The sequence below is a fragment of the Taudactylus pleione genome, unplaced genomic scaffold (assembly GCF_031769625.1).
Source record: "Taudactylus pleione unplaced genomic scaffold, aTauple2 ptg000019l, whole genome shotgun sequence".
Lineage (NCBI taxonomy): Eukaryota > Metazoa > Chordata > Amphibia > Anura > Myobatrachidae > Taudactylus > Taudactylus pleione.
In genome coordinates this window covers 3,966,287-4,110,465 of record NW_028284421.1, presented here as the reverse complement: position 1 = coordinate 4,110,465, position 144,179 = coordinate 3,966,287, and the positions used below count along the sequence as shown (strand labels likewise).

Here is a 144,179-nt window from a genome sequence, read left to right as displayed (position 1 = left end):
GGAATACTGCGGTGAACATCGTGGGACAAAAGGTGAGTATTGGATCTTTTTTTCAGTTAAAACCATTGGATACTTTACGTTGAGAAGGGGACGTGAACATCTGAGAGCAGGTATGTATGTATGTATGTATGTATGTAAGTAATAAATCTTTATTTTCACGGTGTGTGTTGTGTTTTTTTTACACATTTCTTTACAGGTGAACTACAGGTATCAGTGGCCCCTTAAAGCCCCGCATGCTGGTACTCGTGGTTCTCCAAGTACCAGCATGCGGGGGAGGCTTGCTGGGACCTGCAGTTCTACTGTAAAGACAATGTTGTTAATTCAATTTTTAACACCACACCTACACTATCAACCCGCCACCACCTGCCCAGGGGTGGCGGAGATAGCCCCGGGCTATCAGCCTAGGCAGGGGTGCCCTGGAGAGGGGGTCCCCTTTATTGGAGGGGTCCCCAACTCCCCAGGAATCTCTGGCCTGGGTTGACTAGCGGTCAGGGCTGATGCTGCGGCTGGGGGGCCCGGTGAAAGGGCACCCCTGGCTGTGGTATCAGCCCCCCGCTAGAAAGGGTCCAGTGCTGGATTTACTTTTAGGGGTACCCCTACGCAAATTTTTTACCCCTATAATTAAAACCAGGACTGGCCCTGCAGCCTGGTGCTGGTACCTAATTTATGGTGGAACCCTACTCGTTTTGTTTCCCATAATTTTAGGTACCAGGACAGGCTGGCAAGTCCGGGGCTGGTTAAGCTTTAGGGGGGGACCCTATGTCATTTTTTTATTTTTAATATTTAACCCGTTTTTTACAGATATTAAAACACACAAGCAGCTTACACATATCTTACTGATATGTGCAGTCTGCTTGCTCGGGTGAGTTTTGTAGAGAGAAAACACTGCAATCTCGAGTAAGTAATCTCATCTAAACTCTCATCTAAACTCTCATCTAAACTCACAATTTGGAAGAAAAAACTCACTTTGCTTGATCATCGAAAAATTAACTTTCAGCTAAACTCACTTCTTAGTAAATTTGCGAGTTTGATAAGGAAATACTCACCCGAGTTTTGGTGAAGCATAGTGAGTTTAAAAACTAAAAAACTCGACCAAACTCACTTCTTAGTTAATTTACCCCTATGTACAAAGGGCCTGACTCATAAATGGACGGTATTGCAAAGCCTGTGGAATAAGGCTAATATTGAACTAAGGCTGTGCAATATCGCCCATCTAAAATGCTAATGCTGCAGAAGGCATTTGAAGAAAAGAGACGCCTACTGTCAGCATCTGCGATCCCAGCACTGCACCAAGGTCGCAGCCTGCATCACCATTACACAGACTCGTTTGCTTCTGGCTGCTTTCGAGGCCAGGAAGTCTGCATCCATGGATGCAGACCCTGGCCTCAGCACTCCCAGAAAATGGGGGCGACATGTCTCTGCACCACCTCCCAAATGCTTCTGCCTGTCAATCGGGCAGAGGCTTGGGGGAACCGTGTGCGAGATGGCAGGACCTGTTCTGCACATGCACAAAATGGGTCCTGCGCAAGTGCAGCCTCACAAATATTGGAGATGTGCGCTTACCATCGGGTTAGCGTACATCTCTGAATTAGGCCCAAAATACAAAAGTTATGCTAGCTTCATTTAATAACACAGAAAAACAATAGTGCATCTCTTAATAGATGGAATTGTTTGTCTCTTCTTGTGTGTGTCCAGTTTCTTAAGCTGAGTACACACTATACAATATATCATCCATTTGCCCTGAAGAAGCCGGACATTTGGCGAAATGTGCATCAGCGCCTGAGACCGCTGGGTCACAAGGACACATATGTCCTGAATGAGTTGTTTGAATTAATTGCACTAAATGGTCCACGACATGTTTGCAACAGTATACCAGCATAAAACTTTTAGATTAAACTGCATTAAAACCGCGATGATCAGTGTTATGCACATAGGTGTCAGGAAACATCAGAGAGTTTAAATGAATGTGTCTAATTGATTCTTCATAATGTAAATGTTCTAAATCACCTACCATTATCGGACACGTAACTGACATTAATAATGTCAGTCCCATTTGAACCGTACGGGATTAATGCTTATGTTTATTCCATTATTGGTACCAGCTTCATCCGAATTCTACGTGAACAGTGCTGGCTAAACATGATAAATAATGGTGGTGACTGATGCTGTGCACAAAATTACAGACAACAGGTAAATAACACTGTTGTTCCGGACTGTATTTAAAAAGCAAACTGATCTACACAGTGAAATAACAGCTATAATTACAGCGCTTCAATCATACACATTTGTCGGCAGCCCCAAGAGCAGCCACAATGTATCAAATGAGAAGAAACAGTCTGATTCACCAAACAAATGTTACAATTGACTCATAACACAGAGAACTTGTTCTGTCCTGATTAATGACAAATCTTAAGCATTGGAAAAACCAAGCAGCCAATTATACTAATACTCATTTTACACCAGAGCTAAAACCCGGGTTATTGCAGGGTTAACCCGGGTAGCTCCTTGGTGTAAAAGGGGAGAGTGTTGGATCGCCGGGTCGAGTGACCCAGCAATCCACCCAAGGTAACCTGCAGGGTTTAACACGGGAGTAACCTGTGAAACCCTGCAGTGTGAATGGCTCGATCCGGGTCACGGTAACATGGAGCGCACCGTATGCCTGGCAATTGGTCCGGTTTCAGTGGCGCTTGGAGATGACATCATCTCCAAGCATCCACTTCAACGCTGGAAAAGCCGGGTCTATGCAGACCCGGCTCCGGTGTGAACGGTACCGACTCAGGAATATCCTGGGTTGGCGCCAGCTAAATTCCGGGTCTGATCCGGACTGGATCCCTGTTCCAACTCCGGGTCAGAACCAGAATTTAGGTGTAAAAGTGGTATCAGAGTCTTTTATCAACTCAGAGTGATCATTTACACCACTAATAAGTGACCCAGCGGCATAATCAGGAATTTTTAAACACTTTTCCCACTTTAAACACTATTTCTATCATTTAATTTTTTTGTGTGTAATACGTTTCAATTTTAAATGGATTAATAAAGGTTATTTTTTTTACCAATAATGACGCTACTAAGAAATAAATATTGACGGAGCCTTGTTCTTTCTACATTTACCCTGGAGTGCACCCATTAGTCTCACTGTTTTTCTTCCTTCATAACCAGTATATTTCTTGTGAGTAGGGTAGCACCACTCCCCTTATTCTCTCCATTCAATTATGGGAGGATTAGTATAAATTTCATTCTGTAAATATCTACTCTTGAATAGAAATCAGAATGAAGGGTCTAGAGGTTTATAAATATGCTAATTTATAAGGATCAGTGCAGGTTTTTCTATATCTTCAAGCTAATATATCATCCGCGACAGATCAGAATGACCACCGTATAGTGTGTGCCCTGAAAACTAAATTTATTGTACGATGAATTGGGTGATCGCATCTTATCAGATGTGCTGCACATCAGATGGGTTGATGCAACAGACGAAGCAGTATAGCTTACATTAGACATGTAACGATATATTGCACTGTTGTACAGCGGATAATGTAGTGTGTACAGCGACGTAATATATCATTACATCGCATTGCCATATTGCTGGGTCGCACTGTTATTCAGGTTTGTATCCATCTTATTTAAATACTGCTTAGATCTGATCCACCTGTTAGGATTGTTACAGGGAACAAGACACAGCACAGAGAGTGCATCATAACAGGTTTTTAATACACACAATAAAAACCTTATGGATGTATATTAAAGTCTTATTGGACTCCTGTCAGTATCTCCAGAAATTGACATTGTCAGTTGGCTGTAAATTGGGATTGGGTCACCTGATGCTCCATAAAAGGGCTCTCACTAACAGGTTGAGGGGCGCATGTATTAATATTTGCGGCAGTACCGTGATTAACTGTCCATATCGATGCAGACTGTTTCATTTTTAACTATTATCCCAGCTATGTCTTAAAATTAACTTACAGGGACAGTGCAAACGAGAATCACTATCCCTGCAAGTTTCTGACACTGCGCATGTGCACAGGGTGAGTTACCGGAACTGACCGGAGGCTGCAAGAATGCCTCCATTGGCACCAATCTGTTTACGCCATCTGCAGATGGGGCCATGGAACATGGGAGTCAGACCAAAGTGCCCATTGAGAATAAGGGAGACTGCGGTCTGCAGTATTAATTAGCCATTTTGCAGGAGATTTCTGAGAACCTTAGTACATAGCGGAGAAATGAAAAATTAGGCAGAAGCTGTAAATCTGCATAATTATATGAAAAATGGACTTGATACCTATGTCCCTAAAGGGGCCTATCCATTAGCAGATATAATTGAATGACTGAACGATATCGTTCAGTCGTTCAATTTATCTGCTAATGGATAGGCCCTGAACGATGACAGATGCTCACTCCCGCTGCCGATAAATTGCGTCTTTCGTCTATCCAACATGTTGGTCAATTATCGCTTATTGCTGCCAGATATTAGAAATATCTGGCAGTTTATAAGCGGTAAACGACGAACTATATTTTTAATGAAAATTCATAGAAACATTAAAAAAATTCACTCCCTGAATGAAGTCATGCAATATCGTTCGTCGTTTGCAAAAATCTGTCATGTACATGACAGATATCTGTCACCGCAGCCCCAGGAATTTTCAAGGCATAATCTTTTGTCTTTCATTGTTATAGAAAGATCTGCTAATGGAAGTCCCAGCAGTTGTATAGATAACTGAGTCCAACTCATGATTTTAGAGTTAAACCAAAATCTGTTACATTATGTTGACTTTAATTAATGAACTTGCTGTAACATAATATGCCCACATACTTACTCCATGCCACCTCTTGCCTAGCCTTACCTTTTCCCTTCAGATTGATAAATATTTATTACCACAGAAAAGCCCAATAAACGGCTGTTTTTGTGATTGATAGGGTATTTTGCAGTAAAATAAATGAACCTAAAAAATAAATATTATATCTCCACGACAGGTGGCAACAGAGAATCTTTGTTATTGGGCTATATGATAAATAGATCACATACATGAATATCATAGGCAAACGCAGGGGGGTTTCCGGTTGCCTGGAAACCCCCCTCCCCCCAGTCCACACCATGACCACAATAGAAATAGTAATATAATACAATGTTACTAGTGCTGCATGTTCTTTTCAGTATCATAAATTAAATAATTAGCACCACGTGTGGATCTTTTAACGTGTCATTCAGTAATATACACACCTGTGCATCAACTAGGAGATCTGGAAAACATGCACTGTTAGGGTGCACAGCTACAGAACATTAATAGGGTTAATTATTAATACACTATCCAATTCATAACGAGATCGATCTGTACATATATGCAGGGCCGTAGCTAGGGTAGTGCGGCCCGTGCCATCGCACAGGGCACCACAGGTCAGAGGGCGCTGTTTGGGCCTGTCACATTTCTGTTTATTATCATTCTTGCTTGTAGCTTCCTCTTATTTCATCCCCAGCATCTCCTGGCCTCTCCTATCTCTTCCCTGGCCCTTCCCCATGAGGCCATGGCCCTATTTTGGGTGCATTATGCCCCTTTGAAAAATGAGGGGGGCGCCAATGCTTTTTCTGGCCCGGGGCACCAAAAAGTCTAGTTACGGCTCGGCATATATGTCCAGGGCAGTGCTAGGTTCTTCTGCTGCTCCCCCAGACTACCGGACTTGCTCCAATGCTCTGGAATGGTGCCCACATCTGAAATAAAAACATTCAGCTCAGGCAGGATGGCCCTACTGACACATCTAATGGCTTACTGTGATCGCTGGTCCTGTATATGCTGGAATTATGACACACAATATATTTTGTATGACGCATTTTAATTAAAGCTGGTTCATGGACTGGCCACACTCTCTCTAAAATCAAGCATTTGCAAACACCCCTTTAGAAATCCTGCGTTTGCCACTGAATATTTATAATGCTGCATAAAGCACCTACAGATCAAGGGCCATCATATTTGATGGATTTTGTAAGAGATAAGCTTTCCCGTGCAAAGCATAAATGTTGATTAAAAAATGTAAATACATAGAAAGGACCTAGGCACATTAGGTTACACTTATGAACATAAGTTGCTGAATTGTTGCTAAATAGCGATGTTATTTTGTTCTAATTTGATGTCCAGCCCAACCAATAAGATGGCCGGTAACTCGCTTAGTGGCGACACTTCTCAGACAAGGAGCCTCTGGTCTGAGCCAAGGTCACGTGTGGCCGCGGTGGGCGGAAACAAGGTGAGGACACTTCCTTGGAGATATGGTTGTTACCTAAGTAACGCGAGCAAACAGGAGCCGGTGACTGCGGATATAGGCGCGGGTTCCGTGCTGTGTGCGGTGGCAGCGATGATGGTAAAAAGGAAAAGGCTTTATATCAGGATGTGTTAGTTGCTATGGCAGCCAGTGTGTTTGTAGGAATCTAAGTTTCCCGTGGAGGGATATAGCACAGTCGTATGTAACATACCGGTGTGTATATTATATATATAACGTAATAAGTGTACATATGTGCAATATATATTCCAGGGCCAGTCCTGAGCGAGTGCTGTATGTAAGCCTGCTACTCTCGCACACTTGCTGCACTGAAATTCCTGCCATGACATGTTGATGGATGGTCAAATGTAAATATGGGACTTGCAAGGAATTAGAGATAGCTGGCCACTGTGCATATAGTGAAGTAGCCATTATGTGACCTGTTATGATTTCCACCCAAGCTATTTTGCATAAAAAGAGCCAGCCAGCAGGTCCTATGATGGTTGTCTGTATTTGCCCTTCGCGCTAGGGACCTGGAAGTGACGTGAGTGAGGGCGGAATTGCAGTTCCTGCCCATGACAGCCAGCTACAGAAGAACTTTGTCCCCACTTACACAAGTTTCTTGTCCCCTCGCGGGCTCGCTGCGAAGGGTCTATGCCACACCAATGTTGATGGCGCCCGATGTTGTGAAAACATTGCGATGCCTGTAGTCTGCATGCTAAACCATTGGTTGTTTTTTACTGATGGTTTCAAACCATTGATGGTACAGCCTTAGATGGTCATCACTACTCTGTGATAATTAACCTTCCCATTCCAGTTTTCAGACTGCAACAATCCTGGTCTTATGCACCTGTCACAAATTTTATTTAAATACTGTAACATCCTTTAACTTGCATGTGTCCATGTGTCAGTGAGTGTTCTACGAACAGTGGTTCCCAAACAAGGTGCCGTGAGGCATTTTCAGGGGTGCCATTGGTTGGTGTTTCAGGCTCAAATCCAACTATTTACGGTCAGTGTGATAGGCATAACCAATGCTGTTGGCTAATTTTGTAGAGAATAATCAAAAACTCTGCGCTCCAAATCTATAATAATGCAGCTGGGTTTGAATGTGGTCCCTACCACACTTACAATACAGAATAAAAACAATAAACCAAGCGCAAAATCCTATTAGGGCAGTAAAGTGTCCACTACAATAGAACACGCAATGTTCTGTGTCCGTCACAAATCTTCTTTTACTGGGAGCGTGATTCTTTCCCTCAGTTCAACCGGAAAAAGAAGAAAAATCAACCAGTGTGTCCACTCTCTATAAGAATATGCACATTCACTCATAGAGAGTGGACACACTGATTGGTTGATTTTTCTTCTTTTTACGGTTGAACTGAGGTTAAGAATCACGCTCCCAGTAAAAGAAGATTTGTGACGGACACAGAACATTGCGTGTTCTATTGTAGTGGACACTTTACTGCCCTAATAGGATTTTGCGCTTGGTTTATTGTTTTTTATTCAATGCTGTTAGCTGCCAGTCATAAAAAATACGGCAAACCGAAGTACAACCCTGTCTACCACCACGTAACTGAACCTAAGGAGGAATTGTAAGCACAATTAATTTAATAATTAAAAAAAAAAAATCAATACAACACTTTTGGCCTAGGGGTGCTGTGAAAAAAAAAGCTGATAATCTAGGGCGCAGTGAATTTAGAAAGTTTGGGAACCACTGAACTAGAATGAAAATATCTCCCAGCCTCGCATACCATTCTATGCAGATGGACCTATTTGTCTTTCTACAGGTGCATAGTACACACGTAAAGATTTTTTGTCCAACCATCCAACTAGTTGATTGGTTGGAATGAAAATCTGGTAAGGTATGAAAGCAAATGACAATCAGCAATTTGCTCCCAAACGCCGGAAAATGGACAAAAACTGTTGTTTGAACAAATTGTTTAGATCAAACATTTAACAAACTTGTCTGATGACCATTTTCATCTGTTTTCTGGCATTTAGGAGCAAATTGCCGATCATCAGTTACTCCCATACGTTACCAGATTTTCAGTCCAACCAATCAACTAGTTGGATGGTTGTATAGAAAATCTTTACGTGTTTATGCAGCTTTTTGCATACTTAGGTGCACAGCCTCTTATATTGTGCCACACATTTGCCTACTAGTCTAATACAATGTTAGCACCACCCCCATCAATACTTTCTATTTTCATATTGTTTCCCAAAAATAGACAAGCTACAATGATATCCTGTATAAACAATCTGAGTGAGGTGACAGTGAGATGGGTTGTACTTCTGTGTCACATTCATGCGCTTAAATATTTTTGTTGCATTAGTCAAATTGTGTCTAGATATGTTTTACCGTGTAAAGTGACCACTGTCTGCATTGCCTCATTTCTGCAACGTCTTCCATCACTAGATGTGAAATGTAGCACACCTGCAGACAGCCTACAAATGAATGCGCATCCTGCATAAATGTGCACTGTAAAAGAAAAATAGGTGCATGGTGTCACAAATGGTGTTTTTATTGCAGGAACAAAATGTGTTATCATATAATTCAGTTCAGTCAGTGACAACAAAGGGGAAATCTGAAGGCAACAAGAATATATCTTCGGAGAAGGGTGTCATAGATACTCAACAACAGTAGTTTTTTTTCCATTTGAATGCATTGGTTCAATTATTTTTAGGCTTAGACATTAAAATAAGAACCTACTGTATTGCTTTGGTTTCCATTGAATGGCATCTATGTCAGGGTGCCTCAGTCATGCATTTATGCAGTTCAGCTATGTTGGGTTTGGATGTTCCAGACCAGTGATGTCATAATCCTCAAGAGTTTAAATAAAATATATACTATAATCCTTTATAATTACCATGATTTATGCAACACTTTACTAGGTGTCAAAGAGAGGAATGACCTTCAGTCAGAGGGAGAAAATGATAGCCGAAGCCCGGCGCCATGAGTTTATTAGGGAGGACCAAATTAAGAGATTAAACCAAGAACAGCAAATGGAAGCATGCCTGAAGAGTGAGGAACGTGTGGAGAAGAAGCGTTTTCTGAGGAGACTGCAGGATGAAGAGCAGGAGAGACAGATGGAGGAAACGATTGAGCAAGTAAAATCTGTTCTAGCCTTTGCTTAGAAACAAAATATTGTATCGTAAAACATTTATATGTTATAGTGCCCTAGAGTTATGAGTCTTTATCTACAGTGTATATGTACTGGGGTGTAGTACAAAAGGTCAACATGACAGAAGGTCTACAGGAACAAAATGTCGACTGGTTCAAAAGGTTGACATGAAAATGGTTGACGCTTTTTTTTTTTTTCTCTATAAACCTAATCTTCACCTTGGTGCCTAACCCTATCCGTCGGGGTAAGTGCCTAACAGTCCCTCCTAGTGCCTAACCTTCCGGTTATTTGTTGACCTTTTGTACCTGTCGTCCTACGTATAAGTCAATCTTTTCATGGTTGACTTTTGTATGGAACCCCTGTATTGTGCATGATGTTCACTATTGTATCTTGAGCTTTTTACCGCTAAACATGTGTCTGCAATGAGATGTAAAGAACAAAATTTGTTATAACTGGCACTTGTCAGTCAAGTTTCTTGTCATAAGAATCTGTTTTAGCTGTAACATTTTGTGAATTATTTATTACCATTTATTTATATAGCACACACATATTCCGCAGCGCTTTAAGTCAATGCTTGCCACTATAGTGCTTCCAGTGATGCCACCACATTTAAGGCATGCTGACAGAGCAGAAAGGCAATTATTATTTGTAAAGCAATGTGGACTTTTATGTGTAATGTCATGAATGGCTTTTATGAAGTGCTCAGTCCAAAGTGGACAGTCAGGAGGAAACCAATACATTTTCATTGCATTGTGCAGATGGAGACGCAGCATGCATGCATTTAATACATGCATACATGTCAAGTTTGTGTCCATCCCTCTGTACCATTATAGAGCTATTTAATTGCCTCATTTTCCAGGAATAGCAGCGTAAGAGCTTTTAGAATGCCTGAGCATTGCTGACACATTATGCTCGCCCATAAGGGTGGTATTTATAATTAAATACAATGCATTGCATGTGTTTACAGTGACAAGACTGTTGTTGTTTATAGTAAAGAGCAGATCTATGCCATTATCTCCAAACAGGTCAAAATATGTAAATGCCTAACATAAATCACACAGGTTGATAATTATTAGTTATGTAGTAACAAGGAAAGTATCCAAGGGGAGTGATAGTTAAGCTGGGTACACACTATTAGATTTTATCCAATGATGCCAACAACTAGACCAATTCAGACAGACCAAAACGATCCAGAAAATGCTGATATACATCATACACACTACCTAATAATTCGTTAGGTCCAAACGATCCATTCGATTCCAAATCTTCTCGCTGATATGGTATACGTACACAGACTGCAGACATCGGGCCGAGGTGCAAACCAAAACAACGGGACTGACATAGCGTTTGCAGCACACACTATATCGGGAGCCGATCTCATGGGATTTAGACCGACCGTTGGGCCCTGGCGCTGAGTACACACTACACATTTATCATCCTTATCTGATACATATAGCTATGTTGGTTTGAGAATCACATAGTGATTCTCTTTAGATAGAGATTTGATACTTTCAGTCTGAAGCTGGGTACACCTTGTACAATTATCTGAGAATGTTATGATCTGACAGAGGATTGTATAATGTGTACATATGTAAAATCTCCATGTATCTCAGATAAATCCGTCTGATTGCATCTAGGATGCTCATAAGATGCGATAAATCTGGTCACCGCATCGTAAACATTTTGTAGTGTGTACGCGCTGAGGACTGATCTGCCGATAGATTTTATTTTGATTAGGTAGCCACTATACAGATTTTCTGTGCAGTGTGTACAGGGACATGATCTTTCCCTCTAATCACTAGAGCTAGATGCACATAATTATTGGGCCGATAATGGCAATTATTATACAATTATTTGCCAAATTATTGGGCTGATTTGGCAATAATCGGGTGATCGGCCTGTTTCCTCATGTAGTGCGTAGGCATGAGCGTTTTGTTGAAACGGTTCAAAGACCATAAATGCTCGGCTTCGATTACCTAATTGGTTAGACTGTCCAGAAGATATCATCCAAAAGGTACAGATTTCACATAGTGTGTGGCCATTCACAATAATCTAACCATATTTCCTACAATTGTTCATGTTTACCACATCAACCTTGTGAGCAGACACAGAGTGGTAACTAGACTTTTTGGTGCCTTGTGCCAGAGAGTGCATTGCCATCCCCCCCCCCCCTCATTGTTTAAATAGGGACATAAGATAGGTCACCTGCAAAAGGGCCATGGCCTCATGGGGAAGGGCCAGGGAAGAGATAGGGGAGGCCAGGAGATGCTGGGGATACAGTAAGAGGAAGCTACAAGTGAGAATGATAATAAACAGGAAAATTGACAGACCCAAACAGGGGCCCCTGCCCTGCGGTGCCCTGTGCCATGGCACTGGTCGCACTACCCTAGTTACGGCCCTGGGCAGACATATGCAAATTATTGATCCATTTGCCTGAAAATTAGCAATTTGTAAAATATATTGTATAGTGTGTACTGGTGATATCGTGTGCTTGCACTTACAGAGAATTCATACTGATTGTCTGATGGCCTGAAGAATCACATACTGTGTACCTAGCTTAGGACAGATATATAGGAGGATTGGAAAAAAAACATTTGTGTAGTGTGTACACGTGAATATCGAAGATTTTCTAAGCAAGCACAAACTGTGAGTTCATTTAATCTTGAGTAAAAAATGTACAGTGTGTACCCAGCTTAAGGGGTTTATTTAGGAAGCAGCTGACGCTTCTGATTGTGCTTATGTCCAATATTTAAAAGGCCAATGCTTTTATTATCAACACACGGCTAGTAAAAGCATTGCCCTTTTAAATAATGGCCATTAACCCAATCAGATGCGCCAGGCGTTACAGCCCGACAGTTTGTAAATAACACCTTAGTAGTATTTGATTATGAACATATTCTATGTTGCAGATATTTTTGAATTCAGTCGTTTAATATGGTAACTGATAACATCAATTTTAATATTCCTGAGTAGGCATTATTTGAGAATTAAGCTGTTGTTGAACTATAATTTCTAACATGTCTGTATGTAGCTCAGGGCTCGACAGATTTTTCTAATAGCTAGGAGCCAGCTTAAAAGAGCCAGACCATCATCTCCTACTGAAATATATGAAAACTTGTATAGACCGCCACACATGCCCCTCAGACCCAGCTACATGCCCAACTCTTCTGCCTAATTAGTGCCCCCAACGGCAGGGCTTCCAAATTATAGTATGCCGTACACCAGTGCCCCAATAGTATGGAGGGATTTCTAGTGCTGGTTTAGCCACTGGACAAGTGCTCAAACCTCATCCTCCAATTCTAAAACAGGGATGGGTTCTTATTCAGTATGACTACTGCTACATGTGATCTTTTATGGTGGAGTTTTGTTTCTAAACAAAATCTCACTCGTCACTGAAGGGCCGGGGTCTCGGACGGGATATGAGCCTATGCAGAAATGCCTAACCATTAGGCATTTTACTGGTGCTGCTCTGCTTTCTAAAACCACTGTAAAATCCATGCGCCAGGTCTAAAACCTTTGTCGAACCCTGATGTAGCTTGCTGATAAACTTTGGATAATGTCAAAGCACAACAAACACTTCAGAGGAATAGGTTGTGCAAGTCTTAGATTACTTCAGAATTATTTGGTCTGTAATTGTAGGTAGCAGAATCCAAAAGGCTTAAAGAGTTACAGCTGGAACAAGAAGAAAGAATGGCACAAGAGATGGCAAGAATAAAGCATGAACAACTAAAAGATGAGAAACTGAGGCAACAAATACGAGAGAATAGGTACTTTACCTACAAGGGAAATGACATAAATTATTAGTAATTTAATGAGTGTAGAACTGAACATTTAATGGGCAAGAGACCAAACCGATACATTGTGTTCTCTAAAAATTATATTTCAAAGATGCTACAAAAAATTGAATGACCTTAAAGCTGGCCATCCACTACAAGATGCGGGGGACGACTGCACGTTTACGACATCATAATCGTGCCGTCGTCCCCCTAGGGGTGAAGTGCATACACTGAATGTTCAGTGTATGCAGATCAATCATCCCCGAACATGGCAACCTGACGGCGGTCGTCAGGTTGACCGTCATGTTCGGGCGATGATAGATGTTAAAAACGACCAGCGGGCACGCGCATCGCTGGTCGCTTTTAACATTTTACTCCCCTATTTGTGGGCGATTACAAAGCGATTGTGCGATAATGGCGGTCATTATCGCTCAATCGCTAGGTTTAATCGCCTAGTGGATGGGCAGCATAAGTATTGGTATAGACTGTTTTCCTCATTATTTTGGTTTGTACATACATTTTAAATAACTGGATATAGAATATTCAACTTATATGCCTTAGTAGGCCAATAAGATTGTTTAAATTCAACCAGATAAAAGAGCGCTTGACATAAAATTAACAATTTATTGTAAGACAAAAAAATTATAAGCAATAAAATGAACTATAAAAATCAGGACACACATATACATACAGTTATACATAAAATACAAGCTGGTGTTGTATATCAATAATGGCTCATACCTATGGAAAGGAGAATAACCTCTACAGAAGGTATCTCCTATATTAGTATGCAATAAGTAACCATCTGGACTGTGGTTCCAAGTAATAGTCTCTGTCCTCCAGATAAAAAAATTATGGTATCGCCGTTTATTTAAATGGATTATAATATATGCACCTCAGATGTTTCTTGTATGGTGTTTATAATTAAATAGCCACACATCAGGTTCTCCTCAGACAACAATCGGTTATTGGTAGCCTGTTTTAAATGTTCCATTTAGGCTTTTTTGTATTTTGATATACTAGTGTTTATTGCAGATTATCACGGTTAGGAGCAGCTTAACTATATTCAGATATCATCATTATTATTTATATGTGCGCCTGAATCATATATGCAAATTTTATATATATTTTGTATTTTAAATAACTTGCTATTATTAGTTTCCATGTCATTTCAATATTAAATCCAACACTGAATTTTTTATTTTTAATTTTAAGAAATACATATATGTGCATAGGGGAGTGCAGTAGCCTCCTGATAGCTACAGAACATACCTGGATTAATGGGTAAATGCCCCTGTGAAGCAGTTGATACTGGCATATGTAAGAATAGCTTTGTCCGCAATTCAGTTGTCTTGCCCTATGGTGGTTAAACCACCAAGGCGTTTCTTGTGAAGGAATGAAAGTGCTTGGCTTCCTTCCCTGCAATGTATTAGTTGGACCTGCTGCCAGTTTGAAGAATTGTTCACTTTGCCAAGATGGATTCCCTTCTGGGCTTCTGTTACAATGTGAAGTACCCTGTTTTCACCCCATAAAATGATATACACTTTTAAGTGGAGGTTACCCTGGTCCCTCTTTGTGACTGGAAAGCCACATTTAAACCGATTAATAAGGTTGTCCCTTCTGCATCGTTTTACATTCTACCAAATATTTCCTTTTGTTTCAGTAGGAAAAATGGATAAGATACAGTCTGCCCTTGTATATGTTATATAATGGAATTATTCACTGCATGGCTAATGCATTCTAAATGTTGGACAGGGATTTCTAATATTAGCACCAGGATATTATCACAAATTTCCTGTGCTTTGCCAGTCTATCAGGTACTGTACATAGTAACTGCACAAAAGAACTTCTGTACATGAATGGTTTGCTTTGGCCTTCACTACTTGCTCATCGTGCTGTGGTTGGAGCTCTTAACAGAAGGTTCAGTAGGAGTCAGTGATCCCTATCTTATACTGAAGGTTTATACCCTAAAGTTTTTTTTTATTTTATTTAAAGCCTATGATAATTCTGGAAAAGGTCCAGGGTAATGCATCTCTACCATACTCCTATGCACTCTGTTCAGGGCCCTGTTGATAATGCTCTCAATCAGTGGCTGCTCCAGAGGTGGGGCTGCAGCGTGGTCCAAAATTCAAATAGGGGAGCCACACCAACTGCCACCCCAAACGCTGCTAAACATAGGTGGCTGGGACTCGCTGGCAGTTGGTGTGGCTCCACTATTTGAATTTTGGACTGTACTGCAGCCCCACCCCTGGAGCCACCACTGCTCTCAATGAACAGTAATAACAAAATGGCACCTACAGAAATAAACCTCCCGTGTGTATGAATTCTTAATTTTACTGTATATGTCCCCAAAGTAGACTGTAGGGATGTCGCAAGCTACAGATCAAACCTTCTTAACTTTTTTTTTGTCCATGGCCCTAATTTTAATCCCTTTTTTATAATATTCGTTGTCTTCAAAATAAGTTCCTGTCTTCCACAGCTTGGAGCTCAGAGAATTGGAGCAAAAGCTGAAGTCTGCCTATCTGGCCAGGGAGAGGTCTGCACAGATTGCTGAAAAAGAAGTTCTCAAGTATGAGAAAATGGTGAGGCGATTTATTTACTGCAAATCCACATTACACACTTCTCTCTTCTAATGATTGCTTTTAGGGCCTGAATCAGAGCCGGACGCTCTGACAGAACGCTCGCTCTGAATCAGGGCCGTCCCAATGTTTTTTTAGAGCGGCCTCCTGGCCGCTCGCATAGCTGTGGGTGACCACCCACAGCTATAGCGAGCAGCCAGGAAGATGGGCTTGCGACGAGACCCTTGTGGTAGGGTCTTGTTGCCGCAAGCCCTAGAGTGCTTTCGGCTCTACCAGAGCCGAAAGCACTCCCACTGACATGGGAACGCCTCTGTCTGGCCAGCGACGCACCCGGCCCGCCCACCAAAGGGGGCGTGCTGTCACGCAACATGGACAGCACGCCCCCTTTGGTATGAGACCCGGAGCGACGGCTTGCCCGTCGCTATACGGGTCTCGCGCATGCGCACGACGGAGCCGGCTCTGTCGTGCACATGCGCACTGGGCCAACATTGACCCGCTTGCGAGCGCCCCGGTCTGAGTCAGGCCCTTAGTCTGTAAAGACGGGCCCTATGGAGGAAGTTCTCCTTTATCTGAACAATTATGTAGCCACATGCTTGGGATGGGAAGCAGTCGGGAAGCTGATGGAATCCCGACCGTCAGCTTCCCAACTGTCAAATCCCGGCAAGGGGTTAAATGACAGGCGTCGATATCCCAACGCCTGTCATTTTACCTACGCCGGGAGCCCCAAACCCGGCTTAACGATTGATCCTGCAAGTCATGTGCTGCAGGTGTGAGCAAGGAGGATTTGACTCAGGAAGGGTTATGTATAAGGTGCCGGGCCCCTTAAAGGACCCCTCTTGGGTCTTGTTTTTTCTCAGACCCTGGCCTCCATTGCGGATCGCCTAGTGTTCCCCACAGTTGTAACCCACTTGGGGTTACCTCAACATGCTATCCTTCCCTCTCAGGGTATCTCGCAGTTCTTGCAATCTACCCCTGTGACACAGTCTGTCGCTTCCTACCAGGGTTTTTCACAGTACATGCAATCCCCTCAGGTACCACAACAGTCTCTCATTTCCCTTGCAGGGATTACCACAACATCCTCCATGGGTGGATGTCTTTTCTAAGCTACGGCTTTTCAGAAACCTAAGAAGGCATCTAATTGCCCTGTGGTGTCTTCCCAGTCTGCACTGCTGTCTAACACAGATCGTCAGACAAGGGAGAGATGGATAATGTGTCTGACATCTATTCCTTTTATCACGGGGGGATCCTAAATCAAGTATTAATATCCCTGCTTTGGTGCTGGTGGTCAGGTCCTCAATTTAAGCAAGTTATAGTGTCTTCGACTGTTTTACCCCCTCTCTGACCAGTGGGTGGATCACATGGTGGAGATAAGAGGTATCACAAAAACGTTTGGCCTTATGTTACCCATTCCCTGAGGGTCATTGTGAGTAAATAGGGCTCACCTCCTGCGGTGGATTCTTATGTTACTCGTTTGTTAAAGCGTGCTACTACGCCTCCCATCCCTTCCCTGATGGATTCTACGGATAGGAAGGTGGATATTTGCCTGAAATCAATATACTCTCTTTCAGGGGCTGTTGCCCGTCCAACCATGGCTATCGCATGGGTGGCTAACACTATAGAGAGATGGGCTGATGCATCTGAAGACTTTTTTCCAACAGTAGTTTCTGGGGATCAGATGTCTTTTGTTGCTCACATTCAAGATGCAGTTTACTATGTTGCAGTAGCAACATTGGATGCCAGTCTCCTAACCTCCAGGGATTCGGCTGCAACTGTATCTGCCCGCCATACCCTGTTGCTGCACTCATGGAAGGCAAAGGTGGATTCCAAGATAGGCCTTAAAGCATTGCCCTATAATTGGGAGATCTTGTTTGGCCCTGACCTTGACAAGATTGGCAGTATCACAAACAGCTTTTCTGCCTTCAGCTACTTCCACTACAAGGCCTCGGACTACATCTGTTAAGTTCTTTTGTCCTCAAGGAAAGTCTAAAGGCCAGTCCTTTCCTAGGCGTCTGCCTCCATGAGAGCCACCATACCCAGAACCAAGCAGACCTGGATCACCAGACGCCCTGCTTCTAAACCTTCAACCTGACGGGACAGGCCTTCATCTGGGGGATCCCAGAGTGAAAGGCCAACTTCTACAGTTCGCCCAGTGCTGGTGTCAAACCACCACGGATGCTTGGGTAAGAGATGGGGTCTCTCGCGGGTACGCCCTCTCATTTCTCGGACGACCTGCCCACCTGTTTTTCTACAGAGGCCAGCCTTCACACCCGAACAAGGCCATACAAATCCAGAAAGCTATACAGTCCTTGCTGTAAGCAGGGGTAATTTTTGCCATTCCTACTATCTCAGCGAGGGACTGGTTATTCTACTTTCTTTCTGGTTCAGAGGCCGAATGGGTCTCATTGGCCTATCCTCAATCTCAAATCCCTGAACAAATTCCTAAGGGTGCCTAGGTTCAGGATGGAAACCCTACACTCCATCATCTTAGCTATGGAACCTGGGAACTTTGTGGTATCGCTGGATATTCAGGACGCGTACCTATAGCGCCCTCTCAAGTGTTATCTCAGGTTTGCTATGCTACAGCAATACTTCCAATTTTCAGGCTCTGCCCTTTGGACTGTCCACAGCCCCACCAGGGTTTACCAGAATTATGGCTTTTATGACAGCCCACCTGCACAGGGTATCCAACTGCTACTGTATCTGGACGGCCTCCTGCTCTTAGCAGGATCCCCAGAGGTGCTTCAAAGCCATTTCCAGTTAACCATTGCTTTCCTTCACAAGCACGGATGGTTAATCAACTGGGAAAAAGTCCTTCCTGATTCCCTCACAAAGAATGATTCATCTGGAGGCCCTACTGGTTTCTCAGAATCAGAGAATCTTTCTGACGTCAGACAAGATCTCCACTCTTCAATTACACGTACGCAGATGTCTCCACAGTCGATGAGTGTCCATATACTCTGTAAGCTGGTTCTGGAATCCATGGTGTCCACCTTCGACATGGCGGAATATGCTCAGTTCCATTCCAGGCCTTAGCAAAAACTGATCCTCTCCAGGTGGAACGGGTTTCTCCATCGGATTAATGTACAGACGATAATGCTCTCTTCGGAAGTGCATCTGTCTCTATCTGGGTGGCTATAGCCATCTCATCTAACAAAGGGTCGCGCCTTTTTGGATCCCGGACTGGGTAATCCTTACAACGGACGCCAGTCTCTGGGGCTGGGGTGCTGTGACCGGTCTGCACTCCTTTCAGGGCCGTTGGACATCGGTTTCAACTCTGGAAATCAACATTTTGGAACTTCGAGCTGTCTGAGGGCCCTCACACTGGCCCAACACATACTTCACCGTAACCTGTACAGGTTCAGTCAGACAATGTCACAACAGTGGCTTACATCGAGGAGGCACTCGAAGTCGGGCAGCAATGACAGAAGTGTCACACATTCTGACATGGTACGATGGTCACCTCCCGGCCATCTCTGCAGTGTTCATTCCAGGAGTTCTCATTTGGGAAGTAGACTTCCTCAGCCGTCACGACATGCATCTCGGGAACTGGTCTATTCACCAAGAGGTGTTTCAACTCCTAGTGAGCAGATGGGGCATCCCAGAGGTGGCCCTAATAGGCTCCCGACACAGTCGCAAACTGCCGGTGCACAGGTCCAGATCTAGAGGTAATGAAGCGACCTTCGGAGACGCATTGTCAGTGAAGTGGACCTTCTAATTTCTGTACCTGTTCCCTCTGGTCTCCCTTCTTTCTCGAGTTTTTCAGAAGTTCAATCAAGACGGAGGTACTGTCCTGCTGGTGGCTCTAGCTTGACCCAGATGTAACTGGTACTTAGTTTTTCGGAGTCTCTCCATCGACACTCCGTTTATGCTGCCTCAACATCCGGACCTGTTGTCTCAGGGTCCTTGCCTTTCCCTGGACTTGGATTGTCTGTCTTTGACTGCGTCCTTACTAAGGTCCAAAGGTTTCTCTGGCTCTGTCATCATCAGGATGCTTCAAGCGCGTCAGCCAGCTTCTGCTGGGATCTGCCACAGTGTGGCATACATATTTCTAATGGTATCGTACCAGTAGCTACGATCCTCAAGTGTTTAGGATTTGCAGAGTCCTGGCATTCCTTCTGGCTGGATTGGGTTTAGCCTTCCACCTGGCTTCCCTGAAAGTGCAGGACTCTGCATTGTCAGTATGGTTCCGGAGTAGAATTGCTCCACTCCCGGGTATTCAGACCTTCCTTAAGGGTGTTCTCTGGATTCTACCTCCCTTTGTCCCCCCTAGGGGCTCCTTGGGTTTCGCAGTAGTTCTTCGGGCCCTCCAGGGGCCTCCGTTGAACCACTAGTTTCGGTAGACCTTACTTAGACTCTCTTTCTTATGGTGGTTGCATCTGCCAGGAGAGTATCAGAATGTGGGCGCTTTCCTGTGGCTCCCTCTTCTGCATATTACACCAAGTCAGGGCTGTGAGTCGCACTCGACCTGTGTTTCTTCCTAAGGTGGTTTCTGAATTTCTTTTTATTCAGGAACTTATTGTACCGGCCTTTCAGTCACCTGTCCTCTCGGCAGGTGAGGCCTCTTTGACTGTGGTCCGTGCTCTCGTGATTTACGTGGACCATACTAGTTCCTTACGGAAATCAGATTCCTTATTTGTGCTCTATGGTTTTCACAAGAAAGGATGGCCTGCCAATAAACAAACATTGGCTAGAGGGCTTCATATGACTATCTCAGGGGCCTACACACAGGAAGGCCTTCCTGTTCAGGCTTCTGTTAATGCTTATTCTACTCTGTCTGTGGGATCCTTGTGGGCGGCACACCGTGGTGCCTCGGCTGTTCAGCCTAGCAAGGCGGCCACGTGGTCTTCCATCCAGACCTTTCTAAGGTTCTATGCATTAGTTACCGTTGCCTCTCAGGATGCTTCCTTTGGGTGCCGGATTCTCTTCTCAGCACAGGAGCATCCCCACCCTTAAAAGGACTGCTTTGGGATATCCCCAAGGTCTCGCTGTGGAGCCTATGGACCCTGAAGAACAAAATTAGTTATGGTAAGAACTTACCTTGGTTAACTCTCTTCGAAGTCCATAGGTTCCACAGGGCACCAGCTCTGACGCACCTAGCTTGATATGGGCTATGTTACTGGTCACCGCTTTCCCCTCTCCTTCTCTGTGAGTGTGGTTCTTGAGTGTTCCAGTCTTCTTTTTCTCTCTTTCCTCCTCCAGCCTTTAGCTACTTACAAACTGAGGTGCCTCTGGCTTGGGGGCGGGGTCATAGGGAGAGTAAACCCAGTGCATCCTGGGACAGTGGCGTAACTTCATCCCAGGTGCCCGGAGGCAAGATAAATGTTGGTGCCCCCCCCAAATTAAAATGAACCAGCACCTATGCCAGCCCTAGCTGCCACCCCCCTATGCAGTTCCCCAAAGTAGTGGTCTCCCTGTGCAGTGCCCCCTGTAGAAGTCCCCCTATGCAGTGCCGTCTATGTAGTGCCCCCCAGTAATGGTCCCCCTATGCAGTACCTCCAGTAGTGGTCCCCCTTTGCAGTGCCCCAGTAGTAAGGGCCCACCAGTAGTAAACTCCCTGTAGTGAGCCCCCACTAATGCCCCCTGTAGTGAGCCCCCAGTAATGCCCCCTGTAGTGAGCCCCCAACTATGCCCCCTGTAGTGACACATACAAAAAAAATAATACTTGCCTGAAACCCCGCTCCAGTACTGCTGCCTTCCGTCCCCGGCGCCCGCTCCTCGGAACTATGGGAGTAACGTCACTCCCATAGTGCATTGCGGGACCTGGAAGCGGAACTCACTGAGCTCCATTCCCGCCGGGGGTATTGCAGGAGCCGGGTGCCCGCTGGTAACACACTCAGCAGGAGCCTGGCAAATAGGGCGCCCCGTATTGACGCCGCTGGAGGTGGAGCGCCGATCAGCAGCACTCCATAGCAGTGCCCGGAACGGCCCGGGGGACAATGGAGCCAGGTGCCCCCTTAAGGGCTGGAGCCCGGCGGCAAATGACTCCATTGTCTCCGGGAGTTCCGCCACTGTTCTGAGAGCTGAAAGCTTTAACTGCGTGGTGCCCGGATTTGGTTCCCAACGTATACCCCAAGGTCTCCCTGTGGACCCTATGGACTTCGAAGAAAGAGAGTTAACATAGGTAAGTTCTTACCATAACTTTTACATCAATGACGTGCAGATGAATGTGCGCACAAAGGGGGGAATACAATTAGCTGGGGTTATATACAGTGACTAATTGATACCTCTGGGGCTATTCAATTAGCCTCGAAGCCGGCAGTTATCAGGGATTTTATTCTAAAAAAATCCCTGATCAGCCACGTTATCGCGATCCCGGACACAAAACACATTGGTCCCTGACCTTTTTACTTATGTGTTTTCGCCCGAAAATAGATTTTTTTTTTCAGGCGCAAAAATGGGGGCTAAGTGAATAGCATGTGAAAAAGTAAAAAAAATTGCGAAAACCTCCCATTTTTCAAAAGCCGAAAAAATATCGGGGCTAATTGAATTCCCCTCTAAATGTAATGACTGCTATGGACCAGGTGTATGAATAGGGGTGCTTCAGCCACAGAGATGCATGTGATTCTACATACTGGCAAATATACACATTTGTTTATTGCATTAGCCCCATGGTTGAAAGGTTAATGACCTATACAGTATATAATCTATTTAAATCTGATTTTTATATTTATCTGCTTTTTTTATTATTCCATTGACATTTTCAAAACATTTTTCCAAAATAGAAACGTGAATCGGACATAGCTCATAAAATGAAGGAAGAACATGAAAGAGCTTCAGAAGAAGAGGTGGCCAGGGAGACCAGGCGCTATCAGGAGAAGCTACATTACCAGAGAGAGCTGGAAACACAGCTGGAAGAAAAGGAGATGAAGAGGCAGGAAGCTTATCAGGAATTCCTGAAGGAGAAAATTCTGGTTGATGAAATTGTGAGGAAGATTTATGAGGAAGATCAAACGTAAGTCGGATTTATAGTTATCTGTAATATATCAATTTGCAGAGGAATCCGCTTAAAATTAATATGAAGTGGTAATAGTCTGTAAAAACAAAACAAAACACAGAAACCCAAACAATAGGAGTATCCCGCCAGAATCTGCTCTCACTGACTGTTCTGTCAACTAAGAAAAAAAAAAGCAGCTCCCACAGACTGCAGCTCGTGGTAAGCAGGGCATTTCTGAGGCCCCACTCATTCGTACGCAGGGTTCTCTGTATTATCCTCTCAGAAACCTTTTGGGTTGATTTATTTATTTTCTTAATTGACTATTTGTGAAAATGTTGTGTTTGTGAAATATTTTTCTTCTACAATCAATATCTTTTTGTGTATCATTGTAATTGGGTTATTTCCTCATAACTGAACCATATATAACATTTTCCTCAAAAGTCTGTAGCAGGCTTATTCATTTTAATAATAAATAATAATAATTTTATTTATATAGTGCTTTTCCCCAGAAGGTCTCAAAGTGATTTATAGAAATTGTGAACATAATATAGAAGTTTAGAAAATACAGAAACCCTGAACCTAAAAAGAGAGGATTAGATTGCAGAAAATACAGAAAACCATAAACATAATATATGGTTGAGGCAGCCATTTTGTATCATACATTCTAAGGATTATTCATCCTAACCAGAAGTTAATAGGCGACGCAGCCTTTTCGGGTGCCTAAACTTCGAGGTTACACTAGGTAAAAAAAGGCAAATGTCTGAAAGAAATGACATATAATGGAGGATCAGATCCATGCATTTTCATCCTACCCACGAATGTACCAGGTGAGGCAGCCATCTTGAGCACTCTACATAGGTTACAGTGTGCGAGATAAGCCATACATGGAAGTAAGAAATTTAAGGGTAAAATGGAAAACGACTAACCCACTGAATAAATAGTCCCACATGTTTTTCAATCTGTCCGTGAAAGTATCAGTCAAGGCAGCCATCTAGGGCACATACATGTACATGGGTCACAGTGTGCAGGTTGAGCAATTTGTAGAAGTGAAATATACAGTGGGGAATAACAGAGCAGAAAGAGAAAAATAAATAAATCGGAACACAGGGAAGCACCAAGAAATGGGACAAAAAAGACATTGTAGAAAACCGGGGAAAGGACCATGATTTGGGTGTATGGAGAGCAACAAAGTTGATATACTGCAAAATGAGGACAGATTGCAAAAACTGTAGTAATAATAATAATAATACACACTGTTATACAATAATGAGTAGAATTACCAGGTGGTTGCATGAGGAAGCAGTAGTAGCATGCAATGCTTAAGAATTTGTTTTATTTGAGATTAGAGAATTGGCCAAGGTCCAATCTAAATCCACTACAAACTCTAGTTACAACTCCTTATGCTTTGGCTGACATGAAGATGCTATTGTGAAGATGGCAGACAAGACTGTGTGCAGTTATGGACTTAAGTAGGAGACACTGGGTCAGCTGGAACAGGGGGAAGAAATATATTTGATCAACTTGGGCTAAGGCTCTGATGCACTCCATTTCCCATTTGGTCTACAGAGTTGTTCAACCTATCACACAGTACAGGGGTTGTCCTCAGAATCTTTACCTGGTCCTTCCTCACATTGTTTGGGAAGCAATCCGAGCCTCTTAGGTTCTCCATGGTGCAGGACCATTTTCAACACTTCCCTTTGATCTGACCACGGCACCCAGGATTTTTTTTACAAAAAAACATGGCAGTCATGGCAGCATTTTTGAGATCGAAAGAAGTGACACTTTTCATATTTAGACAACATTTTGGTAAAAGCAGAGTTGACAAGTCTTCTTGCTGGTCATTTGCATTTTACAACAAAGACCATGGATTTGCACTGATGGATAATGAATTATCCAAAATCCAGTTAATCCCAACGCAGAGGCTTCTTTGTCTGGGACTCCTCTACGACACTTCCTGCCAGAGTGGTTTTTCCTTCAGGAAAAAAAATTGATCACTTCAGAACCAAGTCAGGATTTTACTAACTTCCAAAAGATTTTCCATTCTCCTGTGCATGAAGCTGCTCAGGAAATAGTATCATGTTTCAAAGAAATACAATTTGCTCACATCCACTCTCAAACTTTTCAGCTGAAGATCTGGGCCAAATAGTCTTTCGAATCTAAGCCTGTCAACGCAGGTATTTGCCTGACATTCCGGACTTGTCAGTCCTCGTTGTGGTGGCTGAACTCCCAAAGCCTTGGACGTCCTTTCAGCATTTGCTATTGGACGGTTGTCACCAGAGATGCCAGCCTGAAAGGCTGGGGAGCAGTGACCTTATATCTAAAGGCACACATCCACTAGACGACAGGCAGAAGACTGCATGATTACGACATTGTAATCTTGCAGTCGTTTGTCTGTTATGTGCCTTCACTGAACGAGCAGTGAAGGCACATCAATCATCTGCAAACTTGTTCAACCTGACGATATTGTCAGGTTCAACAACATATTTGTACGATGATAGGTGTCTAAACGACCAACGATGTTCAAACGATTATCTAACGATAATGTTATCGTTCAATTGCTCAAGTTAATAGTCTAGTGGATGTGTGTGCCTTGAGACTTCAAGGTCTATGGTCTCAAGAGAAATCTAGATTACTTCTAGGGTGTAAATGTGTACATGTGGTAGGGAAAGGGGTTTGGGCGCCAATGAAGTGAAACGCAAGTGAGAGAGGTTAGAAAGAAAAATAAGATGAGCAGCAGTATTCATGGTAGATTAAAATAGGAATAGTCAAGAGGGGAGGCCAGAGAGTAGGAGGTTACAATAGTCGAGGCAGGAGATGAGTGCATAGATAGGAGTTTTGGTAGCATCTGGGGTGTTAAAGGGCTTGATCTTAGAGATGTTTCAGCAGAGGAAAGGCAAGAGTGAGATATATTTTGAATGTGTGGGAAGGAAGAATCAAGGGTAACACCCAGACGGCAGAATATAGGACTCGCCAGGACTGAGATATAGTCGAAAGAGAGCGTTATATATAATAACTTAACACTGATGTAATTTGTTTCTCAGTTTTGCAAATTAAATAGATGTTTAACATGTAATCAACTGTCTTTCCATCTATTATGGATATATTAACAGGGAAAGACAACAGAAGCTGGAAAAAATGAATGCTACAAAGAGATACATAGAGGAATTCAAGGAGCAGCGGGATGACTGGATAAAAATGGAGAAGGAGAAGATAGAGAAGGAAAACAGAAGAATCCTGGCCTTTGCAAACATGCAGCAGAGAAGAGAGGAGGACCGCATGGCACAAGCTAGAGAGCAGGAGGAGAGGAAAAGGGCTCTTCAGGACAGGGTACTGGTTACTGACATACATAGCAAACACTCTCAGGGTAACACCACAGCTGGAAATTGTGAAAATACTTTATTTCAGTTTATGAATACTCTAATACAGACTGTAAAATATCTGCAAATGATGGAATCACAAGATGTAGTTGTTGTAAAGGAATGTAAAAGCTTTGTCTTATAAAGAGGGTTTATTTCTTAGAACTGTCATCCATTGGGGGACACTGGAACCATGGGGTGTAGAGGTTTATGTATTGCTAAGTGCCACAGAAGCAGGGTGTTTCTGTTTATTGTGCTGTCTATGGCAGTTGAAGTTATTAGTTTAAGTTTAATATATTTATTATTTTATTTATTTGATCTTATGCTTACATTTTATCTGCAACTGTAACGGTAGTTAACAGACAGCTCAGCACACACAAGGTGCTAGGATCAGGTAAGAGGTGCTGAAGAGCAGATTCATTTCTCCTCCTTGGCAGGCTTTTCCTCTCACAGGAGGGCACGTTTAAACACCGACAGACCTGCAGCTGCAGCGACACTTTATCTCCTAGCACAGTACAGTTATAGAGTTATAGAGAAGAGGATATATTGCAAATTTACTAGTTATAAGTTGTCTCCTTAGGGTCTTGTAGTTTCTCTCTCACACTGTGATTGTGTACTAAATCTGTCCCCTTTACACATTTCCCTGTCATGCTGGACTAAAGGAGCAATTGTAAAACTGTATATTGTGGGGCAACTTTTGTGACATTTTTAGAATCGTTCTAAATGTCACACAAAATTACATAGTGGACAGGCTAGGGCAGATGCTTTTTGCCCGCCTTGTGAAGCTGAAGTCCATCTCATTAAAATGTTTAGGGTTCCAAGCAGCATTCCTATAATTTTATCCTTTAGGAAGGGATAGTGAAAAATCTAAACTCCTATAACGTGGTTGTCATAAATCGCAAACACTCCTATTCAGAATGTTGCCTCACTTATATATGGTGGAGCTAATAAATGCAAAGCTATCTTAAAACCTATTTTCATGGCAGCTGGGTCCCTTCTGGCTTTGGCCTGAGATGGTTATGGCTGTTCTAAAATGGTCATAACAGCTTTTTGAAGGCCTACCCTCTGACAGATTAAGGTCGCATTTAAGGATTTGATTGAGCATAACAGTGAGGCATCCAATTACTTAAGTGTTGAGAACTCAGATTCTGGAACCTGACAGATTCTCTGAATCAAGGCATTACCCAGAATCCAAATGAAGTTGGTATTCACTTTTTTTTGCAGGTAATGTCCTCTTTGGTCCAGAGTGGAATACAATTATCATGCCACAGGGGGAAGAAGTTATTTACTTCATGTTAATGCTCCTAAATCAAAGGGTTCTAGATGTCAGTCCTTCAAACTTTAGAAATAGCAAAAAGGCTTATTCTAGGGCCCAATTCTGAGTAGAACAGCAAAAACGCAGATGGTCTTTGTCAGATAAAGAACCAGCCTTCAGACTATCTGCATTTCTGCTAACTTGGATATTCTGTGGTCTATGCCTCTCTTCGCTTGAGTGACTTGGGGTTCAGTTCCACTTTAGATATCTGAGTGGAATCCTAGATTAGAGCTACTTCCTAGTTCTGAAGACTACATGCATATGGCTTTTCACCATGGGTTTTCCATAGACAAAAAAAGGAGACAGGCTTTCGCTAAAAGACAATCTCATTGGGTCATTTCCAGTTCCAGGAAAGCAAAAAAAGGTTGGGATTTTAGTCAAAACTTTTTATTAGATCAAAACCTAGACTGAATTTTCCAGCCCTTTTTCCAAACTGCATGGGAAAACAATGAGTTCCTGGTATCTATGGACATCAAGTAAATTACCATTTACCTAGAAAGAGATGACAGCAGGATGTATTGTGGGAAGAAAGAAGCAGATGGAGGGGGAGTATGATGCTTTGGGCAATGTTAGGAAACCTTGGGTCCAGTCATTCATCTGGACGTTAATTTGATGTGGACCTGGTAATTTTTTTTGGTGTGAAAAAGTATCCTTTTATTAGTCTTTCCGCCAAGATTTGAGGCGGACAGGGTGCACTAGTGCGGTGGCAGTAGCCCGCGCGCACACCCGAAAATGGCACGGCCCTGCCAAAGTCAATATTGGGGGCATGCCAACCCGGCAACATTACTAATGGGGGCATGCCCAGCATCTACGGAGGTGCTGGGCTTCCCCCAAGCTCTCCCTTAAAGTGAATAGATGCCGCATTTATTCACGCGGCGGCAGAACGGCAGCGGCCAGGTTGTTTTAGCAGGGTGCGCAAGGCAATTTTTTGCACTTTTAAAATGGGGCAGGGCGCCTCACCCTGCTAAAATAGCCTAGCATGAACACTGCACAGACTGTTTGAGGACCATGATAAAGAGTTTAAGGTTTGCTCTAGCCTCAAAATTGACCAGCTCTCAATCCGATCGAACATCTGTGGAATGTGTTGGAGCAACAAGTCCAATCCGAGGCTCCATCTCGCAATTTACAGGCATTAAAGAATCAGCTAGTAAAGCCCTGATACTAGATATCACAGGACACCTTCAGAGGCCTTGGTGGTTTAGAGATTCTTTGGCAGCATACAGAGGAGCAACAGCATATTAGACAGGTGGCAATATTGTTTTGTCTTATCCGTGAGAAAGTGAGTGTACCTTACACCAGTGGCCGCCTGGTCTAGTCTATATATTCACAAAGTTTTACAAGTTCATTGTTTTTTTGGTTTTGTAAGGAAAGTTTTGCACATAGCAAATCGGAATGTTCCCTCTGTTAGATGCAGCTTTGGGAAGTCTTCGTGGTTTCAGTATCCCCCAATGAATGCAACGTTACATACTTTTATCAGAGTCCATTGGGGTACTCTGGATGCCCACCCATTTTACTCTCTGGTTAAGTCCTTTATTTGACTTATGTTATCTGTTGTTGGAGAGCAATGTCCTCCTCTGTTTGATCTCTGTCTCTCTCCTGTGTTTGTGCTAAGTTACAAATATGGCTGACTTACATTTGGGGGAATATAGAGGGGAAGGAGGCCAGACTTCATTGAGATTTTATTAAAATGTCCAGGCTCTGCACTCGCCTCTATATCCCATGGTTCCAGTGTCCTACAATGGACTTTGCGAATAGGATTTAACTTAAATACAAAAGTCCTTATTCAAGATTTGGGTCACATAATGAATAGTGTTGTAAAAAAAAAGTCCTCCCCTTTCCAGAACACTAGTTTGTTGTTCTTTTGAAAAATACAACATTCACAGGGCATTCAGGTTTGATGTTTATTAGTAAAGAAAACTTTCTGGGATTTAAATGAATTTGAAAACATTTTGTTTCTATTAGTTATTGGTTGGTTACTTTTACTACATATCTAAATAGCCACAAACTAGAACCTTAGAAGAATAAACCGGATACAAGTCATTGCTTTTGCTTAAAACTGGAATTACCAATAAAATAAAAATATTAATAAACTTAATACCATTAAAAAAAATTATACTTAGATGGACAAATATATTATAACGTAAAGGAAAAAAATGTTACTCAATATGAGCATATTACATCAAGAGTTGAGACCTTTAATTTTACATATGTGGTTAAAGGGGGGAATACATGTTTTGGGGGGCTGCAATATTTAATGGGCGCCTGACTGAGCAATGCAATTTTTTTTGAGCTCCCATTAATTATCGTGCTTGTCACTCCCCAAAGACTGGGTTTAGCTGCGTAAAGCGGCTAAACCCATCTATAGTCCTGGTCATGGCCAAACCACTGACTTTTCGCACATTCCTGCTCACCACCTCAGGAGGGTGCGAGCAGAAATGTCAGCACTGGCGGCTCTTACGCCAAAACGGAGCAACAACTGAATTCCCCCAGTCGGGCAGCCATTGGTTAAGGGGCCCAAAAAACAATTGAATTCCCCCAAAAGTGTCAGTTAGCCTGCCCACACCAAAGGACATCTACATAAGCCTTGTACTAGAGACTGTACATACTGCATCCAAACATGGAACTGGACATCACCTGTTTCACTTTTCATTTCCTTCCCAGATACTGCACACTTTCTGGCTCAGATTGGAGAACAGATATCAGATATTTCTATAGCATTAATTTGTACTAAAGTGGGATGCCTATGAGAATGTGTGTACTAGAAAATAAAAATCCTTTGGTTGATCTAGAATTTGGTACATCCCTATATTTTCCTTTTAAACTGTTTTAGTAACATTCACTATTCACAACCAGTGGCAGGGTAAACTTAACATAAAACGCAATTGGATAAGTAATCACTCGCTAGATATTCGGGTTAATAACAGAAAATTTATTAGGACAGGGCGCTTTGTAGAGTTAGAAATAACCAATCCATTGTCCTATCAGCTTGCAGAACATATCCAGAGAGAACAGCAACAGAGAGAAGAGCTGGAGCAAATGCGTGAAGAGTTGTACCTGGAGGAACAGGCAGAGGAGGCCAGACAACGAGAAATTGTAAGTAACTGACTTTATTTAGCAAGCTAGGTTTAGAATACTCGCCTGCCTGGAGTGCACTTAGTTAAATTATAATTTTGTTAAGGAATGCATTGATTTTTCTAACAATGGCTTGTAGTAGCAATCTGTTGCATTTAAAGAACTTTAGCGGTGAACAAACCAGCTTCAGATTTGAAGATTAGTGCGGACTAATAGGGGATTAAAGCATTTATTGTTCAGAGATGTTTTCCTTGAGGGAGGTAATACAGACATTAAGAGGATAGTGCAAGCTGCTTTAATGCCTAGTAACAAGACCACGTCTTGTTTACCTTCTAACATGTTCATTTAGCTTCATACAATTTTCATTGCCAAATACATTCTTGTAAAAAGTTAATTTTCTACTTTTTCCCTTCTTGTCTTTCAAAGTCCAGTGTAATGCTACAATATTATTATTGTATGTAAGTCACAGCTATATGATCCCATGTTAATGTGGGATCTGAGCTTTCTATATGATGTAAAATTTTAATTTAATTTTTCTGATTTATACGATAGGTTCTCTGTGAACAGGCAGAAAATGTGTTCCTGCAATACAGCACAAATGCACGCCACATTCTATAGGGTTTGAAACCACCCAAGTACAATTACACACCTACCTTTCAGTAATTGCGAGTCCAGACACTTATGCTGATTTGTATGTTTTTAAGGGACATTTAACTTAGACCGGGTACATATCAGAACGACGTAAAAAAGATGCGATAGTCGTTCCAATTTCCTCTCATCACAGAACACACAAAATAGAACGTACACACTATGCAATCTTCCAAATGATGGCACGATATATCATGTCTGAGCTTTGTATCCAATTAATCTTTTCTCCTGTACACACTATGCAATCATTGTTTAGTCTTCCGGTTGGTCATATACACTGCATGATATGCACCGCATCAATCACGACATCTTCCCATGTGACGTGCAGCACATCAGATGTGAAGATGCAATGAACGACGCACGTGAACGCGCAATTGAGCGTACACACTATACGATGTAGACTGAAGGCGTTCCAATTTGCCTCAAAACAACATACCGTCCAATATATATCGCCTAATGTGTACACAAATTTGCCTAGAAGATACAGTGTAGCACATATCTGCTAGATGGATTATTCAAGGACAAGAGGGCTTCCCTGTCCATAAAGCATACAGAGGCCTGTTTCTCCCACCTAGCTCTTGTAGAGCCACAAAATGTTTTCATTAAGCTGTAGGAATAAAGTCTCTTACTGTATTAACTTTATTGTAGTGCCTGTTACACAAAAATGTACATTCATTTACCCAGTTTGCATGGACTTTCTTAGGCAGAGATGGAAAAGAAAATTCGTCAAAGGCTGGAGTTACAGCGAACCTTCGAAGAACAAATGGCTTTTAAGCAGATTGTTCAACAAGCAGCTAAAGAAGAGGAGGACGCTTTCAGACAGGCCATGCTTTTGAAGTTTGCAGAGGATGACAGGATTGAGCAGATGAACGCTCAGAAGAGGAGAATGAAACAGCTCGAACACAAAAGAGCAGTGGAAAAACTACTTGAGGACAGACGCCAACAGTTTATCGCTGATAAAGTGAGACATTACGTCATTGATGTAGTCTAAAATAGAAAATCTATTAAGAATTAGAGTTACATAAACTGTTCAATATACAAAGGAAGCTTTGTACATTGAACAAGTAGGTGATGTGGTCTGTGGAAGCACTCGCTCAGTAAATTAGCTGCTATATGAAGTGGGATGATTTGTAAATTCTGCACCAGGAAACATTGAGAAAAGTGTTGGGAGGGACTTAGACAAATGTGATAATTTTACACATCCTCATAAAAAAAGAAACCGTATTCACTAATCCTTATACTGTATGTGTGCAGGAACGTGAATTCCATGAGCGAGATGAGGAGGAGAAGAGAGAAGCATTTCGCCGGGCAATCATTGAGGAGGAGAGACAGAAACTGCTCAAGCAACATGCCACTCAGTTACTGGGCTACCTTCCAAAGGTGAGTCTTGGTGCTTATGCAATATCTATACAATAGCGTTATTCTATTTTATATAATGTAAAATGGTTTCCATGGTCTGGGGAAGTGGAGATGAAAACTTATGGTGCCAAAAAACTTAATGGATTTGAAAACATATGTATGAATTGTAGTCCAGTCGTTTTCATTATAGTGAACTTATTATGTAACATGATCTTACCATTAAAGCAAGTATAGCATGCTCTATTGAGCCACAGAGATGTTGACATACACCTGCATTTAATCCCTACACGGTCTTCACTTTGCCCCACTTATCTAATGCTATATTATCAGTAGGTGTCCATTAGTGCCCATATCTCCAGTCTGCCAAATGTGGCTTCTTCCCATTAATATGTAACCTTGCTGCATGTCACATTCCACACATTAGGAAACCAGCAGCTGATGGGGAAGAGTATTAACCATCAGACTCTGGAGAGCAACTTTTGGGAGGACACATTTCCAAATCATATTGCATGTTCCCGTGGAAGCCCCCCTGATCAGTGTTAGCATGGAAGAAAATCAATTGTAAAAGAGTGCAGTGGATGAAAATGTGGTCTAACCCTCCACCTGTCCCGTTGGGTGTGGAGTGGGGGTTATTAGGGGTCTCTGTGCAAAAGCAGTAAAACATAGCTGGCTGCTGTAAGCGCTGATCACCTGCCTCCAATCTTTGTATGTAGTCATTGTTTTTGTTTCCTACTTGAGTGTCGACTTTTTTTCATTCAACTAACAAGTCTGTGACACTTCCTGTTACATTTAATAGCTGACACTGCCACTGTTAGTATGCCCTTCCTGGAAAATCTGTAATGACTACTAAAGATAAAAGTAAAAATAGTCTCCAAAAACATATTTTAAGTTCTACATCTGCTAACCATACAAATACATCTTGTGTAGGATTAGGAACAACCCCAGAGAAGGCCTTCAAAAAGTTTATATTCATGTTGCTCTTACCGCTTTCTAAATAGAAAAACATATTAATGGTTTAGTTCAGTGGTTCCCAAACTGTGCGCCGCTGCACCCTGGGGTGCCTCAGGTTGGTGGTCCAGCACCAAATCAAATTCTTTATGGTGAATGTAATGTAAATATGAGGACAAACAGAAGCACAAACCTGTCCACCACCATATAACCCAGGGGTGGGGAACCTTTTTTCTGCTGAGGGCCATTTTGATATATATATATATATATATATATATAACAATTATTTGTGGGCCCGGTGCAGGCCACGCCCCCTCCGTATGATGTTACATGGGGCGGCGCCACAATCGCCAGTGATTACAGCAATGCCTGGAGCATCCTGAGGATCCACCGGGGAGCTGTAAGGGCAGAGGTGTGACCATCTGGAGCATCCTAGGGATGCTCCAGGCGGCACTGCTGCATATTTTCTGGCTGCAGGGTGCCATTCTAGGCACCCTGCTATCCAGATGAGGCTAGCAGAAAAAAGCTCAGAGGGCAGAACAAATGATTACAGGGGCCTTATACGGCCCCCGGGCCTGAGGCTTCCCATCCCTGATATAACCAAACCTAAGGATGACAGGTCAGCACAATTTACTTCACTACATTTTTTTCTGAATTTCTCAATAACAAACTTAAACTTTGGGGTGCCGTGAAAACAATGCCGATACTCTAGGGTGCCCTGATTCAAAAAAGTTTCGGAACCACTGGTTTAGTTTAAAACCTTGCTCAGGGTTTATATGTATCTTTGTCTGATTCTAGAAATACAATTTATAAAAATAATTGTATATTTGTGAAACTCTTGTATACCCTCTAATGTAGGTTTTAAAATTTTTATTATTTGTTTGTGCAAATTCTCAGTACAGGTTGAGTCTCCCATATCCAAAATGTTCGGGACCAGGGTTATTTTGGATATCGGAATATTCCGTATTTTGGAATAATTGCATACCATATTGAATGTCTTAGGAATAGGGCCCAAATCTAAACACATAATGCATTTATGATTCATATACACCTTATACACACAGCCTGAAGGTAATTTTATACAATATTTTCAATAATTTTGTGGCTCAAACAAAGTTTGTGTAGATACATGAAATTAATTTATATGTCATATACACCTTATACACACAGCCTATAGGTCATTTTATACTTTATTTTTAATAATGTTGTGCCTTAAACAAAGTTTGTGTACATTGAACCATCAAAACTCAAAGGTTTCACTATCTGTCATGCTAAAAATATTTCGTATTTTGGAATATTTGGATATGGGATACTCAACCTGTAATATTCTGTTGAGAGAGTTTATAAAGATTAGTGTGCAGTGTTATTTTGCTGTAAGTAATAGTATTTTGTGTAAGTATTGACCTCTGTTCTTGCAAATTTTAGGGGATATTTAAAAATGAAGAAGATCTCAATATGTTTGATGAAGAGTTTCAGAAGACTTTTCAGAAAAGAAATGTGGGCATGTTTTCAGAAGATGGCTGGGATTCTTAAGTGACCACCAGATGGCACTCTTTGTATTAGCAAAATGCTGTTAGGAAATATCTTAATTTATGAATGCATAATACTTGTATTAAACCAGAACATTAATTAAAATTCCTTTTAAGTTTGAGGTGTCAGAATGTGTTTTTTTTTATGTACAATTTTCTTTAGATGTTGAAAGTCTTTAAAAGCATAATCATTCTTTTACATGTGGGAACACTACAAAGAACGCATCTATGAACGAGCATTTCAAACATTGGTATGAGAGAATGGACATAGAGCAGCAAGCAATCTTGCAAGCTCTCCAGCTCCAATATCCATTTTTTATCCTGCTGCGGTGATTGGCACTATTTACTCACCTTTCTCATCTCTCTCCGGGACCTGGTTGTTAGTTATGGGAAAATTGGAACAGAATTCTGCATCTGGAAAGCTGGACCACTTTCCAATTCCACCTCTCACGGGGAAACACGCTTTTCATACCTCCAGAGGAAGCCTCTCTTTCATCCTCTGATACCACACTGCAGCAGGTGCTGTGGGCTGTGAGTAACTGTAAAAATAAGTGGATAATATTGGAGAGGTGCAGTCTGGCCTCTCACTCTCTAGATATGACCTGCAAAAAAAGAGAGCGAGCGTACGAATTGGATAGCCGCATATCTACGCTTGAGAATGTCCAAATTCCTATGAAACCTCAAGTCGGTGGCCTGAAGACACCGATGACTACGGCTGCACCAAACTTATCTGATACTGAATGATGTTTGTGACAGTATACTGGTCATCTTGCTAGTCTGTCCTAAAAACAGAAGCACATGCAAACTAAAGTTATAATAGGTCTTGATCAACCATTTCTCTATGTTCCTGATGTGTTTCCTATTCATTTTGCTGTGGAGAGTTCCCACCAAATCCCCATCCCCTGAGATTTGCTGCCAGGAACATCACCTTGCACCTAGTTATAGAAAAAATGCTCATCTGTAGAGACAGAGAGCCTGATTCAGCAAGGATCGCAATAGTGATTACGCACGCAGTTCCACTGCAATAGTATGATAATCCATTTCGATCGCTATGCCGTCATAGCACAACATACGGACACCCACCTTACCTTACACACATCCGTAATGTTTAGCAAGACTACAAAACCATCGGTACTACAGAGTACCATCACAGCTTCACGCACACTTGCACAAGTTCTGACCTTACTCAGGAATTGCTAACTTCATCTTATGCTATGAGTGCTCAGGCTGTGTCCAGCTTCGCAGTGGATAATTTATGCACGCCCGTGCAATAGTGGTCAAACACACTGGCACGACTGCGTTTCTCAGACCTCCCCCGTCACTACCCACAAATGGAACTTCTTGTCAATCACTCTGCGTTGGGTCTGCGTAGTCAGTGCAATTGCAGTCCCAAACGCAGTGGGCGGTTAGTGCAATGCATGCGTAGAACGCAACTATCGGCCGCTTGCATGCGTAATCGCAGTTGCGAGCGGTAATGAATTAGTGTCAGAGACACGATCCTTTGTCTTGCGCATACAAAAGGTCCAAAATTTCCCTGGATGTGAAGGAGAGCCAGGCACAGTTTGGTTGAGAAAACTTCAGCTTCCCTATGCCATGATGTTCCTCTTCGAGCTGTGGGTCGTATCAGAGGGGAGAGCCATGTTCTTTGATTTTCTAAAAGTAGCTGAGCTGCATCCAAGCAGGACCAGCTTGACCCTGGCACAGTAACTTATGCCCACACTTTCCTTGGTTTGTGACTATACATTACTGTTCTTTCTTTGGGGTAAGGTAAGCCTTGGTTGGAATTTGGTGTACAGGGCTGGCGGGTGGTTTTTGTGACATTTATTTATATTTTGATAATTCTCGCTTCACTGTCACAGTAGCTAGTCCCTTTGAATTAGGTGTGTATAATAGAGTGTTGGCATTAGGGTGACCTGGACCGGTGTCGGCCACTTGGGTAGTCCTTGATTCATTTGCAAGTGGGTGATGTGGCCAAAACTAGACTCAGAAGCCGCAAAGGTGTAAAATCAAACAAAGGTATGAAGAGAAGTCCACATAGCAGCACAACAGAGCTGAGATGCAGAAGCACATAGAATGCACCGAAATGGACACAGGCAGGGGCCAAGAGTTGGCAACATAAGCCTGCAAAATAGCCAGATGGATCCACCTGGCCAAAGTCTGCTTGGACGCAGGTCAGCGCCGCCGAGCTGCATCATAAAGAAAAAAAGCATCAGATTTGCGAAAGCCTGCTGTACGGGCCATATAGACACAGAAAGCCCTCACCACTTCCAGGGAATACAAAGAATCCAGGAGAACCGGGCCAACAATCTGGTGATTGATGTGGAAGGCCCATGGCGAAGTAGGCAAAACAAAGGGAGGCTAGACTCTAAGTACCCCATGAGGAAAAGTTTGAATCTCTGGAAGAAGGGCCAAGCGACCCTGAAAAAATACAGATAGGGCCGAAACCTGTACCTTCAGCGAGTCCAAGCGGAGTCCAGCATCTAGACCCCTTTGAAGGAGGAGGAGGAAGTACCAGGCCACATATAATCTCCAAATCCGATGGTAATGGGCAGATGTAACAAATTTCTGAGCAATGAGCATAGTAGGAATACCACGCTCCTCAAGATGTTTGGCTCAAAAGTCACGCCATCAAACAGCCGATGTAAGTCTGGGTACACAAACTGACCTTGCTGAAGAAGATCCGACTGCAGAGGAAGTGGCCACAGATCGTCTGCCAGAAGGAGCAAGAGATCCAGGTACACCTAACCCTGCGCCACTAGGATGACTGTCAAGGATTTGCGCTTAAGTACTCGTGACAGGAGAGGAAATGGCGGGAACAGGTACACTAAGCTGTACGGCCAAGGAATCGACAACACACCTGATCCAACATCTGGGTCCCTGTTCTTTTGTGCAGTAAAGAGGCAGCTGACAATTGTTCCTGGAGGCCATGAGATCTAGCTGCAGCTTGCCCCAATGACTGATCAACTGCAGGAAGATCTCTGTATGTAGAGCCCACTCCCCGGGTATGAAGGTCCTGATGGCTGAAATAATCCACTTCCCAGTTGTCCACCCCTGGGATGAAGACTGCAGAGATGGCCTCAACTTGTCCTTCTCCCCACTGTGAGATGCAGCTGGCTTTGCGTATTACCATGCAACTACGTGTTTCCCCCTGCCGATTGACAACGCCACAGCAGTGACATTCATCTGACTTCACCTGAATGGGAGGAGCTGCCGCTAACAGTGGGTTGTTTACGACCCTGAGTTTGAGAACGTTGATTGGCAAGAGAGATTCCTGGGAAGACCAACGCCCCTGCAATTGGCTGTCCAGGACCACAGCTCCCATTCCGTGAAGATTGGCGTCCGTAGTTAGCGGAATTCAATCCCAGATGGCGAACTGGCAACCTGCCACTAGGTGGTCCATCCGAAGCCACCAGATCAGAGAAATGCGGGCCTGCGGAGACAGTCTCACTAGACTGTGCATCTGAAGATGTGACCCCCGACCATTTCGACAGGAGATCTACCTGGAACGGTCTGGAATGAAGTCTCCCAAACTGGAAGGCATCGAAAGAGACCACATTCTTCCCAAGAAGGCGACTGTAAAGGTGTACGGACACCCTCCTTGACTTGAGAACTAAGCTGACCAATTCATGAATTGCTTGCGCCTTGTTCAGAGGAAGGAATAAATCTGTCATCCTAACCCTCTGTCCCACGCTCACTGTCTACCCCATCTGTGTCACCCCTGTCTGTCTGCCCATCCCCTTTAGAATGTAAGCTCTCACGAGCAGGGCCCTCTATCCTCTTGTGCTTATCCTTTCTTTACTTATACTATCTGCTCTATACTCAAAAGCACCTAACCCGTGACTTTTGCCATCCTGCTTCTGTTACAGCAGTGTTTATATACCATGTACTTGCCTTGTAGTGTCTTAAACAGTATGACACTGTTTTCTTGTTCTGTTCAACTGTTTATGTACTATGTTTCTGTACTATGTAAGGCGCTGCGGAACCATTGTGGCGCCATATAAATAAAGGATAATAATAATAATGTTGTAAAGACTTGTCCAGTATCATTCCCAGGAACTGCAGACGCTGAGACGGTACCAGTTGTGACTTCTGGAATTGATGATCCAGTCGTGATGGATGAGGATCTGATGAGTAAGCTTTACTTGGTTTAAAAGTCTTTCCGCTGAAGGATCCCGAGATGAGCAATCATCACTGCCATCACCTGGGTGAAGACTCTGGGAGCCGACGATAGGCCAAAGGGTAGAACCTAAAACTGGTAGCGAGACTCCTTGATGGCAAATCGAAGGAAAACTTGATGTGGACTTTAGATTGGGATGTATAGATATACAGTCAGGTGCATAAATATTGGAACATTGACAGAATTTTCATATTTTGGCCTCTATTCACCACCACAATGGCTTTGAAATGAAACAAACAAGATGTGCTTTAACTGCAGACTTTGAGATTTAATTTGTAGGTAATTACATCCAAATCAGGTGAACGGTGTAGGGATTACAACGGTTTCTATATGTGCCTCCCACTTTTTAAGGGGCCAAAAGTAATGGGACAAACGAAACAATCCTAAATCTAACTTTCACTTTTTAATACATTGTTGCAAATCCTTTGCAGGCAATTACAGCCTGAAGTCTGGAACACATAGACATCACCAGACGCTGGGTTTCATCCCTGGTGATGCTCTGCCAGGCCTCTACTGCAAATGTCTTCAGTTCCTGCTTGTTCTTGGGGTATTTTCCCTTCAGTTTTGTCTTCATCAAGTGAAATGCATGCTCAATCGGATCAGGTCAGGGGATTGACTTGGCCATTGCATAACATTCCACTTTTTAGCCTTAAAAAACTCTTTGGTTGCTTTTGCAGTATGCTTCAGGTCATTGTCCATCTGCACTGTGAAGCGCCGTCCAATGAGTTCTGAAGCATTTGACTGAATATGAGCATATAATATTGCCCGAAACACTTCAGAATTCATTCTGCTGCTTTTGTCAGCAGTCACATCATCAACAAATACAAGGGAACCAGTTCCATTGGCAGCCATACATACCCACGCCATGACACTACCACCACCATGCTTCACTGATGAGGTGGTATGTTTTGGATCATGAGCAGTTTCTTTCCTTCTCCATGCTCTTCTCTTCCCATCACTCTGGTACAAGTTGATCTTTGTCTCATCTGTCCATAGGATGTTGTTCCAGAACTGTAATGGCTTTTTTAGATGTTGTTTGGCAAACTCTAATCTGGTCTTCCTGTTTTTGTGGTTTACATCTTGTGGTGAACCCTCTATATTCACTCTTGTGAAGTCTTCTCTTGATTGTTGACTTTGACACATATACACCTATTTCCTGGACAGTGTTTTTGATTTGGCCAACTGTTTTGAAGGGGTTTTTCTTCACCAGGGAAATAATGCTTCTGTCATCCACCACAGTTCTTTTCTGTGATCTTCCGGGTCTTTTGGTGCGTTCTTTCTTTTTAAGAATGTTCCAAACGGTTGATTTGGCCACACCTAATGTTTTTGCTATCTCTGTGATGGGTTTGTTTTGATTTTTCAGCCTAATGATGGCTTGCTTCACTGATAGTGACAGCTCTTTGGATCTCATATTGAGAGTAGACAGCAACTGATTCCAAATGTCACACCTAGAATCAACTCCAGACCTTTTACCTGCTTAATTGATAATGAAATAACGAGGGAATAGCCCACACTTGTCCATGAAATAGCTTTTGAGTTGATAGTCCCATTACTTTTGGCCCCTTAAAAAGTGGGAGGCACATATAGAAACCGTTGTAATTCCTACACCGTTCACCTGATTTGGATGTAAGTACCCTCAAATTAAATCTGAAAGTCTGCAGTTAAAGCACGTCTTGTTTGTTTGTTTCATTTCAAAGCCATTGTGGTGGTGAACAGAGGCCAAAATATGAAAATTCTGTCAATGTCCCAATATTTATAGACCTGACTGTACATCCTTGATATCCAGGGACAATATGTATTCTGCTGCTTCCAAACCCCGCAATCACTGAATGAAGGGATTCCATCTTAAATCTGTGAAAGGATAGGTAGAGATTCAATGATTTGAGATTCAGAATGGGCCTGACTGACCCACCTGATTTGGGAACCACAAACGGATTAGAGTCCTGTGTCCTTTGGGGAGCCGGAACAAGGACTTCGGAGTCCAGCAGCCTGTTGCAGAACCAGACTATCTTGTAACCTTGGGACACATGAATTCGAAAACAAGTGTCTGAACAAGAGTGGAACCAAACTTGTGTGAACCTCAGAAGGCGGGCACCAATCTTGAGATCCCCTAGGTGGGACGGGAGCCTGTCATGCCACTGGCTTATCTGCTTGCCTGGGGTCCGGATGATGGGTGCTTGAAGCTGGTGTCCTCTAAGGCAACCTCAAAGGGCCCCTAAAGGAGCATTGCAGAGTCAGCGCTGAGGAAGACAAAAAGGTACTTTTGCCATCCGTGGCCAGAGAAATCCACTTGTCCAACTCAGGACCAAATAGGATTTCTCCAGTAAACGGAGAGATTCTACCTCGCGTTTTGACTCTGCCTGCCAAGTGCAAAGCCATAAGGCATGGCGGACTGCCACCGCAGAGATCATGGAACCTACCTGTCCAATTTCTCTCGAGGCTTAGTTTATTTTCGAGACGAAGGTATCCATTTTCGGAGGAGTTTCCCATTTACTCCTATTATCTGTAGGAAAAGGATAGAGCGAGAGAAATTTCCTGTCTGGGTGTTTCCAGGCTGCTGTCATCTAACTGGAGAGAAGTTGGAAAAGTGACAGTGGAATTTTGTTTCTTACCAAATAGTGATGAATCCAGTGATTCCGGCATCTCCGAATCTGAGATGTGAAGAATCTCACTAACCGCCAGGATAAGAGCTTCAATACCCAAATCGGGATCCTGTGAGAAACTGACTGAAGAGCAGCAGGAAGAGCCCTTTTCCTAGATGGCAGATTTACTGCGCCCTCTGCGGACTTTGATGAGGATACCATTAATTGAGCCAAACTTTACAGAACGAGCTAACCTCTGAACCCAGCCAAGGAAGAGGCATGAGAAGTACTGGGACCATCTCTGGCAGCTTCCCGTTCTCTAAGAGAAGCATCTAACTCAGAGGTTAAATCAGCCATAACCCCTGTCGGATTGTTCATCCAGGTGGGAGGAACATTCTGGATAGATTGTCAAGCCAGAGCAGACCCCTCTGACTCACAAGTCTCGCACAGGAAGGAACCTTCCGAGTGAACCTGTGCAAACTTTTTACACCTAGAGCAGGCAAATAACTTCTGTGAAGTACTTTTGTCTGTTGCCTTTCCTGTCATAGCTGTGTGAGCAATCACAACACACAGACCTGTAGCCTAGCCACTGACGCTCGGGCAAGAGAGAATACAATCGCACTAAAAAAAAAGCACGGGCAATGCAGCAGGGGACCTGGACACTAGCCCTGGTCAGTTGTGGAGGGCCCTACTGGGCCTGATGGTCCTCTTAGTAGAGCCCCCCCTTTGGGGTCACTGGACACTGGCTGCAGCAGCTGTGGCGGTGCCCTTCCCAGCAGCTTCCACTGGCTCCTCCCCCTCTGTGCCCCATCAGCCCGTTTTAGTAATGTGCCTGAGAGAGCTGGTGCACATTAGGCTGTCTACACCTGTCTTTTTCATGAATTTTTTTACTGTAAATTTTTTATTTTTAGATTTCATAAGTGAGGACAGGCAGACTGCCATAGTAAGCAGTCTGCCTGTCCTCACTGTTATGAAATATAAAAATAAAAAATTTACAGTAAAAATAAAATTCATGATAGACAGCCTAATGTGCACCGGCTCTCTCAGGCACATTTCTAAAACTGGGGCTGATGGGGCAGAGAGAGAGCCGGTGCACATTAGGCTGTCTGTCATGAATTTTATTTTTACTGTAAATTTTTTTATATTTCAGAAGTGAGGACAGGCAGACTGCTTACTGTGACAGTCTGCCTGTCCTCACTTATGAAATATAAAAATAAAATTAATGAAAAAGACACCTGCAGACAGCCTAATGTGCACCGGCTCTCTCAGGTACATTTTTAAAACTGGGGCTGATGAGGCACAGAGGGGAAGGAGCCAGTCACATTTCTAAATTATTTAAAGTGCCAGGTTCTACTCAACCACCATCTATACCCAGTGTCTTGAACTCCATTGTCCCCTAGTGGATAAAAGAGAAACAACCTTTACCCACCATAACTGCAGTGTACCTGCTATCTCCGTCTCAGCAAGCTAATCTCTGGAGAGCTGACCATCAGCACCCTGGAGAACTTTTCATACATTCAGTGTGAGTGTACTAAGAACACAGATTGGACAGCGCATGTAATTGGCACGTTTAATAGCTTTGTAATGCTTACAGCAGTGGTTCCAAACTATTTTGAATCAAGGCACCCTTGAGTATCAGCATTGTTTTCATGGCATCCCTAAGCCAAAAATGTATTATTGAAAAATTCAGAAAAAAAAATGTAGTGAGGTAAATTGTGCTTACCTGTCATCATTAGGCTCAGTTATGTGGTGGTGAACAGGTTTGTGCTTCTATTTGTCTACATATTTAAATTACATTGACCATAAAGAATTTGATTTGGTGTTGGACCACCAACCTGAGGCACCCCTGCAAGTGTCCCAAGGCACCCAGTTGAACCACTGGCTTATAGTATTCAGAGTTCTCCATAGTATGCATCCCTGGGAAACTAAAGGAACCATGCAGTTATGCTGGTAAAAAAAAAAAAAAAAAATTGCTAACACTAAAATGCATTTAAGCAGGAAAATGCTTTAGATATTACTTTGTCTGGAGTTACCTTTGCAGTGCAGTGTCTGTTTTTAAAACTTTAATACAGTATATGCAGAGAAAACCACAATTTGCTTTAATTTGTGTTTTATTACATTTTACAAACTTCTAGTATAATTTAGTATTGCACTTAAACATATGAAAATATTTGCTAGAGGGAACAAATACACTGGTGCATAATCTGTATTATTATAAATCAAAAATCAGCACAGCAGGTTTAAGAGACACCCCACTCCAGGGCTTTCATAAACTCTTCTTCTGTGAAAGAAAGCATCTTTGCTGATTCAATGTGCATCTGGGGGGAGGAAAAAAACCGTATTAGACAAAAATGTTTCAGTCTCGCTGTATTATATATTTTCTCATCTGATTAATATTATTATCCTTTATATGGTGCCACAAGGGTCCACAGCGCCTTACAAGGTACATAGACAGAAACAGAGAGAACAAAATAAGAAAAAAAGTGACTTGCAGCACAGAACATTGCAGGACATGGACATTGTATAAGCCTTGCTGTATCAGCGGTCAGAATACTCAAATAGGCAACAGTTGATGGTGTAAGTAAGGGAAGGAAGAGCACGAGGGAAGAGGGCCCTGCTTGCGAGAGTTTACATTCTAAAGGGAGGAGCAAACAGACAGGCGTGACAGAAGGGCGAGAGGTAACGTTACAGCATCTCCTCAGTCTTCCTCAAGGTATCCCCAGCTACACTGTTAATGTGCATACACACTAGATGATATGCTCCCTGAGCGATATCGTCTAGTGTGTCCCCGGCAGGCTGTGCTCAATGTCGTTCATGACATTGAGCACAGCCGCTGAACGATATCATTAACGATATCGTTCAGCGCCGGGCTCTCTCCCCCATTCCCTGACATGCAGCAACCTGACGAGATAGTCAGGTTGGCCTGCATGTCAGCCCGATGAACGATGATGATGAACGACCCGCGGGAACGCGCGTCGTCGTCATCGTTCATCTTTTTGGGCTTAAAAATGTACGATAAAGTGGACGACTGGACGATAACGATATCGTTCAGTCGTCCACTTTATCGCCCAGTGTGTACGCACCTTTAGATGCTGTGAAAAGGTAGGATTACAATTGCTAGATACAAATAAAAGGGAAGTCAATGGTAGGTAGGATCAGAACAACAAATCGTGCAGTGCGTATGCACTATGTTGGGTGGTGCGTGCTCGCGTGGGATAGTCAGCCGCATCATCCGGTGGGCCCTGCATGCAGCTAAACCCGACGATGCGGCTGACAACCCCATGCAGCAGGATCCAACATATCGGGCACTGGGTCGTCTAATGGATACCGGCCACCCGATATGTCGGCAATCGGATCACTGGGTACACACATCATTTAGTGTGTACCTGGCTTTAGTGTCCCCCAACAAATTAAGAACAAAAAAAAAAAAAAAAACTTAAAATGGGCACACACTGTAGATTAAAAGACATGGGTGGCTTGACCATTCGCACTCTCCAAAATGTTCCGTCTTGCTGTCCAACTGACACATTTGGTTGAATAACCATGGGACTCGGGCATGCCCTGTCAAGCTTTCTGGGTGAACAAACTGGGTCCTAATTTATCCCCTCTACTGGTTCTCTTTGTGCCCAAGTAATAGAGGTGTGGAAAGGGCTTTAGGAAGGCTTGAGCTATGATAGGGCACCTCCACTATGATGTATGATCATATTAACTCACTGGAATAAAAGAAACAACCAGAAATGTGACAAATACGGTTAGTATAACTAACAAAGTAGTGTTACATATGTTACATGTGAAATAATAAAAAACACGCAGATTTAGAAAAGGGAACCATTTTAAAGGTGATATACAACGCCGTTATTCCAGCATTTAGTATAGCAGCAGTTATTTAGGTTTCTAAAACCCTGTGGGAATTTGTTATACGTGAGAAATACCTTGCCCACAAAACTGGTCCACAAAATATAGTTTCACAAGACAGCAGTAAATACTGAAAGCACCTGAAATGAACAGAATTTTGTACTTTCTCCATCCCTTTAACAGACAGGTGTTACATGTACTTAGAGTTCCTTGGGGAGAAATGAAAATGCCTGCCGCCTCTAACCGAACTCTCCAGCAAGGAAACCATGCAGCTTCTTATGGGAGCGTCACAATCAAAGCATTGATGAGAAGCTCTGGAACCAGGCAGCAAAAAATATAATGAGGGTTGAAATGCTGCTTTATAAAGGGAATGCCTTACAGAAGTAACATATTCAGAATAAGTACGGGTTTTATTATACACAAAAATCTGAAAAATTGTTTTTTGGTAGCTTAATGCAGGGGTGTATTAAGAGAGGAGGGGGCCCCTGTTCACTCACCATCCGAGGCACCCCTCCTCTCTCTCTGGCGTCTGCGGCACACTGACAGGTTCAGCAGACTCCGGGCACTAGTCTGTGCCCGGAGTCTACTGCGCATGCACAGGGCATCATATGGTAGACAGTGATAAAATGTTTACATGGACAAAAGGTCAACATTGAAATGGTCGCCACTTTTTTTTTTTTTGTTAGGGTTAGGCTCTAGGAGGGACGGTTAGGCACCAGGATGGAGGGTTAAGGTGAGGATTAAGGTTAGAGAAAAAAAAAGCATGTGTCAACCTGTCGAACTTTTGTACCGATCATCATCCATGTCGGCCTTTTGTGTGTCGACCTTTTGTCTCTGTCTACCAATTGACTGTCTTCCATTTGGGGTCTTATCAAACCTGCTGCTTCTGCGTTGCTTGGATATAAGTAACAAATAACTCATGGCACACTTCCTCTTTGTACCCTAACACAAGGGTTGAAACATTTTTGCAAATCTAGGTGCCAGCTTATTGTCCCAAATCAACCACATGCCGCATTGATTAAACATTTATCATCATAAAGGGTATAGATTGGCCACCTGGAGAAAAGGGGGTGGGGCAAAGAGTCATTATGAAAAATTAGCTTTTTTTGTTTAAAACAAACAAACATCATCATTTGCACAGAAAATGGTCTTTGTGGGAAAACTCTAGCCCATCAGGCCCCATACATTTCACCAGACCTACTCCCATGCACCCCACATCTAACCACATGCTGAACAGACCCCCCCCCACCCCCCAAACATCCAACAGACTCCCCACATCTACTTACATTCCCATAAGACCCCATTCCCCACATACACATCAGACCCCCTCCCTTCTAGTACAAAGTTCCAATAAAATTCAATATTTATTATTTATATTAAGTTAGACTAACACAACACAAGTACCAACAAATATAGAACAGATTAAGGCTGGGTACACACGTAAAGATTTTCTGTCCAACCATCCAACTAGTTGATTGGTTGGAATGAAAATCTGGTAAGGTATGAAAGCAAATGACAATCAGCAATTTGCTCCCAAACGCCAGAAAATGGACAAAAACTGTTGTTTGAACAAATTCTTTAAATCAAACATTTAACAAACTTGTCTGATGACCATTTTCATCTGTTTTCTGGCATTTAGGAGCAAATTGCTGATCATCAGCTACTCCCATACGTTACCAGATTGTCATTCCAACCAATCAACTAGTTGGATGGTTGGACAGGAAATCTTTACGTGTGTACCCAGCCTAACTTTAGATAAACCCAACTAGCAATAAAGTCCTAATTAATAGTACCTAATAGGAAGATGTTAGCCTATAATTAGGTCAGGAATGCTCATATACTATTCGTCATTATGTTTCATCCCAGGACTAGATGCTATGGGTATAATAATGATAACACTGATACTCACCCTCCTGCGAGTGCTCTTGGCCGGCTGCTTTCTCACACTATCTTTGAAATCTGCGGAGCCTGGATGCTTGCCCATCCTCTCCCCCTGTCCTCCCTGGTATCCTGCCCGCTGCTATTGTATAACAGATCCCCGAGGATCATGTGTCACCAGAGCTGCCCTGATTGTCCTCCGCTTGGGGCAGCTTGCAGCATAATTCTTGTGACAGCACTGTTAACCCGGTGACCCAGCCTCTACCAAACAGCAAGTGAGAACAGACATGGAGCTCGAGGCTCTGCAGTCCTTACATTCCAGTCTCCAGATATAAAACCTTGGGGCCTGATTCCGTGATTTACGCTAATGCGATTGCAAAAATATGCTAATGTCTTCCAAAGCTTAGCCGAGCATAGGGACATCCAACTGCTGCCTTCTCATATCTGTCAGACAATGTACAACAGCGTGAACATCGGTAACATCGATGCAGATTGGGCAGTCACACAGCTTGCAAGTCAAGTCTGACCTGCCTCAAACACTGTGGCTCTCCTGATACGCTGAGAGCTCTCATACTGCGAGGAGAACAGAATGCTTCATTTATGGCTAATTTATGCACGCCCATGAAACAGAGTATAAACTGTACTCACTCACTCCCTGTGCACGCATGATTGCAATACAATCACTTGATCTGCAAAATATAAGCATTGCGTACATTTCGGAATCAGGCCCTTAGACTCCATGTCGACCTGTACTTGTTGAGTCCTGCCCTAACAACAACTGATTATCTGATAAGCCAGTACACAGAAAGGCAAGGGAATTTGTAGATTGGAGAATCCTCTACACAGAGCATATTGGAGCTGATAGAAGGGTCTTTTTCTAAAAAAAAACAAAAAAAAAACACAAGTAGCGTATACAGGTTGAGTCTCCCATATCCAAATATTCCGAAATACGGAATTATTTTGGCATGACTGAGAAAATTAAACCTTTGATTTTTGATGGTTCACTGTACACAAACTTTGCCTAAGGCACAATTTATTAAAAATGTTGTATAAAATTACCTTCAGGCTGTGTGTATATGAAACATAAATGAATTTCATGTATGTACACAAACTTTGTTTGAGCCACAAAATTATTGACAATATTGTATAAAATTACCTGTAGGCTGTGTGTATAAAGTGTATATAACACAAATGCATTCTGTGTGTATCTTTGGGTCCCATTCCCAAGACATTTCATTATGGTATGCAAATATTCCAAAATACGGAATATTCAGTTATACAAAATACCCCTGGTCCCAAGCATTTTGGATATCGGAGACTCAATCTGTACTGAATATGCATGAGAGCAAAGGGCTCAGAATTTGTACACCAACTAGTACAGCCCTGAATGGAGCCCCACTCATTTACCACGTGACCAAATGTTTTACGTGGTCGACATTATTAGAAACAAGAGGAGGAAGTGTCATCTTTTAATGTGGAGTGCAGTGCAAAGATCATTACAGATATTCCAGTTAGGGATTACAGCCAGTCTATTCTATATGTTTATATTTTAGATATTTTCTATTTTATATGTTGCTGCAGTAGTTTGATGACAAATGAGAGCAGAGTCAAGTCTTTAGGAAAAAACCTAATGATGGGTCTTGTTATAGAGACAGAAGGGAAGACACGGATAAGAGGGAATGGATGAATTAATGAATCAAGCATGAAACTGGCTTGTAGAGAGTAATTAAGCACCTTTGTCTTTGAATACAGGGTAGAAGGAGCAGATTACAGCAGTACAGTACAATATCACATATCATTGCCAATTAACTTAAAGTCAGTATAGAGTTAAACAGACTATTCGCAAAATAATTTTTCTGTGGAAATGGACAAGCACATAATAGTGCATCACAATAACTGTGCAGACCAAATATATAGAAAGTTTGTGCCAATCTGTGTGTGAAGCTTTTTGTGGTTCTGGTAATATTAGTTCCTCCCTATGTATAGTATTTGAATTCAGGAAAATAACCTTTGCCAAGCAACACAGAATACCCTATAAACACTATCATTTGCAGAACACACATGCTGGCTATCATTTATCATAAATTAATAAAAATTGGAAAAATCAACCTTGTGACACCTTATTAGAGTTCATGGGGCCACTTGTTATCTTATTTGAAATAGTTTTGGAGGTTCTGTATGATTTCCCTACTGCTCTTACATGCATTTCACATATCATACAGAGCATAGTTAGGGTTACCACCCAACTGGGATTACTCCGGACAGTCCAGAAATCTGCCAGACCAGAGTCGGTGTAATACAATGTAATGATACATTGTGAGCACCATACACACTGCACTATCCGGTGTACGAAAGCACAAAGTAACATAACATGCACCGCGTTGTTCCCACCGGCTGTGCAAAAAACCAGATGGGACGATGCTATGGTCAACTGGATCTGTCAGGACAATATATCGTACGATACATCTTATAGTGTGTACCCACCTTTAGAGCAAGCCTGTGTTCCTGTAACTGCCTTTCTCACTGTCACTCTCTCCTCCTGGGTGGGCTAGCAGGTAAGTTTATTTTACTTAGTTTGTCACCAGGGATAATACATTTATTTTGATTGGTGATTTTTAGGGGCTGTTTCTATTAGCCACATGCTGGCCAATAAAACATGGCCGTAATTTTTTCCTATTCAATTACAAAACCATTTTTCTGTCTTTATTAAGAGTTGGAAGAAAATAGGCCAAAATCTAACAATAGCAAGTCTGTAACCCTACTGCGTTTTTGGTCACGCCTCGTGTCCAGGAATATGAACATACACAGGTGGAAACCCTAAGCATAGTTAATGTGTAATAACTGTGGGATGATTGCGATTTGATGTTTAAAGTTGAATAGCGCATGATCTGATAAAATATCACATGATGTTTGCGGATTATTAATGCATAGAAAGCACAAAACACGCGTCTAATTGAATCTGAGCCCTTGTCTCCTAAGGCCAACAGCTGTATTGCTAATATAGGAAGCCCGCTATAACAAGAACTAGACCAAATGTTTGTGGTGCCGGTAGTACAAAGAGCTCATCACCACCTGCCTCATCTTACTTCTTCAATGCCTTTTTATTTTTTTTTAATGCAGGTCATTTTAAAAAGTCCTCTGCTTTTTCTCAATAGAGATAGTGGTGCTCTCGAACACGTTTTTATCTTGACCTTTTAAGTTACATACTATATGGTGTGTAGGCAGCCAACAGTGCGATGCATCGCGCATGCAGTACATACAGTATGATCAGATGCACAGTGGTGCGAAGCATCGTTACATGCTGCATGTAACTGCACCTGGGTGTTCACCACATCGATCCACGTCGGAACAATATATCTTATAGTGTGCACCCAGCTTTACACCTAATGAAGGGGGAGGAGCCTCCTGAAATGTTGTGTAGTTTGTGATGTCTACTTGTTGAGGTAGAAATAAACTAGCTCAGACAAGCAGATGCAATATAGCCGCTGTCTCAGTGTGTGGCATTAAACACAGAGACACTGAGGAGAATATCCAATTGGCCACAAGGTTTTCCCCACAAAAAATAACACGGACCTTGTGACCAATTTTGGATTACCACGGGTATATGCGCTCCCAGTACCCGCAGAATCCAATTAAACAAATTGGTTGCCAGATTTTTTTTGTGGGCAAAATCCCGCAGGGGAAGAAGAAAAAAAAAAAAAAAGGGGAGAATTATGGTATAACTTACCTTGGTTAACTCCTTCTTCGAAGTCCATAGGGTCCACAAAGAGACATTGGGGTGTAAGTGGGACCTGGGCTTTTCAATCCCAGGATGCTCCGGTCCTTCCCCCTATACTCCGCCCACAGTCTGAGGGCACTACAGTTTTGTTAACAAGCCCAAGACAGGAGGAAAGGAGAGAAGTTAGACTGGTACACTGAGAAATCACACACTCACACAGAGAAGGAAACAAGTGACCAGGAGAAGAAATCCATAGAAGTAAGAAGTGTCAGGGCGGGGGCCCTGTCAACTTCGAAGAAAGAGAGTTAACCAAGGTAAGTTTTACCATAACTCTTCTTTTCTTCTTCAAGGTCCATAGGGCTCCACAGGGTGACATTGGGGATGTCCCAAAGCAGTTGTTCAAAGGCGGGAATGCTCCTGAGCTGATAGGAGAACGCTACGCCCGAAGGAAGCATCCTGAGAGGCAAATGTATCAAAGGCATAAAATCTAAGAAAGGTGTGGACAGAAAACCGGGTGGCCGCCTTGGATAGCTGTTCAGCTGAGGCGCCAAGCCTGGCTGCCCACGAGGGTACCCACAGAGCGAGTAGAATGAGCAGATACTGGAGCCGGCACAGGAAGGCCAGTCTGCATGTAAGCCTGTGAGACAGTCATGCGAATCCATCTGGCCAGGGTCTGTTTGTTAGCTGGCCATCCCTTCTTGTGGAATCCATATAGGACAAAGAGGGAGTCCGATTTCCTGATGGAAGTAGTGCGGTCCATGTAGATCTTCAAAGGACGGACCACATCCAACGAGGACTCACCTGCCGATAGGTCTGGTGAATGAAATACCAGAACCACAATTTCCTCCTTCAGGTGGAAGCGAGAAACCACCTTGGGTAAAAAACCTGGGCGTGTACGAAGAACAGCCCTGTCCTGATGAAATATTAAAAAAGGGGGAGCGACATGAAAGCGCCACTAAATCCGATACCCTACGGGCAGATGCTATAGCCAGAAGAAACAGAGTCTTGACATCCACTGACTCCAGGGGTACGAATGGAGATTTCTGAAGTGCTTGGAGCACCACTGACAAATCCCATGGAGCCACAGGAGAGACAAAAAGAGGTTGTATATGAAGAACATCTTGCATGAAGGTGTGAACATCCGGTATAGTAGCAATTCTGCTTTGAAACCAGATAGACAGAGACCTGCACTTTCACAGATGCTAGGCGGAGGCCTAGATCCAGTCTAGAAGAAAGGCAAGAATTTGAGAAACCTTAAAGACTTGCGGGTCATAGTTTCTTGGAGCACACCACTGGAAATATGTATACCATATTCTGTGGCAAATCCTGGCTAGGCCGGTTTACGTGCTCTGAGCATGGTCTGGACCACAGAGCTGGAAAAACCCTTAGCCGTTAGGAGGGATGTCTCAATAACCAAGCCGTTAAAGAGATGGGCTAGGTCCGGTTGTAGACATGGACCCTTAGAACATGAACATGACTGTGCCACCCCGCCTGTCTAAACTTTCGAAGCACTCAAGGAAGTAGGGATATTGGAGGAAAGAGATATGCCAAATGGAAGTTCCATTTCACCGACAATGCGTCTAAGAAGGCCGCGTCGGGGTCCGGTGTTCAGGCTCCATAAATTGTAAGTTTATTGTTGTGTCTTGAGGCCATGAGATCCACTTCCAGAAGACCCCATTTGTCCACTAGAAGCTGAAAGACTTCTGGATGTAGAGACCATTCTCCTGCATGCACGTCATGACAGGAAGCGTATTTCCTCAGCCAATTGAGAATCCCTGGGATGAACACTGCGGAGATGGCTGTGAGATTGCGTTCGGCCCATGTGAGAATGCGGGACACTTCTGTCATTGCTCACTGACTTGGTGATTGAGGTAGGTCACGGCTGTGGCGTTGTCAGACTGTACTTGTACTGGCCTGTTTTTCAGAATTTTCTGAGCCAGAGTGAGAGCTCCCAAATGTACCATCCTTTGAGAGGGTGTTAGGGAAGATTTTTTTCCAGTTATCAGCCAACCGTGCATTTGAAGAAAGGCAATAGTTACCTGTAGATGGTGGTGAAGAGTCTCTGGGGGGGCTGGCCAACAGCAAGAGATTGTCCAAGTATGGGAGCAGTCTGATCACTTGACGACGAAGAGAGGCCTCCATAACTGCCATGATCTTGGTAAAGACTGGGGGGGGCATTGAAAGGCTGAACGGCAGAGCCTGAAATTGGTAATATTGCTGTAGGATAGCAAATCAGAGATATTGTTGATGAGAAGGCGCTATAGGTACATGTGGGTAAGCATCCTGAATGTCTAGAGATACCATAAAATCCCAAGGCTCCATAGCTAGGATAATGAAACGGAGGGTTTCCATACGAAATCTGGGCACCCTGATAAAGTTGTTCAGAGATTTGAGGTTGAGGATAGGCCGATGAAACCCATTGGGCTCCTGAACTAAGAAAAGGGTAGAATAATAGCCCTTGCCCCGTTGTGAGGAGGGGACCCAAATTATTACTCCTGAATTTAGTAAAGACTGAATGGCTTTTTTTTTTAAAAGTAGGGCCTTGGTTGGGTCCAATGGAGGTCCTGTGCAAAAGAACTGCTGGGCGGGCGGGGGGGGGGGGTCGCCTCCTATTGAGAGGGTGCGTATCCGTGGAAGACCACTTCCCTCTCCCAGGCATCTGACGTGGTTTGATGCCAAACCTGGGCGAATTGAAAAAGTCGGGATCCCACCCAGGGAGAGGCCTGCCCCGTCAGGCTGTAGGCTTGTTCTCAGACTTGGCAGGTGGACGTCTAGTAGACCAGGCCTGTTTGGCCCTAGACTTGGAGGCCTTGGTTGATGTCTGCTGTCGTGGAAAAGACTGACCCATGGCTTTTCCTTGAGGGTGAAAGGACCAAAAGGATGACGTCCAAGGCCTTGTATTATATGCAGAGGGGCTTGTTAGCCGCCAAAGTGGTCACAATTTTATCCAATTCTGGACCAAAATAGGATGTCTCCTGCATAAGGCAGAGACTCTAGAGCCCATTTTGATTCTGAAACTGCTTTCCAGGAATGTAGCCAAAGAATACGGCGGGCCACTACCGAAGTGGCAGATATCCTGGAGGCCAAGAGAGCCGTATCCATAGCTGCTTCACCTAAGTAGGAGGCTGCATCTCTAATGTCAGATATGTAGGACAGCTGTTCCCTCGAAGCATCAGGGGAAAAGTCTCTTCTAGGGCCTCTGCCAAACTTTCAATGGCTTTTGCCACCCAGGCCGTAGCCCTAGCAGGACGAGTAATAGCTGTTGTAAGAGACTATATAGATTTATGACCAGCTTCTATAGGTCTATCTGCAGTCTTCTTCAAGGAGATTGCAGTATGAATGGGTAAGGTGGCATTTTTAAGCAGACGTGTTACATGAGAATCCACTTCTGGGGGAACTTCCCATTCCACTTCTGGGGGAATTTCCATTCAGTACAATCAGTAGCTGGAACAGGGTAAAAGGAACTGAACAGTTTTGGAATTTGAAACCTTTTACCGTACATATTCCAAGCTTCACGGATGTGATCAGAAGCTAGTCAGAGTAAGGAAACTCTGGTAAAACTACCTTTTGCCGCTTAAAAAGTGTCTTTTTTTCTGCTCGTTTCACCCTCTTCTATTTTTAGTTTAGAGGGTGGCTCCTCTTCTCCTGAGACGGAGTCAGATCTGCGTCTTCTGCATCCCCAGATGATATCTCAGAATCAGATAACTGTGTGGATTGGGAAGATATCATAGTCCGTTTAGTAGGCTTAGGGCCGTATTCAGTTTAAGTCCGGATTCGCGATGACGTCATTATCGCCTTATAGCGGCCGCTCTACAGTCAGCCAGGTCATTACATGTACGAACACAGACGCAATATCTTGAAACGCTGTCAATATCATAGCGTTTCAAACATTATTCTCTGAAACATGATGGTAATCCAAACTGTCTCTCGATTGTGGGGATTGAAACAATTCCACATACACCTAGGGGAGGGGACAGATATAACAAATGATGTCGCCAAGAGGTATATTGCAATTTAATTCTTTACATCCAACAGGACTGAACGAAACCATTGAACTAAACTCAGTCATCTAATATCGAGTATATATTATTTAATCCATCATAGGTTTAGTATAAATATTTGTGAATAGATCAGTTTTGGTTATTAAGACATAGAAGGAATTACTCATTGGGACCAGTGATGTATTTTGACCACTACGATATTATGTCTACCATACCATTTAGTAGTCTGGAGATTTAATGATGGGTATTGAGATATATATAGTGATGTATTTTTTATTCTACTTGAGGATTATACAGACATTGATTAGCATTTTTTCATCGATCTGATATCCGACCATCGGTCACTCTGTATACTACTGGCACAGTTAGATGGTGGCATCTATTTCTACATTCATCTAAAATGGAATTTTAAATACAGATAGAGAGCAATATGACAAACTACTAACTAAGTTTACTATGATTATGGTCAATTGGCTAAATGATAACAATTTGCTATATGTCATATGTTAAAGAGTGGTTGACAACCAGTTTACCTGGAAACCCTCATTGTCATTAATAGTTACCATGTTTTGATTTATTAATGAGAACATATTTAATTTGTTATGTGATCGAGTACAAACCCTTAATAGACATATAGCCGTACCATGGAATTACCCATATCTATGTATATATGGAAATTGAAACATGTTCGATTTAACTTATTAACTACACAATTATTCACTGTTTTGGGATTTTATGTCAGATATATACAATATAAATAGTCCCACAATTTCATTTTAATTACATCGAATACACACAGACGGTTGCTTAGCAACTGAGGTCTATTAATACCAATCTACTATAGGTCTACTTTAGACACCTGACGTGATCACATGATCGGAGGCTTTATGTCACAATCAGTTGCCACGCAACCGGTAAATATATACTGGTAATATTACATATAAATTTGGAAACTCTCATTGTCATTAGGAGTTTCCATTCTTTTATTTATTAAATTAGAATATGCTTAACTTATCATGTGATCAAATATAAATTCTCAATAGACATATAGCGGAACCATGTAAGTATCTATATCTATATAAGTATGGAGATCACAACATGATCCGTCTAACTCGCAGGTTCTCAAACTCGGTCCTCAGGACCCCAAACAGTGCATGTTTTGCAGGTGTCCTCACAGAATCACAAGTGAAATAATTAGCTCCACCTGTGGATGTTTTAAATGTGTCAGTGAGTAATGAGTAAACCTGTGCTCCTGCTGGGTAACCTGCAAAACGTGACCTGTGTGGGGTCTTGAGGACCGAGTTTGAGAACTGGTCTAACTTACTAACTACACAACTATTTACTTTCTCTAGGTTCCATGTTAGACATATAAAATATAATTGGTCCCATAATTTTTTTTTAAATACATCTATGTATATAGACGGTTGCTTAGTAACTGAGGTCCTCTAATACCAATCCAATATTGGTCTCCTTTAGACATCTAACGTGGTCACATGACCGGAGGCTCTATGACACAGTCAGTTGCTACACAACCGGTAATCATACGCTGGCAACATTGCTGGTTACTTCCTACCATGTGACAATTTACGATCACGTGATCGGACCAGAATCCGTAATGAATATACTAATACTAGCAAATAGCAATACCAGGGTAATGTTTTCTTTTATTTCTGCATTTTATTAAGATATGTACACTATAGTGTGTTAAAAAATAATTGCCTTCGTTTTTATATATATATTATTATGATTGTTTTAGAGAAGCGGAAGTCTAATCTAAATACAAATGATTCAATACACAGGTGCTTTCTGTTTCACTCGTTAAAGGGGTATATAAGGAGTATCCTAGAGTCAGTTTAGTTATGCTTCTGATGAAGCTGAAGCATTAATATCCAGCGAAACGCGTTAAGCCATTTCTGATCATTATTCTATGGACATTGGGACATCTTTTCATTGTGGATCCAGAGAACACTCTATATATTTAAAATGTATGGTTATACCCTCATTGCTTTAGGAGACAGCTGCCATCACCACCGCACACTATTGCGGTGACCTGCCAATTGAACCACCATCCTGAGGGAATTTCCTGCGGACTGATGATTAAATTCCAGTCTCCTGTACTACCGATATTGCTTCTGCAGTGATCTGCTAATTGGACTGCTATCACCAAGGATTTTCCATTGGTAATTATCTGCTGTTTTTGAACCCATTAAGGAGCTCCATAGAACTATCATATGACTCACCTTTTATGCTCCTACAGAGTAATTATTAATAATTAATGTTGTATGTATTTATTGTTTAATAAGTGTTTATTGTGTTTTTAGACATCCGCTCCTCAGCAATATATCATTATTTTTATTAGATTTTCATATTTTAAAGGTAATATCAGCCATCAAGCGCCAATCATTTTACACTTTTATCTATCTAGAGGCTGACTACCTCTGACTGACTGCTCACTGACAGCGCACCCAAACACCTCGCTCTACAGTCAGCGCTGACTGTAGAGCGGCCGCTGATTGGCTCCGGCTACTGACAGTTCCCACGTGGTGTGACTCGCCCACATGGGACCTGTCAGTAGCCAGAGCCAATCAGCGGCCGCTCTACAGCCAGCCAGCCACTGATTGGCTGATGGGACTGCAAAGCCTCGTTCAGTCCCGTAAACTGGCATTCGGGATCTATCAGTATGTGTGGCAACACACATACTGATAGCTGTTGCGTGGGTCGTGTAAACTCGTTTTTTTGTTTTGCCAAGTACCTGGATTACTGCAGAGACCAGCGCCAGGATATAGGCGAGTATGAATTTTTCTTTGCAGAGCCATGTATTAAGGATATTCTACTGGACAAGGGGACAGATACATGTGGTATAGGTAAGTATGTGTGAATGGGTAGGTGTGTGTAATAAAGTTATACTATCACGGTGTGTGTGTTTTGTCTTTTTTTAACTATTTATTTTACAGTGAAGTTACAGGTGCCGCATGTCTGCTGGCACTTGTTGTTCCACAAGTGCAAAATGGCAGGCATGCTGGCACTTGTAGTTCCACTGTAAAACACAATAGTTTTACATTATTTGGCCCCCCCATTACCTCTATACCCACCAAGCCAGGGGTATGGAGAAGAGCCCCGGGCTTCAGCGTAAGCCTGTGGTGCTCAGGAGGGGGGGGGACCCTTCTTTGGGGGGTCCCTGACTCCCTCGAGATCACTGGCTTGCTCTGACCGATTTGGGGTGCTAATGCTTTGGACCTGGAGCCCCTGTGATTGGGTCTCCGGGCTGTGGTATTACACCCCGGTTGGTTGGGTCTGGTGCTGGTCTTAAATATAGGGGGATCCCCGCGTTTTTTTTTACCCCTATATTTAAAACCAGAACTGGTCCCTGCAGCCTTGGGTTGGTTTCTAAAATACGGTGGAACCCTATATTTTTTGTTCCCCACATTTTTAGAAACCACCACTGGCTGCCAAACCTGGGGCTGGTTTGACTTTTGGGGGAGGCCCTATGTCATTTTTTTTGTAAATTTTTACCTCGTTTTTTTACAGGTTAAACAAAACGGGAATTTTCGGGAAATATTCTAGGGACCCCCCTAAAGATGTGTAGAGATGTGTAGACATGGGGGATCACTATGGGTACCCCCATTTTTAACTCCTGAAGGAAGTCGGGGTTTCAAATAGCCGTGGCAGGGGCATTTTTGCAGAAATTTTAAAAAATGCGTTTTGGGACTTAAAAATATGCTAGTACCCACTTTCATGTACCCCAAATTTGATGGGACCATTTTTAAAAACGAAAAAAATAAGCTAAATGCTCTTCTGCATCACTTCTTCAAAGTCGGGGAAAAAAAACACCTGCCGCGGCTATTTAAAAACCCGACTTTCTTTTGCAGCCAAAAATGGGGGTACCCATAGTGATCCCCCATGTCTGGACATCTTTAGGGGGGTCCTAGGATTATTTCCCGAGATTTCAGTTTTTTTTAAAGCCGATCCAAGTATCGCCGGGTCCCGTTTTCGCCTACTTTCAAATTGAATACGGGGATACGTGGGCATGCGCGCGATACTTTAACGCCTGGAAAACACACGAAGTCTGCGTTAAGTCCGGGCAGCGTTAAATTATCGCGGTTCGGCTCAAATTGAATACGGGCCTTAGTAGGTATAGGCTTTTCTTTTTGCAGCATTTGCTGAAAAACCGTAGAGGTATTATTCAAACTCTGTAATGAGGTAGACAGTACGTCTACCCATGGGGGAGGCAAAGGATTTGCAGGGAGTACCTGCTGTGGCCATCCCATAGGGGGAGCTACCACAGGGACTACTACTTGTTCCGCAAGTTTTGCCAGCATTTGTGAAAAGGCAGCCCAGGGTGGGTCCTGAGGGAGAGACACCGGGGCTGATGGACCTGGCGCTGTGTAACAATTAATACAGAGACCAACCTGAATGAGGTCCTCTGTGGCTAAGCCCGCAGAGCAGGACTTACAAGACACCAGAGTAGGAGGCGCAGCATCAGGCTGCTTGTTATTCTTTCCTTTGCCAGCCATAGCCACAAGAATAGCAAAATAAAGAGTATGATACAGTGCAGTGAATACCCTGGATAATATGGCACAGTGTAGCGTGCAACCGCATTATAAAGTATGTGACAGCACTCACAAGTATCTGGGAAATGTGAGGTACAATGAACCCTCTATACCTTAGTATGACAGGGTAGAGTAGAATAAAGGGAAAGGTATAAGCTGTACAGTATAGAAAGTAGAGATTAGCGCTAGCACAAGTCACATACAAATGCAAAAAAACATTACATGTTTACAATGGACACTAAAATTAACTACACAGACCACAGTGGCTGATAGGATATAGCGCTGTATGACCTGGCCCGTGGGAGACGTATACAGGGAGACTGGACCCAGCGTTCCCGTAGACCTGCTTGCAGAAAATGGCTGCCGCGCATCTCTGGGGGGCAGTGGATGAGGGAGAAGCAGCCCAGGGAACACCAAGACGCAGTGGAATGGCGCCCTGGACTGGGGGCGGGGCTGCAGAGAGAGTGCCTTCTCCCCTTGCTGACATTAACCACCGGGTCCCCTGGCCTCCTTACATATGCCCTGCTCCAGTATTTTCTATGCCCCAGTGGTCTAGTGGAGTCATGGGCACACCAGAGTCCACATCAGCGCCTCCGGTCTGTCTCCTGAGACCGGAGGCAAGACTGCGCAACAATGCAGGTCCCCGCAAATGGGGTTCTGCCTTACCTGTCCCCTGAATTCCAGGCTGCAGTCTGGAGTGCGAGGAGCTTGCTAGCTAGTCCCCCACGGAGCCCAGCCGGGAGTTCCTAGCACAGGCTTGGAGTCATGGCGCCTCTGAGGGGTGATGGGGTAGCAGCACAGATGCCCGGAGGACAGTCTGGTGCTGCTCGCCCGTTATAGTAAAAAAAATAGAAATAAATGAATTTAATAAAATAAAAGCTTAGGCTGCTTAATGCAACCCTCTGTTATAATGGTGGTCCAGCTCCTGTCGGACACCAATGAAACTGAAGTGCCCTCAGGCTGTGGGCGGGGTATAGGGGGGAATGACCGGAGCATCCTGGGATTGAAAAGCTTTGCTGTTGGTGTCCGGTCCTCCAGGTCCCACCTACACCCCAATGTCTCCATGTGGAGCCCTATGGACCCTGAAGAAGAAATCACCTGTTGCAGCTGCTCCTTCTACACACTCCCCGGACTGGCTGTTGCATGTGGCAAGTGACTGCACAGCACACTGAGGTCACACACACTGGACGTGGTGACACATACATGACAGGGGGTGACACACACACACACACACACTGACAGGAGGTGACAGGGGTCTCACCTACACCGAAATCACTCATACACAGATGTCAGAGGGAAGGCTTCAGCATGCCGCAGAAGCGGAGGAGGAGGTCAGCGCTGCCTGAAGGTGAGTAATTAATGGACTAATTAAGCTAATTGGAAACTCCCAATTGTTTAATTAGTCATTAGGGGGTGTCCAAAGGGGTCCAGAGCAGGTCCTGACAATTTTTCCTTAAAATAAGGATTCAAAGAACAATTACACCTGGTCTGGAGCGCTTAAAAAAATAAAAAAATGTAAAACCCTTCAACCCACTGAATAGCAAAAATGTGGCACCTGCACAGAGAACCCCTCAGGTGCAGGATTTTTGGTAATCTCGCACCTAATTGGATATGCCCGAGGGCTCTATTTATTAATCTATAGGCTTTTAAAGCTGCACATTTCAATCCTGTGCGAAAAATCTATGAAAATCATCAGTAATATTGAATGCAAAACTATTACCTTTAATATTATTGCCAATTTAAATCTTGCAAGCAACACTGCTGAAAATTAGCAGCTTTGCAAACCCGCCACTCAGTAAATACAACGCTGAGACTTGTAACGCTGGCTGGATATAACTGCAAAATGCTTTATGTGTCAACTCTGAATGTATAAATGTTGAGAGTTACCCAAAAGATTGTAAAATAGACACATAACCATTATAGATCCACTACACAATACATTCTGACTAATTACAATTACGAACTTATATGACTACGGGGAAGATGTATCAATCAGCTTCTAGCCATCATTTATCAAGTACATGCTATACAATGATAGCGAGAAGCTGATTGGTTGCTATGAGCAACTTCACCTGTCCTCTTTAGAAGGTTTGATACCTCTCCCCATACATGTGGAAATGGATGCTCACCTTTTGTCTCTTTAAAATGTCTATAAGTTTAAGTTGCTTTTTAAATCCAGCCATCAGCTCTGTTTTCTGCTTTTCCAGCTTCTTATTGTCAAGTTTTAAGTCTTCAATCTTTTTCCTCTCTTGGTTAGCATTATCCTGACAAAGGACAAGCATTATAACAGTACAGTGTTAGTGAGGCTCTCTGCAATACCTGCATATTAATACAGTTTCTTCTCCTTCAACAAAGCATAAACCAAATACAGACACATGGAGGCACATGCAATTGATACTAATTATACAAAAAATATACTGAACTTTATTTGGAAAGTAATAGTTACATAATAAGTGAGGAGGAAAACAAAGATGACCGGATTAACTGCAGTTTTGAGACCTGGATCTTAAATGATACATCAGGATCAGTATAAATGTAACTGTTAAATCTAGAATGTGTGTGTAAAATGTTTAATCAGATCCCAGCATGCCCTGCAGCAGTTTCAGCATGACCAAGTAGCAATACTGTACTTTATATTTTAAAAGCGCTAACCAGATTCTTCCATATTATAGCACTATTTTTTTTCATTACAATAAAACGAATTTCCATTGAATATCTGTGAGATTTTAGAGGATGTTTTTTATATTAATGAATAATGATCATACCTAGAAAAGCCTGATCTAGAGTAATTTAGATGGTAGCAAAGGACATTGAAATTAACCCAAAAGAAACATACAACAAAATATCAATGCAGTGACCAAAGCAACACATCTGCTGTACTGCTGTATAAGCAGAAACATGCCCATTATCCAATGTAGAACTATACACAGAATGCACATCTGGAAGGCGTTCCTAAAACTAATTTTCCACCTCAGCTGATTTGCAGCGAGACTAAAGGTCAGGGATGGGAAATATAACCACACTTTTACAACATGAATGCTGGGGATGATAGGCATAGATAGATCAATTCTGTTCTTTGCGAAACAAGAACTGATATGGTAGTTTTATACATTTTGGTTTTGTAATCATCCACCACACAATTACCACTTACAAATAAAGAAACATAACATAAGCATAGTAATACAAGTTATCATGACAAGTATGTGAAGTGGTAACCGGTACGTTATCTGGATGTCCAATAGACAGCCATTGGGCTGCAGCAATCTGCAGTACAGACATGGGTATGGATAGGTCTAGACATGGCTGGGTATCAATCCACGGTTATAGGAAGAAGACACAGTACTGAAATTCTTCTACCACTAGAAAACCATAAAGTGTCAGAAGTCATCATGATGTGTATGTCCCTCCCTGTATGTGTCAGATGTTTAGTGATGACCCAAGTTTGAGTTCGTCACATCTATTGTCTGGGTAACACTAATGGTTACTACACAGATCAGAATCCTTCTGGATTTCAGTGCTAGTCTCAGCTCAAAGTGTCAACTCCTATGGTAGCATTTGGAGGGCAGAAGCATTTACCCACAGGAACAGTCTGCATAATGTTCCCAAAGTCTGTTCTTAACATTAGTCTGACAATGTCCACACTACTGACAAGTGCTGTGTGGGGGACTTCAATTTTATTTTTTACAAAGAAGTAAGCTATGTTAATAGAATCATAGGAGGGCTTTGAAACGGGACTTTTACAAAGTAACAGCTTTTACATGTGATGTTCTAATGAAATAATTCCTTACAATCACTATAAGAGCTATAAGTAAAGGTTGCTGTGAATTTTAAGATGTAATTCAGGATAAAGCAATGACTACTATTTGAGACCCAGCTTTACCAGCTCTATACGTTGCCTTCAACATTAACTGTGGTTTTATTTGGCGTACATAGGGGGTGATTCAGTAATGGATGGAATTGCAAAGCTGCACGCAAACAGCTTTGCAATGGTACCCTCTCAAATATGTAAATGCAGCAAGAGGTGTACGACGCCCCTGCTGCATTTGTCATCCCAGCACTGCAACCGAGGTCGCAGGCTGGGATAACCATCGCGACTAATGGTCGCGATGGTGGACGGCGCCCGGCCAGCTAAGTAAGCCTCAGCTTGTGCAGGCTGGCTGGCTTGTGAGGCCTGGAAACTGCGTCCGTTGATGCAGATCCTGGCTTTGCCAAGCCCGGAAAACGGGGGCGATTAGTCCCAGTTTCCTGGAATGCCGACTGCCCTTGCCCCCGCAACACCCCGAAAATGCCTCTACCTGTCAATCAGGCAGAGGCATAGCTGGGGCTGCATGCGATCACACAGGACTCGTTCTGCACATGCGCAGATTCCAGATAATCGGGAACCTGCGTTTAGCACTGCACGCTGAATCAGCCCCATAGTGCTCTTTTAAAAAAGCATTCTATTGTGGCATTTATCTTGATACAGAAACATACACAGTAATATATACAACACAATCATGTGAAATAGAAAGTACTGTACCACCTCTTTGAAATCTCATGTGTGGGCATAATTATCTTTTAGTCCTTTGATACATTTAACCAAGGGTATATTGTTTTTTTCCAATTTTTGGGACTTGGTGCAGACTAGATGATTAAAGACAATTTGAAAAAGGAGGGTGTGCTTTCTTTATCATATGTCTGCATAAACAATATAGAGAGGGTTACAGTGTGTTCAGGATATAGCAACTATAAAGGACATTTTAAATGTAGGATGGAAGCACCCATGTCTGAAATATGTGAAATAAGAGGTTTCAGGGTCTTATTTTTACTAAACCAAGAAACGTTGGTATAGACAGGACACACATAATACAATGAAATAGAGGCTGTATGGTCTGCATAAACAGGAAATACATGGCATCATTTGTGGACGGTCAAAGCCCTTAGTTTCAGATAAAGTACCTTGTTACTTTGCTTAAGTTTGTTCAGTTCCATTTTATATTTATCTGCTTCCTCCAGTGCTCTGTTCAGGCGGACCTCAGTGGCACCCTGGCTGCTTGCAGATTGTTTCTGGATTCTTTTAAAATTTTCCAATTCCTTAATCAAATAGAGAACAAAACATAAAGCTCTGGATAACCAAGCAGAATCCCACAAACTGTTCTTGGGGACCCCAGGTCGTCTTATAGGCTAGAGTTTCCTTTATGAACGAAGGGCCTGATTCAGCAGCGGACGCAAATGCAATTGCAATCGCTTATGGATCTCAGTTGCTAAAATATGCTAATACCTGCCAAAGCACAGCCAACATAAAGACGCCGACTACTGCCTTCTCATATCCGTCCAATGTCCTGCGTAAACATCGGTACCATCGTCGCACATCGGCCAGTCATGCAGCATTTACAAGTCTGACCAGCTGCAAACACTCGCACGCAGAGAGCTTTCATGCTGCGTATGCAATTGCAGTGGCTAATTTCTGCACGCCCATGAAATGGCATTCAAACGGACAGGCAAGCCTGCGTTTTTACAACCACCCCCCGTCACTAACCCCAAATGCTGACAGTCTGTCACTCCCTTTGCGATGGATTCCTTTGTGCATCCGTGATCGCAATGAGATTGCTGCGCACGTGCAGTGTGACTTAAATGCATGTGCGATGGCAAACAATTGCTCGATCTGCATCTGTAATCGCCATTGCGTCTGCTACTGAATCAGGCCCTAAACACATTTGGGTCGGTTTGTGACGCTTATCGTTAAATAGCTTTCTCAGAGTCCATCTAGGGGACACTGCTTGCCCATGGGGTATAGTGAGGGCTGAGGAGCTACTGTAGCATTTAACTGGTTAACTTTTTCTAATATAAAAGCTCCTCCCCTCCAACAACCCTTTCCTCAGTTGAAACTTAAGAAGCCCCAAAGATAGGTTGAAGAGGAATAAGGACAGAAGTCACACCATTCTCACCCATAACATAAGGGAGGACTTGGAGTGTCCCCTAGATGGACTCAGAGAAAGAGATTTAATGCTAAGTGCCAAAAATCTTATCTTCTCCTTCCTCCATCTGGGGAACATTGCTTGACCATGGGGATATACAAAATCTGCCCCTAGGGTAGGGTATGTTCCACCCTGGCTAAGTGCAATACTTTCCGTCCAATAGAAATTAAATCTGTAAAACTTTATGAATGTATGAACCAAGGACCATGTAGCTGCTCTGCATAACTAGTCTGCGGAAACTAGCTGCCCATGAAGTCCCAACCGAGCGAGACCCAAATTCCTAGCTGGAGCAGGTCGTTAGCTGTGCATGCTGAATTGTGACCATAGTCCATCTGGCTATAGTCTGGATGATGGCCAACCTTTTTTCTTAGCATCATAAGCATAAATAAACTACACTGAGGAACAAAGATAGTTTGACATGTGGAAAGATATATCCATGTGTAAGTATTTAAATAGATAAATTCTGATCAGAAAAAGAGAAATCAATTTAAGTACTTACACATGGATATATCTTTCCACATGTCAAACTATCTTTGAGGAGATCGTACAACATCAAATCCCCATTTGGCTTGGAAAGGAACGAACAGAAAGATCCTATAGCTGAAGGGATGTGTGTATATATATATATATATATATATATATATATTTTAGTATGTCTAAATGTGTATACTTTAACGCCTAGGTGTAGCTCCTTTTGCCACTTTTGTATATCATTAATTGTTCTATTTTGGATGTGGTGACATCCAACAGTATTTGGAACTCCCATTATTGGCTGCTGTGCGCAGATTAGGTGGAAAGCCTTTATATTCCTGTTTGTAAAATTGAGGATGAAGCTTCCATGCAATATAAATCTTCCAGACTCTAAGATAGTAGTCTGAAGAGACCTTCTTGCTGGCTTTTATCATAGTCTGAATTAGGGATGTGCAGGCTCGGATAGGTTCGAGTTTGCACGTGGAGTTCGGATTTTTCCCTCCAAAAAAACGGAACTCAAAAAGAGGCAAAACGTCATCTTGCATGGACGAACATCATCATTCCTGGACAAAAGTCCAGGAATGATGATGTTCGTCCGTGCAAGATGACGTTTTGCCTCTTTCTGAGTTCCGTTTTTTTGGAGGGAAAAATCCGAACTCCACGTGCAAACTCGAACCTATCCGAGCCTGCACATCCCTAGTCTGAATTTCTGAATCCAAAATCTATTAGGATCTTGACTTCAAAAGCCATGCCATTTAATTTAACTCGCCGTCACTGAGGTTGACTCATAATGACATGGGGACGTTTTAAATTATGTGTATCTTTTTACTTAGTTATGCGGTTTTGCCGAACCTCTCAGTAGCTGGAGTTAAGACCCCTCCCTAACAGTTTCCGGCTACCACTCAGTCAGCCGGCGTAGAGGGGCACAAACTTCAAAAAAGTTATTATGGCTAACCTCAATGTCGGTATAACAATTTTTTTGTTTTTGTATGGTTTGAATTTTCAAAGATTTCATACTTACGTCAACGAAAGTGTTTAATTTTAGATAAAAAGTTAATTTTTTGTTAAGATATTAGCAATAACACAGAAGTTGTCAATTTTGTTTTTTAAGACTACGTAGAAATAAAAGTTCCTTCTCTATTCGCCTTGACTTTTTTTTTCATTATAATACCTCATTCAATAGTTCATTATTCCAAATATAATAATAATCTTCTAAAATTATCCTTACAGTTTCAAAATCAGGTATAAAATAATGATCCACCTCATTGTCCGTGTAACAACTTTCCACCATAGCTTTTATACTAGAAAAAGGTAACCAGGTAAAATCTAGCTCCTCAACCCTCATTATACCCCGTGGTCAGGCAGTATCTACCAGATGGAGGAAGGAGAAAAACATTACATATTTATATATTTTGTAGTAACTCTGAAGAAAAGCAAAATTACATTCCAAGGGCTGAATTCAATTAGGAGCGTTAACCAGTTTACGCAAGTAAATACGACAATGTGGCCAGAAGCAAAAATTGTCCTTTTCAATAAGCCAATCGCATGAAGTCGCAGCCCCTGAGTAGGTAAAACTTGGGGAAATATCGATTTTAAAAACATATAAATGTTGGGACTTGGATCAGAACCTCTGGGACACCACCCCTTGTGGTTAATTAAGCAATTTTAGCATAAATTGTCCAATAATGACAAAATTTTTGGGTGATATTCTGCAAAATGTAGAATGGTTTAAATGATGTGGGATAGGTATATATGAAGTAGGGGTGTGCACCGGCCACTTTTCGTGTTTTGGTTTTGGATCTGTATCTTTCTTCGTGTTTTGGATCTGGATTGGTTTTGCCAAAACCACCCTTCCATGTTTTGGGTTCTGGGTTTTGTGTTTTGGATCTGTATTTTTTTTTTTAAAAAGCATAAAAACAGCTAAAATCACAGAATGTGTTGGTTTTTCTGCTCCTATGCTATTAACCTCAATAACCTTAATTTCCACTAATTTCCAGTCTATTCTGAACACCTCACAATAGTGTTTTTATGTCCAAAAGGTTGCACCGAGGTAGCTGGATGACTATGCTAAGCGACACGAGTGGGCGGCACAAATACGTGACCCATCTAAGAGTGATACTGCAGTGGCAGACAGGATGGCAGTTTGAAAAACTAGGCCCCAAACTGTACATAATGCAAAGAAAAAAAAGAGGTGCAAGATGGAATTGTCCTTGGGCCCTCCCACCCACCCTTATGTTGTAAAAACAGGACATGCACACTTTAACAAACCAATCATTTCAGCGCCAGGGTCTGCCACACAACTGTGGCTGAAATGATTGGTTCGTTTGGGCCCCCACAAAAGAAACTGGCAATTAATCTGTCCCTGCACAAACTGGCTCTACGGAGGCAAGATGTCGTCCTCATCCTCCTCATCCACCGATTCCTCACCCTCTTCAGTGTGTACATCCTCATCCTCACAGAGTATTAACTCGTCCCCACTGGAATCCACCACCACAGGTCCCTCTGTACGTTCTGGAGACTGGTCTCCCTGGAAGAGTTGATAATTCATTTTTATGAACATCATCCTCTCCACATTTTGTGGAAGCAACCTCCTACGCCTTTCGCTGACAAGGTTCCCGGCTGCACTAAACACTCTTTCGGAGTACACACTGGAGGGGGGGCAACTCAGGTAAAATAGAGCCAGTTTGTACAGGGGCCTCCAAATTGCCTCTTTTTCCTGCCACTACAGGTATGGACTGTCTGACATGCCTACTTGGATGCTGTCACCGATGTAATCCTCCACCATTCTGTCAATGGTGACAGTATCATATGTAGTGACAGTAGACATGTCAGAAATTGTTGCCAGGTCCTTCAGTCCGGACCAGATGTCCAAACTTGGTCCTGCCTGCCCTGCATCACCGCCAGCAGGTTGCTTAGGATACCTAAGTTTTTTCCTGGCAGCCCCAGTTGCGGGAGAAAATGAAGAAGGAGCTGTTGACGTGTCACCTTCTGCTTCAGCTGACAGTGTTTTCACCAGCAGGTCTTTGCACCTCTGCAGGCTTGTGTCGGCCGGAAAGAGAGACACCACATAGGCTTTAAACCTAGGATCGAGCACGGTGGCCAAAATGTAGTGGTCTGATTTCAACAGATTGACCACCCTGGAATCCTGGCAAAGCGAATGAAGGGCTTCATCCACAAGTCCCACATGCCGAGCGGAATAGCTCCGTCTTAGCTCCTCCTTCACTTTCTCCAGCTGCTTCTGCAAAAGCCTGATGAGGGGAATGACCTGACTCAAGCTGGCAGTGTCTGAACTGACTTCACGTGTGGCAAGTTCGAAGGGCTGGAGAACCTTGCACAACACGGAAATCATTCTCCACTGCGCTTGAGTCAGGTGCATACCCCCTCCTTTGCCTATGTCATAGGTGGATGTATAGGCTTGAATGGCCTTTTGCTGCTCCTCCATCCTCTGAAACATATAGAGGGTTGAGTTCCACCGCGTCACAACCTCTTGCTTCAGGTGATGGCGGGGCAGGTTCAAGAGTGTTTGCTGGCGCTCCAGTCTTCGGCACGCAGTCGCTGTATGGCGAAAGTGGCCAGAAATTTTTCGGGCCACCCAAAGCATCTCCTGCACGCCCCTGTCGCTTTTCAGAAAATTCTGCACCACCAAGTTTATTGTGTGAGCAAAACATGGGATGTGCTGGAATTTGCCCAGATGTAATGCCCGCACAATATTGGTGGCATTGTCAGATATCACAAATCCCCAGGAGAGTCTAAGTGGGGTAAGCCACTGGGCGATGATTTCCCTCAGTTTCTCTAAGAGGTTGTCGGCGGTGTGCCTCTTACTGAAACTGGTGATACACAGCGTAGCCTGCCTTGGAACGAGCTGGCGTTTCTGAGATGCTGCTACTGGTGACGCTGCTGCTGTTGCTGCGTAAGGTGATACATCTACCCAGTGGGCTGTCACAGTCATATAGCCCTTAGTCTGCCCTGTTCCACTTGTCCACATGTCTGTGGTTAAGTGGACATTGGGTACAACCGCATTTTTCAGGAGACTGAGGACACTTTTTCTGACGTTTCTGTACAGTCTCGGTATCGCCTGCCTAGTGAAGTGGAATCTAGACGGGATTTGGAACCGGGGACACACTACCTCCATCAATTGTCTAAATCCCACTGCACTAATGGCGGATACCGGACGCACGTCTAACGCCAACATAGCAGTCAAGGCCTCAGTTATACGTTTTGCTTCAGGATGACTGCTGTCGTACTTCATCCTCCATGCTAAGGACTGTTGGAGGGTCAATTGTTTAGTAAAAGTAGTGGTGTTCCTACTTCCTCTCTGGGATGATGAATGACTCCCAGCAGCAACAACAGAAGCAGCGGCAGCAGGAGGCGTAGCAATGCAGGATCCTCCGAAGGAATCCCAGATAGGAGAGCCAGTCATGCCAGTGACATGGCCTGCAGGACTACTTCCGATCCTGACTAAGGAGGAGGTTGACGAGGAGGGAGTTGACGGTGTGGTTTGCAGGCGCTTGGATACAACAGGACAACGGGATTTAGGTGTCCCTGGACTGCTTACGGTCTTAGCCAAAGTTTCTGAACTTGACAGTAACTTTTTATGAACGCGCTGCAGGTGCCGTATAAGGGAGGATGTTCCTAGGTGGTTAACGTCCCTACCCCTACTTATTTCACCTTTACATATGGCAAGACAGTTGTTGTCCGGATTTGGATAGAAATATTGCCAGACCAAAGAGGTGGAATGTTTGGTCTTCTGCCCAGGCATGACCGTGATGGGCTTTTTCATCCCACGGACAACAACTGTCTCCCCCGGAGCCTGATTTAAACAAACCACATCACCATCAGAATCCTCCTCGCCAACTTCCTCCTCAGCGCCAGCTACACCAGTATCCTCATCCTGTTGTACTTCAACAGTGACATCTTCAATTTGCATATCAGCAAGTGGACTGTGGGTGCTCCTTTCAGCACTTGCAGGGGGTGTGCAAATGGTGGAAAGAGCCACCTCTTCCCGTCCAGTGCTGGGAAGGTCAGGCATCGCAACCACCACCACACTTGGACTCTCCTTGGGGATTTGTGGTATCTTCTTAGAACGCACAGTTCTTCGCTGTGCTTTTGCCAGCTTAACTCTTTTGATTTTTTTAGTGGGAGGAGGGCTTCCATCGTCATGTGAAGCTGAACCACTAGTCATGAACATAGGGAAAGACCTTAGCCATTCCTTGCCGCTCCGTGTCGTAAATGGCATATTGGCAAGTTTACGTTTCTCTTCAGCTGATTTAAATGTTTTTTTCAAGGTCATTTTCCTGAACTTTGCCATTTGGGATTGTATGTGCCCTCTACTATGACATTGGGCATCGGCCTTGGCAGACGACGTTGATGGCATGTTATCGTCTATATCATGACTAGTGACAGCAGCTTCAGCACTAGGAGGAAGTGGTTCTTGATCTTTCCCTATTTTATTTTTATCGGAGAAAGTTTGGTCCTCCATTTATGTTATATTGATATATACGTGCGGCTAAGGCGCACACAAACACAGAAAATAATTTTTTATTTTTGTTGGAGACTAGTGCACTTTGTGGGTTACACCACCCTTTAAGAAATGAGACAGCCGGCCCTTTACTTATGGGACACAGACGCACGCTTGGCGCTGCTCCTTTGTTGATGCACCTGCAGCCACAGTGCACACAATTCACAAACACAGAAAAAAAAATTTTATTTTGTTTGGAGTGTACTTTGAGGGTTACAGCACCCTTTAACGGTCAAGCCAGCCGGCCCCTTACTTATGACACAGGCGCACGCTTGGCACTACTTTGTTGATGCACGTGCGGCTACTGCGCACACAATTCACAAACACAGAAAATATTTTTTTATTTTGTTTGGAGTGTACTTTGGGGGTTACAGCACCCTTTAACGGTCAAGCCAGCCGGCCCTTTACTTATGACACAGGCGCACGCTTGGCACTACTTTGTTGATGCACGTGCGGCTACTGCGCACACAATTCACAAACACAGAAAATATTTTATTTTTTTTTGCACTTGGGGGGAGCACCCCTGATGCACCCCCTGGTCAACACTACAGCACCCCTTTAGGACTGGGACTCTGCACAGGACTTTGGAGTGGACACAGCCCCTATGGACAACTGACTGCACAACACAGTCCGGCCAGCCCCTATGGACTTTGGAGGAGTGGACACAGCCCCTATGGACAACAGCAGCACAGCACAACACAGCCAGCCCCTATGGACTTTGGAGGATTGGACACAGCACAGCACAGCACTACACTACACACTACACTACACAGCCCAGCCAGCCCTAACTCCCACCCTCCCTTTTCACTGTCCACAGCCGAGTGAGAAAATGGCGCCGACGTTGGTACCTTATATAGGATCCAAAACCCGCGAGACCCGGAAGGCGGGATGATTAAGTTTTGCCTCGATTTCAGATCCGAGTCAGGCGGGAAAAGTCGAGCCTGACTCGGATCTGCCTCGGATCGGGGGGGCTCGGGGGGGTTCGGATTTCAGAAATCCGAACCCGCTCACCCCTAATATGAAGGTGGTGTATTGATGGGACAGGTGTTTTAAGGCGTGCAGGTGAGAATAACAAGGCTTTTTTTTCTTACAGGGCTTACCAATTACACAAAAATCAACTTACAGGCATTTTTATGCACCCCAAATTCATCTAGAGTATTAAATTACTGTAAAAACACTTGCTATCATTTTCCTCGTTACTGCTATTAAACAAATGCAAAAAAAGCCATTCACAACTTCCAAAGGGGCCTATCCACTAGGCGACCTGAAAGACTGAACGTCTAGCGTTCAGACCTTCAGGTCGCCGAGGTGCGGTTCCCGCACTGAACAGCGTTCACTGAAAGTCATTCAGTGAAGGAGCCCGATCTCCTATCTCTGAACATGCCAAACCTGACAAGCATCATCAGGTTGACGGGCATCTTCAGTAGATACAGTAGTCGGGGTCGGCAAGGACCCAGCGTGCACGCGCATCGCTGGTCCTTGCCGGTTATCCATTACCCGACTTTGTAAACAATGCGACCAAAACCTCCTGGTTTTGGTCGGATTGTTCACAAAGTCGGGTAATGGATAGGCCCCTTAAGAGCCTAAATACTTTGTTTTTGACCACTAATAGACACCAAGATAAGACTCTCACAATTGAATCGCGCATCCAGCAGGAATGTACATACCACGAGGTATAAGCTTTAAGTCAAACTGCGGTAAACCAAGATTTTACTGTAATTAATCGATTCCCCCTATAGGATATTGTTATATTTATCAGACTTCTCAATTCATAGATGCACATTTGGTAAAGAACACCTAAATCTGAAGGTGCATACACACACAACGATTTTTTGAACGATTATCAATAACGATATCGTTTATCGTTCAAAAAATCTTTCACTTTCTGAGTTAAAATGAACGATTATCGTTCATGCGCGTTCACGTTTGTAGTTCAGTCAGACTGACCAACTCAACGATTTTCAGTAAGGGAATTTGCAAAAATCGTTTGTAGGTCAAAAAAAATCATTCATTACATTTAGTAAATGAGCGATTTTAGTAAACGATTTTCGTTCATTTTTCCCTTGAAAAAATGAACGAAAATCGTTTACGAAAATCGTTCATTTACTAAATCGTTGTGTGTGTATGCAGCTTAAGCTTTCAGCTTACACTTTTGGTGTTGCTGGACTATAAATCCCAGGATGCCATGTAGCAGTATCCAGCACCTGCACAGCCACAGGGTGTCTAAGCTCTCAGCAGACTGAATGTTTGTAGTCACAGGAAATAGACATAACAGGCAACATTTGTGAAAGATGCACTACAGAGATAGGAATCTGTCGTACAACAAATATTTAGGATTTAGAGATTTTCTATTTATGTTTCATTACATAGGTCTATCAATTTCTGCATCCCCAACAAAAAGAGTACCTGCTAATTTGTATTCCGACCAGGCTGCCTGAATACTGCAAGAACATCTTGGGTATTATTACATCATGTCTTATTAGCAAGTCCTACTATGTCTCTTCCAAGGTCCTACCTCAGCTAATATTTCAGCTGCAAGAAAATAGAAAATGACCTCATCTGCCTCCTCACTCACATCCCTCAGGGAACAGTTTGCTTTTAACCTTCATCTTATTGTAGTATTTAACTGTTTCAGTAGTACGAGGAGCTATCATTGCTGCAGCCAAAGTGAGGATCATTGAGATGTACATCAATGCCAGGGCACCATGGACTGGGAAGTGCTTCTTTTTATACTTAAAGAATGTAACACTACATTAAAACCATAATGTACAGATGTGTCCTCATACACCCAGCCTCGATACGCCATGCGATGCGAATGAGCCGCCAGGTCCCATGCGACTGCTTACAGAGCGTCTTTTCACCCCAGAATGTGTCTTAAATCGCAATGGGATCCAACAAACTGCTTCTGGAGACTGCACAGAATAATGTGATACAGTATGCGAGGCTTGTGTATCTACTTGGCGTGGAAAGAAAAGCTGCGGTCACTGCAGCGTAGCACTCCATATACAGATTCAGATGTAGTCACTCACAGATATACAAGTGTCACATACTGTAGCAAATTTATTGTGAGTAAAATGCATTTTCCTGCAAAAAAAGACGCTAATCGCAAGCATAGTCGCATGGGACCTGGCGCGCAATAGTGCATGAGGACACATCTATATTAAGTCATTGGATGGACCCATAGCCATTGTCGATTCGTAGATAGCATGATGCAGAAGAATGAGCGCAGTCCAGCAATGTCTGTCACGCACTCTTTGTTTCTTCTTGTGTAGATGGCATATTGTCCATTATTAACACACTGCAAGCAGGAAAGTGCAAAAGTGAGCAGAGAACCAGCGGATGCAAGCAAGACGATGTTTAATTAGCGAAGTAGTATGCATTACATATTTGATCTTCACACCACTATTAGTGTATAATGTATAAACACTATTTATACATAAATATACATCGATCTGCAATAACATTAAAACCACTAACAAGTGAACTAAATAACTGATTATCTCATTACAATGGTATTTGTCAATGGTTGGGATTTATTAGGCAGCAAGTGAACACTCAGTACTCGAAGTTGATGTGCTGGAAGCAGGAAAAATGGGCAAGCGTAAGGATCTGAGCGACTTTGACAAAGGCCATATTGTAATGGCTAAAGCCACATACACACTAGACGATAAGTTGGATATGAATGATATCGTTATTCATTGCGTTCAATATCGTCCAGTGTGTATGCAAGACATCGTTAACGATGCACACTCCGCGGATCGTTAAAAAGGTCTTTCATCACTTGTACTTGCCGGGTAACCTGACGATATTGTCAGGTTCTACAAGTACGAGGATGAGGGAGAGTGCAGTCACTGAACAATATCGTTCACGATATCATTCAGTGTGTATGCTCAATATTGTTAACGACATTGAGCCCGGCAGTGCAGGGGAAACACTTAACGATATCACTCATGGAGCATATCGTTAAGTGTGTATGTGGCTTCAGACGACTGGCTTAGAGCATCTCTAGGTTAGTACCTACCAAATAAGTTGCAAAGAAGTACAACTGGTGAACCGGCGATAGGGTCATGGGCATCTAACCTGCATGGGGAGCGAAGGCTAGCCAGTCTGGTTTTATCTCACAGAAGAGCTACTGCAGCACAAATTGCTGAAAAAGTCAATGCTGGCTATGATAGCAAGGTGTCATAACACAGTGCACCGAAGCTTGCTGTGCCGCCACGGACCGGTCAGAGTGCTCATGCTTACCCCTGTCCACCATTGAATGCGCCTACAATGGGCAGGCCATATTAGCAGCAGAACTAGACCATGAAATAAAGGAATAAGGTGGCATGGTCACGTTTTCTTTTACACCATGTGGACAGCACAGTGCGTGTGGTAGTTTAGCTGGGGAAGAGTGACACCAGGATGCACTATGGGAAAAAGGCAAGGCAACGGAGGTAGTGTGATGCTTTGGGCAATGTTCTGCTGGGAAACCCTGGGTCCTTACATTCATGTGGCTGTTACTTTAACATATGCCAACTACCTAGACATTGTGGCAGATCAAGACCCCTTCATGGCATTGGTTTTCTCTGATAGCAGTGGCCTCTTTTAGCAGGATAATGCACCCTACAACACTGCAAAATTGTTAAGGAATGGTTTGAGGAACATGACAAAGAGTTCAAGGTGTTGACTTGGCCTCCAAATTCCCCAGATCCCAATCCAATCATGCATCTGTGGGATCTACTGATCAATCAAGTCCAAGCCATGGAAGCCCCACCTCACAACTTACAGTACTTAAAGGATCTGCTGCTGCTAGACACCACAGGACACTTTCAGAGGTCTTGTGCAGCCCATGCCTCAATGGGTCAAAGCTGTTTTGATGACACAAGGGGGGCCCTACACAGTATTAGGCAGGTGGTTTTAATGTTAAGGCTGATCAGTGTATATTGCACATTGTTACAAATTATGCAATACTGATTTCATAGTTTGACTACTACATGGGTCATCATTTTCAAAGCCCAATATGGCCAAGGCATGGAGCAAAATCCTCTCTTGTGGTCATTTCCTTCAAAGAGCGGAGGCTTGCAGCGCATGATGGCAGTGCTTGCAGAGATGTTTGAACCAGCCTATGGGAGGTGTATGGTGGACCGAATGCATTCCTTGCCAAGTACAGACTGGGCGCATTGGTGCACCACATTTTGCAGAGCAGTGCACAGGTGCTCAATTTTTTTTCAGCGCCATTCCTTCCACTGCGTACCAGCAGTTTCACTCCTCAAAAACACTTGAATATTGCACCAGCTCAGATATGGTCTCATTTTATACTTTTTATGAGAGAAGTACAACTTGAAGGCGCTGAATGTAAGAGAAATGCAATGCTCATCACCCAACATAAAAATAAGTTTTGGACACACATACATGGCACGTCTATTAAAGCCAGTCCAGATTTCTCCTGACCCATGTTTATATTAAGTAGTATTTTAAGAGTAAACACCTAATTAAATTACAAAATAACCTTGGCGCCTGATGGGGACCTGTGGTGAATAAACTCAGAAGGTACAGCTGCCAATTTGCAGAATTGGAGATTGCCTGTCGCCAATACAAAAAGAGAGCTGAACAGGGGCATTCTGCAAAGGCGCTTATACCATCATAAAAAAAAACAAATTAGTGCAAAATGTATAAAATTGAATGCAATATTAATACATATAAACAAAAACAAAACTAGTTGCTCCCGGGAGTAAATAAATAATAACACATAACAATCAATAATAAAGCAGTTGTGGGAGAGCTTGATAAATGGTAATAGCTAATAGCAAAAAATCTTGTATTGAAACCTCAGTAATGCTGATGGCAAAACTAGATGGTAAATGATAATCTCAAATAGAAACAAAGGGTCTCATTCAGACCAGGTCGCAAGCGCTGAGCACTCGCAACTGGGTCAATGTTAAGGCCCTGCGCACGCGCAGCGGCCATACTGCGCGTGCGCAAGCCCCTGAGTGAGAAATTCTCTCGCTCCGGAGCTCACTACAAAAGGGGCAGCTGACGGAACGCCTGCCGTTTTGTGGGCGGCCGCACTGACATCAGCAGTGATGTCAGTGGGAAGCTTCCTGCTCGATCAGAGCAGGAAGCACCCTGGGGCTTGCAGTTGCCGAGACCCAACCTTAGGGTCTCGTCGCAAGCCCCGATGGTCGCGATGGTCTTGACCATCGTGACCATCACCCTGGTCGGTCGCTAAAGCGGTGGGTGGTAACCCACAGCTTAGCTAGCGACCAGGAGGCAACACTAAAAAAAACAAGCGGCCGTCCTCATTCAGAAAGAGCGCTCGCTTCTTGCGAGTGCCTCTGAATGAGGGCCAAAGTCTCCAGTGTTAATGGTAACAGAAGACATATACTATGAGTTCCACAGCTGTTTAAATAGAGTGCAAATGCACTGAGATGGTAATCCTTTTTGGGAGTAAAATTGATGTAATGATGTATAGGAGAAATACTCGCTCCTGTCTGAGTGTTTAAATGTGGTGGTTCCAACGGCTAAAGGACGCAATGTAACTGCCAAGCCGTAAGGGGAGAATCCTGGAAGTCAGCTCCAGATGGTCATGGTCAGCTGACCGCCGGTCTCCCGAGTGAGTCCAGGGCCACGCTGGGCCTCTATAAGCAGGGTCTCTGTTCGGCTGTATCTGCTTGCTCCGGCAAGCCAGTGAAACGGAGCGCTCTGGAGTGGAACAAGTGGCAGATGAGTGCTCAAAATGAAATGGCACCTGTGACTTCAATGCGCGTTTCCCCCTGGTACACGGCTTTTTCAAGAAGCAGGTGTCTATCATCTGCCACTTGTTCCACACCAGAGCGCTTTGTTTCACTGGCTTGCCGGAGCAGTGGCCATTCTAGTGAATGGGGCAGTAGTATACTGTATAAGAAAAAATTAGAGTGGGGAGGTCACTTTAGTACGTATATGGGGGTACCACACCTGTAATGGGCATTACTAGTGTGTGGCGTAATCTGTAAGGGGCATTATTACTGTGTGGTCATACTGTGTAATGGGCATTACTACTGTGTGGCGTAATCTGTAAGGGGCCTTACTACTGTGTGGTCATCATGTGTAAGGGGCATTACTACTGTATAGCGTAACGTGTAAAGTATAAAGGACATACTATGTACTGTAATGTGGATAAGGGGCACTACTGTGCCATGCCCTTTTCCTATGATACCACGCCCTTTTTTTTTCCATGCGCTTGCGACGCGCACTGTCCCTATATACAGTATGGGGGTGGCACCAATGCTCCTTCTGGCACAGGGCAACAAAATGTTTAGTTACGGCTTTGCTATAAGCAAATCTAGCATAGGCGTCTCCAAAGATTGGAAAGGGAGTGTGCACCATGAGCAAATAGTTGATAAACATGGCATTTGAGTGGCACATAAAAAAAAAAGTTTTGAGGATACATAAGGTGCCACTTTTAAATATTTTACACCGCAATTGCTTGCAATCAGTGTACTCTTACAAACATGACAAGGATTTCTACAAGGAGAAACCTGGTAAGTGAGGACCCCTTTAACATAAAGGGGCTCTACATACTGACAGAAGGTTGTTAGACAATAAAACCGCATAGGGAAGCATTACTGTGCCATAGTATTGCATTTTGTCAATGATAATAAAAAAGTTGGAAAGTTCTCATTAATAACAACACTGTAACTGATTGAACTAAATACTAAGATGCGGTAATGTATGTGAATGCCACATCCGTCCCTGCAAGTTTCCAGCTATTAATGCACAGATCTTATAGTCACCTGGGAGCAACATGACATGATGGCATTTTTACACCCGACAATAAAAGGTTCACAATAGATTCTTCAGAAACCAATGTGATTATTCTCCTAAGAGATAGTTACTTTTTTCACTTTAATCACTTAGGGTGAGATCTGCCCTCAAGAAAAATGGCTGCTTTTCCTTGACATTGCTAATAAAGATAAGAAAACAAGGTAAAGAGCTGGCTAGAGAAAGTGTACTAACAGGCTATTATCCCCAAATTGTCTTTTTCCAAAGACTTCCTTGGAATATTGTACTTGGATTGAGACAAACACCAGGATATGGCAGTGTACCTTCTCTAATGAAGAAAGCTGATGTTGTAAGCCATCATTCTTCTTATTAGCTTCTTCAGATAAAGCTTTATATTTCTCAGCCTGAGTCTGATGTATGTTCACTGTCCTCTGTAGTCGCCCACGCTCCTCCTCCAGATCTTTAACACGAGATTTAAGATTGCGGCTCTCATCGTCCTGTTAATTACATAGAAACATTATTCAAATGCTCCATCACAATGGGGAATGGAGGTCATATATTAGATGTGATTAAAAAAAATAAAAAGCATTTTAACAATTTGTATGTACATTAAACTTCCTAAACAACTTATAAACGAAACAATTAAAAACCCTGTGAAACATCAGGACCAATCCTTATAGTCTTATTTAGAGTAACCAAGACAAGTAAAAATAAGAAAAAAAAAAACTATATTTATTTTTAATAACTGTATTACAATGTTATACTAAGTTGTACTTATTTCTTTATACCGGCTTTATATTCCTGTGATGCATACAGTATGGGTTGGAAGGAATCTTTGGAGGAGCTTCAGACATAATACCGAAAGGAAGACAACAGTATAAATCATGCCTACGCCTGAATTTAGGGGCATGTAGCTGGGCACCTAAGAGAGTAGACAGCCCTACTAGATCGCTGCGATGATGTGTTTCATTATGGCATGCCCTCATGGCGTGATTCCCAGAGCCACGCCTCCTACCTGGAGGACATTTTGAAAATCTAGGCAACTATGATATAAATTAGTCCTACTGAAAATAGCTCTATGAATGTGCAATATGTCCGGTGGGCTTCATGCTACAGTTAATAGTATTGCATTATTATGCATCCCTCTGTTTGTTTCACATATACATATATAATTTTATTTTGAAGACACACCTGCCAGGGGTTATGGAGAACAGTTTTACCTTCTTATTACAGTCATGGGTTAGATTATCCAGCTCTTCCTGCATGACTCGTAACTTTGCTTTCAGAAATCTGATCTGAGCCTCTGAAAGATGTAAGCAGACAATACTTGGGATACATAAACATACAGATTTCTTTCATTGCACTTTAAAAAGGTATAAAAAAAAAAAATAAACACATGATGCACTCTTATGATATATTAACTCACCTGTGCATGAGTAAAGAAATTCACAAAACATGAGCCTTTGGTAGTACTTGGGGACTGGAGTTGAGAACCACTGTCTTAGGCAATACAAATGCTCTACGCCAGTGGTCTCCAACCAGTAAGCTTGCGGTCTTAATTTTGGTAGCTCACCTAGCTGCAGTACTGCTGAGTCCTCTAGGAGGAAGTGACCTCCGACATGTGCTCCCCCGTAGCATCGACGCCATGGGTGAAGCCACAGAGAAGCACGTCAGGTGATTGCCGCAGCCTCTACAGCATGGGTTCCCAACCACGGTCCTCAAGGCACACTAACAGTCCAGGTTTTAGGGATAGCCATACATGAGCACAAGTGACTTAATTAGTACTTCAGTTAAATTGATTTAACCATCTGTGCACAATCATGGATATCACTAAAACCAGGACTGTTAGTGTGCCTTGAGGACCGAGGTTGGGAATCACTATTCTACAGCAATCACCTGACGTGTTTACCCGTGGTTCCACCCACAGCGTCTATGCTACAACGTAGCGAATGACACCCACCCAGCCTTGCCGGAAAAATCACACAGCAGCCCTGCCTATATCTTTTGCTCCTCTACTGCACGTTTCTCCTTGGAGCCGGTAATTAACAGTGAAATGTGCCTGTGCTTCAAATTTTATTTATAAAACTACAACATCACTGTAATAAATAAAAGCATTTTTATTTTCTATGAAACATTTTTATTTTCCATTAAATTACCTAAACTTGTTCAGTTATTAGCCAGATTTTTTTTTCTACAATTTTAGTAGCTCTCCAGGTTTCATTTTTCTGAAGCAGCTCGCCCCTCAATTAACGTTGGAGACCACTGCTCTACGCAGACAAGTGGATCAACAAACAGACTTGATCGGTTAAGTCACTTCAAGTTTTAAGGCAAACAAATAATGGCACCCATGCTTTGTTACTTCAAATTTGTGCAATTAACTTGAATTCAGTAACTAAATTGCTCCTATTTCACTCAACAACAAAATTTGGAAAGCAGACACGGTAAAGAACCAAATAGGTTTTAGCTTCAGACATTTTACATCTCTCAATTTGGCTACCCCATTAATTTTCTAATATATACCTTGTGAGCTCCTCCATCACCCTGAGGAGTGCTTCAGCCTTTATACAGGCAATAAGTCTAAATGGGCTACTAATGTTCCCTTCTCTGACTATAAAGGCAGTACTATGATACTTACGGGAAGCAGTCATGTGACCGGCAGCGGCCAATCCAGACAGTGTAATCCCAGGAAGGGATCTAACATTGGCATCGAAATACTGACGCCTATGTTAATCCCGACGCCGGGTCGATCGTCCAACGCTGGGGGTAAGTATCCACGTAGCCAGGGATTTTGGGGATAGGTATAGGGACCCTCAGGGGGGACCTAGAGATAGGCACCCCCCCAGGGAGGGTTAGGCTAGAGGAAGGGAGGAAGGGAGGGGTTAGTCACCCCCAGGGGGAGGTTAGGGTTAGGCACCCCCCCTCCCGGAAAGGTCAGGTTTAGGGTGCGGGGAGGGGGGATTAGGCACCCCTGGGGGGGGGGGGAGAGTTGGGGAAGATAGGGATAGGAACCCCTAAAGGAGGGTTAGGCAGGAGGGGGGGGTGAAAGAGAGGTGAGGGTTAGGTACTTTACTTACCTCTGTCGGGATCTGCGCTGTTCGGCCTGCCGGCGTCAGGATTTTGACCGCCGGGCTCTCGTCCGGCGGTCATTCATACCTATTCCGATACTTAAATATATAGGGCAGCAAAAAAGGGCTTTCAACAGTGGAATAGGACAATCCTTAGATGCTAGAATTAATCATGACACAGTCCTATAACCTGAGATTACTTTTTGGCATAAAGTTATTTCGCGTTACTACAGACTATACAGACTAAAGCTTTTCATGATGACAGATACAGCACAAAAGCAGGGCATTATATGCATCATTTGTCAGCACCATCAGCTCAGGGTCTGAGGCTCATGGTCTCATCTCACACAAGCTGCACTGGCTCATACCCAATGCTGACACTGCAGCGCAACTACCAAGGGAATACAGACATAGTGGAGGTGACAGACATCCTTTACATGAGGCAAGAAGCAAATGCATTACACATTCTGACAATTTATAATCACATATATACGATTTGCTGCAATGTTGTCATAACAATCAGCTGATTTCCTTGTTAATCAGTGGTGTTATTCTTGTTTTGTCACTTTAGTTATTATTTATTATGAAGCGTTATTTATATAGCGCGCACATATTCCACCGTGCTTTAGAGAATAAGTCATTCACATCAGTCCCTGCCCCAGTGGAGCTTACAATCTATATTCCCTATCACATGTACATACATACACACATCAGATGCTATTCAACTTATCAATATGTTTTTGGAGTGTGGGAGGACCAGAGCACCCATGCAAACATGGGGAGGACATGCAAACTCCACACAAATGCACCATGATTAGGAATTGAACTCAATACCTCAGTGCTGTGAGGTAGTAATGTTAACCACCAGTTACTCATTAGATCAGTGGTTCCCAAACTTTTTTGAATTACGGCACCCTACAGCAAAATTTTTTTCACGGCACCCCTAGGCCAAAAGTTTCTTATTGAGAAATTCAGAAATATAAAATGAAGTAAATTGTGCTTAGGACTTTCTACAGGGCCTGATCCAGGTTGGTTCGCACGCACCCCACTCGCTGCAAAAATATGCCAATGAATGCAATCGCACGGAAACTGCAGCACTATACCACTATACCAAGACGGCCATCACTGTATAAAGCCTGCCCACTTCCCATGACATGTATCCGCAAGTCAGCGAAAACATCGGTACCATCCGCATAGTTGTGGTTGACCTGACTATACCGCACAAACTGCTAAACTTCCTGTCGCCATCTAGACTTCTGCCAGCGTATGCTATCACAGGGGCTTAATTATGCACGCCCCTGCAACGGTGTTTATACGCCCTGGCACGCCTGCGTTTCTCTGACCACCCCCCCTTCACCACCCCCAATCGGTAAAATTCCGGTCAATCACTGTGTGAAGACTGTGCGCATACTGCGATCGCTTCCTGATCACGGTGGCCACTTACAGCACGCGCACTGCATCTTACACGCATGCGCAGATTGCAAACATCGGCTGGCTGTGTGCGAACGCAGCCTTGGGAACCAACCTGAATCAGGCCCACAGTGTAGATGTATCTCAGTTTCGTGTCCCTGGATGTAAGTTAAGGGCTGGTGTAATAGAGAATCAGGAGTAGCAAGGGGTAAATTTACTAAAGGTCGATTTGGCATTTTGAGTGATTTGAGGTGCGATTTTCATTCGCTTTGTATTCGATTTTGCTTTTGGGTATTTATTAAAGACCAAATCGAATGTAAAATCAAATTTCAAATAGAATTTTTAGTCAAATTGACCATCGGAAAAACATTGGTACTTTTACATAGCCCAACACACAAAACCCTTATTTACTATCATTCGATTTGAAATCGACCTCAAAATCGGACTTCAAATCACCAAATGAATAGACCTGCTTCATGCTTTCAATTTGAGCATGAGCAGGTCGGATTGACACAGATACATGCAGACATCAGCGAGATGCCTGCATGTATCTGACTGTAAAAAATTATTAAACAGTTAAAAGTTAAAAACAAATTGACGTGAGGTCCTCCCCCAAAATACAACCAGCCCCGGACTGCTCAAACCCAGGTCTGGTTGACTAAGTACAGGGAAAAAATTACGTAGGGTCTCCCTGTACTCAGTACAACCAGCACTGGGCTATGGGAAGCAGGACTGGTTCTGGATTTACAGGGAAAAATTTGCGTAGGGTCTCCCTGTAATTCACAGAACCAGCCCTGGACCCTTTCTAAAGGGGGAATGTGGGGATAGACCCAGGGGTGGCGGTGATAGCCCCGGACTATCAGCTTAGGCTAGGGGTGCCCTGGAGAGGGAGACCCCCTTTATTGGAGGGGTCTCCAACTCCCCAGGGACCTGAATTTGAACAGTCCGGGCTGGTTCTGTATTGGGGTGGACCTCACATTTTTTTTTTTTGTTTAATTTTAACTCTTTAGTCACTTTTTCCAGTCAGATACATACAGGCATCTCACTGATGTATGCGCATGTATCTGTGTAAGAACAAACTGCTCATGCTGAAAGTGAAAGCATGAAGCACTTCTATGGTGTCGGGGATTTGCCGTTCGATTTGTACATGAACATGCCAAATCGAACAGCAAATCACTGTTCAAAACCGACTCAAATAGTAAATGCAGTGAAAAAACGAGCTAAATCACTCCTCAAATCGACCTGCAAATCGACCTTTAGTAAATTTACCCCATGACGTTCAAACTATTGCCCAGTACGTACCATGGCTTTTTCTGCTGAACAGTTACCAGGGAACTTTCAATGACATTTTATATAAGGCTAATAATAGCAAATCTATAAAATATATTTAATACATGTATTGTTACATTTGTTAGTAACGAAAGCAAAATACCTGCACCAATTTCATTGCTTAGCCCAGGAATGACATCATCCTCAGTGTTTTCTGGCAGCTCCCCCTCCTCCAGTTTGCATTCAATCTTACTAATGGCTTTTGCAAGTGAGAAATCTGCAATATCTGTTGGGATTGCGACGTCAGTGGCAGCTCGTGTGTCTGCGGTTCTCGGCCGGGGCCTTGAAATAATAACAAAAAAGGATAATGCCCTCCAAACACTTGAGACATGTTACAAGACCAGACAAAGGTGATTAACAAGAAATTTAAAGAAAAAATTTTATATATATATATATATATATATATATATATATATATAAATATAAAAATTTTTCTTTATACACACACACACAATCAAAATGATTTCAATACTACAATTATGTCAAGATTTGTTTTCATTACTACCTAGGAATTTGTTTTTTTCCATTCGTTGCAGAAAGCGACCGGTTCCGAGCTGAGGGTTTTGTACCTGTATTAGCATCATTCTGTAAAATTAAAGGAGATGTTTTAGGCAGCAGTCCCTACTTACAGATCGTTTATGTTTTTATTCAGTTGGGTCTCTATGAGAAGTGCTGTGCAGTTGGATTGGGGTAACAGAAATGCCAGGAGACACAGTGATACTGTGGACGTGGACTGATCCCTTTATTCAACCACTAGTGATGGATTCTCACATAACATTTTGGGGATCTACTTTTATTTCCATCATCAGATACAAAAGCAATGAGTTTTCACATTTACATTTCAGGGATCTACCTAATTCATTCATTTTATTAGATGTCACGCTTCTGGCACCAACGGGGGGAGGTTAGGGTTAGGCACCACTAAGGGAGGCTTAAGGTTAGGGTAGGGAGAGGTGAGGGTTAGGGTGCTTACCAGCCCCAGTCGGGATTTTGATCGGTTGGTCTTCCACGGTCAGTATTTGATCCAGCGGCTATTCAGCCGCCGGGATTACATATGGTTCCCTAAATTGCTGCTATTCTGCTGACAACCTCAGATTGCTAGCTGTGCAGGGGAGCTCTGGGTTAAGTTAAATTTGAGTTTGCAGTAAACGAATATTAACCTTTTACTTAAAGTTACCTGAGCAATACATTTAAACTCATGAGATATATGAACTATGGGCCTGATTCAGACAAGTCGCCAGCGCTGAGCGCTCGCAACCGGGTCGATGGTGGTCCAGAGCGCATGCGCACGACAGAGCCGGCTCCGTCGTGCGCGAGACCCAGATAGCGATGGGCAAGCCGTCGCTCCGGGTCTCGTACCAAAGGGGGCGTGCTGTCGATGTTGAGTGACAACACGCCCCCTTTGGTGGGCGGGCCAGGGGAGTGGCTGCCCAAACGGAGGCGTTCCCATGTGAACGGCCCAATTTGGGGCCGGCCCCACTGACATCACGAGTGATGTCAGTGGGAGAGATTTCGGCTCTGTTAGAGCAGAGCCGAAATCTCTCCCAGGCTTGCGGAAACGAGACCCTACCACAAGGGTCTCGTCGCAAGCCCGATGGTCGCGATAGTGTTGACCATAGCGACCATCTTCCTGGCCGCTCGCTATAGCTGTGGGTGGTCTCCCACAGCGATGCGAGCGGCCAGGAGGCCGTTTATAAAAAAAAAAAAAAAAAAAAGACCGGCCCTGATTCAGAGTGAGCGCTTTGTCAGAGCGTCCTGCTCTGAATCAGGGCCTATGTCTTTATGACGGATTTCTTTAAAGATCTACAAAATGATTTGGAATAAACTATTTTAAATTAGACAGGTTTCTGACAACTGCTATAAAAACGTGCATAGTAAAGCAAAATTAATCATTTTAGTACACTATTTACTAAAGGTTTGGTTTTTTTTTTAAGCTCTTATTAATAGTGAAAAAAGCTCAACAAAGTTAAATCAGCCAACTGTCATCTAAGGGGGAAGTAGAGCTGTCAAGACCTGTCTTTTTCCTGTCGCCGTGTCCTCCACTTCCAGTTTACAGAGACTTAAATTAGCTAAGTGAAGGCATTATGTCCTCTCAGTGGCACCATCAACAAGTTGGCATAGCTTGCAAAGGCAAAGTTATTTATATTCATATGAACATTTCAATGATGACATGGCTTACTTCTGGACAATTCTACTAAGAAAAAGGCCAGATTTAAATTTGGAAAAGTTACCTTGTCCACAATTGAATTACCTTGGCATGTAGGAGGGTTAAAGTTGGCACTTCTGGGGAGAGCAGCTTTCTAGAAAAAAAAGAAAGGAGGTGTTAAAAAGTATATTTGTTTTTTTTACTTTTAAATACCACTTGAGCAGGCCATACGAGCATCGATATTGGGAGGGATAGGTTTAGGGACTCCTGGGGGGGACTTAGGGCCGGGAACCCCCCCCCCCCCTCCCGGGAGGGTTAGGCTAGGAGAAGGGGGGTTAGCGTTAGGCACCACCAGGGGGAGGTTAGGTTTAGCCACCCCCCCAGGAGAGTTAGGTTTAGGTTTATGCACCCCTGGGGGAGGTTAGGGTTAGGGGGGGGGAGAAAGGGGAGGGTTAGGGGTCTTACTCACCTCAGTCGGGGTCTTCACGTGTCAGCCTTCCGGCGTCGGTATTTTATACGCCGGGCTTAGGTCCGGCGGTAAGTTATACAGATTCCGAGCCTCCTATGTAATGCCTAGTTTTAATGTCATACAGTGATGATCCTTTAGTATGATCTTAGCACTGCCAATTGGGTTTCATATCTTGGAATTATATATATATAAAAAATATTTTACCTCAAACTTTCCTCCTCATCGTCATCAAACAGTTTAACCTGTGTCAGCGCTGGTCGTGATAGCAGTTGTTGCTGATCTTTCTGTTATAATGTAAAGAGGCGTTAAAATCTAATTTGTCTCAATGCTTAATCAGCACAAATGCTCAACCAGTCACAAGTGATCTACTTTCCTACAAAAAAAATATAAGATATGGTAAGAACTTACCCTTGTTATCTCTATTTCTACGAAGTCCATAGGGTTCCACAGGATACCTTTGGGTATAGGTGATGACGTCAGTCTTCAGGCGCCACAGAGTTAAAGTTTTCAGCCTCCCAGGATGCATCTGGGTCCCTCTCCTATACCCCGTCCCCGGTGCCAAGGCATCTCAGTTACGTCACAAGCCATAGGCCGGAGGAGGAGAAGAAAGAGAGAGAAGAAAAAATCTGGACACTCACAAGAATCACATTCTCACCATAGGGACATGGAAAAACCGGTGACCAGAATAAAGCCCATCTGCAGTACAGGTGCGACAGGGCGGGAGTCCTGTGGAACCCTATGGACTTCGTAGAAATAGAGATAACAAGGGTAAGTTCTTACCATATCTCATATTTTCTACTTCAGGGTCCATAGGGTATCCACAGGATACCTTGGGGATGTCCCAAAGCAGTATCCTTCAAGGGTGGGGACGCTCCTGTGCTGAGAGGAGAATCCGCCGCCCAAAGGAAGCATCCTGAGAGGCAAAGGTGTCAAAAGCGTAATACCTCTCAAAGGTATGGACAGAAGACTACGTAGCAGCCTTCCAGATCTGAACTGCAGAGGCACCACATCTAGCTGTCCATGAAGGACCCACAGACCTAGTGGAATGAGCCCTCACCAAGGAGGGAACTGGAAGACCTTCATGAAGATAAGCTTCTGAAATTGCCATACGAATCCAGCCTGCCAAAGTCTACTTTGAAGCAGGCCAACCCTTTTCACGGAAGCCATACAGGACAAACAAGGCGTCCGACTTCCTAAAAGAAGAAGTGCGGTCAACATAAATTCTCAATGCCCGCACAACATCCCAAGTGGCGTCACCCACTGAAAGTCCAGGTGAATTGAAAGCCGGCACAACAATTTCTTCATTGATGTGAAAACCGGATACCACTTCAGGAAGGAATCCCAGACGAGTGCGAAGCACCGCCCTATTCCTATGAAAAATCAGAAAATGGGGTCTACAAGAGAGAACCCCTAAATCCGAAACCCTTCTGGCCGAGGCAATGGCCAGAAGGAATATGGTTTTAGCTGTAAGCCATTTAAAGTCCACTGAGTCCAGTGGTTCAAACGGCGGCCCCTGGAGAACTCTCAGGACCACAGCCCAATTCCAAGGCGCCACCAGTGGAACAAAAGGTGGCTGAATGCGAAGAACACCTCACATAAAGGTGTGCACATCAGAGAGCACAGCAATCCTACGATGAAACCAGACTGACAGGGCAGACACCTGCACTTTCAGAGAAGCCAGGCAAAGCCCATGATCCAGTCCAGCCTGTAGGAAAGCCAACACCCTAGACAGGCGGAACTCCCTAAGGGAATACCCTCTAGGTCTACACCACCGGAAGAAAGTATGCCACACACGATGGTAGATTCTTGCCGAGAAAGGTTTACGAGCTCTTAGTATGGTTTGCACCACGGAGCCAGAAAAACCCTCTGGACCTTAGCATGACCGTTTCAACAGCCACACCGAGTCAGGTCTGGGTGAAGACAAGGACCCTGTGACAGCAGATTCGGTCGTAATGGTAACCTCAGAGGAACGTCTACTGACAGACTCTGGAGGTCGGAGAACCAGTGCCATCTGGGCCACTCGGGAGCTATCAACAGTAGCGTACCTCCTTCTTGATTTGAATTTCTGTATTACCTGCGGAAGAAGGTAAAATGGAGGGAAAAGGTAGGCAAACTGGAACATCTACTGGACGGACAGGGCATACACCAGAGACGCCATTTCGTCTCTTGTTCGAGACCCGTACACCGGCAACTTGTTGTTGTGCCGGGACGCCATGAGGTCTATCTCTGGAAGACCCCACTTGTCCACCAGACTCCGAAAGACGTCCTGGTGTAAAGACCACTCTCCCGGATGTGCGTCCTGCCTGCTGAGAAAATCCGCTTCCCAGTTGAGGACTCCCGGGATGAACACTGCTGATAATGCTGGGAGATTGCGCTCCGCCCAGACCAGAATACGAAACACTTCTGCGCGTGCTGCCTGACTTTGGGTACCTCCTTGCTGGTTTAAATAGGCCACCGTGGTGGCGTTGTCCGACGGGACCTGCGCAGGGTGACCCTGGAGAACCGGCTGTGCCAGCAGGAGAGCTCTTGACACCGCATGGAGCTCCAAAATGTTTATTGGAAGCTCCGCTACCGCTCGAGTCCACCTGCCCTGAAACAAGTGTGGACCCGTGACAGCTCCCCAGCCCCGGAGACTGGCGTCCGTTGTTAACAGGACCCAGTTCGCCACCCAGAACGGACGACCCTTGTTGAGGTGCGAACGTCCGGAGTGAGCCCCATCGTCTGGGACTTGAGACACTGAGGCAATCCATTCCATCTGGACCGGATCAATAGCAGCAGAGGTTTGGAGTGAAATTGGGCGTACTCCACCATGTCGAATACCGACACCATTGAGCCCAATAACCTCATTGCCGAGTGTATCGACACTCGACGACACTGCAGACAACTGCGCACCCTCAACTACAAAGCAAGGATCTTTTCCTCCGATCCACTGCTTCCTGAAGTCCAATAAGGCCCCGAGGTGCAGGATCCTCTGAGACGGGGTGAGAGTGGACCTCTGCCAGTTTGCCAACCAGCCGTGACGTTGCAGTACCGCAATCGTCAGATCCAGATGGTGTAAAAGAAGCTCTGGAGACCCCGCTATCAACAGGAGGTCGTCCAGATAAGACAACAGTCGGACTCCCTGCGTCCGCAGGAGAGCCGCCATGACCTTGGTGAATACCCGTGGAGCAGTCACCAGGCCAAAAGGCAGTGCCCGTAACTGGAAATGTTCATTGCAGATTGCCAATCTGAGGAACTGCTGATGGCGCAAAAGAATAGGGACATGCAGGTAAGCGTCCTGGATGTCCAATGACACCATGTAGTCCCCAGGTTCCAGTTATTGAACGGTAAGACCCATTGGGTTTCTGCACCAAAAAATAGAATGGAATAGAGACCCAGGCCCCTCTGCGAAATTGGAATATGCACTGAAACTCCGGCCTGGAGCATAATGTGCAAAACCTTCCGCAGTTCCGAGGCTTTGCTCCGGTCTAGCGGAAGGCCTGTCCTGAAAGGAGAGGGCATACCCGTGAGAGACCACCTCCTGAACGCAAGTGTCTGTCGTAGTCCTCCACCAGCACTGGGCGAACTGAAGCAGGCGCCCCCCACTTTGGGGTCCCCCAAAAGGAGGCCTGGACCGTCAGGCCGCAGGTTTGTTATCTGACCTAGGAGCCGGACGTCTGGTACTCCAGACCTGTTTCTTGAGCTTGGACAATTTCTTGGTCCCAGCCTGCCGTGGAAAGGACTGTACTTTAGGCCTACCTTGGGCCCTGTGAGGCCGAAAGGACGACCCAACAGCACTAAAAGGAATCGTAGCAGACGGAAGACATGCAGATTTTGCTGCTGCCAACGTAACTACAATTTTGTCTAGATCTGGACCAAATAGTACCTGTCCAGACCTTCTAATCCCTTTTTGGAATCCGCGTCCGCTTTCCAAGAACGCAACCATAAGGTGCGACGAGCAGCCACGGCTGCAGAGGAGATCCTAGAGGTGAGCATACAAATATCTAAGGCCGCTTCAATAATGTTAGTGGCCGAGTCTCGGATATTGCCCACCAACTCGGTCTGTTCAGCAGAACAGTCAGAGTCCAAAGACGCCTCCAAATTATCCGCCCAGCACTCCATAGCTCTGGCTACCCAACACACGGCCAGAGCCGGTCTGGATGCTTCCCTGCAAGGGAATAAACGGATTTGAGGCAGATCTCCACCTTGCGGTCAGTGACATCCTTCAAGGATGACATCGAAGGCATAGGCAACGTGGCACTTTTGACTAGGCGTGTGACATGTGAATCCACTTGCGTAGGGGATTCCCGCTTAGAAAAATAATTGACCGCAAACGGATACGCCACGGCTAAGCGCTTCTGGGGCTGAAACCGTTTACCTGGATTTTTCCACGCCTCCTCTAAATGATCCACTAATTGATCAGAAAGAGGGAACACCGTAGCCTCACCCTTAATATTCTTAAGAAGGCATATATGAATGTGGCCACCGAAGGATCAATATCCTCAATAACTAAAGCCGAGCGGACCGCTCGAATAAGACCAGGGATATACACCTTGGACTTAGCGTCCGGCTCTTTGGTACGGAGAGGTTCTTGGTCAGATAGATCCAGAATCTCCCCATCATCTGACGTCTCATCGTCATCCCCATAAGGAGCAGATAAAGACGCCACCAGCCGTTATGAGGCCGCAACACAGACTCCCCCTGTAACACATCGGACAAATGCTGAACCGATGTAGTTAGCGTATTAACCCACGCAGGCTCCGGAGAAACCTGGGAAGGGCCAGGGAGACTGTGGGGTACCATCAATTGTCTCGGGAACTCCCGCATGGGTGACGACACCACTGACTGCTGGGACAAACCCGTCTGGGTAAACGCAGGTGGCGGAGCTAGCTGGCCCACAAGGGTTGTAAGCGCCTTAGCGAAACAAGCCCAGGGAGGTTCCTGTACCGGGACCGTGACCATAATCGGCCGTGACAGTGCCAGGCACTGGGGACATAACCCCTCCGCGTTACCCTCCCCCTCCGCTATTGGTACCTTACATTTAGTACACATGAGCTGGAGAGGAAAGTCAGTCTCAGACATGATGGTAAGTATGTGACACTCACACCTATACATATTGGTATAGTGTGAATAACACCCTGCACACCGCGCACCGCAAGGGCTTTGAGCAGAGCAAGATCAGGGACAGTAATAAAGCTGACAGTAGAAAGTGAAAGTACAAACAGCAGGCTAGCAGATTAGTCACATACAATGCAGAAGAAACAAATCCCTGCACTATTAGCGCTGGTTCTCAACTACTCAGACCCTCAGGCTGGTAGGACTCAGCGTTGCATACACTGACCTGTGACAAACAGAGGAGAGGTATGCTGGGGGACCCAGACCGCAATGCCACCGCTCACAGGCTTCCAGCAGCGTTCACCATGCTTCAAAGATGGCCACCGAGGAGCAGAGGATGAAGGAGGCCGGCCTGGGGGAGGAGCGCTGACACACTATGGCCAATCAGACAGAGCAGAGAGGCTGTGTGCAGCCGGGGAGGCGCCGGCTGTGAGACAGGGAAAGCGCGCTCCCCTGGCATGCATTTAACCCCTGGGACGCCGCAGTGCATGCCGCTCAGCAGCGGCCCGCTGTCCCAGGGGGTAGTGGAAGCGCAGGTTGGTCGCCTGGCTCCACGCTGCAGCCAGTCCCCAGGGAGCCCCCTGCCTGGGGACTCAGGACCATGTGACCAGCGGGGACCCACCGCGGGACCCCGCTGCTTACCTGCTATCCCCTGGGATCCGGCCATGGTCCAAGACATCTGGGGGCACCGCTAGCCGTGACCCCAGATGTCTACCAGCATCCCCGGATCAGTACCGGCATTCTGGTACCGGCGGGGTGTAGGGGAGACGGCATGGACGTCAGTACTGACTGTCCATGCTGTACTCCCAGATGTGCAGCCAGCGCTACCTTTAAAAGAAACTTCAGGGGCTCTTCACAGCCCCCCTCTGCACAGTGCCTCCGACTCCGGCCAGGCACCGACGAAACTGAGATGCCTTGGCCCGGGGGCGGGGTATAGGAGAGGGACCCAGATGCATCCTGGGAGGCTGAAAACTTTAACTCTGTGGTGCCTGAAGACTGACGTCATCACCTATACCCAAAGGTATCCTGTGGATACCCTATGGACCCTGAAGTAGAAATGACATTTTCAAGCAAAATTTGAAATTGATTATCTTTAAAAATAAATAAGTAAATTCACATTGCTGTGATATAGCAGCTACATTTCAGGATAAGACATGCACTGTTACACTACTTGAATGGGGAGCTGCAGGGAGGACTATGGAAATGGACACCAGTAACATAGTAAAGGGATTGTGATTATTGACAGTTTTTCATTTTATAGATGTATGACCTTTTGAAGTTGAGAAGTAAAGCCAGTATATCACTTGTGAAGTTTTCAGTGCCAAAAGGTACATGCAGTAACACTATGGCCAGGCTTTTAATTAACTGGCACCATGTCTATCAGGACTCAGCTGTGTCTGTAACAGCAGTGATCACTGTTGCTTAAAGTTAATACTATCAGCAGGCATGTCTAGCAGCAGCATGGTATCAATGCTACAGGAAGCAGTTTTCACTTTGAACTAGTAACTTAATGTGAATATTCAAAATTTTAAAATAAACATGTTAAAGGCCTATTTTGTTTTTCTTTATTAAAATTCCCCCCCCCCCCTCCCTCCCTCCCTCCAATGTTAAACATTTATTGCCTCCTACTGACAGGGTTGGTGCTCTCTTTCCATGGCTGGACCCTTTCCCTAGTCCAGTCTAGTAGGAAGAGATAAATGGGTAAGCCAACAGTAGTGAGATACAGCTATAATGAAAAGCTTGTTTGCATGTAAGCTCTTACAGGCAGGGCCCTCCTTCTTCATGTTCATCCCTATCACTATCCTTGCTTCCACTGCTCTTAATCCATTGTCTCCTAGTCGCTTTCAGCGACTAGTCTCGGTGCTCGCCCCTAGCTGGGTACAGTCTCATTGAGTGCTCAACTGCCTTCCCTTCCCTCTGACTCACCTACACTTGTCTGTCAAGATACAGGGGTCTATGTACTAAGCAGTGATAAGTGACAGAGTGAAAAGTGATGTCTGTGATAAGTGCCAGCCAATCAGCTCCCAACTGTAATTTTTCAAACACCTGTGAGATGAGATGACAGTTGGAAGCTGATTGGCTGGCACTTATCACTGCTTAGTACATAGATCCCACAGTGAGTTAACCCATCCCTGGCCCCTTGTCTGAAGCCATCTATCTTGTTAGTTAAGATAAATAAAAAAATAACCAACAGTTGTGCTCCTATGAGAAGCAGCCCGATACACATATACCCAAGTGTCACCAACACCTTAAATAACTATAGCAAGCGAAAAATCATTTGCGATGATCTAGCACTCATTGTATCTATTAATAAGTACTACATAAACAGAGGTGTAGCGTGGAGCCAGGGCACCAGGAGCAAGTGAATTTCACGCCCCCTCCTTCCTTTTTAGTAGTCACCCTTGTTAGTGTCACATATCACACCACCATAGCTATTGCTCTGTATATACTACTATGGGTTTAATTTTACTAAGCATTTGTAACAAATAATTGATATATATATCACAAAATGAACCCATTCTTTACCCACTGTAATTTTCCTGGCTCACCGCCACTCATTGGCAGTATACCTCACCCATAGATATACCTCTCACCCACTATCACTCACTGCCACCTTACTCCACCCAATTCCCCTGCACACTAACATTCTCTCACAGCACATCAATATGTCCATCCTGCATACCAATATGCCCCTAGCACACCGGCATGCCCCCTCACTGCCCCCCTACCTAGCACATCAATATGACCGCCCACCAAGCACACTAATACCCCCGCAGCACACCAACATGCCCCCCTCATTTCACTGTTACTTATCTTATTTCCTGAAGTGCTGCTTTCCACACAGGACTTGGACAAGCAGCAGACTCCATGCAGTGTGTTTATCATGACAAAAGCAGTCACGACACATCAACAGGGAGTCACTACTATGTCTAGTTCTTTGCCCCAGCGGTCATAACAAAAATGATGCCACAGACGGTGCTCCCTAACAGTCCTGGTGCCTGGAGCATGAGTTCCACGTGCTCTGCCCAGTGCCCACGCTACACCCCTGTACATGAACATATACCACAGTAAAATAAATCTCCATAGGAATCCAGGAAGTGTTAAACGAAATACATAAAAATATTGAAATACAAATAAACAATACAACTGTTGCAAAAGTCTAACACATCCCTGTAATCTAAGTACATGGTAATGTTTCATGGATACAAAACAGTCGGCTACATACACAAGAAGAGAGCTATTATCTAGCGATCCAAAAGGTTTTTATGTCCACTCCACTATCTTCCAGAAGAAAGATCTATGAAAACACCTGTCTAGCTTACTCACCATCACTTCTTCAGCCTTGCGTACAAGCTCAGCTGTTTTTGCTTCCAATTCAGCATTTAATCGCCTAAATAAAAAAATATATCATTAGCAACAAGTAGTTATAATTGTTTATTTGAAGGTAATGCAATTGGGTTAGGATTCCGTACATCTACAGTGCTCTGTAATATACCAACAATTTATTAATAAAGGTTAATACATAAATATAAACGGAACACAAGGTTGTCAAAAAGGTGTGGATGGGAGATAGAAGGTAGAAATTGACCTAACATATGAGATTACGGAGAGAGGGAAGGGCGGGATTTCAAGATAAAAAGGAGCTAGTGGCCCTGGGAGTGGAGGTTAGCTGGAAGTACAAGAAGGGGGAGGGTCATTCATAATTTTGACATGGTAGAGTGCTGACATATAATCCCTGGTGGCCCAGCAGTGGCTTACCTGCTCTTGACAGCCACAGCGGATACAGCGTGGCTTCTGGGTCCTGGCAGTCATGTGATCATCACTTTTGTGTGAGACCTCTGATCCTGCAGCATTCGGATAAGTATTCCTTGACCATAATGCCTACCGCTAACCCTCCATCTAGTGCAAAACCCTAACACCCCCCACCCCTCAATCTCATCTCCCCCCGCAGCCTAACCCTACTGTCGACATTCTAAAAATGTCAACACGATGCATATTGACTTCATAACTGTTTGACATTGTAAATGTCGGCCTAATGACTACATTCCTCAGGAGGAGTAGTACAGGTTATAGTAAAAAGGCTTTGAGAGAGCCCATAAAAGACTGGTGGTTGGAGGAAACTAGCCTGATCAGCTGGAGTAGAGAGCTCCATAAATGGAGCGTACCACTGCAGAAATCCTGAAGGCACTAGTGAGAGATGGTAATCAAGAGAGAAGGCAACTCACAGGCAAACCTTAGAGGGCATTTTGTGATGTGGTCAGATTCAGAAGGAGGAAGATTTGGGCAGGACGTGTAATTTGAATCAGATCCTGGTTGGTATAGGCAGATATGAAGCTGCAAGATGACATTTACAAAGGTTTGTAGCAGAGATAGACAGACGACAGGAAGCCAAAATAGGATGATGCAGTAATAAAGATGGGAAATAATGAGAGAATGGCTAAGAGTTTTGGTAATATTCAGAAAGTGGCAAGCACAGGTGTAAGTGTGGCTTGTTCAATAGGTGTCTGGGCATTGCAGATCATTCATAATGCCAAAAATAGCATTGCTGTGCAATTCCTTGCATCACAATCCTAAACCGGGAATTATAACACGTATAAAGGAAATATATGTGATGGACTGTGTGTGCGGCTGTCAGTATGTGGGTTGCACCACCAGACCATTACATGTGAGATTCATGGAACACAAGAGGAATGTGCTTATGAACTCTAAAACGAATTTCCTGTATAGACACATGACTGATTGCAAGAAGGGAAATGTGGCCAATATTAGGATAAAAGCGATAGAACAGGTTAATATCACGAAAAGAGGGGGGGATAGATGCAATAGGCTCTTTAGAAGAGGGGCCTTCTGGATTTACAGTTTAAAAACACTATGTCCAGGAGGTCTTAATGACTCAATTGAATTGAATAATGTTTAGGGGGCTGATAATAGGAATATGTTATGATTATTACTAGTATCATTTTTTACACTGGATAAGTCTTTACAATATAATTATTAGTTTGAGATAGATAAAACCATTGTTTAGAAATGTATCGATAAGATAGAAGGATTGGCTTCCTGAGTGGTCTATATTATACAAATTTATATTTATTTTTTTATTATTAATTAGTAATGTTTAGTGAGAATATGCATGTATTGTATAGTTATATTGTGATTATTATTATCCTTTATTTATATGGCGCCACAAGTGTCCTGCAGCGCCTTACATAGTACATGGAACTAACAAGTGAACAAGAAATAAGTAACTTACAGTACATTACAGTGCAGGACAACGACACAATTTATATACATTGCTGCAATAGCAGTTAGACACTCACAATAAGCAGCAGGGAGTTGGCAGTCACGTGTTAGGTGCCCTAATGGGGAGAAAAGAGTTGAAGAAAATGTAAAAGAGAAGCACATGAGGGAAGAGGTCCCTGCTCATGAGAGCTTACATTTTAAAGGGGAGGGCAGACAGACAGGCGTGACACAGAAGGGAAAGATAGTGAGGAAATAGCATGAGGTGGGTTAGGATGAGAGCTGGAAGGCCTTGATGAAGTAGTGGGTCTTGAGAGCCCGTTTGAAGATTTGTAGAGAGGTGGAGAATCTGATAGGGAGAGGAAGAGCATTCCAAAGGTAGGGAGCAGCACGGGCAAAATCTTGGGTGCGGGAGTGGGAGGAAATAATCAGTTGGCAAGAGAGGCGGCATGCATTAGATGAGCGAAGTGGACGGGCAGGAGTGTGAGGGGAGAGAAGGTCAGAAATGTATTTGGGGGAGGATTTGGTGAGGGCTTTGTAGGCGAATGTAAGAACCTTGAATTGGCATCTGAAGGGGAGGGGAGCCAGTGTAGGGCTTGAAGGAGAGGAGAAGCAGATGTAGAACGTCTGGAAAGGAAGATGAGCCGAGCAGCAGCAATGAGAACTGATTGTAGTGGAGAGAGGTGAGAGACTGGGAGGCCAGCTAGGAGAAGGTTGCAGTAGTCCAATCTGGAGATGACCTGCGAATGGATGAGGGTTTTAGTGGCATCCTGGGTGAGGAAGGGTCTAATCCTGAAGATATTTTTTAGGTGGAGACGGCAGGACTGCGAGAGGTGCTGAATGTGCGGTTTAAATGAGAGGGAGGAGTCTAGGATAACTCCAAGGCAGCGCACTTTGGGGCTAGAGGAGATAGTTGTGCCATCAATAGATAGTGAAATTGTGGGAAGTGAGGTAGTGGAAGAGGGTGGAAAGATGATCAGCTCAGTCTTGGATGGATGGATATATGTATGTTATGTGACACCATAGCGGCATCAATAGGCATTTTGACCGATTTATATATATTATAAAAGGCTGTAAAAGGTTGTCAAAACATAAAGGAAATGGCCTTTTAAAAAAACAAGAAATGTCTATATATAAGAAATATGAATGGCTGTTAAAATGTATGCAATAAATCAGCTAAATCGATGAGAGGAAAAGAATGTATTAAATCCCATAAGATATGGAGTGCTAATGGCCACTGGAATGCAAAGGAAACCTTCTGGAACGCATGATCAAAATAATGAGTGACTCAAAATGGCCGCTGGAACGCATATGACGTCAGCTGGAACGCACAAACCGGAAATAGCGGCAATGTGATCCGCGATTGAGGGGAAACAACACAGCAGGATTGAATCCTGCAATTTGCAAAGCGATTAAGGAGGTTTAAAAGCCCCACTCAAAATATGGGGAGTATTCTGTCTGAGGAAGCCGCTGAGACTCCAAGAGAGGCGGAGAAACGCGTTACACCTTACCTACGAACTTATATGCTCCACGGTTCATGTTACATGCAGCAAGGACATTTTCAGTCTCCAAGCACATTGAGGCTGAGAAGGATTAGTGCAAACCGCTCTGCCAAAGCTCTCAGTGAGTATCACAACGCGGATATGTGTTATAAAAATCACTGAGAAGATTGAACTTTGAGATTTACACCAGAGTGTGTCATCCTTCTAATTGCTGGACTGTATGTCTATATTCAAATATGCTGACCATTTGAGTAACTGAATTTTGGAGAGTTGCACTGTGGTATGTTAACCATTCAAGTGATGGATTATATGTTTATTTCTAAATCACAAAAAGGATTAAGATATCATCCACTAAACTGACCCTTTGAGGAAGTGGAAATTACAGCTGTTCTCAATATTCTTCAAAATTACTACAAATAAACGGCTGGTCACCTACAGAAGGGAAATAAATATATTTTTATCTTTTCCTGCTATTTGAAATCTAATGGAAAGGACATTTTCCCATTGAATAAGTGGATTACAGCTCTACATAAAAGTATAATCAGCCAAGGCTGACTATTTGTAATTTATGTTTGCTTTGAAACGAAATGTATGATTTTTTTACATGTGTGGTGCATATAGCCATCAAATTGATGGTACCATATTGATGGTGTTTTTTGTCTAGTATATTTTATATTATATTTTATTAATTGGAACAAGTGGAATATTGTATATATCCGCTTAAAATTTCATAAGACACGTTCCTTATTGTGGTTTTCTTTTTTTGATATTGGCCAATTTTCTTTTTATCATTTTTATATTGATAATGTATTAGTAAATATGTATTTTTTAATGAAAGTATTGTGTGGAGAATCCTACTGATTGCAGCGCTGTCTGTTATTCCTACTATTTTATATTTTTTTTATAAGAAGGGTTGGCAATTCCCTACAAACAACAGATAGCTGCAGCAAACTTAAAGGTTTTGTCCACAAGTGCATGGTTAGATAGGCGCCAGGATTTTTCTCCCTTTTTTTTGTAACGTATAAAGGAATGTTAGAAAGACAAACCACTTGAAGGATAAAATTTATAGGATCATTTTACCCAAAATTGACAAATTCGTTTCGGGTGGAATATTATAACTACTTGCTCGGAGGTACAGCATTCATGAGATCGGGATGTAGTTAACTTACCGGCGTCCAGGAATGCCGACCGCCAGAATCCCGACACGGAAAGCCCGATTTTGGGATTAAAGATAGGCATCTAAATCCCGCCGCCTATCTTTAGCCAGACGCCGAGATCATGACAGTCGCCATGCTGTACGAAGATAAGGGGAGGGTTAGGCTAGGGAAAGAGTCGGTTAGGGTTAGGTACCACCGAGGGGAGGTTAGAGTTAGGATAGGAACCCCCCCCCAGGGTTAGGTTTAGGGTGCGGGAATGGGGGTTAGGGTTGGGTGGGGCAGAGAAGGCCCAGTCGGGATGTACAACATTTGGGCTTCGGCATTTCATCTGGCAGCTAATCAGCCGCCGGCATTACATACCGATTCCCATGAGATCCTTAGGGTTCCTGACTAGGGAAGCCAATCCCTGAATATCAGGATCCCAGACATTTTTGAGTCCCAAAAATACCCAGGATTGTAATAATTAAATCCTGTGTATTACGGGATTTAAAACACATTGTGGATTGGGCCGGGGGCAGTGGGATAATACTTACCTTCCCGGTTCCAGTTGCAATATCCGGTCATCCCAAGCTCTCCCAACTGCCCATAGACTAGGAGTCCCATGATGCAGTTGCTATCAGTTACTGCTAGGCTGGGAGCAGACTGAGCGGTGATATTATCACTCCCAGCCAATCAGTGACTGAGAGCAGCCGCATCACAGGACTCAGCTTTTCTACTGCAGCTGAGCCTGGGAAAGGACCGAACATAGGATGAGGGAGAAGGAAAGCAGGAAGGGGGCTTGGTGTAACTTTGTACAATTAAACCCAGGAAATAGATTGTTTTTTAATCCTGAATCATGGGATTGCAAAAATCGGGTGGGATTGGCTTCCCTATTCCTGACACTCTTGATACCCACCAATGCTTAGTGCCCAACTGGCAGCATGTTGTTGGTTCACACCACACTGTCTGCCTAGAAAAAAAACTGGTTAAGTCTAGAAAGGTCTGCCACACTCCCTGTCTTCAGGCTATTCCAGTCTTATTTCACACAGGTCTGCCAACACTGCCAGCGTAAGCAGTGAGCGGAACACTGGTGGGTGCGAGCTGAGTCAGATGACGACAGTCAGATGAAGTAAATGCCAGATGCCTGGTAGGTAATATTGTTTAAGTTATGATATGCCACCAAAACTGAATTTCAGGGTTGGATGCCATTATCCTCACAAAACAGACTATAATTAACTAAATATCTTCACACTATACAAAATAAAAAAGCTTTAATTGCAACTTAAAAAGACTACACAAAACATACACAGTGTACAGTAAATGAAGTCAGTTAATAGTCTACAAGCTGCAGAAAAAAAAAAAATCAAGCACATAAAACACGCTTGAATGAATTTGCTAGCTAAGTAATATTTACAAATGGCAATTCCTAGTGAGATGAGTACAATTCTAATTATATCACTTTCAAATATAAATTCCCTCCGGCCTAGCTAACCCTTCCACACTTAGGGGGGCAACCCAGGTTGTCACACTAAACACCAGACCCAAGTCTTGCAGTAACCCGGGTCTTCCGGCATTCAGTGGGTGCTTGGTGATCTCATCTCCAAGCACCACTGTCCCCAGCCAATCAATTTGTTTTAGGCGTGACACAGGTCATCAAGACCCGGGTTGCACCTTTCACACTGGAGCCGGGTTGTAAGTCCCGGGAAAAATCCTGCTAGTGAGCAGGGTCGCGGACCCGGGACTATCATCCCGGGTCGCACCTTCCAGACCAGGGTTGTTAGGCGTTCATGGTAGTAATCTCCTGAAAGGAAGAATCAGCAGGGGGCAGAAGTTAATAGAAAGTGTGTCAGAACTATGGGAATTCTGCAAGTGTATGAATGGTAACAGGTGTCGTATGCAAGAATTTGTGATAAATATCTTATCTAGTATGTACATGTAACACAGCTGTTGTATTCAGGAGATAGTAAAATATATTTAACCTAGTTGCAGACAGGCCCGCCAAGAGCCGTGGCGGGCCCAGGTAACAGGGGGCGTGGCCTAATCGCGGCGGCATGACCACGCCCCCTTCCTGAAAAGAAAAAGTTTTGCGCGCTGAGGGGGGGGGGAGCGCTCTGAGCCCCCTCAGCCCGGCTCAAAGCCAGAGGGGGCACGATCAGTGTGACATAGGAGACTGCTGTGGCTGCTGCTCAGTACCCGGGCCCCCGCCGGGCCTCTCAGGAAGCACGGGCCCGGGTAATCTGTACCAGCAGTTCCCCCCCCTCTCGGCGCCCCTGGTTGCAGAATACCCAAAATCAAAGAAAAAGCACAAGGGTATTCTAATGTACGACTAAATAATGACATCTAAAGTTACTACTATTATCATCATTGTTTATTTATATTGTTCTACAAAATGATACAAAGCTGTACAGTGGGGAAGATCTGAAGGACAAACAAGCTAACACAGGACACTGAAATAGCATACATGGAAAATGGCAAGAAATTGATCATAAAACCATATAAAAGCCACGTAACAAACAAGTAGAGAACATGCAAAAGACATGATACAAGGATACACAGGTGGACAAAAGGGTCTATTCAGCAAAAGTGACGATGTTGCCCAGAATATTATCGGGCAACATCGTCACAAGTTTTTATCAATTATGATATAATATGGATGCGATTCAGAAATATTTTTTGCAGAGACAGTGGTTGTGGTAACACACTGTCCCTGCGATGACACAGAAGGCATTGTTATCAGGATTCCCAAAACAATCCTGTTTGTTCCTCTGCGCATGCTCAGTCATGCGCTTGGGAACAGTCTCCATCCCTGCTTGCGGTGACCGCCGACAGGGTAAGTACAGCTCTAGCCTGTCCAAATTGATTGACATGTGTATGCAGGCTTTATACTAGCCTGTATACATGTATATTTATGTGCTTTTATATTTAACATTTATATATAAATGTGAAATATAATAGCACATAAATATACATGTATAAAACCTGGATTCACATATCAATCAATTTCGGGAAGTTTAACAGGCTCTAATTTGACTTACCTGTCGGCAATCACCGGAAAGCAGTCACGAAGACTGGGCGGGCTTACAAAATGCTGCAGGGGCTTATGGGAAAATTTCCCTCTGTTTTCGGGTTATTTAAGTATTTTCTTCATATAACGCCATTCTGAATAAAGTAAATATTTATCGAGTGATTTAACACTTTTTGCTATGCTGAATAGCAAAAAAGCGTTAAAGCACTGTAGAGATCAATGGCTGATCCCTACAGTGCGGTATTCTGCGAGCAGGGAATTAATGGAGAAGATAATTGTGCTATCTTCTCCATTAACCCATTGCTGAATAGGGGATTCACAGAAAAAAAACTGAAATCATAGTTACATATTTGTACGTAAAAAAAACCAATGCTGAATAGACCCCAAAGGGAGCAGAAAAGAAGGCTCTGCTTAAATCATACTTGTATTCCTCTTCTTTTTCTAAGAGATTATCCTGGTTGGTCTTTTTAATAGGTCCAGGGACGGAAGGTCCAGCACCCTTACTTTTCTTTGCCTAAAAAAAATAAATAAAAACAATATATATATATATATATATATATATATATATATACACACGTTCAACCGGAAACTTTGATTTATGAAAGGCTATTTTAGTAAAACTGACAAGTGTTTCGGTAACCCGTCGTTATCACTCGCAATCTTGTTACGCCTGAACATTTGAGGAACACGATCGGCTGCCTGTTGCACCGGGCACCGTAATGGACAACTTTGCACTCTGTCAGTACAATGTAGTCACGCTGCCAATAAAACCACCCACGCTTTAGCCCATGGCCGCATTTTCCGGTTACCTTGCTGATCACAGCCGCAGGTCTCCGGCTATCCGCCATTGTATAGGCTTCGGGTTACATTACACAGGCTGGCGTGGGGTTGCCTAGCAACCAGCGTCTCGCGAGAGAGCAGCCCGGGCTAGGAGCTACCGGCGATCACGTGATTCCATCTCCGTTGTGTAATGTTTACTTAGAACAAAAATACACCGACCGCTGGTTTTTTTGCCTAGTTCTTCTTGGCATCATGGGCAGAGTGTGCTGCTGGGTTATTATGTATACATCATTATATATGTAACAATAATTTCTAATTACATGAAGGGACAATGCTCCATTTGTTTATTCTAGCACACAGGTTCTCAAACTCGGTCCTCAGGACCCCAAACAGTGCATGTTTTGCAGGTCTCCTCACATAATCGCAAGTTAAATAATTAGATGCACCTGTGGATCTTTTAAAATGTGCCAGCGAGTAACGAATACACCTGTGCACCTGCTGGGTGACCTGGAAAACGTGAGCTGTGTGGAGTCCTGAGGACCGAGTTTGAGAACCACTGTTCTAGCATACCTCCCAACGGTTGCTGCTAGATCCTAGTTGGAGAAGGGACCTCTCTGACTTCGCAACCACGTGACCGCTGCAGAAGTACCGGATTGTTCCAGTGTTACCATCCACGAGGGCATAGAGGGGGAATATATTTTTATGGCGAGCGAACACTTTTGGCTACCCCGTTAGGATCCTTGCCCCTCCCCCTTTGGTCGCCGGTCACGTGGGTGTGGTGAAACAGCTTTCTTGTCAATTAACGACTTCAGTGATTTTCAACCTTTTTCAACTCGAGGCACATTAGGCAAGATTTTAAAATAGCCAAGGCACACCATCCGGCGATGCGGCGTGCGCGACCCATGCAAAAACATACACATTGGCTCTCACATAAAAAAAACACACCCATTGGCCTCACAGGAATAAAACACATATACAATGGCCCCAAAGAAATAACACACACATACATTGGCCCCCACATAAAAAAACATAACATTGGCCCCATAGAAAAATAATAACATAGACCCCCCACAGAAAAAAAATAACAGACCCGCACAGAAAAAAAATAACACAGACCGCCCACAGAAAAAAATAACATAGCCCCCCACAGAAAAAAAATAATATAGGCCCCCACAGAAAGAAAAATAACATAGGCCCCCACAGAAACAAAAAAAAAAACAAAAAAAACACATTGCTCCCCACAAATTCAAATCATACTAGCTACCACATCAAAAATAAATTAAAATTTTTTTAGACTTACCTGTCTGTCATCAGCTGCAGATTCCCACGGTGCAGAGCTGTCAGCACTGGCTGGCTGGTCGCGGGCAGCTATGAGGAAAGGGCTGGCTGGCCGCTGGAGGGAGAGATGTACTGGCTGGTCAAGGGTGGCTAGGAGGAAAGGGCTGGCTGGCCGCTGGAGGGAGAGATGTACTGGCTGGTCGCGGGCGGGTAGTACTGGTTGGCCGCAGGCAGGAGGGAGATCAGGGTTGGATGGCCGCGGGCGGGAGGAAGAGAAGGGCTGGCCGCGGGCGGGAGGGTAGCACTCACTGGCCGCAGGCGGGAGGAAGAGAAGGTCTGGCTGGGTGGCTAACCGCGGGCGAAGGTGGGAGTACTGGCTGGCTGCAGGCGGGAGGGAGAGAAGGGGTGGCTGGCCGTGAGCGGGAGGGAAGGACTGGCTGAGACTCTGTTGGGGCGGGCAGGCCAGGCAGGCAATGCGGCGTGCGTGACCTGTGATATCACGCTGCCGTGTTCAGGCAGGTCACGGCCCGGGCGTGCCTGAGCCTCCCAGAGGAGCTCAGTGGCAGCGCTGCCCGGTCCGCAGTTCTTAAATATGACCGGCGGCTCCAGCGCTGCTGCACACTTTACAACCGCCTGCAGCACAGCGGTTGAAAACCTCTGAACTAGTTCAACACAGGTGATGGCAATCATAAATTAGGAGGGAAGCCCTGTTATGGTGCGTACACACTGGGTGATATTACTGAGCGATTGCACGATTATCACATCGTAATCGTGCAATTGCTCAGTAATCGTGCACTATAATGACGGAAACGATGAACGATGCGTGCTCCTGCTGGTCGTTTCCGGCATTGTCCATCGCTTAAACATGCAGCACAATCTGTAGATAACAACAGATTGTGCATGTTCAGTGATGAGGAAAGGAGCCTACAGTGAACGACTGATTGTTCAGTGTAGACACTACAGGGGATCAGGAACGGCGGTACGATTACGATGTAATCGTACTGTCTTTCCTGATCGCCCAGTGTGTACGCACCTTAACAGATCATTTTGTCCCTCTTGGAATGGGTCATGTTGGGAGGTGTGATTCTAGTAATATGCATCTAGTCAGGGCCGGTGCAAGGTTTCTTGGCGCCCTTTGCAAAGCTTCAGCTATTTTCCTCACCTTCCCCCTTGTTGCCGGCCAGCTTCTATCTCCCATATCCCAGTGCCCAGCAGCTCATTCATCACATGCACATCTGCCCACCATCTTTTCCCCCCACAGCTTTTCGTTAATGTATTCTATTGCCCCTAACCAAGGAATAAGAGTTCTATCTACATAGTTCACTATAGACCACTGTTCTTTAAAACAAATTAGTTAATTTAACTTAAATTGGTATTCTGATAAATTAAGTATTAAAACTTATTATAGATAAAGAAGGTCTAGAAAAACGTAATAAATTAAATAAAATTCTATATCAACTGTAACCTGCTCAGGATATAATTTTCCATATATTCCTGAAAATCTTATTTACCACTTTTCACACTTTTATTATAACAGAGAGAGAGGATAGATCATGACCGAAGTTTTATACATAATTCAAGTACAAGTACACAAACTGTTTACAAAAAGGTGCATGTTATAATGCTATCCCTACCCTTACACATAATGTTTGAAAAGTGGGAAATAAGATATTCTAAATATATATATATATATATATATATATATATATACATATATATATACACACAGTCAGGTGCATACATATTAGGACATTGACAGAATTTCCATATTTTGGCCTCTATTCACCACCACAATGGCTTTGAAATTAAACAAACAAGATGTGCTTTAACTGCAGACTTTCAGATTTAATTTTAGGGTAATTACATCCAAATCAGGTGAACGGTGTAGGAATTACAACGGTTTTTATATGTGCCTCCCACTTTTTAAGGGGCCAAAAGTAATGGGACAAACTGAACAACTTTCACTTTTTAATACTTTGTTGCAAATCCTTTGCAGGCAATTACAGCCTGAAGTCTGGAACGCATAGACATCACCAGACGCTGGGTTTCATCCCTGGTGATGCTCTGCCAGGCCTCTACTGCAAATGTCTTCAGTTCCTGCTTGTTCTTGGGGCATTTTCCCTTCAGTTTTGTCTTCATCAAGTGAAATGCATGCTCAATCGGATTCAGGTCAGGGGATTGACTTGGCCATTGCATAACATTCCACTTTTTAGGTTTAAAAAACTCTTTGGTTGCTTTTGCAGTATGCTTCGGGTCATTGTCCATCTGCACTATGAAGTGCCGTCCAATGAGTTCTGAAGCATTTGACTGAATATGAGTGTGGCCGGAGGCCGGCCCCACGTGTGGAATGGCGGCCGCGGCACTGAAGGGGTTAACCCCTGTGCTGCGGCGCCATTTTTAAAGGGACAACGGGCACTGGGCGCCATATTTAAAATGTGTTGGCGGTGCTAGGCGCCGAGTGTTTTAAATTAAATGTTTTAATTTTGTAATTCCCTGCCGCGGTCCAGCCCCGCTCTGGCGGCCGCGGCAGGGATGAGGTAACCCCTGGTGTGCAACACCAGGGGAGAAAAGAGTGCCGGGAGCCGCGCTGTGCTCCACGCTGGGACCCGGGAGTGTGACTCCCGGCTTCCCAGCTCCACAGGGACGCCGCTGGTTCCTCCGTGCCGGCTGCTTACTGCGGCCAGGCAGCGGAGGGCAGGGCGGGATGCTGACCGCTGGGGGCTGGGAACTGAGCTCCCGGCGCCCCAGCTAGCCGGCGAGGTGCTCTGCGTCAGATGGCCGGGGGCTGTGTGTTGCGCTACCGCCCCCGGGCCACCTCCAGAGTCGGCAGGGCTGTGTGCTGGCTGCTGGGGACCGGGAGCAACGCTCCCGGCACCCCAGCGCTCCGGGGCAGCAGGAAGCTGTCCCGGACTGCAGGGCTAAGCGCCACATGCAGGTAGACCGGGCTAGCCGGCTCCCTGCACGGCGCTGGTTAACTACCGGTGCGCGGCACCAGGGGCACTGTGCGCCGCTGCTGGGGGCTGGGAACCTAACTCCCCGTGACCCAGCAGCATGGCAGAGTGGCTGCACGCTGGGGGTCTCCCTGGACCCCCAGCGCTGTGAGCAGACCACAGAGGGAGCCACAGCAGTGGGCTGCAGGGGCTAGGTGCCTGGACGCCGGGGGGAAGGGAGAGCCAGCTCCCTGGACCCCCTGCACTGAGGAGGTAGCAGCGGATGAACGCTGCTGCAGCCAAGGCATAGGTCCCAGACTGCAGAGCTGAAAGCCCGATGCTGGGGACTGGGAGCTCGGCTCCCAGTGTCCCAGCATGGAAGGGCTGAGTTAAGTAAAGCCCAGTGCTGAGCGCTGGGCACAGTATAAAAAGCACACCCCTGGGTACATAATGTTAAATAAAATGTGTATATAAATTGTATGTGCAAGGTATAATTTTAAATGTATAATTTAAGAAAATGCACTTACCTGTCTGTGGAGGTCCAGGGGGATCCGGAGCTCTCTGTGGGCTGCTGGGTCCCCCAGCCTCCTCCCTAGGGAAATAAAGTATCCTCCTATGCGGCCTCATGCCTGGAAGTGGGATGAGGAGGTGCATAGGGAGCTGGCTAATGCAGGTAAAAGCTGGGTAAGGCGCGCTCTCTATATGGTGGGGCAATGTGTAAAGTGCTTGGGTAAGAGTGATCTGTATGACAGAGAGACGTAGACGGTGGTGTTGGGTCAAGGTAATTTTATTGGTTTAAGGTAGGTAGGCACAATGCTACTAGAGGGTAATTGACCCAGGAGCAGTGGGGGGAAGAGCAGGATGGGTGCACGGGGGGGAAGGTGGGTAGACCCTTTTAGGGGGCTCCTTTTCCATGCAGTTCTGGACCAGCACGTTGTCCCTGCTGGACCTTTGGTCGACAGTCTTAACGCCCGGCACAGTGTAGGTGGAAGTCTGGTAAGGACAGATGATGTGGCGGCGTCCCGCAATTTGTACAACTTACCTACCGGTAGGTGCCTGTGTAGGCGTTGCGATTTGGGGGTGGTGGTCGGCAGTCTCTGATGGTATACAGCGGCAGGTTAGATGGCCGTTCTTGTTGTGCTGCAGCTACTGGTGCGGCTGTGCCCCGTGATGGTGGCACAGTTGGTCTTGTTTGCGCTGGCAGGGTGGGTCAGCATGGTGGATGGAGCCTGGCTGGATGCGCAGGCTGCGGCAGGTCGGCGTCTCCGTGTTTGGGATGCGGGCCGGTACCTGCGTGTGTGCCACGTCGTGCAGCGGGACTGCCGGGTGAGGCTGTTCGGATGAGGGATGCCGTGTGTGTGCAGTGAACGCCGGCTCCTCGTGGTTCCTGCGGCTGTTGGCGCCCAATGTGGGGCGGGGGCGGGGAGGCTGAGAGCCGGGCGTGTCACGGTCACAAGGCGGGGGTGCCGCTCGCCGGAGGTGCTGGCAGCTCCTTGTGATCAGCGGTCGCTGGGACAGCAGGGGGGTTCTTCAGCAGGAAAGAAGGTTTCCAGGACGTGATGGTAGGTGTGTGTCTCCAACGCGTTTCGGCTGTGCCTTAATCATGGAGGTTACGGTTACATGGTGCAGCAGTGTTTTAAAGGTTGGTGTGGAGGTGGGTGTGTACGGAATTGGCCAATGGGGGGGGAGGTGTGTGTGCACTGGGCGTGGTCAGGAGTTGATGGCAATCTGGAGGTGTTCTGTTGTTGGAGGCCAATGGGATATTGCCGGATGGAAAAGGGTAATGACAGGTGTGTGGGCGGGCTTAATGACGAGTGTGCAGGTCTGTGGGAGGTGACGCTCTGGGGAGCGGAGTGTAGCGTGGTGGCAATGGTTAATAACAGAGGGTGATCGGACATGATAGGGAAAGTTGGTGTGGCGATATGGGCGATGTCATGTGACCACTGGGTGTAGCCTGGGTGTGTAAGGGTGACGGGGTTAAATGACGTGGTGGTAAAGGTTAATAGCAGGGGGTGATCGGACATGGTCTGGGGAGTTGCTGTGACGATAAGGGCGAAGTCGTGTATCAAATGGGTGTGCAAGGGTTAAGGGGTAACGTGGGGATGTAGGGGTAGTGAAGTGTGGTGGATGTGTGGGATGATGGCGCCGGGGGTTCAGCCGGTCGCATGGGGGGTGGCTGGTGGAAGGGAGTGCGGGTGGGTCGTGGTAGGTGGTGATGGGTGTGTGTGGTGTGCTGCGTTCCGGCGTGATTGTGTGTTAGTGTATGGGCTCAACGGGTACTGTATATGTGTGTGTGTTGCACTTGGTGTGGTTGTGTGGTGTTGGAGGAGGATAACTGGACTGGGGGAATTCATTGGGAAATGAGGTTGTGGACAGTCATGCGGATACGGGGTGGTATATTGACATGTGGGTAAGTTGCTATAGTGCGGAGGTGGTTCTGGATGGTGCAGGTGTCACTGTCGAGTGGATGGGCTGGGGGAGGTGTTGGGGATGTAGCGGGTCGGTGCGGTAGTGAAGGGGGGCTGGTGACTGGGTGGTATGGTTGTGGCGACGTGTATGTGTGTGATATGGGTGTCGAAAGGGGGCTAAGTGTGGTTTTTGGGGTGTAAACGGCATGTGAAGGGGGAGGGGTCCTGGAAGTGGGTCAGAAACGAGAGGAGGTGTGTGATATAGCAAGAGGAGGGGGGGGGGTTCGGGGGTATTATTTACTAATGACAGACTTGATCTCGTTGTCGATGTTCAGACCACTGGGTGCCAGGGTACGAAGTGTGATTATCCATTTGAGTTCTTCCTTGTTGAGTATTCTTGTGTGGTCCCCTCCTCTCCAGTTCCTTTGTATGTGTCTGATCCCTATGAATTGTAGACCAGTGATGTTGCTCTGGTGATGTTCGAGGAAGTGTACCGGTATGTTATGACTGTCTGCTTTGTTAATGATATTTCTGAGGTGTTCCTTGATTCTGGTATGTAATGGTCTGATGGTTCTCCCTACATACTGCTTGTTGCATGGGCACTGTATGAGGTAGATCACATTTTTAGTGTGACATGTGATGTGTTCCCGTATCTTGTAGGTGGTGCCCGTCTGTGTGGAGGTAAAGGATGTGGTGGGTTTTGTACTCCTATAGTTTAGATTGGTGCAATTGGAGCATGTCCCGCAGTGGTAAAAGCCTCCCTTCAGTGTACCTTTGTCTATTGTGGCCTGTGTGTGTATTGATGGGGGAATGTGGTTCGTGACTAGCTTTTTGTGTATGTTCGGTGCTTTCTTGTAGATTACTCTGGCTCTGGGTGGTAGTATATGTGTTAGTGTTTCGTCTTTTTGTAGAAGGTGCCAATGTTTGTTTATTATTTTCTTGATGTCGTGGGCGTGGGTGTTATATTGTGTGATGAAAGCAGGGTGGTCATGTGTCGTTGAAGTGTGGGGTTTGTATTCGAGAAGTGGTGCCCTTGATTCTTCTGCTACTTTATCCATTGTGTCTTGTAGTGTGGGTATGTGATAAGCTTTATCTGCAAATTGTTGTTTAAGAGTTTCTCCCTGTGATATGTAGTCTGTTAGTCTGGTGCAGTTTCTTCTGAGTCTTTTGAATTGTCCTATGGGGATGTTGTTGAGCCAGTTGGGGTGGTGACCGCTACTCGATAAGATGTAGCTATTGACGTCGACTGGTTTTTGGAAGGTCTTTGTGTGTATTTGTCCGTTGTGTATGAATATCTGTAGGTCTAGAAAGTTTACCGATGTTTTGCTATAGTCTGTGGTGAATCGGAGATTTTTTCGTTATTGTTAATGTAGTTGATGAATTCTAGCAGTGTGGATTCTGGTCCTTTCCATATGCAAATGATGTCGTCTATGTATCTCCTCCAGAGGACCAAGTTTGCCTGCCAGTCATGACCTGTCCATATGTGGGAATCCTCCCACCGGCTCATGAACAGGTTAGCATAACTGGGGGCAAACTTGGTCCCCATTGCGGTCCCTGTTTGCTGAAGGTAGAAATTATTGTTGAACCAAAAGTAATTATGTGTGAGGATGTAGTCTATGCCTTGCAGGATGAATGCTGTTTGTAGTGGGTCCATGGAGTCATCTTGTTGGAGGTAGTGTCGGGTGCTGTCCAATCCATGTTGGTGGTCTATGATGGTGTAAAGTGAGGTGACGTCACTGGTGATGAGCCAGTAGTCATCGCCCCAGGGTGTCTTTTCTAGTGTCTTGAGGATGTCCGTTGTGTCTTTCAGATGTGATTGTTGTTGTTTGACATATGGTTGGAGGAAGTGATCGATGTATTCAGAAAGGTTAGAGGAAATGGAGTTAATGCCTGAGATGATGGGTCTGCCGGGTGGGTGAGTTGTGTTCTTATGGATTTTGGGGAGATAGTAGAAAACGGGGATGACTGGGTGAGGGTTGTGTAGATAGTTGTGTTCCTGTTTGGAGAGGATGCCTGAAGTGCTACCGGTTGTCAGAATGCGTGAGAGTTCTTGGTTGAAGTTGTGTGTGGGGTCTGTGCGTAGAACTTTGTAGGTATTGGAGTCTCTGAGGATGCAGAGGGATTCTGTTATGTAGTCTGCTTTGTCCAGTAGTACTATTCCTCCTCCCTTGTCTGCTGGTTTAATGATGAGATCATGGTTGTATCTTAGGTTGTTGAGTGAAGCTAGCTCTTTTTTGGTGAGGTTATTGTTATGGTGTTTAGTGGGGGTGTTCAGTTTGTTGATGTCTTCCATCACTAGGTGTTCAAAGGTATGTATTAAGTGTCCCTTGAGGTGGCTAGAGAAAAATTTGGAAGGTGGTCTAAGTGTGGTGTGTTTGAAGTGGTCTGTTGTGGTGTCCTGTATGGGGGGGTTGTTCGCGAAGAATTTTTTGAGGGTCAACTTGCGGACAAACCTGTTTAGGTCTAAATAAGTTTCGAATTTGTTGAGTTTGTTGTTGGGGGCAAATTTGAGGCCTTTGTTCAGTAGTAACTTGTCACTATCTGTAAGTGTCTGGCTGCTTAAATTGAAGATTCCTTTTGTGTCGGTAGTGGTGGTGTGTGAGACGAGGGGGGGTTTGGGTTTGGTTGTTTGACCTCCTCTGCAGCCTCGTCTCGTTGGTCTAGTTTTCTTTTCATTCGTGTTGCAGTGGTGCTTGTTGTGTTTTGGCAGGTGCGGCTGCCTGCCTCCAGTTCTAAAAAATGGAGTGCCCATTCGTTTTCTTGGTTGTTTGATTTGGTGCTGGTGTCTTGGGACGGGTGTAGGTGTTCTGTGTAAAGTATGGTGTTCTGTTGCTGGTCTGCTGTTGGTGGGATGATGTGTGTCGACCCTCTATGTGTGTTTACCCACCCTTGTTCTATTGAATGTCTTGCCAGGTTTTCGTAGTTCTCTGTGTCGGATGGGTCCTCTATGTCATGTATACTGAAGGAGATCTCCGTGTCGGAGTCTGTGTCTGGATCTACGTGTTCTAGCTGTGTTTGTGTTGCGTCGGTGATTTGGGATTTGTGGATTTTGGTCATGTACTGCTGGTATGTCAGGTTCAGCTTTTTGTAGATAGGTGAGTTCAGGGTGATCCTGTGGTTGAGCCTGGTGTGGTGGGTGTTGTGGCTCCTTTTATAATCTGGCTGTGTGTTGGTCTGAAAGGGAGGGTTTGGGTGTTTCTGTTTGTTGTGGGATTTGGGGCTGTTGCATTTGTCTCTGATGATTTTTGCTTTCTTCTTTTCTATGATCAGTTCCTCACTTTTGTGGAGCTTCTGTCTCGTGAGGGTGGCTAGGTTTTTGAATTCTTCCTCCCACTTGTATGGTTCTAGTGCAATGTCGAGATCGGTTATTTGTGTTTCCAGGGCTTGGAGTTCTTGTCCGTGTGTGTCTATGATGAGTTGTATGAGCTGTGCGGAGCAGTCATGGAGAATTTTGTTCCATTTGGACATAAAATCAGGGTTGTCTGTGTTATGGGTTGGTGCTTTGTGGATAATGAGACCTTTTGGTGTAATGTTATGTTTGAGGTACCATTGAAGAATGTGTGAGTCCCACCAGATTTTGGATTCTCTTGTTGTGAGTTTCTCTAGTTGTAGGTATGTACTGCAGAATGATGAGCTGTTGGATTGTAGCTTAACTCTGTGTTCTAGTTCTGCAAGTAGGTGGTTGGCCCTATCTAGTCTAGTCTCTCTGAGGTCGAAAATGCCCATGTGTGTGTCAAGTATAAGTAGTCTCGGGTAATGTGGTGATGAAGCAGGGGCATGTGCTGCGGTTCGAGGTACTGCAAAGGACGTGAATAAAGGGTGGTGAACCGCGCTCACTGATATGACTGTGGGGGTGGATTGAGGCAGGAGGGAGAGGGAAAGAGTAATGGGGGGAAGAGAGGTGGGGGGAGGGGATGTGCGTGTATCTGGAGGTATGGGGGTAGGGGGTGTAAGAGTGCTGCGCCTGTGGTAGGAGTACCTGTTCCTACCTAGTTTAGAGACTGGTAAAAGCTGGGTAAGGCGCGCTCTCTATATGGTGGGGCAGTGTGTAAAGTGCTTGGGTAAGAGTGATCTGTATGACAGAGAGACGTAGACGGTGGTGTTGGGTCAAGGTAATTTTATTGGTTTAAGGTAGGTAGGCACAATGCTACTAGAGGGTAATTGACCCAGGAGCAGTGGAGGGAAGAGCAGGATGGGTGCACGGGGGGGAAGGTGGGTAGACCCTTTTAGGGGGCTCCTTTTCCATGCAGTTCTGGACCAGCATGTTGTCCCTGCTGGACCTTTGGTCGACAGTCTTAACGCCCGGCACAGTGTAGGTGGAAGTCTGGTAAGGATAGATGATGTGGCGGCGTCCCGCAATTTGTACAACTTACCTACCGGTAGGTGCCTGTGTAGGCGTTGCGATTTGGGGGTGGTGGTCGGCAGTCTCTGATGGTATACAGCGGCAGGTTAGATGGCCGTTCTTGTTGTGCTGCAGCTACTGGTGCGGCTGTGCCCCGTGATGGTGGCACAGTTGGTCTTGTTTGCGCTGGCAGGGTGGGTCAGCATGGTGGATGGAGCCTGGCTGGATGCGCAGGCTGCGGCAGGTCGGCGTCTCCGTGTTTGGGATGCGGGCCGGTACCTGCGTGTGTGCCACGTCATGCAGCGGGACGGCCGGGTGAGGCTGTTCGGATGAGGGATGCCGTGTGTGTGCAGTGAACGCCGGCTCCTCGTGGTTCCTGCGGCTGTTGAAAGCAAAAATCATCAGAGACAAATGCAACAGCCCCAAATCCCACAACAAACAGAAACACCCAAACCCTCCCTTTCAGACCAACACACAGCCAGATTATAAAAGGAGCCACAACACCCACCACACCAGGCTCAACCACAGGATCACCCTGAACTCACCTATCTACAAAAAGCTGAACCTGACATACCAGCAGTACATGACCAAAATCCACAAATCCCAAATCACCGACGCAACACAAACACAGCTAGAACACGTAGATCCAGACACAGACTCCGACACGGATATCTCCTTCAGTATACATGACATAGAGGACCCATCCGACACAGAGAACTACGAAAACCTGGCAAGACATTCAATAGAACAAGGGTGGGTAAACACACATAGAGGGTCGACACACATCATCCCACCAACAGCAGACCAGCAACAGAACACCATACTTTACACAGAACACCTACACCCGTCCCAAGACACCAGCACCAAATCAAACAACCAAGAAAACGAATGGGCACTCCATTTTTTAGAACTGGAGGCAGGCAGCCGCACCTGCCAAAACACAACAAGCACCACTGCAACACGAATGAAAAGAAAACTAGACCAACAAGACGAGGCTGCAGAGGAGGTCAAACAACCAAACCCAACCCCCCCCTCGTCTCACACACCACCACTACCGACACCGAAGGAATCTTCAAATTAAGCAGCCAGACACTTACAGATAGTGACAAGTTACTACTGAACAAAGGCCCTCATTCAGAGCCGCTCGTTAGCGGCAGTACGCTCGTTCCGAGCGATGTTTGCACATCTGCGCATGCGTACGCTTTTTAGTACGCATGCGCGAACCAGTCAGTGCGGCCGAAAATCCTTTGTACGCTATATAGCGAGTGCCTGCTATTTTGAGTGACAGAATGAGGCGTATGTGGGTGGTAACAGGGGAAGGTGCTTGAAAATGGGGAGTGGAGATCCGAACGCAGGCGTGCTTAAAGGTCAAAACGGGCGTTTTATGGGTGTGTATATTTAAAACAGCAGCGTCATTGACCACGTTACTGGGTTATTTTATAGCCAGAACTGCACGCAAATTTGTGGTAGCAAACACCAACCACAAGAATAGCGAGCAGTTCATACGCTGGTCGATGTACTCGATTAATCTAATAAATAGCGGACATGACGTAGGATGCGTGCGGCCAGGGGGCGTTTTTAACAAATAACCGAGCGTATGTTTTGCTCGTTCGTTCAGACTTAGAGGTGTGAACACACTGCAATGTGCGTACGGATCATTTACATAGCCACCCCTTGATTTTAAACGAACGACCGCAAATAGCGTGCGGCTCTGAATGAGGGCCAAAGGCCTCAAATTTGCCCCCAACAACAAACTCAACAAATTCGAAACTTATTTAGACCTAAACAGGTTTGTCCGCAAGTTGACCCTCAAAAAATTCTTCGCGAACAACCCCCCCATACAGGACACCACAACAGACCGCTTCAAACACACCACACTTAGACCACCTTCCAAATTTTTCCCTAGCCACCTCAAGGGACACTTAATACATACCTTTGAACACCTAGTGATGGAAGACATCAACAAACTGAACACCCCCACTAAACACCATAACAATAACCTCACCAAAAAAGAGCTAGCTTCACTCAACAACCTAAGAAACAACCATGATCTCATCATTAAACCCGCAGACAAGGGAGGAGGAATAGTACTACTGGACAAAGCAGACTACATAACAGAATCCCTCCGCATCCTCAGAGACTCCAATACCTACAAAGTTCTATGCACAGACCCCACACACAACTTCAACCAAGAACTCTCACGCATTCTGACAACCGGTAGCACTTCAGGCATCCTCTCCAAACAGGAACACAACTATCTACACAACCCTCACCCAGTCATCCCCGTTTTCTACTATCTCCCCAAAATCCATAAGAACACAACTCACCCACCCGGCAGACCCATCATCTCAGGCATTAACTCCATTTCCTCTAACCTTTCTGAATACATCGATCACTTCCTCCAACCATATGTCAAACAACAACAATCACATCTGAAAGACACAACGGACATCCTCAAGACACTAGAAAAGACACCCTGGGGCGATGACTACTGGCTCGTCACCAGTGACGTCACCTCACTTTACACCATCATAGACCACCAACACGGATTGGACAGCACCCGACACTACCTCCAACAAGATGACTCCATAGACCCACTACAAACAGCATTCATCCTGCAAGGCATAGACTACATCCTCACACATAATTACTTTTGGTTCAACAATAACTTCTACCTTCAGCAAACAGGGACCGCAATGGGGACCAAGTTTGCCCCCAGTTATGCTAACCTGTTCATGAGCCGGTGGGAGGATTCCCACATATGGACAGGTCATGACTGGCAGGCAAACTTGGTCCTCTGGAGGAGATACATAGACGACATCATTTGCATATGGAAAGGACCAGAATCCACACTGCTAGAATTCATCAACTACATTAACAATAACGACAAAAATCTCCGATTCACCACAGACTATAGCAAAACCTCGGTAAACTTTCTAGACCTACAGATATTCATACACAACGGACAAATACACACAAAGACCTTCCAAAAACCAGTCGACGTCAATAGCTACATCTTATCGAGTAGCGGTCACCACCCCAACTGGCTCAACAACATCCCCATAGGACAATTCAAAAGACTCAGAAGAAACTGCACCAGACTAACAGACTACATATCACAGGGAGAAACTCTTAAACAACAATTTGCAGATAAAGCTTATCACATACCCACACTACAAGACACAATGGATAAAGTAGCAGAAGAATCAAGGGCACCACTTCTCGAATACAAACCCCACACTTCAACGACACATGACCACCCTGCTTTCATCACACAATATAACACCCACGCCCACGACATCAAGAAAATAATAAACAAACATTGGCACCTTCTACAAAAAGCTAGTCACGAACCACATTCCCCCATCAATACACACACAGACCACAATAGACAAAGGTACACTGAAGGGAGGCTTTTACCACTGCGGGACATGCTCCAATTGCACCAATCTAAACTATAGGAGTACAAAACCCACCACATCCTTTACCTCCACACAGACGGGCACCACCTACAAGATACGGGAACACATCACATGTCACACTAAAAATGTGATCTACCTCATACAGTGCCCATGCAACAAGCAGTATGTAGGGAGAACCATCAGACCATTACATACCAGAATCAAGGAACACCTCAGAAATATCATTAACAAAGCAGACAGTCATAGCATACCGGTACACTTCCTCGAACATCACCAGAGCAACATCACTGGTCTACAATTCATAGGGATCAGACACATACAAAGGAACTGGAGAGGAGGGGACCACACAAGAATACTCAACAAGGAAGAACTCAAATGGATAATCACACTTCGTACCCTGGCACCCAGTGGTCTGAACATCGACAACGAGATCAAGTCTGTCATTAGTAAATAATATCCCCGAACCCCCCCCCTCCTCTTGCTATATCACACACCTCCTCTCGTTTCTGACCCACTTCCAGGACCCCTCCCCTTCACACGCCGTTTACACCCCAAAAACCACACTTAGCCCCCTTTCGACACCCATATCACACACATACACGTCCCCACAACCATACCACCCAGTCACCAGCCCCCCTTCACTACCGCACCGACCCGCTACATCCCCAACACCCCCCCCAGCCCATCCACTCGACAGTGACACCTGCACCATCCAGAACCACCTCCGCACTATAACAACTTACCCACATGTCAATATACCACCCCGTATCCGCATGACTGTCCACAACCTCATTTCCCAATGAATTCCCCCAGTCCAGTTATCCTCCTCCAACACCACACAACCACACCAAGTGCAACACACACACATATACAGTACCCGTTGAGCCCATACACTAACACACAATCACACCGGAACGCAGCACACCACACACACCCATCACCACCTACCACGACCCACCCGCACTCCCCTCCACCAGCCACCCCCCGTGCGACCGGCTGAACCCCCGGCGCCATCATCCCACACATCCACCACACTTCACTACCCCTACATCCCCACGTTACCCCTTAACCCTTGCACACCCATTTGATACACGACTTCGCCCTTATCGTCACAGCAACTCCCCAGACCATGTCCGATCACCCCCTGCTATTAACCTTTACCACCACGTCATTTAACCCCGTCACCCTTACACACCCAGGCTACACCCAGTGGTCACATGACATCGCCCATATCGCCACACCAACTTTCCCTATCATGTCCGATCACCCTCTGTTATTAACCATTGCCACCACGCTACACTCCGCTCCCCAGAGCGTCACCTCCCACAGACCTGCACACTCGTCATTAAGCCCGCCCACACACCTGTCATTACCCTTTTCCATCCGGCAATATCCCATTGGCCTCCAACAACAGAACACCTCCAGATTGCCATCAACTCCTGACCATGCCCAGTGCACACACACCTCCCCCCCCATTGGCCAATTCCGTACACACCCACCTCCACACCAACCTTTAAAACACTGCTGCACCATGTAACAGTAACCTCCATGATTAAGGCACAGCCGAAACGCGTTGGAGACACACACCTACCATCACGTCCTGGAAACCTTCTTTCCTGCTGAAGAACCCCCCTGCTGTCCCAGCGACCGCTGATCACAAGGAGCTGCCAGCACCTCCGGCGAGCGGCACCCCCGCCTTGTGACCGTGACACGCCCGGCTCTCAGCCTCCCCGCCCCCGCCCCACATTGGGCGCCAACAGCCGCAGGAACCACGAGGAGCCGGCGTTCACTGCACACACACGGCATCCCTCATCCGAACAGCCTCACCCGGCCATCCCGCTGCACGACGTGGCACACACGCAGGTACCGGCCCGCATCCCAAACACGGAGACGCCGACCTGCCGCAGCCTGCGCATCCAGCCAGGCTCCATCCACCACGCTGACCCACCCTGCCATCGCAAACAAGACCAACTGTGCCACCATCACGGGGCACAGCCGCACCAGTAGCTGCAGCACAACGGCCATCTAACCTGCCGCTGTATACCATCAGAGACTGCCGACCACCACCCCCAAATCGCAATGCCTACACAGGCACCTACCGGTAGGTAAGTTGTACAAATTGCGGGACGCCGCCACATCATCTGTCCTTACCAGACTTCCACCTACACTGTGCCGGGCGTTAAGACTGTCGACCAAAGGTCCAGCAGGGACAACGTGCTGGTCCAGAACTGCATGGAAAAGGAGCCCCCTAAAAGGGTCTACCCACCTTCCCCCCCATGCACCCATCCTGCTCTTCCCCCCACTGCTCCTGGGTCAATTACCCTCTAGTAGCATTGTGCCTACCTACCTTAAACCAATAAAATTACCTTGACCCAACACCACCGTCTACGTCTCTCTGTCATACAGATCACTCTTACCCAAGCACTTTACACACTGCCCCACCATATAGAGAGCGCGCCTTACCCAGCTTTTACCAGTCTCTAAACTAGGTAGGAACAGGTACTCCTATCACAGGCGCAGCACTCTTACACCCCCTACCCCCATACCTCCAGATACACGCACATACCCTCCCCCCACCTCTCTTCCCCCCCATTACTCTTTCCCTCTCCCTCCTGCCTCAATCCACCCCCACAGTCATATCAGTGAGCGCGGTTCACCACCCTTTATTCACAGCTGGCTAATGCAGCCAGCTAAGAATTTCCAGCGAGCTCCAAATGGACTTTCCTCCGTGGCCAGGAAACCGTGCCCAGTGACCCTGCTTGCCCACCTCTGGAGCTCAGATTCAAGCAAGGCTAGCAAGCTTGGTCCCTTAGCAGATTCCTGGAAGTCCATTTTTGGAGGGAGATCCTTATCATCCCAGGCTGTATCCAGACGGAGTGGAGCCGTGGGCGTTGCCCAGCTCCGAGGGTGAGCCCAGGCACAGGGGAGTAACCACTCCCCCTTGCCATAAGGGACAATGTTAAATGTGCATGTGGCCTGCACATGCACAGCTCATGCACTTATGATGATTGGTTGGAAACCACAGGGCGGGCTTACCCCCTGTGGAAGTGTGTGTTAGAATGACATAAAAAGAGGGCCTGTGAGCCCTGTATGTGTACATCCTTGTGAATCCTGTGTGGAGAAGAATTGCTGTAACATCTTGTATTGTATGCTGAAATTCCCCTTCAATCCGAAGGGAGGGTCTTTTTTAAGACTGAGAGCAATAAACACCTTTGCCTTTAAATTCTATTACATCTGTATACTGCGACCAACAGAATTGCGCAAAACGCTATTCCGTTCTCCTGCTGTTCTGGGTAAGAGCACCGTGTCTCCAAGTTCAAGCCCTCTGCCAAGCTACCGTGCAGACTTGGTCCATTGCGAGGGATCAGGTGGGAACAGCCGACACCAAACAGGAGGTGTGTCCGCAGTTGGTCAACGCATACGCAGCAGAAGTGGTTCCAGGTGCCTAGGCAGGAGCCTGATTGTACGTAAAAAGCGGTTCCAAACGCCGATGGTAGAGTTTGGTGGTGGCAGCATCGTTACACACCCACGGCGCAGTGGGTGGAGTCAGTGACAGGCGCACTGATGGTGAGTGGGAGTCCAAAAGCGCTAACCCTTGACCAGGGACGGCCTAGGCGAAAGGCGTCCGGTCACAATGAGCATATAATATTGCCTGAAACACTTCAGAATTCTGCTGCTTTTGTCAGCAGTCACATAATCAATAAATACAAGGGAACCAGTTCCATTGGCAGCCATACATGCCCATGCCATTACACTACCACCACCATGCTTCACTGATGAGGTGGTATGTTTTGGATCATGAGCAGTTCCTTTCCTTCTCCATACTCTTATCTTCCCATCACTCTGGTACAAGTTGATCTTTGTCTCATCTCTCCATAGGATGTTGTTCCAGAACTGTAATGGCTATTTTAGATGTTGTTTGGCAAACTCTAATCTGGTCTTCCTGTTTGTGTGGCTCACCAATGGTTTACATCTTGTGGTGAACCCTCTATATTCACTCTTGTGAAGTCTTCTCTTGATTGTTGACTTTGACACATATAAACCTACCTCCTGGAGAGTGTTCTTGATTTGGCCAACTGTTTTGAAGGGGTTTTTCTTCACCAGGGAAATAATTCTTCTGTCATCCACCACATTTGTTTTCCGTGGTCTTCCGGGTCTTTTGGTGTTGCTGAGCTCTCCGGTGCGTTCTTTCTTTTTAAGAATGTTCCAAACAGTTGATTTGGCCACACCTAATGTTTTTGCTATATCTCTGATGGGTTTGTTTTGATTTTTGAGCCTAATGATGGCTTGCTTCACTGATAGTGACAGCTCTTTGGCTCTCATATTGAGAGTCGACAGCAACTGATTCCAAATGCAAATGTCACACCTAGAATCAACTCCAGACCTTTTACCTGCTTAATTGATAATTAAATAACGAGGGAATAGCCCACACCTGTCCATGAAATAGCTTTTGAGTTGATAGTCCCATTACTTTTGGCCCCTTAAAAAGTGGGAGGCACATATAGAAACCGTTGTAATTCCTACACCGTTCACCTGATTTGGATGTAATTACCCTCAAATTAAATCTGAAAGTTTGCAGTTAAAGAACATCTTGTTTGTTTAATTGCAAAGCCATTGTGGTGGTGAATAGAGGCCAAAATATGAAAATTCTGTCAATGTCCCAATATTTATGCACCTGACTGTGTGTATAATATATATATATATATATATATAAATATATATATATGTATGGGCTGGGTAGAGGGACCCATGAATAATGACTTATGGGGGTGGGGCACATGAAGGGTGCTGTGTGGGTGACATGTAGGAGTTAGGGAGAGTGGGAGTGCTAACTCCAGTATGGTGGTGATAGATGTAGCCTGGCTGGTCAGCTCTGTAATGTCGCCATATGATGTGTAGCAGGATATAGGATGCAGGTACATGTGTTCAGAGGTGTGGGGTGGGGAAATGTTCCTGGCAGACAGTGAGGGCAGCTTGTGATAAGCTAGGGCAGAGCATAGTAGATTGGTTTACAGTGTGCTGGGGATGGATGGTAGTGGGTAGGCTGAGGTATCAGGTGTGGTGGGCTGTAGTGAACAGTGTCATATGCAGTCACCTATCTGTCACCAGTTACTGGTGAGCGTCAGCTCACCTCACAGTGGGTAACTCATCACTGCACAGCCCATCTGTCAGACCCAGAGTGCATGGGGCACTTACTGCAGAGAGTGCCCACCATACTGTGCTCTGCCGCCACCATGCAACTAACGCTCCATGCACCCCGACCTGCAGGAGGCACATACCAAGCCTAGATCCCCCTCGCTCAGTGATGCTCCCAGTCAGTGACTGCTCCCTCCCGCTGATCTGTCCAGTGACTCTGCTGCCTGACTAGTCATATGTAGGAGCAGTGTACTAGCAGACAGCACATCAAATGGTGGTGTGCCACGTAGGAGTAGTATGCTGCCAGACAGTGCATCCGGCCGAAGGTGGTGTGCTCTTGCCCTTCCCAGTGTCAAGGGCCGCTGGGAAATGGAGGAGCACACCACTCTCGGATGCACTTCTAAAGAGTGGTCCTGTGCAAATCTGGACCACCCCGTAGTTTCTCCAATGGCCGGCTGCCAGCAATGGAGTGTGGGGGCACAGAGGGCATAGAGGCGGCTGCTGAGACAACCGCTGCTAGTATCATTTAATAAAAGAGACAATTTTATTTTTAGCAGACTCAGTGCCGCCTTCCAGGTGCCGGTGCCCTTAGGCAACTGCGTAAAGCTGTCTGATGGTTGTGCCGGCCTTGCATCTAGTAATATGCATCTCGTTATACTTCTTTATGACAGCCTACTTTCAGACCCTCCAACATGATCCCTTCCATCAGGTACAAAATGCTCTGCTCCTGGCAGTGGCATAAATTCATCTCAGTTGCCCGCAGGCAAGATAAATGTAGGGAGAGGCTGGGTAGGTGGTCAGACGCGTTTCGTCCTTCAGGACTTCTTCAGGAACAAGAGGACGAAACGTGCTGGAACTACCTAACCAGCCTCTCCTAGTGTGGACTTGGTCACTGGCAAGGATGAGATTACCTCTGAACAAGATAAGCTATTTAAAAAAAAACAACTTTTTATTCCTGTTTCTATTAGTTCCCTTTCTGTTATATATATCCATAATAAATACCTTTTAAAAAAAAGTACTTATGGGGGATTATCTCCTTTGATTTGAAGCCCGCCATTTGATTATCTGGCTTACACATATGGAATACTACAGGGACAAAGGAAGAAAATTCCAGGTAATATATTCCTACAGGCAATCACTATATTAATATCTGGTACGCAGTGCTTGTATTTATATCCATACTGCTTTGTCAAAAAGTACTACCCCATTATTACCTTCTCCTCTTATGGGCCTATTTCAGCCTCTCTAAGGTTTTCCAGGTAATAACACCAAGATCCCACTTCTTCTAAAGAAAAAATACGTCTGGATGTCAAATAAGTTATTGAAATTATTTTTATTTAGTACGCACAATTTATTTTGAGCACTTAAGCCACTCACTTAAAATACTCTACACTATCAGGCGCATGTCTTTTTAATCTCTATTCACAGCAATTCTCCACCTGTCTGCCAAACGGAACCCCATAAAGACTGTTGCCGCTTCTTACTCCAAGGAATAGTGATTGTTTGCTAATTTTATACATATCTAATATTATTTTTACTGGTTGGCTGTTTCTAAATTGCCTCAAGTTTTGAGGGAAATTGATTTGTGCGCAGTACTCACACACACTTTCATATATATATATATATATATATATATATATACAGTATATGTGAGATCCAGGGGTGGCACTCCAGATAATCACAAATAAAATGTCCAGGTGCCTTCCAATCAGGTCTGATACCAGTCAGCCCCAAGTATACTTCCAATAGGGCGGCACTCTGCTCAATAAAGATGACACAACACAGGGATTTCACCGACGTTTCGGAGCTATTTAATGCTCCATCATCATGGAGCATTAAATAGCTCCGAAACGTCTGTGATATCCCTATGTTGCGTAATCTTTATTGAGCAGAGTGCCGCCCTATTGGAAGTATATATATATATATATATATATATATATACACACACAGTCGAGTTACATTATTATGACCACCTCCTACATTTGAGGTCGGCGTCACGTAACTCATGAAAAACGTCACGTGCCGTGCACTGGCTTGGTGGATATATAAGGTCTGCGATAGGCTGTCTGCACACATATCACTTGTTACTGTCTTGGGTAAAAGGGGCGATTTATCCGAGTTGCAAAGACGGGTGATTATTGGCTTTCGGGCCAAGGGTGGCAGCATTTCTGAAACAGCGCAGTTTGGCCCTCATTCAGAGCCGCTTGTTAGCAGCAGTACGCTCGTAGCGTTCCGATGTTGTGCAACCACGCATGCGCCGGTGTTACACAGCGCATGTGCGTACGGCTGATTGCGATCTATTTTTAAGTCGTTCGTTGAATAGCGAACAGGAAGTGACATGTCAAATGTGATTGACAGAACAGGCCGTTTTTGGGCGGTGATGGGGGTGGAGATGGGAAAACGCAGGCGTGTCGAGGCATTTTGTGGGCGTCCCTAAATTATCTCATGCGAACGGCATATGTGATCGGAATGAGTCATACGTCACTGTCTGATCCACTTTCCGTTCAAACTGCTTGCACAGCTTGTGGTCTGGTATACTCTACCACAATGTCGATGGTCTCGCCCTCCTCCCCGTGCCTCTTCGATGTTTCATCGATGTTTCATTTTTACCCTGAAAAGCAATCAACTTTGATTAGAAAACTTGCTTGTAATGTGTTTAGCAACTAGTTTTTTTTTTGTAGCACAAAACTGTACGCAGGTGAAATACTCAGCTGCTAATTTCTGGATTAGACAATCAATTAGCGTACCATTTTTTTATTTTTTTGGGGGGGGGATTTTTAATTTTGGTTTTCTGTTATTGCAACAATATTGTCATCATGTTTGTGTTTTTGCCACATTTTTAATGTTCCCGGAAATTTCTCATCCATTTTGTTATGGAAAAGTGTTCCTTTAAACTCCTAAATGATTTTTAACCCTTTGGAATCTGAATTAAAATAAAAAATTTTGTTTGTTTGTTTTTTGGGGATGGGATTACCTAAAAACCATTTTTAGAATAATGTCACAATACAATGGAGAAGATTTTGAATTGTTTTTATTTTTTACACACATTTTTAGATTTTCATGTGCATTTGCCAGTTTGCAGGTCTGGCTAACGTCAAAAAACATGACAAAATAAAAAAAAAAACAAGAGTGGCATTTATCCAAAATAAAATAACACACATTAAAAACAATTCACAAGAAAGGAGAGGGAAGTTTTGGCCCTTAAGGAATATGGGGCAAGCACAGAAGGATTGTGGGAAAATTAGCCAGTGCTGTCATCGCTTTTTGCCCCGTTTGGCTGGGGTAGGGTGGGAGCCTGACCGGGTCCGGGATGTCCTTTGGCTGGCCTCTCCAGAGGCAGATGTTGTGGCCTCTGGACTAGGCAGAGGGCTAGGCACATTTGGAGGGATGGCTGTTGTGCCAGAGGTGGAGGATCCTGATGTTCCGGCAGGAAGGGAGGCCGGCTCCACCATGTGCTGGTGAACGAGCTGCTCCAGGGCATTGGCAATTCGGATGTTGGCCCTGGTATTTTCTGTCAGGGCCTGACCAATGGTCATGTTGGCCGCAGCATTTTGCTCCATGGCCTGCGCCACCCATAGCAGACTGGCGTCCATCCTCTGCAGAATCTCCGTGTGGTGTTCCAATTTAAAATTGAGATCCATGAGGAGGGCAACTGCCAGCGAGGGGGATTGCCCTGGACTGGCTTTTGCAGGGTCCCCAGCCGGATCTACTGCTTCCTCCCCTGCAGAGCCAGCACAAATTCTGCGGCCAAGGCTCCCCTCTGGAGCAGACTCATCCGCCTGTGTCTCTGTGAGAAAAATGAGAAAAGAGGAACATTACAATCTACATATTGTCAAAAACACATTTCTGAGTTGGTAACATAACAACATTTACCTGGGACAACATGAGGAGCCGCAAAGTTTGGCATGTCCGTATCCATGTTGGACATGCCAAACACCTCCTCATACTGCACACACCCCTGTGCCAGGTCTTCCAAGTCATTTAGCTCCAATGACACAGGGGTGGGACCCCCACCTGTCCCCCTTGCATGCCTAGCCCTCTCTGCCAGTTTTTGTTTCAGCCGATATTTATAATCGGTCCATATGTGGGCGAAAAAAATTGCATTATTCCTGCAGTATTTGGGCCTGTAACCACTTATATTAAAAATGTAGTTTTTACGTACCGGCGTTTGACATCCCGGGGTAGACTTTCAAACTCACCCACCCTATTGACAGCACTGGCTATCTCCTCCCACATTTTCCACTTCTGGCTTGCACCCATATTCCGATCTGCCTGTGGCAGGGTGTCAACACACATTTGTACCAAAACCTCCATCTCCTTTCTTGTGAATTGTGGCTGCCTTTTTTTTTTGTTTCTTTTGTTGGCCTACTCGGCCCAGCAGCCTCTTCCATGGCATCCTCCACACCTTTTTTAAAAAACATTTTTTACATTTAGATGTCCAACTTTCTCTAAATTTGGGGTCTAAATAATCCTTTAATCAGAAAGAGACAAGTACTTACCGGGCGCCTCTTGGCCATCGTTTTGCTGGCCTGTAGCCATTTTGATCCAAACAACTTGAACTACACCAGACCGTTTTAGATTTTCCGTGACGTATTTATACATGCGTCCTTATTTTTGGTACGCATCATTGATTGTGCGCTCCTATGATCCGTCCTTAATTTGAGCGGGAAAATAAAGACTATTTATGGCTACGGGCGACTCGAGTCGAGGTGGCGGGTGTTGATTGTTGGAGGTATCGTGTGTAGTAGTGGATTGTTGGCGGGATTAGTGGTTTGAGGCGGATTGTTGGAGGAGGAGTTGGTGATTGGTTTTTTTTTGGTATTTTCCGTTCGTTTTTTTTTCTTGCGGATATTTTGTTTGTTGGTTTTTTTTGGAGTAAGTATTTTTTACAAGTCCTTTTAAAAATAAGGGATCTACAAACCTAATTTCTTAATTTTTATATTTATTTTTGTTTTTTTCAGTTATTTTGGCTTGGCCCCATTGAAGTTTTTGGACTGTGACTTATTGTTCGACTTTTGGTAAGTTTGTATTTTTTCATTATTTTCAGAATTTGATGTGTTGGTCTTCGCATATATTTTGACCATTAATGTCTTATTTATATTTTTATCTATCATGTATTAACACTAAATATAGCGTAAGGTTTTGGCAAATATATTTACTTGGTTTTTCCATGTAAAAATGCGAACTATTTAGCACACTAATGTTTGCTAATTCTCCATGTAAAAATGTGAACTATTTAGCGCACTAATGTTTCCTTATTCTCCATGTAAAAATGCGAACTATTTAGCGCACTAATGTTTCCTTATTCTCCATGTAAAAATGCTAACTATTTAGCGCACTAATGTTTTTGGTACAAATTTGGCCATTCTTGTTTGTCCACTCAATGTAGGGTGCATTTTCTAAATAATGTGTGCTCCCCCCTATCTTTTAACGCATTTTTGGTATTTTTAAAGAATCAAATATGGCCCCCCAAAAATCTAACCTGAATTTCAAATTTGGAAATGTAGGTTGGTGCACTCATGACAATACCCCGGCATGTAAGCATCTTTGTATTTTTCGCCTAAGATAAGTATATTTTTGATTTTACATTTTCAACAAACATTAACTACCTGGCTTCCCATTTCAGGTTGATGTTGGTCGTATTGTTTTGGCCATGCTTCCGGAACCCGACCAACTTCAACCTCGTCCCAGGCGTAGGCATCGTAGGCATGCAAGGCCCAAGATATATAGAACACGTGTCACCCTTTTTGGAATGCCCGATGATGAGGTTTTAAGACGATACCGTCTTCCTCCACAAATCATCATAGACACTCTCTCATTAATAGAGAGTGATCTGGAGTGGCAAATTGACAGTCCTACAGCAATACCACCACTTACACAATTAATGGCGGTGTTACATTTCTGTGCCTCAGGATCCTTTCAAACCACGGTGGGAATAGTGGCCGGAATCTCCCAATCCTCATTTTCAAGGATCCTGAGGGCAGTGATGGAGGCCATTTTCAAGCACCTCCATCATTTTATTAACATGCCATTGGATATGGGTTCCCTTAGTGTGGCGAAGGCCAATTTTTACCAAATAGCTGGCTTCCCACACATCATAGAGGTTGTGGATGGTACTCACATACCACTTCAGCCTCCAGCACAGCTGGAGGCCATTTTTAGGAACCAAAAGCACTATCACTCACTGAATGTAATGGTGGTATGTGATGCCTCCCTCCAGATCCTGTCCCTGAATGCAAAATTACCCGGGAGTGCACATGACTCATACGTCATCCGGCAATCAGGGATTTGGCATAAATTAAACAACCTACAAGCTGGTGATGCATGGCTTCTGGGTAATTGGAGACCTTTAGTTGAAACCAATGCAAAGCTTGATACACAGTGATCCTGATTGTTGTTTTTGTTTTTTCACAGGAGACAGTGGCTACCCTTGCACGCCCTGGCTGCTCACTCCTTATTTGGCTCCCACACCAGGGCCACAAAGTGAGTATAATTCCACACTTACAGCCACCAGGCAGGTGGTGGAGCGCTGTATCGGCCTTTTAAAAGGCCGATTCAGATGCCTCCACCGCTCTGGTGGCGAACTCATGTAATTGCCGGCTATGGTTTCGAAAATTGTGGTCCTGTGTAGGATCTTTCACAACATCACCATAAGGAGTGGTGTCCCAATGCAGCCAGAGGATGCCTTGCCTGAGGATGGCCCCCCCAAGGTTGGTCGGAGGTCAGTATGTGGGGGGGCCATACGCGATGATGTGGTGGCCCGTTTTTTCAGGTAATTATTGTCAAACATTAACTTAATTGACACAATGTCGACATGTACCATTGTAATGTTCCTTTTTGAAATACATTTTTTAATTTTAACTTTTCTTGTCTTCCTTTACACACCTCGACAAAACGATGCCTACTACCTGCTCCACTAAATTGTGTACATGCGGCCACATTGGATCTTACTTTGGAATCAATTATTTCATCGCCTCATTTGTGGCTTTATGTTGTCCTGCTACTTATTTCATCAGTTCTTGATTGTTTCTTTTTGGGGGGATTTTGGTGTTGGGTTTTTTGGGGATTGTCTTTTCACTGTGTGAATTGCTTGACACAATTCACTTTCTGTATGTGTTTGGTGTGTATTACATTTTTGTTTGACATTAAAAAGACTGTTTTTCACTAAATTCTAGTCACATGTAACCTGGCACAAAAAAGGCCAACTTTCGTAATGCCTAATCCTGTAATGTCTGAAATGTTTCCGTGTTTGAACCTGCTTTTTGGCTTATCAAAAACCTCAAAGGTATTATGTTGAATCAGTAGGTTTAACAAACTAGGCCTAAGCTGTTTTTAGAAAAAAAATACATTACCCACCCAAAGAAAATACGAAAATGTTTGATTTGGTAATAACCTATTGGTATGTTGAGGTGTTTAATGTGGCAGCTTACATACTACCTAGCGCTTTGTACAATATAATTTACCTTACTTTAAAGAACATGATCAAATAGTGGACTTATGGAAGGTTAAACAATGTAATTGTTTCAGACAATGAATGAGACTCGTTAAAATACAACGCATTTTTATTTACAATACAAAAATTTACCACCAAAAAACATGGCAAACCAAAATTTAACGCCGAAGGGCCGCTGCCATGTGGTCAAGGACCACAAACATGGCAATCATGTGGCCACGCAAGGCGGCCAATCCTTCCTGGATACAATGCATCCGCCTCTGGTCCTCTGTTGGAAAAAACAAAGAGAAAAAAACAAAAACCTTACATTAGAAGTTTAAAAAAACAATTCCGCCCCCAAAAAAAGTGTAAACAAAGATCCAGTTGTGATGAAAAAAACAAAGTAATGGAAAACGCAAAGATGGCAGAAATACTAAATTACAAATGAACACACAAAAAGGCAACCACAAACAATAAGAAGTAGCCTTGTTAGGGTAAACAATAACTACCCAAGTATGAGTGTTTGGACATGTGTGATATGTATCATGGCTAAAAAAACAATACATTGTCTATCAAAATAAAAAGGTCAACACGACAAAAGGAAACATTTATAACAGGGAAACCTACCGGTCATCGGGAATTGGGGGTTTGTAGGCACTACATCCTCCTCTTCCTCGGAGGTGGGACAGTGACGTAGGCTCCATGGAGGGGAGATCTGGGAGCAGCTTGATGGAGATGACAAGCGCCGGGGGGGGGGAGGGGAGGGTGAAGAAAAGAGAAGGGGGGGAGTGGAGTCGGGAATTTGTGGGGGGCTCCAAATTCCAGAGGGAGGTGCCTCAGGAAGTGGCCGGTCAGGGGTGGAGGGGGAATTGGGAGCAAGTTGAGGAGTGTCTGCTGTGCTGGGCGTTGGACTGAGGGCCCGAGCCCGGCGTCTGTGCCTGCGGCGATGGCGGATTCTGCCCCTAAATGAGTAGCGGAAAATGTTTGTAATTTTTTTGGGGTGGGGGGGTTGGGCCACAAATTAACAACTACACAAATGTTAGAACATTTTAAAAATTGAAAACATGCACACGCAGGCCTTTCCAAAAAATCACAACAGGGCTAGACTGAAAACATGCAAACGCAGGCCTTTCCAAAAAATTACAACAGGGCCAGACTGAAAACATGCACACGCAGGCCTTTCCAAAAAATTACAACAGGGCTAGACTGAAAACATGCACATGCAGGCCTTTCCAGAAAATAACAACAGGGCTAGACTGAAAACATGCACACGTAGATAGGGCCGCAAAAAATAAAGGAAAAAAACAAACAAATACTTTCAGCTATCCGCTGTCTAAAACAGGCCAGCAAGCGTGGCGTGCGGCAGCGCAGATCCGACCACCTGCGCTCGAGCTGCCCGATCTGTCAGCGTGAGTCGAAGGAGCGCAGGCGGCAGCGAACCTCCGCATAGGCGGATCACTTCTGGCGGTTGCTGATGGGCGGAGGCTGGCTGGTGATCCGCCGGTCCATCACCTCCGTTAGGACCAAAAGCTCCCACCTGGTAAACGCGGAGGCTCTCATGATGGCAATGGTTGATTTAAAAAAAAAACAGTTTTAATAAAGGCCAGAGAAAAAAATTGATTGGCTAATGTAGTTGGTAAATTAACAGGAACCATTCTATTGGTTAGTGTATGAGTCATGTGTCCTCCAGGCTAAAAAATATAATGTGAGTTATGATAGGCTTGATGCTGTGACATTCGTAAGGTAATTTAAATAAAGAAATGAAAAAACTAAAATATGCCTAGCACAAATACAGGAAAACAAGAGGATCATTGGTTCAAACATGTATTTTTTAGAAAGTTACACATTGTTGAAACTGTACGTATTCTGCGGTAAAAATTACACACGGACAAGATTAAAGTTTATTGAAAATGAAAAAAACGGATTGCAAACATGTGAAGAGCAATTAAGCTAATTAATATATTGATTGGCATGAAACGATTAAAGTAGGTTTGCAGAATGAACGAGCAGGTAATCGAAATCTGACAGGCCCACTTCCGGTTTGGACTTGTGCAAGCGTTCCCTGCAACCAAATTGGGAGATGGACGGTCGCAATTTTGCTCGCTCGTTAGCTAGAGGAGGGGTTGGGAGACTTTGGGGCGGAAGAATAGCTACGAGCGAACTTTGGAGCGAGCGCTGGAATTTACATTTTCTCGCTCGTTCGGTGAACGAGCGTACTGCCGCTTACCAGCGGCTCTGAATCAGGCCCTTTGTGAACTGTTCGTGTGCTGCTGTGGTGAAGGTGTATCGTGACTGGACAAATGGCACCATTGCGAATAACCGATGTGGAAACTGCAGAGCACCACATGCCACTGATGTACTGATGTGAGAGGTGAACTTCTGCTACGAAAGTGCATGAGGGCTGACCGACATGCCACAGTGGAACAGCTCACCATAAATATAAACCTGGGGCCGCCAGATGTGTGTCTAAAACGGCTGTTCAGCAAACCTTGCTCGTATGGGGCTCCGGAGCAAATGGATGGTCACTGCACCTATGCTAACGAAGGTGCATCAGTGGAAAAGGCTTCAATTTTCCCGCCTGTATCTGAATTGGACCTCCACTGATTGGTGAAGAGTTGCCTTCTCTAATGAGTCACATTTTCTGCTTCATCAAATGGAGGACGTTGGCATGGCAGATGAGAAACAATGGAAAACAAACACCCTGCAACCAGTGCTAGAAGAACAAAAGTTGGTGGTGACAACGTTATTGTCTGGGGAATGTATTCATGGCATTCTCTGGGCCCACTCATCCATGTGGAAGGCACCCTCAACCGATTTGGTTATGAATCCATCCTTGCAGAGCATGTACACCCATACATGCTGATTGTCTTTCCTAAGGCGGATGGGATCTTCCAGCAAGACAATGCAATATGTCACCTGGCTAGACATGTCTAACAGAGGTTGGGCGAGCACGACCAAGACTTCCAAGTACTTCCCTGGCCCCCTAATTCCCTGGATTTCAACACAATTGAGTATCTGTGGGCCCACCTCAATCGTTGTGTTCACTCTATGGATACTCCAGCATGCACCCTCCAGCAGCTGTGGGATGCATTGCAGTCAGCATGGCTATTGCAATGAAATTTTCACTAAATGTCAGCAACAACAAATGCAAAGAATCAAACCATAGATGTCCATAAATTAAGTTATGTGTAATAATGTGAAATGACACAGGGAAAAAGTATTGAACACGCTTACTGAAATGTATGTAATACTTCGTACAAAAGCCTTTGTTGGTAATGACAGCTTCAAGATGCCTCCTGTACAGAGATACTAGTCACATGCATTGCTCAGGTGTGATTTTGGCCCATTCTTCCACACAAACAGTCTTCAAATCTTGAAGGTTCCATGGGCCTCTTCTATGAACTCTGAACTTTAATTCTTTCCATAGATTTTCAATTGGATTCAAGTCAGGTAATTGGCTGGGGCATTCTAGCAGCTTTATTTTCTTTCTCTGTTGAGTGTGTCCTTAGCTGTGTGTTTGGGATCATCGTCTTGCTGAAATGTCCACCCTCGCTTCATCTTCAGCATCCTGGTAGATGGCAGCAAATATTTATCAAGTATGTCTTGGTACATTTTTCCATTCATCCTTCATTCAATCATATGAAGTATGCCAGTACCGTATGCTGAACAGCCCCACACCATGTTGTTCCCACCTCCAAACTTCACTGTTGGTATGATGTTTTTGGGGTGATGGGCAGTGCCATTTCTCCTCCAAACATGGTGTGTATTACGGCATCCAAAGAGTTATATTTTGGTCTCATCTGGCCAGACTATATTCTCCCAGTATTTCACAGGCTTGTCCAAATGTTGTGCAGCAAACTTTAAATGAGCTTAAACATGCTTTTCCTTCAGCAATGGAGTCTTGCATGGTGAGCGTGCATACAGGCCATGGCGGTTGAGTGTATTACTTACTGTTTTCTTTAAACAATTGTACCTGCTAATTCCAGGTCTTTCTGAAGCTCTCCACAAGTGGTCCTTAGACAACTCTTCTGATAATTCTTTTCACTCCTCTGTCAGAAATCTTGCGAGGAGCACCTTGTCATGACTGGTTTATGGTGAAATTATGTTCTTTCCACTTCCGGATTATGGCCCCAACTGTGCTCACTGTAACATTCAGAAGTTTAGAAAACCTTCTGTAACCAATGCCATCAGTATGTTTTGCAGCAATAAGGTTGCGAAGGTATTGAGAGAGCTCTTCACTTTTAGCCATCATGAGATGTTTCTTGTGTGACACCTTGGTAATGAGAAACCTTTATATAGGCTATCATTTGGGACTGAACCAGCTTATATTAATTTACACTGACAAGGGGCAGGATTGCTTTCTAATTACTGATAGATTTCAGCTGGTGTCTTGGATTTCCATGCCTAATTGCACCTCCCTTTCTTCATGTGTTCAATACTTTTTCCCTGTGTCATTTTACATTATTACACATAGCTCAATTTATGGACATCTATAGTTTGATTTCTTAGCATGTGTGAATTGCATGGGTTGTTGCTGACATTTGGTGAACATTTCATTACAATAGCGCCATTACAAATATATTTACTGAAAAAAATGTGGTTGTGTTCAATACTTATTTTACCTGCTGTATATACAGTATATATATATATATATATATATATACATATATATATATATATATATATATATATACAGGTTGAGTCTCCCATATCCAAAATGCTTGGGACCAGGGGTATTTTGGATATCGGAATATTCCGTATTTTGGAATAATTGCATACCATATTGAAATGTCTTAGGAATAGGGCCCAAATATAAACACAGAATGCATTTATGTATTATATACACCTTATACACACAGCCTGAATGTAATTTTATACAATATTTTCAATAATTTGTGGCTCAAACAAAGTTTGTGTACATACATGAAATTAATTTATGTTTCATATACACCTTATACTCACAGCCTATAGGTCATTTTATCCTTTATTTTTAATAATTGAGTACCTTAATAAAGTTTGTGTACATTTAACCATCAAAAATCAAAAGTTTCACTATCTCAGTCATGCTAAAAATATTCCGTATTTCAGAATATTCCGTATTTCGGAATATTTGGATATGGGAGACTCAACCTGTATATACAGTCAGGTGCATAAATATTGGGACATTGACAGAATTTTCATATTTTGGCCTCTATTCACCACCATAATGGCTTTGAAATGAAACAAACAAGATGTGCTTTAACTGCAGACTTTCAGATTTAATTTGAAGGCAATTACATCCAAATCAGGTGAATTGTGTAGGAATTACAACGGTTTCTATATGTGCCTCCCACTTTTTAAGGGGCCAAAAGTAATGGGACAAACTAAACAATCCTAAATCTAACTTTCACTTTTTAATACTTTGTTGCAAATACTTTGCAGGCAATTACAGCCTGAAGTCTGGAATGCATAGACATCACCAGACGCTGGGTTTCATCCCTGGTGATGCTCTGCCAGGCCTCTACTGCAAATGTCTTCTGTTCCAGCTTGTTCTTGGTGCATTTTCCCTTCAGTTTTGTCTTCATCAAGTGAAATGCATGCTCAATCGGATTCAGGTCAGGGGATTGACTTGGCCATTGCATAACATTCCACTTTTTAGCCTTAAAAAATTCTTTGGTTGCTTTTGCAGTATGCTTCGGGTCATTGTCCATCTGCACTGTGAAGCGCCGTCCAATGAGTTCTGAAGCATTTGACTGAATATGAGCATATAATATTGCACAAAACACTTCAGAATTCATTCTGCTGCTTTTGTCAGCAGTCACATCATCAATAAATACAAGGGAACCAGTTCCATTGCCAGCCATACATGCCCACGCCATGACACTACCACCACCATGCTTCACTGATGAGATGGTATGTTTTGGATCATGAGCAGTTCCTTTCCTTCTCCATACTCTTCTCTTCCCATCACTCTGGTACAAGTTGATCTTTGTCTCATCTGTCCATAGGATGTTGTTCCAGAACTGTAATGGCTTTTTTAGAAATTGTTTGGCAAACTCTAATCTGGTCTTCCTGTTTTTGAGGCTCACCAATGGTTTACATCTTGTGGTGAACCCTCTTCTCTTGATTGTTGACTTTGACACATATACACCTACCTCCTGGAGAGTGTTCTTGATTTGGCCAAATATTGTGAAGGGGGTTTTTTTCACCAGGGAAATAATTCTTCTGTCATCCACCACATTTGTTTTCCGTGGTCTTCCGGGTCTTTTGGTGTTGCTGAGCTCTCTGCTGCATTCTTTATTTTTAAGAATGTTCCAAACAGTTGATTTGGCCACACCTAATGTTTTTGCTATCTCTCTGATGGGTTTGTTTTGATTTTTGAGCCTAATGATGGCTTGCTTCACTGATAGTGACAGCTCTTTGGATCTCATATTGAGAGTCGACAGCAACTGATTCCAAATGCAAATGTCACACCTAGAATCAACTCCAGACCTTTTACCTGCTTAATTGATAATGAAATAACGAGGGAATAGCCCACACCTGTCCATGAAATAGCTTTTGAGTTGATAGTCCCATTATTTTTGGTCCCATAAAAAGTGGGAGGCACATATAAAAACCGTTGTAATTCCTACACCGTTCACCTGATTTGGATGTAATTACCCTCAAATTAAACCTGAAAGTCTGCAGTTAAAGCACATCTTTTTTGTTTAGTTTCAAAGCCATTGTGGTGGTGAATAGAGGCCAAAATATTAAAATTCTGTCAATGTCCCCATATTTATGCACCTGACTGTATATATATATAATACATGTTTCATATATATATATATATATATATATATGTACAAAGTGTTAAGTCACAAAATGTGTCAAAACACACAGCGTCACTCCAGGATTTATCAATAGCAGATTTAATGTGGTTTCAACGTTTCAAGGCCCCCTGGCCCCGTCGTCAGGAATACAGTACGACGGGGCCAGGGGGCCTTGAAACGTTGAAACCACATTAAATCTGCTATTGATAAATCCTGGAGTGACGCTGTGTGTTTTGACACATTTTGTGACTTAACACTTTGTACCTGTGTATACCATTGCTTCATGCGAGCACCCAGGTCCCATTGACATATGGAGGATTAGTGAGTGGCGGGCCACATTGGACTATATACATTTTTATATATATATATATATATATAGTGTTCACTCTAGCTCCGGCGGCAGGCAGGGTGCCAGAGCTAGAGAGGGCAACCTTGTGCGCGCACGGAAAGGGGGCGTGGTCATGAAAAGGGGGCATGTCTATAAGACGCGTCCCCTTTTCGTCATACTTGGGGGCGTGCCCGGCGCTTACGGACATGCCGGGCAGCCCCCAAGCGCTGCAGAAAGGGAGAATAGATGCCGGGCGCATGCGCCCGGCGTCTATTCTCCGGCGGTGACCGGGTCACCGCATGTTTGTCCACCCGTGGGACACTGCGTCCCGCGGGTGAGAACGGCTTCCGCAGGCTGTTAGGGCAGGGCGCTTTTTGCCCTCCTCCTGGAGGGCAGGGTGCTTTTTATATATATATGTATATATACAGTAACATGTTCAAATTTCCTATTGTATATTATTTTCTACTATTATTGTTTTACAGTGCTTTGTATGTTTTATACTTCTGTGTAAAAATGATACACAGTTAAAAAAATTTATGTATTTGGTTTAGTTAATTTCTTTTGGCAATGGTAATATGAAGAATCATGAAAAGGTTTCAACTGATATTTACTCATATATGAGACCAAAAGAATTCTCTATCTGTTCCAAAAAAAACCCATTTGTTTGGATAGAGTACAAACAAAATTAAACAAATTTAGGGAATTAGACATGTACCTGTGACGTGATGAGGATTGACTCCAATGCCTCTGATATTACTACTATTTTTTTAATATATATACTGTAATATATAGTTTTGCAGTAGGTCAGATTGTAAACAACAAAACTGAGACTGCATTAAACGCTTAAACCCTTTGTCCATTAAAGTATTATCACTTTGACTGTAACCTAAATTGACCTCAGCAGTTGTATCTGAGGCTGTAATTCTGACTTGGTAGCTGGGTAGAGAATAAGCTTACTTTATATAAATCATCCAATCACAGGATACAACTAGGAAGAAAACAGCGTGTCATGCTGTATCTGTGTAGAAAACAAGGAATGTCTTATAGTAAAACATGCCATAGGTTAAAAAAGACCCATAATAATTTTCTAGTGGATGATGAGGCCAGCTTGCTTTGGATATAAACTAATGTCATCACATTTTGAAAACAACTTGACAATAAGCTCCAGGGAAACGTTACAATAAAAATAAGCACAAGTGCTTATAAGCAGATACGGATAATGAAAATTAGAGTACAGTGTTATATAAAAAATAAATAAACCGGTGACCTCAACAAGGAAAATGATTACACAAAACCTGCACAATACGTAAGTTGTAACAGTATGTGAAGGATGAGAATTAATTTCCAGGCACATGTAATATAATAAAACCATAATCCCACAGTTATCTAGTAACGGTATCTCATTTTATAATATTGATTTGATTGCCAGAACTTTGATGGCTTAAATAATATATATATATTTCTTATTTTTCTTGTAGATTTTTAAAAACAATAATTATGCATTAACATTTCAGACTGGTGATGTATGTTCTATATGTGAGAGTTGCAGACCTTTACATTTATTGCTGGCCTCTTTTGAACTTTCATCCATCTTGTGAAAAATATATTTTAATTGATAATTTTTGCACATATTATTTTGCACAATAGTGTCATTTATGTCTGTTTCATTGCAAACTGCTTTTACTGTACTGTAGCTTTTCTCTCTAAAACATGGTCACTATAAGACATTAAGGGGCACAAGATAAAGCTCATAGTAGTGGACCTACATACCAGTAGCAAAACACGTGTGGATTAATAGGTCTAAAGTAAGAAGTTAGACAGTCACAAGGTCAACACCAGAAGGGTTAAAAGGTCGACAGGTAATTGGTGTACCTGGACTTAGGCCGATAGGGTTAAAAGTTTGACATGGTTTAAAGGTCGACATTTACATGGTCGACGTGCAAAAACAAAATCAAATTAAAAAAAATCACATCAAATAAAATCAAATGAGACTAATTAATAATGCTGTTTGTGTATTATGTATTATTACTAACTGTGTAAACAAAAGCAAAATATAAAATACAGTCAGAGCCAGTCCTAGGCATAGGCATTATAGGCAAATGATTAGGGGCATCCCAAGCCTAGGCCAGTGGCAGATGCTGTGCTTGGTGAACGGTTCTGTGCTGCTGGGTATGGGGTGCTCTGCCGGATGAGGGGTGCTGTGCTGCTGGGAGACGGGCTGAGTGAAGGGTGTTGTGCAAGGGGGGAAAGGGGTGCTGTGAGGGGAGATCCTGTGGTGCTGTGCTATAGAATGCCTTCTGAGGTGAGGTTTTAAGGGCATGTCTTCTAAAACCTGTCCCTTTTTTCTTTAGTTATAGCAGTGTGCTGTGAGGGGAGAGCCTGGGGTGCTGTGCTGAGAGTGGTGCTGTGCTTTGAGGCGGGCAGTGAAGGGAGCAGTAACTGGTGCTGTAAGGAGGGTCAGTGAGTGCTGTGAGGTGGGCAATAACTGGGTCAGAAAGTGTGTGTGTGTGTGTGTGCGCGCGCGCCATTGGCGGGGGGACCAGCCAGAATTTTGCCTAGGCCATCAAATTGGTCTGGGCCAGCTCTGATACAGATAATAGAAAGTGATAAGAAATATGTGTAATAAAATAGGTGCTCCTTGTCCTCAACAAAAAGTCCAAATAGTTGTAGCAATGTGGTGTATATAATGTTGCTAATTCGTGATTAAGAGGTGCCCAATGTATTGTGACTAAACAAGGTTGCTACTTTAGATACACATATCTCTTTTTTCACTTTCTATTATCTGTAGTTTATATTTCGCTTTTGTTTAAACGGTTTATAATAATAATATATGCTATACAAACAGCATTATTAGAATTATTTTCAGGTAGATTTAGTTTGATGTGATATTTTAATGCATACCTAATACATTTCATGTTTTTATGAATTAAGATATAGGAATTTGTGCACCCAAACAATAGCCTTCTTATTTTTTTCTTTTTATGGTGTGGTATAGTGTTCAGGACCTTTTGGGTAGCACCACTAAGACATTTGAGATGACTGATAAAGAGGATATTTCCATTAAATTTGGTGCAGGATTGATTTCTAGATCTTTTAACCCTGTCAACCTAAGTCACTGTTGACCAATTACCTGTCAACCTTTTAACCCAGTCGACCTTTAACCCTATCTATCTATTGACTGTTGACCTTCGGATGTCGACCTATTGACTGTCTAAATTTTTAATGTAGACCTACCATCCAGATACCAGCAAAACACGATGGAGAGTATGTATCTATGGGGGTCTGATTCAGCCCCAGATGCAGTCCCGATTCATTCGCAGTTGACCTTTGATTTCGGGACTGCGCATGTACAGGGCCGCAGTGCTCATGTACCATGATGTTACTGCATGCTGTAACTTGATTGACAAGCTGCAGGAGTTTGGGGGAGGAGATGGAGACCGTTGCTCCAAAGGTTATGTGGGAGTCGCTGAAGCCAGCGTCATTGATTTCCACAGTGTCTGTGTTTTTTCAAAAGCAGATTCATTGTCTCTGTAGCTTAGATGTGGTGGACATTCTGAGTCACTTTAGGGTTACTCAGATGTCCAATGTTCCTGATGGTGATCTGATTCTGCGTCTTCGAACGCATACAGCGGATCTGAGAAGCCACAGGTGGGCGTCTCATTACACAAAACAATACCTGCATCATTTACATACATTCTCAGATCTGCTGTTTCCAAATATCCAGCACCGATTACACCTGTGCCCATCTCTGAATCAGACCCAGTGCTCTAAATGATACATTCTAAACCATAAAATGCATTTCCCATGGAATAGTTGACAGCCCTGCTGTTGACTAGAAGATATTTTAGGAATATTTCTGGTTTAAATAGATTTTCAAAAGGATGAGATCAATGAAGTTCATTGTTAATATGTTATACAAGGGAACTTTCCTTACATCATAAGGCTAGGCAATAAGGCTATAACCCATTCGGTGACAGGAATATGTTCCTGCAACATTATTGTGAAGTTGCATTTCTTATTACATACTTTAGATCAGTCTATTACTGGGTAATAAGATAACAAATATTACTTTGTTATATTATACACATTTACTACATGTGTACTGTATGCTTGTTAGTGGGTGCTAGAAAAGAAAAGCAAAAATCCCATTCTCCTTTCATATACATGGGACACAAATAATAACAAGGCAGTCTATATTAATTTGCTCAAATAGTTGGAGAAATAAAGACTTTTGTTCCCAGCTCATCTTTATTTTTAGTAGCTAGGACAGTTTCCAATGACATATAAAACATGGACTAAAGTATATATGTCAAGAGAAACAATTAGCAACCCTTTACACTCCAAGGTAAATCATGTAAATAATGCCGCATACACACTAGACGATGTATACACACGTACCAATGGCGGCCACAATGAACGACGGCGGCCCGTGCTGCATTCGGCAGCATGGCATCGTTAACAATATCCCCAGATTGAGCTGCATGTTCAGCCAACTGGGGATATCGTTAATGACCCACGGGAGCGTGCATCGTTGGTCATTCAGTGCATACACACTGGACGATATGAACAACATGAATGATAACAATATCGTTATCGTTCATGAAAATCATATATTGTGTATGTCCCATAAGTCTCTGACACACACACCACAGAAGAATTAGATTTAGAACACGGTTGTTTCTGAAACAGTGAAGTGACAGCGCAGCCTACATTTTTTTCCAAAACAGTCAGTAACTACAGTACAATTAGGAGCAGACTCTAAGAATAAACTGTATAGTCTTCATGTCTTTCACTGTTGTATTTCACTATTGCCTTGGAAAACTAATGACCTTTGGTTCTCAATATCACCTCTATGCAGATGATACATATTTATCTATCCTCTGCAGATCTTTCACCATCTGTGCTGGCCCTGACACATAGCATTGCAAACACCTAAATGCAAGCACCCATAATCGATTGCATCATCTTCTGCATTTCACACTGTCTGGTTTTCCCCTAACTAGACTATAACCCATACAATCCATGTTGTACAAAGTGGCTACAGTAATTTTTTCTGTAATGTTCTCTTACTGCTTATGTGCTCTCCTGGTCCCTACAATAGCTGTCTGTACTTTACAGAATGCACTGTAAAAGATTGCTACTAACATACAAAGCTATTTACAAAACTACACTAACATGTATGTTTTGACTTGGCTTAAAATATCTCCAACCAGGGCTGTGTTAACAATGGGGATGATGGGATTACAGTCCCAGGCACACATAAAGAAATAGGTGCATCAGCAGGACTGCCTGAAAGTTTATTTTTTCAATATCTAGTGTTTGGCCACCAGCTTCATCTACTTGGTCACCTGCGCTGGGGGGGCAATGATTATGCCATCTGAAGTGTCCTCACTACTGTGCACAAATGGATTTTGCCTACTGCAGTGGTTCCCAAACTGGGTGACATGGCACTCTGGGGTGCAGTGGGGCACTTGCAGGGGTGCCATGGGTTGGTGGTCCAAGACCAAACCAAATTATTTATGGCTCATGTGATATTCAAGAACAAGCAAGTGGTGGTTGTTGCTAATCATAAAATATGTGGACAAAC

General features: G+C 44.2%; 2 protein-coding genes across 4 annotated transcripts; one reads left to right on the top strand and one right to left on the bottom strand.

The window, feature by feature from the left end:
- Positions 1 to 6,244: 6,244 nt before the first annotated feature.
- MNS1 (meiosis specific nuclear structural 1) lies at positions 6,245 to 35,006 on the top strand. Of its 2 annotated transcripts, none has more exons than XM_088443107.1 (10): positions 6,245 to 6,348; positions 9,139 to 9,354; positions 13,008 to 13,135; positions 15,624 to 15,726; positions 22,446 to 22,675; positions 25,768 to 25,984; positions 30,314 to 30,421; positions 31,752 to 32,009; positions 32,303 to 32,428; positions 34,781 to 35,006. In XM_088443107.1, the coding sequence occupies exons 1-10, from the start codon at positions 6,343 to 6,345 to the stop codon at positions 34,886 to 34,888; spliced, it is 1,500 nt and encodes a 499-aa protein (XP_088299233.1). In that variant the 5' UTR covers positions 6,245 to 6,342; the 3' UTR covers positions 34,889 to 35,006. The 2 variants fall into 2 exon arrangements, with proteins under 2 accessions (XP_088299233.1, XP_088299240.1); XM_088443114.1 differs by lacking the exon at positions 6,245 to 6,348 and adding an exon at positions 6,358 to 6,462.
- An 8,747-nt stretch (positions 35,007 to 43,753) lies between these two features.
- TEX9 (testis expressed 9) lies at positions 43,754 to 104,661 on the bottom strand. 2 transcript variants are annotated; one of them, XM_088443084.1, is made up of 12 exons: positions 104,558 to 104,661; positions 104,171 to 104,262; positions 96,175 to 96,238; positions 87,958 to 88,037; positions 87,390 to 87,438; positions 85,644 to 85,723; positions 85,242 to 85,420; positions 80,555 to 80,637; positions 79,658 to 79,831; positions 64,584 to 64,718; positions 61,775 to 61,909; positions 43,754 to 43,961 (listed from the first exon to the last, which is right to left on the bottom strand). In XM_088443084.1, exons 1-12 carry the CDS (start codon positions 104,594 to 104,596, stop codon positions 43,884 to 43,886), a joined length of 1,188 nt encoding a protein of 395 aa, XP_088299210.1. In that variant the 5' UTR covers positions 104,597 to 104,661; the 3' UTR covers positions 43,754 to 43,883. The 2 variants fall into 2 exon arrangements, with proteins under 2 accessions (XP_088299210.1, XP_088299219.1); XM_088443093.1 differs by lacking the exon at positions 43,754 to 43,961 and adding an exon at positions 48,189 to 48,253.
- Between the last annotated feature and the right edge of the window lie 39,518 nt (positions 104,662 to 144,179).

Bases quoted from the DNA above. Each gene is read 5' to 3' on its own strand.
- MNS1 (XM_088443107.1), top strand. The intron at 22,676-25,767 runs GTAAGTCGGATT...ATATATTAACAG, and splicing joins ATTTATGAGGAAGATCAAAC to GGAAAGACAACAGAAGCTGG. The intron at 32,429-34,780 runs GTGAGTCTTGGT...TGCAAATTTTAG, and splicing joins TACTGGGCTACCTTCCAAAG to GGGATATTTAAAAATGAAGA.
- TEX9 (XM_088443084.1), bottom strand. From the start codon at position 104,596: ATGGCGGATAGCCGGAGACCTGCGGCTGTGATCAGCAAG. The intron at 88,038-96,174 runs GTGAGTAAGCTA...ACATTATAACAG, and splicing joins GCAAGGCTGAAGAAGTGATG to AAAGATCAGCAACAACTGCT. The intron at 43,962-61,774 runs GTGAGCATCCAT...TCCTCCCCCCAG, and splicing joins ACATTTTAAAGAGACAAAAG to ATGCACATTGAATCAGCAAA.